We start from the raw sequence: 136556 nt of genomic DNA, 5'->3' as shown, positions 1-136556 counted from the left end.
CTATAGGCAAAGGATTGTAAAATAGGTACTTCATAATCGTAAGGGACTTGTACATTTCAAAAAGATACTATACGGACTCAATGCGTAGATAGAAAAATTATATTATTATTTCAAATGTGAAATAAAATATAATAATTTTAAAAGTAGATAAGCTTGCAGATATATAATTTAGTGCTGAGAATATAATATTATGTCGTAATTCGTAAGTAAGGAAAAGAAAGTGAGTTAGTTCTCTTTTAAAATGGATTGTTATCTCAATTTTTATTAGAGTTAATAATAAATATAACTTTACGCACATTTAAATAGGTTGATACTGTCTAATCGAAGATTCATGATGTTTTAAAAATTAAGGTTTTGTGTTAGGCTTGTAATTTGGTCCCGTGGATAATATACCTAACCTAAAATCTCTTGCATACCCTAAAATATAGTTGAAAGAATTCAATTATATCTACCATTTAATTCATATAAAAATTTTATAAGCATAGATAAACTACTAAAGATAGATAATTAAGCAGTTGTTTATGGTAAGAAGTAAAATGTAGAAGGATACCTCTTCTGTTGATTGAAATATATATTTTAATATATTATTATATAAAGCTAATAAGCTCAAATTTGTTATTAGATAGAAGATGTGCTTTCGTAGAAAATAAATGTTAAAATCTAGTGTGTTGGACACAATAATTTTGATGTTACAGTAAATTAAGTCGGTTTTAAAACATAATTGTGCTAATATTTAGTCTTAAATATATGGAGTATTAAATACAGCCTAATCATATTTGTATCTCTTGTCTTAAGAATATTAAAACATAAGCATATTAAAAGAACAATATAGATCTAATAGTAGATATTGTGCCGGCGTATTATGACCCTTAGCGAATATTATTGTAGTGTCCACATAGTTACGGTACTACGGAATTCCACCTACGTAGACGCAGTAACAGTTACATTTATATACCGAAATAACAATTAATGTAGACCCATTGCTAAGAGGGAAGAGTGTAAAAATGTTAACTGTCTGGAAATTGAAATGGAGATCATCATAATAGGGAACCAGTAGACCGAAGAATCCCTACCTAGAAAGTAAGAAGATATTCAACGCTGGCTATAAAACAAATAGACATTTATTACCTAAAATTGTAACCACTCATTTAATCACTATTCTAAATATAATAGTCTTTTTCATTATTCCTGAATTTTTAGTATTTGTTATTAAATTATATGATATTAGGTGTCAGTAATAGTTTTGTAATTCTCATTAGTAGATGTCGAATTCAATTCGAGCGAAGAGTACTAGTACCCGTACCCGTACCCGTACTAGGGAAGCGCGTACCATCTTAGACCACATCTTAGCTTTCCATTAGGCGAGATTGTGATCAAGCGATTCCCTATCTACAATAAAAAATGCTAATAGTTTAATTATCTATGCATATGTACGATGTATCAGTACATCATACTAATGTAACACAGTAACCTTTGAGGATCTCTCCATTTAGATTTTAATCTTCCATTCACCACTATCAATCTGCTGCTATAATGTTTCTATATTATTTATGTATCTAAACTATTTGGTAATTGTTAGAGAGTAGTTAAAAATTGTAAGATTTCAGGAAAATAAGAAGGTATTATGCATATATAAACTTTAAGACAGTTGCAGCGTCTAAAATGTCTAATAAGTGCTATATATTGGCTTACTAATATTAACCTAATTTTAGCTTGAATTCATATTAATGAATAAAATTGTATAAATCTTTGGAGTTGGCAAAGTTTGAGCGGAAAATAATATAGTTAGTGTGAAAATGTTCGTGTTTAAAAATAAAAAATGGACTTTCTAAGTCGTACTTTAAGAAAAATAAACATGTCAGTTGTCGACTTAATAAAAGGGTTGTCGAATTCAATGCTAATATATTATATGTAGTTTATCTATATGTAGATATAAATATGTGTATAGGATGTATAAGTTAACCATACTAATATAACACAGTAAAACAGCTTTTAGCAACTTTCCACCTACAATTAAATCTTCCATTTACCACTGACAATCTGCTGCTGCAATGTTTTTATATTACTTCTGTGACTGTGACTATTTGTAAGAGCGGCTGTACACGGGCGGCTCGAGCAGTAAACGGCTGAGCGACGTACACGGACTGCTCGAGCGGTTGATCGTAGACTGCTCGAGCTGTCGCTACAAACCACGCAGTTGACGGCTTGAAGCGGTCGCGACGGCTCAAGCCGTCTGTGTACGGCAGTGAATGAATGTCGATAGAACACCACGTGGCCGCGGCTTCAAGCCATCGGTCTCAACTGCTTGAAGCGGTCCGTATACGGCCGCCCTCAGAGAGTACCTAGTTAAAAAATTGTAAGATTTCTGGAAAATAAAAAGGTATTATGCATATAATAACTTTATGACAGCGTCTAAAATGACAGCTGTCTAATAAGTGCTATATATGTATATTGGCTTACTAATACAGCTACCTAATTTTAGCTTAATTCATATCATATTATATTTATGAATAAAATTGTATAAATCTTTGGAGTTGGCAAAGTTTGAGCGGAAAATAATATTATAGTTATGAAAATGTGCGTGTTTAAAAATTATAAATGGTCCAGAAAGATGTACCGTACCTTAAGAAAAATAAACTTGTACTTAGTTATATTATAGTATTTACTAAATTTAATATAAATAAAAATGCCAAAGAGATGTTTAATGCGAGAAAATAGGTATTGTATTTAAACTTTTTCTAGTAGAGCTTGATGGTAGAGTCGAGTCTGCAGCCAACTTCAATCAAAAATATTATTATATTATGTACTTAAAATATTAAAAATCTATTTTCATATACTTAAGTATCCTTAGTTACAATGTTTTAAATTTTATTAAATGTTATATTGATAATTTAAATATTTTAATGTGACACAAATTGTTCTTATGTATTTAAAATTTATGTAAAATTTACCAATTTCATAATTTATATGTAATTGTTTATTAGATTTCAGCATATCATTAGCGTTATCATGTACCTATTGCATGAAGTTTTAAATAAATAATAAATGTATTTGAAACAAGTTTTTTTTATTTCTACCCCCAAATTAACCGTCACTTATAATATTACTAGTGGTCCGCCCCGGCTTCGCCCGTGGTACCAACATGTTTAAACTATCCTATCTCTCAAATTGGATCGAACTGCACATGGTGTGCGAATTTTATTATAATCAGTTAAGTGGTGTAGGAGTCCATTGAGGACAAACATTGTGACACGAGATTTATATATATTAAGATAAAATTTGTTTAAAATTTAAAATGTTCACCTTGACAGAATTTGATTTTTATTGGTGTTTTTTAGGTCTAGAGCGTAGGAAGTTGATTTGAATATTTTGACGTGACAACGTCTTATAATTCGATAGAGCCGGCTGCTCGCACGAAAAAACATGACTCATGCGGCGTTACCTCGCTCTGAGGCGTTCCATGTGCAAGCGAGAGCGTGGAACGAGCGACAAAGAAGCACAATTGGACGTTGTCACGTTCAACTATCGTCAGTAAACCGACTTTACAGACAACCATTTTTTTTTTTATTATAATAGGAAAATTTCATTACAGATAAATCAATTTTACACCAAAATATTATAACAAAAACAAAATTTCTCTTCTGTCATCCGAACTGAACCCACGATCTCCTTACTAATAAACTGAGTTGAATGTCATCAAATAGCGACCGAACACAATCCAATGTTAATTACAATAATAGTAACAGAATCCTAAACAAAAAGCTGTACAATTAATACACTAGATATCTACAAAACATACATACAAAATACATACAATAATCGTCTACAATTAGTTAATTTTGTACGTACACCTTAGAACGTATCTTCGCTAATCACATACAATCACGCCAAACATCACCAACCCTAATTAAAGTCATCATAATCCGTCCACAAAGTGTTACATTGGCCGGTAACAACTCAATTAGTCCTGGAGGGATGTTCCAATGATTTACTACAGGATAAATATAGCATAGTCCAGTCAATTGTCCAGTAATCGTTGTATGACAACGAGGGACAGCGGTCATGGAAGTGGTGTATTTCGACTGGCTCGACTACCTCGTCTTCGGGGCGATGCTTCTGATGTCTGCTCTCATCGGGGTATACTTCGCGTTCTTCGCGAAACGGAAGCAGAATACCACATCCGAGTACCTCATGGGCGGGAAGACGATGGGCATGTTTCCTATATCCATGTCGCTGATTGCCAGGTATGCGCTAGCGAATGCTTATTGCACTTTGAAGTTTATGCCTATTGTTTTAAGGCGCTTTATTCATAGTGTCGAACTGTAAAATCAAAGAACTATCGTTTCTAAATGTGTTGTATTATTGTACTTACTGAATGATGCGTTGTTTATAAGGTAGATAAGTTGCTTGTTTAAAACGGAAGCCAATTGTCTAGATCCAGAATATAAGTTATTTATATGACTGTTGAGACGTGCAATCGCAAATTGTATTTTAAACACTATATTTTAATAATTTACTCTAAACATTATGTATGTAGAGTGTATATGAGAGTCTAGTTGAAATTCAAGGTCACTATAAAATCGTAGACTTAAGGTTGATATCTCACTTATGTTAAGAGAGCACTATGCGAACAGCAACACGGTCAAATTGAAATTAAACAAACTACTTCAATTTAGAGCTAGTATTTTTTGTAGAAACTCTTACCTAAATAAATTAATGACAACCCTGAAAAAAAAATGAATTCCCAAGACGTACAATTTTTCTATTGTCGTGAAGAAGCGTCTCGATATCAGGTGTTGGCACTTCCTTCGCTGGGGAGTCAATTGACACTACTTCATTGCACAATGTCCGTGCCCATAAACAAGACTCGCTGTATTTTTAGACTCGTATTTATAGACCTTAAAAATGATAATTCGACTGCTTTATATGGCATTTTGTACGTTTAACATGATTCATAAATCCTACAAAGAAATATGAATAAACTGTTGATGGTTGATACTCAATAACGGTAAAATGGCTTATCATGTCTCGATACTAGCAATAGTTGTAGAAATAGTTTATAGTATAGAATATCCATAAGTATATAATAATATTTTATAGCTATGGTTATTCTATATACATATATGTAGTACCTATACTATATATACTTCTTCATACATAAAAGCGACAATAGAAATACAGAATGGATGCGCAATAAATAGTGCAATTAAATGGGACTATATCTCGAGTAAAATTCCTTGAAGATAACTTTAACCTTGACCTTATAGTTCGTAATATTTTTTCAAGATTATTTTCAGTCACAATAACATATACCTGAAATAACAAAGACAGGAACGGCATCGTTACATTAACTAGGATTATTTAAATTACTTCCGTGTTGACTCACGACACAGGTAAATGCAGGGCAATTACGTATATCATCTGGGTCTTGAGGTCTCAAACAAATCGACCAATGCATAAGGGAGCCACCAGAGTGCTACGCTACGTGTTTGTTGTCCACATATTCACTAATGCACATAGCGTAGCACTGGTTGAAACGGTCTCAGCTAAGATATGTTTTTTATATTATGGAAGAATGCATGCAATGGATGCGTGCTGTAGATGGGTGATATATTGTGCAGAGTGGGGCCTACTATCGATACATCGTATAGCTCGAGCTGCGCATCTTCATAGCACATCTTACTCGCATTGCTACATAGCGTCGTAGCATTGGTGGAAACGGTCACATAGTTTCATAGCATAGCTATTACATTTACTGGTGGAAAAGCACCCTAATAGGTCCTCTTCACAATGGGCAACATTGGCCGAGTAGACGCAATCACGATTGTTTAGATGGCCTAAATTGTGCCATTTGTTGGGCCAACGCTGCCCATTGTGAAGATGACCCATTAGGCGTTTTATAGTAATATTTATCCCATATTTAATAATTATTAATTAAATAATTATTATTTATCCTGTAATTGAAATATTCGAATTACAGGATAAATAATTACTTATAATAATATAATATAATATTAAATCAACAAATTGGCTACGAATTCGGCGTAGCAACGTATGACCTAGTATAGTATGTATGTACTTATAATATTTATCTGTGATATAAATCACAACGAAATGCTTGTTAGGTCATTGAACTCAGCTCCTTATTTTCAGGTATCTGTGTTCCTTGTCTATTTTTAGCATATTACATCACTTTGTACATTAATACTGTAGTAATACATAGTTATTGAAACGGATGGATGGATGCAGTTTGGAAATATGAAATAGGTGCTAGCTAGTAAGCATGGGTCATCTTGAAATTACATAATTTTAGATACCTATATAAAATTAACAATGAAGTAGAATGAAACTGAAATTACATTAACTCAAAAGCGATCTTTAAATGTAAACACATAAATAATAATTTAATTGATTACCTCCCAAATATTGGTTTTTTTTTTTCAAAATTATAACAAAGGTATAGTAAGTACCTTTTATAGGTACTATATATAGGTATATTCTCAGGCTTAAAACACATTAAAAAATTGCACAGTAATAAGGTTCAATTTTGAACAACAACTAGATGTTATGTGCCAGCGCGACCCATAGGATGTTATGATTAGCACATAATAATATGAAGCTAGGCTAGTCTTTCGACACATCTCCTGTACGCCTCCTATGAGGTATTATATTGGTATTTCAATATAATAGGTAAATCCTACACAATATAATATTTACAATAATATTACAAAAATAATGTAAAACTGAAGCTAATTAGTAATTACCAACTGACTATTTCGTCATACGTTGCTACGCCAAATACGTAGCGACTTCTATGTCGCTAAATAAAACCCCTTAGCTCACTATAGTAACTGCGGATTTTCGTCACATTTCCATAATAATAATTAATGTCACATTGTCATCTTCAAATCCTGCACAAATTATCAAAATGGATTGATTGATATGAATCTGAGATTTAGTTTATTAGGAAAACTCCTGTGACTCGCTTTAAGCTTGTAGAATACGTAGAAGATTGGAGTGGTTCCTGTAATTATTATGTAGCATTTTTTTCGCAACTCAAATCTGCTTCATGAGCATGAGCTCTATTTACCTTTTTTTTTTTATAGTGGGGAAATCTTCCAAAGATACCCACGGCCCCCGGGGAAGGAGCCGTGGGTTATGTCGGATTCTTACCGACTAAAACCCCACTGTGTTCCGTCGAGCCGCTTTAATGATGGGGCCGCGGGTATTGATTAGAATTCTTCCGCGACCAGCTCTATTTACCTTACCATACCATACTATAGAATAAATTGAAGTTTACGTATGACTCTACAATATAATCAAAATGTTTATAAGTTGGCTCAGGTATCGCATCTATAAATAAGCGGAATTGAGAAAAGACACTTAAATAAAACCTTGAATAAAAATTATAATGTACTAGCTTTCCGCCCGCGGCTTCGCCCGCGTTTTCAAAGAAAAACCCGCATAGTTCCCGTTCCCGAGAGATTTCCGGGATAAAATCTATCCTATCTCTCAAGTTGGATCGAACTGCACATAGTGTGCGAATTTTATTATAATCGGTTAAGTGGTTTAGGAGTCCATTCAGGACAAACATTGTGACACGAGATTTATATATATTAAGATTTGACTGTCATTAGATCTACAGTGCCACAAACTTAACTGACCCGGTGGCAAAAACTGGAACTACGTGCCGCCATTTTGAAATATCACATTTTCACAGACTTTTCTAAATTCTATTAATGTCAATTTACACCATTGGCAATGACATTATTTTTACCCTTGCATCCTGGGAAATACTATTTGGCGGCACTAAAATCGACATCAGTGACACCTTCACCGGGTCAGTTAAGTTTGTGGCACTGTACATCTTTCTATGCACGCTTATTATGTCAGTCTCAATAAATAAACTAATCACATTAACAAATATATGATAACGAATAGATCGCGTTTTAAATGCCTTCCAAATTCATTACTTTCTAAATGGAAAAACACATAAAACCACACTTTTTCAGCTACGTATCGGGCATTTCACTACTCGGTCTTCCAGCAGAGATGTACACATACGGAACCCAGCTGTGGGCGATCGTACTCTCCGAATGGGTCGTTTCCGTCACCATTGCCATCGTTTATTTACCTGTGTTTTATAATCTACAAATCACATCTACTTATGAGGTAAGGTTAACCTTAAAACATTCTCTTCATTACCATAAGGTAAACAGATATTAAATAAATAAATAAATAAATAATTTCCTAAGATAGTAAGAACTGTTTTTCAGGAGCCTGTGTCTTCCATTTACAGTTACACGACACGAAAAAAATCAGAGACAAATTAAATAAATTCAAAAATAAATTAAAAATTTACATGCAAACAAAATGTGTCTAGGTAACTCATTACAAATAAAGCAATATTGAAGAGAATGTTTTTAGAAATCATTGAGTCTATTGAAATCTTAGGCGCCAGTTTTACCATGTACTGATAAAAGGACTGAGCCTATATAACACATAGTTAGGTATATATATTATACTAGCTTACCGCCCGCGGCATCGCCCACTTTCGTTAAAACGATTTGAGATTTAAACTATCCTATCTCTCAAGTTGGATCTAACTGCACATGGTGTGTGAATTTTATTATAATCGGTTAAATGGTTTAGGAATTAGGAGTCCATTGAGGACAAACATTGTGACACGATGTTTATCTTAATATATATAAATCTCGTGTCACAATGTTTGTCCTCAATGGACTCCTAAATCACTTAACCGATTATAATAAAATTCGCACACCATGTGCAGTTCGATCCAACTTGAGAGATAGGATAGTTTAAATCTCAAATCGTTTTAGAGAAAGCGGGCGAAGCCGCGGACGGTAAGCTAATATAGATATAAGATTAACGCATTAATTGCTAATTTAACTAACAGATAAGCCCAAAAGAATATAATATGAACAACGCATGTAAATAATTTGTCTCTATTTATGTAACATACCTACTAGCTGTGCCCTGCGGTTTTACCCGCAGTAGGTACTCCGCTCATATTGGTCTTAGCGTGATGATATATAGCCTTCCTCGATAAATGGGCTATCTAACGCTAAAAGAATTTTTCAAATCGGAGCAGTAGTTCCTTAGATACAAAATTACTTGTATTTTCACTTAAGAATACATTATTGTTGTATTTTTGTTTATTTTTTAGTACTTACGACTTCGCTTCAATCAAAATGTGCGGCTCTTGGGATCGATAATATTCATCATCAAAATGATGTTATACATACCTATAGTGATATACGTTCCTGCACTTGCTTTCAGTCAAGGTGAATTGTATTTAATATTCCTAGATATTATTATAGTAATCAAAATATTATTTACATAATGTTTGCGTATACTTTTTACCCACCTCCTTTTCCTACTAAGTTATCACATCTTCAGTTGGTTGCCTGGAAGAAATCACTTATAAGTGATAAGGCCGCCATCTGTGCTGTGTCTTCTTTTAGTATAAGTTTTCTTTTTGTAATTTTTGTTGGCCAGTACAATAAAGTATTTAAATAAATAAATAAATTATTATATGTGAGTCATTTTATATTATGGATGACAAACCTCTAGCAATTTCCTACAAAAACGATTGAACTATTTTCAAAGAACTTGGTATTTAAACACCATTTGTCGACAGCCATACATACTATAAATTCTACAACCTTTCATATTTTTAATTACTTAGTATATTTTGTAATTTCGTAAAAAAATATGTATAATAATATAGGTCTTATAATAACAAATTTCTTGTCCATTCTAGTGACTGGCATAAATCTACATTTGATTACTCCAATAGTTTGCATCGTGTGTATCTTCTATACTACATTAGTAAGTACAAAGACGTTTTCTTTATATAATCATAATAAAAAATCCAAATAACCAATTCAAGATCAAATATAAAATAGCATGCATCAAGAAAACAGAAATATATTCAGCTTTGCCAGATTAGAGTTATAATTAAAGTTCAATTGACACATTGACCGAGAGCTATTTCAATTTGACCGCTTTTGAATATTCTAAAAGCGATTCCCAACATATTTATTTATTCACGACTGGCCTGAATCTCCCCTCCGTCTACATGTCGTCTGACCAGAAGGTCAGGCCAATCAGAACCCGGAATATCAGATCAATTTGTTGTCTAAGTATATCGAATGGAATTAATGTTACTAATGTGTCTTGTGTAACTAGCCTTGAGTAGCTTACGGGCATGAGAGGCGTGTATTTTTATCAAATATTTGTTGATGCCTTGTTGATGCATTATTAGACAATAAAAGAGGATCAATAATCATGCATGATGCTGATTTATATCTTATTTAAAACTACAAAAATCTCGTAGGTAATTATTATTATAATAAAAAGGTTCAATTAACAAAATAATATGTTCTATCACAATAATGTTAACGAACTAACTATTACTAACTTCGTATCAGAGGCGTGAAGCCAATCCAAGTGTTTCTGGGGGGTGGTGGTCGTCACTGCTTACCATCATGCGACCCATCACTTTCCAACTCTATCATAAAAAAACATAAAATTAATGTACCTACATTGTATTCTGCGACTAATTTCAGGGTGGAATCAAAGCCGTAGTATGGACAGATACGTTACAAACAATCCTAATGTATTTTGGAGTCATATTTGTCCTAGTGTATGGTACATGTCGCTTAGGAGGAATCAATGAGGTTTTCAGGATAAACCAGGAGGGAGATCGGTTGGATTTCTTCAAGTAAGTTTAGTACTAGACTCTGTTGTGTATGTGCACACAGAGTAGGCATATCATAGAGAGTGATGTGAGTATAAAATACACAATGTATCTACTATATTCTATTAATTAAGCTGAAATTAATAAAATTCTGAACAAACACTTTCATCCCGCATAAAAGTTGAAAAACGATTGAAATATTTCACAGTTTATATTTTCATTAAATTTCATGTAAATCGGTGCTGTAACAACTAAAGCTCACAGTTAAACTGAATGTCGTATTTGGAAAATCATTAAGTTTAGACGCATAAGGATGACTCATATATCCTCATCTTTACTTTACAGCATGATTTTTTGCATTACAGTCTGAAAAATCATACTTATAATATACTATTACACAAATCTTATCGATATAATCGGTGCCATTTATAAGTTCAAACTTAAAAATGTTCAACATATCAATTGACATTTTCCATGTTATCATCATTAATTTAATGCTGAAAATGTACAAAACAATATATGTATTATCAGTCAACAACGTCAACAGTGATCATTTTCTTTATTTTATTGTAGCAAAAAGATTATTTTAAAACTTTATTCTAGCATGGACCCTGACCCCACAATCCGCCACACGTTTTGGACGACGGTCGTCGGCAACTACTTCAGTTGGCTCGCGTCATGTTCCGTCAACCAGGCCATGGTGCAACGATGTTTGGCGCTTTCTTCCTTGAAGAGAGCGCGCATGTATGTATGATGTATAAGCATAAGCATAGCTTTTTACATTTTCAGTCTATGAGGTGGGTCAGTACAGAGAGAGTAGCATTGCGAAGCTATTGCGACACGAAACAGCTCAGACAGGAAAGCGGCGGCACATGCGCCTATTAAGTATTATTTTCAACGAATAAGTTAATTAAACAATTTAGATATACTTCGTCGTGATAAGACGGAACAACACATCGTGAAACATTTTCCACGCGATGATGCTAGCGTGTGATTGTGGGTCGAGCGAGGAATCCCGCTATTTTCGTCAGCCTAGCGATCCTATACACTTGCCAGGAGCTCCGCAGAATTGAATCTTTCAATGTTCTAGAACAATCTTCATCATGGCAGCCGGTATCTACATAATCGTGTCTCTCTGCTGCTACACCGGGCTGGTGATCTACGCCACGTTCGCGACCTGCGACCCGCTCACCACGGGGGCGATTCGGAAGAGTGACCAGCTGCTGCCATACTTCGTGATGACCATCACTGGGTCGGTGCCAGCGCTGCCTGGTATCTTCATGAGTGGCGTGTTTAGTGCTGCTTTAAGGTTCGTAGTTTATTTTTGGGTTTTAATTTTAAAGTAAGTTAGGTATTTATAAAGTAATCGTTAATAGTCAGTTGGAAACCTGTAGATAAGATTTAGTATGGTTATTATGATCAGTCAGAAAGATTAAAATTGATATTTGTAAGGCAATTTACTAGATGTTTGTCATCTCATTAATAATTTTTTGTGAAAATTTTCAAATAACGTTAGGTTTTTATTTTAGTTCAATGTCTACTGGTCTAAATTCGATGTGCGGTGTAATCTTTGAGGACCTCATTCGGCCGGCGTATAACAAACCAATATCTGAAAAGACTGCAAGTTTTATTATGAAGGTTATTGTTGTTGTTATAGGTAAGTATGAATAGTAGATAAATGGTGAATATTTATCTTTTCCTATCTTGTTTTCTATGCACTACATATATATTAGATATGTTTCTCATCTCCATAATACTCGGGTACCACCATAAGCACGGTAACCGGTCTTTTGGAAGGCTTACGTGGGGACACGGATCCAACACGCAGAGGCCCTTTTGAGGGTTTTAATGTGTTATGGGACACCAGCCGCAGCCTGCCCATGACTGCACTATTAGATATTATTTAGTAAAAAATTATAATGAGAACATAGGAAGTAGTTGGTTATTGGTATACCCTTGTGACTTTTCGAAACCAATGAATGAATGAATAACGCATTTATTTGTGAAATGTAAATTACTATAATTAAATTGTTGTACTGTACGTAATTCCAAGAAAGATTACAAAAAAAAATATTTGTTTGTTTATTTATACGCAATGTAACCATTATAACATGCTAGGTATGAGAATTGCTAAAACACAATTGGTCTAGCCACAAAACAATTTAAACATAGTCTAACTTTAAACCACGGATCTGTCACTTTAATAGTTGTCTATGTGAAATACGACAAAACCCGCCTTAAAAAGAACCTTAAAAAGAACCCGCGCTTGAAGTTAAACCTTGTCTAAAGTTTTTTGTGATTTTTAGGAGCAACCTGCGTAGCCCTAGTATTTCTGGTAGAGCACATGGGAGCCCTAATCCAAGCTGGTAAAAGTTTAGCGGGAATAACCGCTGGAAGCCTGCTGGGGCTCTTCACTATGGGACTGTTTCTACCGTGGATTAATGCGACGGTAATTTATAAGATGCTGTTTATTATAATATTTTATGTATATGTAATGTTATAATTTATAGTATTTGCTACAAATCGAGAACAAAAATATATAATATGTTTACCTAATTATCTAGGTACGATCAGAGCCTCATCGTTTTTTATAAGGACAGTAAAGACTCGTCAAATATTGTTCTATATTTTAGGTTTCTTTAGTTGGGAATAGTAAATCGATTAGATTTTTAATGAAAAAACCAATAACAAAATAAGCTGAGAATATCGCTTTGGTTAATTCATTTACATCTTTTAAATTATGTGTTTATTTCAATTATTGCAAAACAGCTGAAAAACGACACAATAAAAAAATACGATAACAAGTAACAAAAGTATTTGACATTGTTCTTTCAAAACAGGAAAATAAACGTAAAAGAAAAATAAATTACCCAATGTTGTTTACGAAACTGTGTAAACCTTTATAAAACTTCTTTTAAAACACATTTCCATTGTAATAATTCTGATCTTTTCAGCCATAGAAAGAAAAAGAATAAATTACTTACGAAATATTTTGGTATTCAGATTGTTTGCGCAGTCAATTAGAGCAGGTGAAACAATTTTCCTGTCACGGTTCTTATAATAGGTTCATGGAAATAGAACGACAAAAATCTAATACTTTATTTGGAAATAAAAATCTTCTCCATCGTTCCATCAGTTTCATCGTTTGTTGACAATACCTATTGTTTGCATTGAAAAATGGTTCGTATTGGTTGAGGTGGTTGTTTATCATCTCAATAGATGGCGCGCGGTGTGTCCCTTATACACATAAAACTGAAAGAATAGAATAAATTCAACGGCTCTGGCAGGTTACGCGTAGCTGAGTTGGTCAAGAATCCGCTCTGGATTGGAGTGAAAGAATGCGGGTTCGAATCCCGCCGCGTGATCGAATTTTATTCTATGAAGAAAGAAAGATATTTTATTTGACTCCACACAGTTGAAATAACACAATTCTTAGATCATTATTAATGATCTAAGACACAATTAACACACAATACAATTAGAATATGACAATATAATTCAAACTCAGTAAAATTAAAATATGACATAAAGCTAAGAAATGGAGCCAAAAACGGTACCTGCAACACAGTTGCAACACTGATTTTCAGTGGCCCGTCTTTTGGCGATTAGAGCGGCAGTACGTTCATAAATATAATATTATAATATAATATGAATTAATTAGGGCAAAAGGAGAAAATACATAGTTAAGATAATTTAACATGACATATAAATAGATAAATGTTTAAATTTAAATCATAATAACAAATACATAATATAGTGATAGACAGATAGATAATCTTTTCTAATATATATAAATCTCGTGTCACAATGTTTGTCCTCAATGGACTCCTAAACCACTTAACCGATTATAATAAAATTCGCACACCATGTGCAGTTCGATCCAACTTGAGAGATAGGATAGTTTAAACATGTAGGTACCACGGGCGAAGCCGGGGCGAAGCACTAGTATACCTATACATAATATAAAATATTTTTGAACCTAATGAAATAAATATGAGGCGTGCAATTGCATAATAGATAAAGCATTTGATACCATAAAACCAAAAATAAAATTTTTTATAAAAATCATTTTTTATTAATCGTGGTTACTATTACCCAGGGTGCATTAGCAGGCGGTACTACATCCACACTTCTCGTGGGCTGGATCTCCCTGGGCACGCAGGCTGCCATGATTCGTGGTGACATAGTTATAGTGCCCAAACCAGTCAGTGTCTCTGGGTGTGACGGGAACTTCACCTTACCCACTACCACGCATTCTACTGTTGAATTTGACAGGTAAGGAAGTTACAGAAACTTAGTTTTTATGATGGAATTGGCAACGGACCTTTTGAACCTCTTGAAGCTTAGCAAGTACCGCCTGTATTTCATTGAATTATTTCGCAAGTGACGGTTTTCTGATCACAAAGAAGATATAATTTTTTCACTTGACCACAATTCTTATCACCCTTGGAACATTCCAATTAAAACAATCTATATATTTCCTGCTGAAAATCGGCAAAAAACATGCAACAGATTTATCAAAGGAAATAATCGCTTAATAATAAAACATACTAATTCATACTCGTTTGCATGTTCTGTTTTAAACATTCGTGACAACGATATTATTTAATGGTTTTATAATATCATTCGTATTAATTTATTTTATATTCCTCTTCCAGATCTGGAACGTTCTTCATGTATAGATTGAGCTACCTCTACTATACTTTCATAGGCATGGTGGTTTGCATCATAACTGGAGCAATAGTTTCCTATTTTACTCAACCTAATGATCCTGCTATGGTAAGAATTTTTTAAATCTATCTAATAATAGTTCTCGATTCTTTCTAAAAACTAGGAAAAGTTCACTATTTCATCATCATCATCATCATCATTATCAGCCTATAACGTCCACAGCTGCCGCAGTCATGGCACGCCATTGAGCCCGGTCGTTCGCTCGTTCTCGCTAATATTGAATAATTGGTTGTTCACTATTTGAATAACTTCAATACAAGTTGAATGTTATATTGGTTTGTACCATATTGCACGCCTCATAAGCGAAGCGTTGAGGTGGGTACTACTGTCACTTCGCGCAAAACATCTGATTTTTCAAACTTAAAATGTCTTTATGTATCATACTTTGCACTTGTAAGATAATACATACACACACATATTAAGAAAAAACACTATTTTTAACATTCATGATATTTTTGATGTCATTTTTGTTATTTAAACTAGTTAAAAAACAGTTTAAAAAAGTTCTGTCTTGGACGTCCGTGTGTCTGTATGTGCGGAGGATTTTCTTGTTAACACGCTAACGACCGAAATACTTTACTAATCGAGTCTTTTTTTTTCTCTTACGCTTGAGTATGCTCAGGAATAGAACCCTTTCATTTTTCAGGGTCTGATTCGATGTGGTTTAATTGTTATTAAATAAACAAAAAAAATATCGACTTTTTTTTATATATTTATAGTGTACTCAAAATTCACCATTATAAACTCGATTCTTTATACTATAAGCCAAGGTTTAAAAAAATAAGTTGGTAGTCAGTCCCTTAAACCTGCGCAGTTTCACATCTAGGTGGGGCCACAAGAAAAATAGCTCAATTATTACGGTACCGCTTTCTTTACTTTTCCAACTGTTTTGAGACAGTACAAGAGCATTGGCACATGAGAACAAGTGTATCTACATACTTATATTATATACACCTTTATAAATAATCAATTTTATTGTAAAGGATGAGATTATGAGGCGTGCACTTTTGGATTTTCCAAACTTTTTTAGTTATAACATAAGTAATAATAGTATTTTAATATCACCCACATAACCTCGATACTTGGCGTTCTTCCACTGTACTGTGCGTTTTAGGAGTAACTTCCTACCGCGCACTACTTCTCTGTGGAACCTTCCAAATTCGGCATTTCCTAAGGACTATATATAACTTGGAATACTTTAAGAAGAGATCGTACTCCTCCTTCAAAGGCCGGCAACGCACCCACAATACTCCAGTCTGTGGATGTTCATGGGCGGCGCCAATCATCGCCTTCTGTCCGGTGTCGCGCAAGCTCGTTTGCCAGCTTATACATAAAAAAAAGTTTTATATACAGGCTCTATTACCATGTTCTATACTTTCTAAAATTTATCAATCGTCGTGGTCAGTTTTATCTCCAGATTATGTATCCAGTTGATCCAATCTCACTCATGCATGTATGAATATACTTATTATTTATTTTTTATTGAATTAGTTTATTTTACTTAACAAGTGATAACTGCGTTAAAAACAACCGAATTCAAACTTGCACTTGCAACATTGACAAATACAGAAAAAATAATCATAAAATAAAAACTACTAGACCTATTCGAATAAAATTTTTATGGGACCAATTCGACACCATCCCGCATCGAACAAAAAAGAATCACGTAAATCGGTTCAGAAACCTCGGAGTAATCGGTGTACATACATAAAAAAAACATACCGGCCGAATTGATAACCTCCTCCTTTTTTTGAAGTCGGTTAAAAATACATTTTCAATGCAGGTTCACAGAGATCTGTTAACACCGGTTATCCATCGATTCTTACCACCCCAAAGTCCGAACTGCAGACGACCACGGCTCACGCAACACGACATCGAGATACATGCTAGAGAAATGGAGCATTTATGTAACCAAGCCGCTTTCATGGTAACCTTAATATTTTAAACTAATACTAGTTTTCTAATTATCTCTTTTATAGTAAAACTAGCTTTCCATCCGCGGCTTCACCCGCGTTTTCAAAGAAAAACCCGTTCCCGTAGGATTTCCGGGATAAAACCTATCCTATGTCCTTTCTCGAGTATCAAAATATCTCTATACCAAATTTCATGCAAATTGGTTCAGTAGTTAAGGCGTGATTGAGTAACAGACAGACAGACAGAAAGGTCTGATGTTTTCATTAATATGATATTTCAATCTCAATTCTTAACTCGTGGTTATTAAAATTATTTATAAAGTAAAAATTTGCATCTCTCATCTGTTATATATTTCTAGAAAAATAAATTTACTATTATTTTATTTTTTTATATTTCAATATTCAACTAATACAGGGAGCTCGTTTCCATCTGTATGTTGTATAACTATATATTTGATCTATCCTTCTTGATATATAAGAATTTAATTTTAGAACCATATTGATTTGTTATACATTTAACATCTTATTCTTATATCTTATAGTAAACTGACTCTCTCTTGCTTTTATTAATATTTATATATTAACTTATTCCCTTCCTTACATATCATTTTCGTTTTTACATTACAGAGAGAAAACACAGCAGACATCGACCTCTTATCAAGGAAATCCAAAAAGAACCTCGTCCAATGACCATTCTTGATCTTTTCTTATCCATAACAGACTTTAGTTCTTAGGTTTCTCTTTAGTTACTTTAAAAAGAATCTCCTTTTGAACTTTGTACTTGTATAAAACACTTTCTATGTCTTTTGTATTTGATCGTTGTTATTAAATATTTAAATTTTAAATCTATTTTTATTTTTGATCTGAACTGTTGTCAACAGCTTTACGAACGTTTGGCTGCATTTGACGCAAATAATCAACATTATGAAGATGATTTGCCGCCTGTATTTAGTCATCGTTTTCGCCTAGAGCAAATCCCAGAATCTACAAATAAGCAAGATTTAGCAAGATCAGAGAACAGAGAAAAATTGTCTTAAATATTATTTATCAGAAATAGTGAATCAGTAAAAACTCTGTGAAATATAGTTCTATATATTTATTTACTATTAAAATGTGTTACAATAACATCAACTGATACTTTATTTACAACAGCGTCATGAAAAATATGCAATCTATTGGTATTTTACAAAATATTACGTAGCGGCGAACTTTGAATGCTAATCATTCTACTTAATTAACAAAATAAACATCTAAGATCTTACATTTTTGGTCTCTAAGATAACAGCTATCCATAAACACTATAAAACTTACATAACAATAAAATTCGAATACAAAATTGAGATTCGTATTTTGTCATTTAGCATTAACTGTTCAAATTCATATTACAAAACATAATCTAACAATTAACAGATAATAATACAAAAATAACTGAACTGAATTCTCTATCGTTACTTAATTTTCCATACTGATAAATTTGATAATCATAATTGTATGAAATCATAAAAAAAACATCAGTTACAATTGATTTGAATACCACAATCCATTGACATACAGCTAGAGAATTCAGGAGTATTGAGGTTTATTAAAATAAAGAGAAAAAGCCAGCTTACGAACTAGCTTATGGATAGCACCAAATACAGGTGACTTCTAAAGAAATCGATTACAGTCCATACTGTTACTGCACTTCACTGGCTGGTAACCCCTCCGTTCAGTACGAGTCACAGTTAAGACTTGAGCTCGTTTCTCCTGCAAGTACGTACGTTCACCGGGAAAAATACATTTAACTCGATGAGCGTAGCCAAGACAAGGAACATGGCGTACATGCCCAGACATGCCCGACCCACTGCGGCGTCTAGCTTGAACTTGTTAAACCAAAACGTCAGATATAAAAGCAGCAGCGTCGATAGCAACGATATAGCCGAGTACTCCAGTCCCATAGAGTTTATCTTCACCTAATAAAACAATCACATATTTACATAAAGCACGTTAAGAATTAAAAGTCGCAATTGAAAAATCGTTATTTTATTTCCAGTTATGACGATGTCCTATTTTATATCTTGCAAAATAAAATAAATTAGGTAAAAGGCAATGTTCAATCACTGTCATTATTGTTATAATTTTATATAGAAGATGGTCACAACTGGAGATGGGCCCAAATTTGCCTTGCAGTTAATACATTCGCTTAGCAGTAAAAAACGTTCGCATTAGACACTTGAAATTTTCTAACCCAATAATGTCCTGGTTCTGCCGGTGTGAGTGAAGCCTTGATCAGCCAGGGCAGGCCCAGACATAGAAGAATGTCGAAAGTATTTGACCCAATTGAGTTGCTGATACCCATAGATCCATGACCTATAAAATTTATACATAAATGTCCGTTAGGAAATGTTTAGGCAAGTAACAAATGCATAATTATTACACACTTAGCTAAAACAGATAATTAATAATACATTTCGTGAAAATAACAATTGAAAATTAAATTAATTCTAGCCACAGCTCGAAATACCTATCAAACATGTGGTTTTCAGTATTGAATGCTTAATGTTAAATGACATAAAATCTATTTCATCAACTAGAGGGAAACTAGTCTAAGAACTGGGGCTCAAAATTGATACATTTGCGATTAATTTTTTAGAAAATAAACTTAAGAGATTATTGCTAAATCCTAAAGGAAGCATGGAAGGAAGAATTTATATAACCTTGTTTAGCAACTATGACACTTGAAACAGCCTCAGGAACGGATGTACCAGCTGCCAAAAATGTGATACCCATCACTGAATCGGGTATCATGAGGGTGTCACCTATTAAGAACATGACCACGTTAGTACCAAATAATTAACAAAAGCTAACAGCACAAATTTTTAATTTAATTGATTGAAAAATAAAAACACAATATCACAGCTTCTAAACAATATGTTTTGCTAAGTTCTGTCAGTTAAAATCACAATAATGTTTTACAAAGTTATAGAGATCTTAAATTGGCTATTACCTACTAATTTGTTCAGGATATCGTGGAACTTTATCTACATCTTTGTAAATGACAAGTAAAATAATATTTGTTGTTGATGTTGATTTTTTGTCAAAATTAGAACCTTTTTTAATAAACGATTATTAAATAGAAAACTTACCAATGATTGTAATCATCCAAGCTACGATGTAGGATAAAGAACCGATCCAAACGATACACATAAGGAATGTTAGAGGAAACCAATTCTTAAAGCGCGGCTTCTCACAATCTGGTATCGTGAAGAGAAACACTAAATGTATCGGCCAAGTAATAATCCATGTTGCCTATAAAACATATTGTAATAGTAATATAAAATGTATTGATGAAAAATTTATGAACATATGGATTAATTGTAATGAATTACTGTTGATTAATTAGAAGCAAAATATATTTAAAACATTATTTATATTACTTTGTGTTCCTTATCCTTTGAAATTCTCAATATAGTCAAGTTATAAAACTATTATATTCGGATAATTGTTTCTTAGATACTTAAATAAATTTCATCTAAACTTAAATTTCCTAAATATTTTCAATTAATTGATAAAAAAAAGACATTTTTTCAAGTCATTTGTCTAAACAATCCGTTAAAAACTTATTACAAAATCTCAAAAAACAAGGTATCATATTCTGTACTCGTGTTTGTAAACGCTACAATGTATACCTTAGTGAGTTTACTTCTACCAGATGGCCACTTCCACAACGAATGCTCATTTTCATCTAGCGCTTCCTTATTAGTGTCAACATTTTGATTAACTTCATCTGAGTGGACAATCTCCATGTCACCAACATTAACGGTCGTATCATCGTTGACCTTGCCATCATCTATCGTCATTTTCTTATCACCGCTGTCTATAATGATTTGGCCAGCCTTTATATTACCATTGTGTTGATGATGTTCAATGATTAAATCACTTTTATTATTTGATTTATCTTTTTCATCTGCAATAAAGTTACGGGTGATTTTGGGAATGTGTGGTTAAATAGAGAGTAAAAATAGAATAACGAACCGATTTCAACTGCAACCGCGTTTTCGTTCTTTTCTTCGTCTGATTTTATCATGTTGGAAACACACTTCCAACTTCCTGAAATATTGTTTCCGATTAAATGTAAATGTAAAAGTTAAAAGGATGAATGATACAATTAATCGATACAATACTTACTCTTAGCAAAGTTTTGTATGGACTTATCATAGTACATTATACAAATGTATACTCCGTATAAGAGGACCAGCAAGAACGCTTCATACCATTGTACATACTCATCGTGCATGATGCAAATAAGTATTGAGACTGTGATACCGTATGCGAGACAGTCTCTCGTTAAAGGCCACCAATCTAATGGCACAACCTGTGGCGAAATAAATCAATGAAAACCTTATATTTGTTTGTACTGGAAAAAAATATTCTTGGCAATATTAATAATCCTGCTCGTTCGCTTAGGTTTAACTTCTAAATAGAATGGTGCTTAGTTCATTATTTTTCGATCGCCAATAAAAAGTCATTAAAAAGATACCGATCAAAGACAGCCGTCTAGTTTTTGACGATTATACTACCCATCATCGACCATGCTCTAATGATCATCAATTTCCATTTAATAAAAAAAAATTAAGTTGAAAATTACATAAATTCCATTACCATTCCTGCCCCAATCCCACAGCAAGCGGCGACCGCAAGTATGTTAAACACAGCTGAACCTACGATGGTGCCTACACCAATGTCACCTTCAGTGATGAATGTACCAATCACATTCACGAACAGTTCTGGTGCAGATGTAGCAGCCGCCATGAATGTTGCACCGGCGACATCATTAGTCATATTTAGGGCTGTAACAAAAGCATATATTGAAAAAAACTATAAGCAGCAATCGTTAAGAATAGAATCTTAGCCAATATCCTTTTGGTAGCACAATTCTACTAGGGTAGAGAAGCTAGGGAAATAGTATGTATGTACTACCCAACCATCTACTTATAGTATCCAAAGAATGGTTTAACCCATTGAGCCCCAAGCGGCCCGATCGGTCCACGACACAATAGATTTTCTATTGTGTCTGTGGTTCCGGGGCCTGAGTTATTCAATACAGTTCACTCAATTTATTAGTACCAAAATTCCTTCAAACGTTTTCAACTAATTGTAAATAATCGTAAAGCTTATTTTACAAAAGGTCTGGTTTTCCAATCAAATCCTACAGTTTGGAAAACTTGGCCACCTCCTCCTACTTACCTGTGCATATTCTATCAACAGCTGGCACGAAGAACTTGTCACAGACCACGGCGAGAGCCAGGAAGAGGTAGATGGATATGAAGGCGTGGAGTACGATCGCGCCATGCTGCCTCTGCAGTTCCGTGAACAGGCCCGTCGGGAAGTCATCTATAGCGGGTGGTGTGCAGTTACGAATGTACCCATCTGGAACACAATGTTTCTCTATATACATATATAACAAAAAGAGTGTGTGTTAAACATTGGTTACAAAACTAATATCGATAGATAGATACGACTTATCTACTACTTCATCTTCTACTGCTACTTATAAAGCAAGAACGGCTGAATATTTTATTCTATTAATAATATTTTATATATTATATTTTAATGATTCAAAAAATCCAGAAATTCGTTCTTTATCTGGATTTGGATTAGAATAATTACCTACTGAAAAACTATATAAAAAGGACTTCCAACTAATTTTGAAATTTATATGCATTTTAGTTTTTAGGTTCTTACAAACTACAGAAAGTATTTTACTACAATCTAGGATTCCATTAATCTGATGCCAGGGTCAATTGATACTCGAGTAGACGACATTTATCTTCCTCTAGAATCTAGATAAACAATTGCACTGGAAAATACTCCACTCTACTATAAAGTAAATGTTTACGTTATTCTGCAGAAACATCGGGGAACAACATCATAATAATAGCCTACTCAAAGCCGTTACTGTTATGGTGATAGTCGATCATAGACTTTATTGATAAAAAGATGTCATGCTCTGTTTCCCCTCGAGTTGGGTAAAATGAAAATAAAAGCCATTTTTAACCGACTTCAAAAAAAGGAGGAGGTTATCAATTCGGCCGGTATGTTTTTTTTTATGTATGTACACCGATTTCTCCGAGGTTTCTGAACCGATTTACGTGATTCTTTTTTGTTCGATGTGGGATGGTGTCGAATTGGTCCCATAAAAATTTTATTCGGATAGGCCCAGTAATTTTTATTTTATGGGCATTTTTGCAAATGCAAGTTTGAAGTCGGTTGTTTTTAACGCAGTTATCACTTGTAATTTATAAACATCGAAATAAAAATAAAAAATAAAAAGTTCTCAATAATGTACATAATTTTATCAACAAAAAATGGCTTGTAACTCTTAAATCTAATAATAAGTATATGTAGTTTTACTAACACTAGAATAAGTACTACTAACAATATATGGGCAATGCTGCCTGATACAAATAAAGAAATAAAAAATACCCGTGCCGGTTTCTTTAAGCATATTCATAAATACATAAAAATATTATTTACTAGCTTCCGCCCGCGACTCCGTCCGCGCGGATGTCGGTCTTCGCGTGGATGGTTTATTTCTCCATTTTGAGTAACTCTGACAATGCCATGCATGCCATGCCTTACAAATATCTATTGGACCCAAATACGGCTAGACCTATAATCATACGCAACGTGTGTTCGCGGTTCTACAGAACAACGTCTATGGATAAAGCTGAAAAATTAAGATAATTTTTTTTCTACGTATTTTTCCAGGATAAAAAGGTATAATTATACCAAGTTTCATCGAAATCGAACCGTTAGTTTTCACGTGATGCCTTCACATACAGACAGACAGACAGACAGACAGACAGACAGACAGACAAAAAATTTTTTAATCACATATTTGGGTTTTGTAGCGATCCAGTAACACCCCCTGGTATTTATTTTTTCAATATTTTCAATTTACAGAATTGACCCTTCTACAGATTTATTATATGTATAGATATTTATAAACATACGTTATAACGTATTGAGTTGTATTGACATGTGCATTTTTGTGCAACATTAAATTTTAGGAAATTAACAATTAATGAAATATCCAAGGGAATCTCTTTGCCAAATGCAAGAGAGATAAGACAATAATATTATTGTCCCTTTGTGTCGTTTCCAGTTTCCGCAGATTCACACTTCAATTAAGTAATTGATTGCACATCAGCATGTTACAGGCTAATACACACTTATGAAACTGATAACACACTAATAGTAATAAATTTTCTTTGTGTTAATTAATTACTAAGGAAACAATTGAATATTTCACGTAATTCAAAGATTAAGATCTTATTATGTGCGTGTAATTTACGCATTTTTTGCCCCTGATTAAACATTTAAAGGTAATATTATATTAAATCTGAAATATTTATATTATGTGTGTTACTGCTCTTACACGCAAAAATGATCTAAGGAACATTTTGGTGTGGCTGAAAATTGTATAAAACTTAATTTTCATAGAAATGAATGAAATTTCAAGTAAAGTGTCATCTACAATTTTACTGACCTTATACCTATAAGCCATATTAAATTATTAAGTATCATAAGCTGTATATACACAGGGTTACTTGTAAAACACCAGCAACCTCGCAGGACTAGATAGCTAACATCATAAGTAACAACATATTTTGTTCTACGACTTTTGGCATAACGCAATATATTATTTTTAAATGATTTTTTAAACTTTTATTGTACTCTCCTAATATTTATCTATGTTCATTTGTGTATGTTCTATTCATTATCGGATGGACGACGCGACGTTCCCTTCCCCCTCTCGTTCGCTTCTTGTTTACGTAATTTTTGGGAGGCGTAGAGTTTATAATATTCAAACGGAAAATTAAATGAATATTTACTTTTGTATGAAAATAAAATCTAACAAATTATCAAAAGTCGTAGAACAAATGTTGTTGCTTATGATGTTAGCTATCTTGTCCTGCGAGGTTGCCGGTGTTTTACAACTAACCCTGTATATTCCATTATGTATGTATATTAGGTATAAGGTACGCCTTATATACCTTATACTGTAATATCTACCGTAGCCATACCGTAGCAATTTGACAATGTGTGACTGCGGTTTTCCAAACATGAAAATAATTTATCTCTACATTGGAATATTGCATACTTCAGAATAGTATTGTATGACATTATTGTTAATTTTAACAACGAAGGCATCTTGGTAGAGTCTACTGTGTCCATTTACTTGCAACTACATTAGCAACTTTGTTCAGTTCAGTATTCTGAAAATCTTGTTTTATACTTTTTCAGCGCCGATATTTGTCGTAGTTGGGTTTTAGTTTTTAGGGTTCCGTAGCCAAAATGGCAAAAACGGAACCCTTATAGTTTCGTCATGTCCGTCTGTCCGTCTGTCCGTCTGTCCGTCTGTCACAGCCGATTTACTCGGAAACTATAAGTACTACAGTGATGAAATTTGATGGGAATATGTGTTGTATGAACCGCTACAAAAATATGACACTAAATAGTAAAAAAAAGAATTGGGGGTGGGGCCCCCCATACATGTAACTGAGGGATGAAATTTTTTTTTTCGATGTACATACCCGTGTGGGGTATCAATGGAAAGGTCTTTTAAAATGATATAAAGTTTTCTAAAAAACATTTTTCTTAAAGTGAACGGTTTTTGAGATATCAGCTCTCAAAGTCGTAAAAAGTATGTCCCCCCCCCTCTATTTTTATAACTACGGGGTATAAAATTCTAAAAAAAATAGAGGTGATGCATGCTAATTAACTCTTTCAACGATTTTTGGTTTGATCAAAGTATCTCTTATAGTTTTTGAGATAGGTTGATTTAACTGTAATTTATTATATTTGCTGCTACGGAACCCTTTGTGCGCGAGCCCGACTCGCACTTGGCCGGTTTTTTTTTTTACTTTTTATTATTAATTAGCTTACTGCCCGCGGGCGAATACTTTTTATTATTAACTAGCTTACTGCCCGCGGCTTCGCCCGCTTTGTCTAAAACCTAATAAATTAAATACTAAAACCTTGCTGTTGAGTAACTCTATCTATTAAAAAAAATCACATCAAAATCCGTTGCGTAGTTTTAAAGATTTAAGCATACAAAGGGACATAGGGACAGAGAAAGCGACATTGTTTACTATGTACTGACATCGTTCTTACATTTTTTGTAGGTATATAGGTATATAATTTACGTTAGAAATTTAATTCAATACCTACATCAAAAGGGTTATTATTTCATTGTAAGTGACATTCCAACAGCAACCTACATGTAGCAATTGAAATAAATATTAACACAATATTTTACAAGGACAATATTCAAGATTGCCTCTTTATTTGAAGTCGGTTAAAACATTTCCGCCTACAAATACCTGAAGAGCACTTTACGACATTGTAGGCCACTTTCGTTAAGCCTCATTAACAACAAAGATAGCAGTGGAAAAATAATATCTTTATTTTTCTATTTTAACGCATATGTACGCATTTAATAATATGTTCTAGATGGGGATTAATTATTGATAAATTCTCAAGATAAAAATGGAATTTGAAGAGCACGTGCCTAACGGATTAATATGTTAGTTAATCTATGTCACTGATAATATTATAACCTGCTAGATTTCCGCCCGCGGCTACGCCCGCGTTTTCAAAGGAAAACTGATTTCAAATTTCCGCGATAAAACCTATCCTTTGTGTTAATCCAAGTTACCCTCTATATGTGTGCTAAATTTCTTTGTAATCGGTTCAGTAGTTTGCGTGAAAGAGTAAAAAACACACACACACACACACATCCTAACAAACTTTCGCATTTATGATATTAGTAGGATAGGATAATACTAATATCACATAGATAATATTCTACCGTACCTATTTAAAAGAAAGTTGTGAAACACTACTTCGGTTTAAAGAACTTTATTTATCTCATAAACAAGAACAATATAATATGATCATTTACTTACTGTAACTATCACAAAAAGAGGTGAATGTATTTTAACGATTTTTGCTTCCTGGATTTGTCTCAGCTTGGATTATGATAATATTATATTTTACAAAATCTAATAAAACTACGCGCAGAGCCTGAGACTAAACAGGACATGAAGTCAAAAACCATGATGCGAATAATTGATTAATCTGTTATATAAGTTATTTTATTATGAACTAGTGGTCCGCCCCGGCTTCGCCCGTGGTACATATTTCGCAATAAAAGTTAGCCTATGTCCTTTCTCGGGTATCAAAATATCTCCATACCAAATTTCATGCAAATTGGTTCAGTAGTTTAGGCGTGATTGAGTAACAGACAGACAGAGTTACTTTCGAATTTATAATATTAGTATGGATTAATAAGTGTCACTCAATAATATCAACCTAATTCATACATTCTTAAAATTACTCCACGAAATTTATTGAGATTTTTTTTAATTCTTCAAAGATTTTTATTTATATTATATTTTTTTAAAGATATTTATATTTCAATTGAGCAGTGGTGGCTCAGTGGTAAGACCTCGGACTTCGAATCGATAAGTCCGTGGTTCGAGACCAGGCGAGCGCGCAGGAAATAAATTGATTTTTCAATTTATCTGCGCATGTTGTAACATCACCACTGCTCGAACGGTGAAGGAAAACATCGTGAGGAAACCGACATGTCGAAGAATTAAAAAGTTCGACGACATGTGTCATCCGCCAACCCGCACTTGGCCAGCGTGGTGGATTATGGCCTGTACCCTCATAGGAGGCCCGTGTCCCAGCAGTGGGAACGTATATGGGCTGATGATGATGATGATGATGATGATATTTCAATTTTAATTTATTTAGACCAAATATATAACAAAATTAATCAACTTCATTTATAAATTTATATTAATAAATTTTAAATTAATCAATCCTCTCATTCAAATAATAACTGTAAACAGAATGGGCTAATTAAGTTGAACTATAATATCTAGTAAATTGAGTAAGGTCAGCCGCTCTTCATTGCCATAGGTTAGTAGCATATTGAATTCATAGCTGTTATTTTTTACCGTCTATTTATAGTACGGTCTATAGAATTTCCTTTAAATTTGTATTGAACCGTATTTTTTTTTTCGTTTTTACGGCGTCATTAATCGATTATAGTAGGTACCTACACACATGTAATAAAATCGTAGGAAAGTCAAAACTGTACATATATAGGTAGTTACCGAAAACAACAATAAAGTACCATTTGAATGCCATAGAACCAAAAATAGTAGGTAAGTTCTACTTAGGTACCTTTGGTACTGTAGGTACCTAAACCTTATGGTGTTCAATATTTTAATTTTGCGATTCAAAAGTTCTCTAGTTGAATGAATAAATATTGACCTTTTAATTTATATATTAACCTTTAAAATTAAAACTTAACAAACACTGTCGGAGGCCAATGACGCTTATTTGTCCTTAATTATTATCTACCTATTTTATGATCCGAATTCGGAATCAATTCTATATGAATACATTTGTAACAATAATTATTTATGATCTGATTATGATAATAATAATAATAAACTGCACGTAAAATTCAGCTATTTTCCGTTCTTATGCGAAATAGTTGTTTGTGTTATAAATAAATAAATAAACACCAACCTCTTCAATATAGCTACCTACCTATCGGCTATCAAATGAAAGGGATTGATTTATAAAACACAAACTAGTACAAATTTCAAAGCCGACATAATAAATGTACATTTTAATTGAATTCAGATACTCGATGTGTACTCGATTGATAGTTTCACGCGTGCCAGTAAAGGTAATCGTTAAATAACAATTAATATTAGATTATTATTAGAGCCGGGGTTTTTCACACGATTTTATTAGCACCTCTATGGTCTACGGTTACATACATTGTAAGTTGTAACCGACTCCTTTAGACTCAAAGTTGACCCTCTTTAAACGAACGGATCTTTGTACACTTATCAAGAATCGCTGACAATATAATAACTTCATGAGTTTAAGTATGTACGTAGTATATTATATCTGTCAACTGTGGTTTAAGCATGATTTTCAGTTTTTTTTCTTTTTGTTAACTTGTAAATTATTAATAAAACATTTTATATAAGTTACTTGTACATTTTCTATTCGCTCGATATATTTTGATGGGAATAATAACTAATGTTTATCTTAATTTCTAATTCGATAAAATCTTTATCTGTTGAAATAATAATAAGAAAATTTCCTATCAATATAATCCATAATTATTTGCTTATTACAAATGGTATCTTAGGAAAGCTATAAATATATAATATTTATATTTTAAAGAAGGAGACTAATGGATAATGCATTTTAGAAATACAGAATACCTACTACGAGTTGCGAAATCCTTCCTATACCTATCTTATCTTAATACATATAAATCTCGTGTCACAATGTTTGTCCTCAATGGACTCCACTAAACCACTCAACCGATTATAATAAAATTCGCACACCATGTGCAGTTCGATCCAACTTAAGAGATAGGATAGTTTAAACATGTAGGTACCACGGGCGAAGCCGGGGCGGACCACTAGTATATTATAAATGTAATAATGTACCTATTATATTATTTGTGAGGATGGATGAATGTGTATGTAGCTATATATGTGTATAGAGCTCAACTCTTTCACACAAATACTACTGGACCGATTACACTGGAATTTAGCACACATATAGAGGGTAACTTGGAAGTTGAATTGAAACATAGGGTAGGTTTTATCCCGGAAATTCCACGGGAACTATGCGGGTTTTCCTGCAAAAACGGGGGCCAAGCCGCAAGCGGAAAGCTAGTACATGCATAGTAGGGGTAGGTATCTATTTAGGTTATTTTTTGAAACAATTACTTCCACCATAAGTACCTAAAATTGAAACCATCTTCTTATCTTTCTTAATATATATATAAATCTCGTGTCACAATGTTTGTCCTCAATGGACTCCTAAACCACTTAACCGATTGTAATAAAATTCGCACACCATGTGCAGTTCGATCCAACTTGAGAGATAGGATAGGTTTTATCCCGGAAATCCCTTGGGAACGGGAACTATGTCGATTTTTCTTTGAAAACGCGGGCGAAGCCGCGGGCGGAAAGCTAGTACTAATGTAAAATTTTATTTAAGGAGGTATTACTTAAATTTAGTTTTTCAAACTGTCACAAAGCTCTAACGCAGTAACCCTTTTTTTTAAGTGGGGAAATCTTCCCAACATACCCACGGCCCCCGGGGAAGAAGCCGTGGGTTATGTCGTATTATTACCGACTAAAACCCCACTGTGTTCCGTCGAGCCGCTTTCATGATGGGGCCGCGGGTATTGGTTGGAATTCTTCCGCGACCCCCTCGGCGGCTGCACGTCTCCGGGCCAGGCGCAAGCCAAGAACAGGAAAGGTGGTTTGCCTGTTCTGTAACTCTAGACAAAACCCTACAAACAATCCTATAGTGCCAAAGCCGAACCAGTCTCCAATCATACCTACTTACACTAGCTTTCCGCACGCTTATCTTAAAACCTGATAAGTTATACAAAATATACTGTGTATACTGCCTTGTGTATACTGGGTTGTGATAATCATATACAAAATCAACATAATATAAACCGCGCAAATCGCTTACAACTACAGTCAAATAGCAGCTCATTGCTTCCATTGCGTCGAGTGCGTGTCAGAGCTAGTTGGCACATCATCAAATGCACTAGAAGGAAATTGATCAAAAGCGACGGAAGTCCATATTAGCTGATATCGAGTTCTTTCTATCCTTGGTATTCTACGTATTATCGATGCACGCTTGCAATGAACCGCCTATTTAGTCATCGATTTTGTACACCAGTCTTCGCCTAGGTTGATAAAAAAATATACATATATAGCCAGCGTTTTTATTATTCGTTTTTATTTTAGAGCACGTGTAACAAACAAGCAATTAAATCTTTCATCTGAACTGAGACTATTACACTCTATTTTGTGTAGTCGAGTTTAGCTTTTCGTATTTGGTGGTCTATCATCTACGTTCTACGTATTATGACTTTTTGAGATTTTTTTTAATTTATTCATTCTGATTGTCTTAAAGTAAGTCCTAATACTTATTTCTTTTAGTTTTAATATAACTAAATATAATATAAATATATATAACTAAAATGAAATGTAATAAATTGAATTTGTTAAAGTTGAGCTAAGAAACATGAAATAGTAGGTACTTATATAATATCTTTATACTTTTACATAGTCTGCTGCCTCTTCCTATGAATAAATATGAATGTACTTCTTTATTTATTAAATTGATTATAAATATTAATTTATGAAAAAAGAATTTATTAATTAACATTAAAAACTCATCTTATTAATTCCATTAATTCCTAAAAACTACGAAAACGTTTCACGCGTTATTCTTGTAAGCAGTTTAGAAGCTCAAAAATTATAAACAAAGCACACGCCTACCTACTCGTTTTTTCTTAGTTTCATACAAAAATATACAAAAAAGATACATAGTTAAAAAATGATTAAGTATGATTTGTTTTAAATCATTTCGTTCTCGTTATTTGATATTGAGTGTGTAGCGCCTGAGGGCAGAACACTCAATTAGGTAGTTAAAACACAATTAGTTAAAAACGACCTGTGGCGCTCGGGGACTGCCGCGGTAATGCTATGCCTTCAAGCCACACCTCCGCCCGTCGGAGTGGGGAGTGTGAGGTTTTTTCGTTACGGAATTTCTCGATTTGGTCCCCGCGCTCAAGGTCCGCGATAGAAGCTATGCAATAGCTTAAAATAAATATTTTCTAGTATATTTACGTGATCACAAAAAGAAGCTGCTTACAGCTTTTCTAATTATTTTTAGTTTCCTACTTATTATATCTATATTATAAAGCTTAAATTTGTTTGTTTGAATTAAACCGTCAATCTCATCAACTACTGGTTCAATTTGAAAAATTATTTCAGTGCTTGATAGCCAATATTTATCGAGGTAAGCTGTCGGTTGTATATCATCACGGTAAGACCAATAGGAGTGGAGTAATATGGGTAAAACCACGAGCCAACGCTAGTTTATTTTAAACTAGCTTACCGCCCGCGGCTTCGCCCGCTTTGTCTAAAACCTAACAAATTATATACTAAAACCTTCCTCTTGAATCTACTCTCTATCTATTTAAAAAAACCGCATCTTTTTGCATACAAAGGGACATAGAAAGCGACTTTATATACGCAAAGCCAGCTACAAAACATATATTTAGCTAAAGGATCTAACATTGAAGTAGATTGGATAAATATACTTATATTTATCCAATCTACGCCTACTTAGGCGTTATGATAAGGTAGCTCAATGCGCAGTTCATTTTAGCAGTCTAATCTAATTTAATTTGAGACATAATACTTACAATAACATTTGTAAGAATCTTTATTACCGTATATTAACTACTGAATTGATAAAAAATATTATTAGAAACAATTTATTGACTCACGTTTGCATACAGCTCAAGAATTACAATTTCCATTATATTATACTAGCTTTCCACCCGCGGCATCGCCCGCGCAGTCAAAGAAAAAACCTATGTCCCGGGGTAAAAAGTAGCCTATGTCCTTTCTCGGGTATCAAAATATCTCTATAGCAAATTTCATGCAAATTGGTTCAGTAGTTAAGGCGTGATTGAGTAACAGACAGGCAGACAGACAGAGTTACTTTCGCATTTATAATATTAGTATGGATTAGGTAATTTTTAATCACTACATAGTATAAAACTAAGTCGCTTTCTCTGTCCCTATGTCCCTTTGTACATGCTTAAATCTTTAAAACTACGCAACGGATTTTGATGTGGTTTTTTTTTAATAGATAGAGTGATTCAAGAGGGAGGTTATAATATATAATTTATTAGGTTTTAGACAAAGCGGGCGAAGCCGCGGGTGGTAGGTAAGCTAGTTTATATATAAAGCATAAATTAATAGCCATGTGTATTATTTCATCTTAATTCATCGTATATGTTTACAAGAATTTAAAGGTATATTTAAAATTATTTTGCTTAAATATCTAAGCTATTATTAATTATTTATATGAATAATTAATTGTTCTGATTAACATTTTACGCTCTTACAATACACTTTAGATAAACTTTTTGAAAAATCAAATGCACGCATTGGAAATTAAAATTTAATGAAAAGCAATCAATAAACTAACTAGGTAACTAGGCAATATTTATTTATAGCGCAAGAATTAAAATTATAAACGAACGCTTTCTACCAATTTAAATTATAATAGGTACGAATTCCATAGAATTTCGTATTATTTGTATGCCCATCATATTTAATTTAATTACATAGTAAATTGGTCATTAGAAAGTGATAAATTTTATTTACTTAATGAATATCATAATTATTATAACTTTAAATAAATAAAGCAAAACGTTATGCAAATTTGATTACAACAAAATTCCATACATTGAACCGGTATATTGACCGAAGGATGAACATCCACAAATCACCTAAATATTTTTTTAAAAAGGTTATTCAAACCAGTAACAAAAATTTTGAGAAAATGTAATATAATAGAGGACGACTCCTACCAATGTAGACAACCGAAAAATAATTAACGTAGTCTATATAATCCATACTTATAATACTTATTAATATTATAAATGCGAAAGTAACTCTGTCTGTCTGTCTGTTACTGAATCACGCCTAAACTACTAAACCATTTTTCATGAAATTTGGTATGGAGATATTTTGGTACCCGAAAAAGGACATAGGCAGTAGCCTAGCCGTTAATTTTTCCGGTTAAAAATTATTTTAACCAGGGAAATTAACGCAATCCCGGAAATCCCACGAGAACGGGAACTATGCTGGTTTTTCTTTGACTGCGCGGGCGAAGTCGCGGGCGGAAACAAAGTTCTTAATAACCATTACTTCTTATCAATAAAACAAAATAAATAGACTTGTAAAAAATACATTTTCGCGCGCTTTTGTTAAACAACAAGCTGTCAAAATGACATTTCACGCATATACGACCGCCATGCTAGTATAGTTATATATACATACAATCTTACAATCAAGCGATAATATAAAGCCGTTATGTATGAAATAAAACATCGTACACAGCAATATTTCTGTATACAATAAGAGTCCAAGATGTATACGTATCGGTAACAAGACCTTTTGTAACTTCAATAAGATCACTTTAGTAAAGTCTCGGGATTGAAGAGACTAAGTTCATCGCTCTAGATTGAGTTAAGCCTTGTCATAATATTATATCCTGCAATGGACTTTGGATACTAATATGGCGAATCATAATAACTTTCTTTGGACTTATGTTATGACTTTGGACTTATGGTTTTCAAGGAGAGAATATTATAGTGAAGTCGTAAACGTGCTTTGCTCGAGGTAAATATAATATTTTTTGGATTCAACGTACTGTAAAAAAATAGGTTATAACAACTAGCCGACATCTTGAGTTGAGCGGTATCGCTTCATATTCATTAAGTGTGAATGTTATGATAAAAATTCGCGTTTTAAAATTACTTGACAAATGCATTTTGTAAATGATACACCTTTTTAATGCTATTTACAACACTAATTACTCATTAAACTTACTTGAACTAATTAATTTGTCATTTGTCAATTACAAAATGCAAAGTAGGTAGTCAAATCTATATCATATTCCTAAAACAATCTAAAAGACCGAAAAACATAGGTTTTTCTGAATTATAATAAATGCTTACCAGTTTTTCAATTTACGAAAAACTGCGTACATGCGTATACACGTACTCGTGGACCGCAAACTTGACCGATCTTGGAAACAGTGCGCCCACGCACAAATTTACCTTCAGCTAAATGTCAAACGCAAACGGGCACAATTAGACAGGCAAGTGAATACTTTGATTTGATTTTAGGCACTCGATGCTCACGTGAACCAGTCAACCTTGTGAGCCCTGCTTGAATCGCGACAATTGTCAATTGTAACACCGGATGAATAAGATAGCATGCCTCCCCCTAGCTATGTTTGGATCGACGATCGAAGGAAAAATTCTGGCTCCGAGAAATTGCACAACACATGTGGGGGAACTTTTTGTGATAGAAATAATAGTTAAGATTCCTTTTGGGCTTGGGCAAAGTTTATGAATTCTGTTTAAGGATTTGGTAGCTGATCGTTTAAAAGCTATAAGAATCGATTGGGCTATTAATGTTATTTTCACATTTAGATACTTATATTGGCCCAATTGAAATATCTCATTATTACTTTAATTAAATCATAATGTATATATACAATATATATATATGAAATAAAAAAAAATAAAATTACCTACTAAATCGAACGCAAAGCAAATTCAAGCAACATCAATTACGACTTTCAACAATACCTCAACGGCGTCTAAAAATAGGGACCTATCGGGATCTATTAGCATTCATCATACCATCCCATCTAATCGCTTATTAAAACAAATCTTTCCAGAAGGTTAAGCGCGAAGGTGCGGTGTCCAACAGGCTATTGTGAGCCACGCCCGTTCGTTCGATACGTACCTGCGGCAGCTGGCCCCATACTTACGGTCCACCATCACTTCACCGAAACACACACACCTTTCCTTTCCTTTCACATCACCTGCGGTTCACCACGGAATATGCGTACCTCTGTCTGAGGCAGTCATTGTCGCTGTCACTGACGTCCTGGGGCGTCACACTCGTCCAAATGCCGACGCTCGACGATACATAATGGACACAGCTCGTCAAAAGAAGAATACGGCCAATTATTTTCATACAATGTATACGTCGGCACTCGGTCTGCGCAAGCGACTCTCTGCTTCAGAGTCGTACGAATTGGTATTAATTGTATCGAATTAAGGACCAATAGCCGTTGAATTGATGGTACGGTAATCGAATTTGTGGCTTTATTTATGATCGTTACACGATTTATTTTAATGTTATGTGGTTTTTCAATGGTTTATTCGAAGGTTGACTGTACTGTCTTAAATTGTAGGTTCGCTGTTGACCATGGGAAATTCAATTGCTAGAATGAACTTTATCTGTTGTAGTTGAAATAGCTTGTTACTGTACATCTTTTGTTAAGGTAAGTGGGATCGTTTTTTTTTCTACGATAGTTAGAATAACTACTGGCAGATGTGACAACTATAATGTAAAACAATTAATTTATTTAAAGGAGAATGCCCATGAAAGTATGGACCACAGTATAGTGTTGCATCAATGCCAGAGTGGTTTTGGAGGGTTCTTCGATATTCAAAAGATTTTTACCAATTGATTTTTTTGTGATAAAAACAGGGGTTTTCAAGATATTGAGAAAAATGTGAATTAACCTCAAAACTTAAATAAACCCGATTTAGTTAGGTTTATGTGTGATTTAGGTAGTATTTTATCGTCTGAAGGTTATTTTTCGTTTAACATATTTAATCTATACGTAGAGCTTATGCTTTCAGACAAAGTCTATCTGTTCATCGGCTAGTGTAGGTAGGCACCAGAAATCTTTCGGGACGGATTTCAAGAAAACCTAAATATATTATATTTAAAAAATGCCAATAGAGTTTTTATTCGGTTTACATATTGTTGTTGTTGTTTGAATCATTTTTTCACTACATATTCGAAGAAAGAAACAAATAAGAAATAACTGGTTACCTACCAAGATATGTCATAATAATATTTTTTATATATATTTATATTATTTTACTTCACTATATATGTTAAAACAACCTACAGTGTATAAACAATACCTTACAGAGTGATTTTATGTTAATTGATTTTTTTGTAATTCAATGAAAACAATAATCGATATTAATACATTTAGCTATTTACCATAATAAATGTCATAATAGTTACCGCTTGGTTACCGTGGTAACCGGTAATGGATACTAAATCTATGGCAACGGATCTAAACAATTACATGTCTTATTAGACTTTACAAAACATTCCCTGATCAAAATATATTTTCCGATAGTAAGAAGGCCTCTAAATTGCCGAGATTTTTTTAATAGTAGATATTTTTATCTTGATGCATGAGAAAAACCTGTACCAAAAATGTAAACGGTAATGGACACTAAACAGACATAACGGATCTAAACAATTACATGTCTTATTAGATTTTACAAAACATTCCCTGTTCAAAATATATTTTCCGATGGTAAGAAGGCCTCTAAATTGAAGAGATTTTTTTAATAGTATTGTTGTCTTGATGCATGAGAAAAACCAGTACCAAAAATGGGCATTCTCCTTTCTATAACATAGTCCTACACTTAGATTACAAAATAAAAGACAGATGGAGCGTTGCCGAACTAAACCGAATAATTTATCGTCATTTTCAATAAAGCTATGTGTGCTGTCATTTCGCCGCTGCACTGTACGTACACGGTGCTTCTGTGTGCGTGTAATGTTGCCAGATATTGAAAAATTTCCCAAATTTTTCCCCGACTACGGAAAAAAGAGGGTTATGTTTTTCGAGTTTATGGATGTATGTATAATATTTCTTTGACACGCCCTGCAGTATAAACCGTTGGACCGATTTTGAGTTGTGAGGTTTCATTGCAATGATCTGAATTATTATGTTAGTGGCTGTAGTGAGTTAGGCTATATACATAAATGAGAAGTCAAGTTTTAATTTTTATTTAAATTCTTTTATTACATAAAGTACCTGCCTACTAAAGTTATATATGGACAAAATAATTCTATTCAATTTTTTATTAAATAAATTACATAAAAAAAGTTTCAATATTAACTATAATAATTATATTATTTTTTATTTTTCAAAATAAATGAATGCGAATAGCGGTAGTTTTTAGTCGAGAATACGGGACATTTTATTTTCATCATATCCATCATGGAGTTCACATAAATTAAATCGCTAGCGAAAACGACTATGACGTTTTTAAGCTTTATAAAAGTAACAAAATAATGTAATATGCTTATTAAAATAATCTAATAATTATCATGAACCTTTAGTGCACTATACAAATAATCACATTCACGATCGAAAAATCCAACAGCATTACCCTGAAGATCCTTTAACCATTTTACCGTTTTACCAATAAAAATGGCAAATTCATTTTCAAAATACTGGCAACATACGTTGAAGTTTTGTATTCCTTCATATGTGTAAAATTATTATTCGTATTATAGAAATAAATCAGCCAAATAATCTACAGAAAACCTGTGAAACGATGTTTTATCTTTTTTTTTGTTTTCGGGAACAAATTTTACAGCGTTTTATTATCACAAGACGGCATTTTTTTACTAAAATTGCAAACCCTTTTTGACGTATTGCATGACACTATATGCGCTATAGCACTGGTGCAGCGACGTATTTGTTTTTGATTTCGTATTTTCTTTGACAAGGGCGACGGGCGGTTGTCATGCTCCATCTGTACTTTATTTTGTAATCTAAGGTCCTACAATTATTATGCTTAGATTTTCGAAGTTGTTAGTACAAGAATTCCAATAAAAGACGAAAGTTTTTCATATCTTATAATTTTTGGTTTTTATGTGCAGTTTTGATTATCTTATTTATTTATAAAGTTCAAATAACAGTACTTATACAAAAACGTGATTTTATATTCTTATTTCTTACCTTGTCTATCAACCTGTTTGTAATACCCAAAGAGAATCAAATACTACATAGTAATATGTAACTGGTTTTGTTATACTTACGTAGTTTTATGAGATTAGCTGATGTTTCCATGATTCATTATATAAATTGTTTAACGAGAATATTTGATTTCTTGTTTCAATTTTTAAAACAACAAAATAAAACTAAACATCGTGTATTACCGAGTACAATATGGGGGTCTTCAAGCGAAGAGTGAACCGGTAGGTACCTACTAGGGAAGCGCGTACCATCTTAGGCCACATCAGGCGAGATTGTGGTCAAGCGCTTCCCTATCTACAATCATTAAAAAAAATCTCTGCATTATTTTTAAGTGAAGTCCAAAGTTAAGTACGCAAAACAAAGGTAAAATAATACTGTCTGTATTAAATTACAAAATCTCACAGGCAAAGCGTGCTACAGTGACCCTAATTAGAGAGTGACACACGGATTGAACCAAGAAGATAATTAATGCAATTGACGCGTGCCCGGTGGTTCTTAGCCCGGGGATACGTGTGTGTGATGTAAAATCATAAAAAAATAATTAATACTGACTTTTAAGACAATTGTTTCTAAAGTATCACTGTAATGTATAAAACAAAGTCTTTTTCACGGTCCCAATGCGTACTTAAATCTTTAAAACTGCACAACTGATTTTGATGCGGTTTTTATAATTGATAGAAGTGAATCAGATTTTTTGACAAAGCGCGGGCGGATAGCAGTTTTGTCGTGAATTAGCTGTACAAAGAAACTTACTTTCGCATTTACAACTTTTATCAATCTCAATTTCTAACGGGTTCAACGATTTCCATGAATGATTTTGTAAACGGGTGTTAATCGATATTTAACTATTTATTAGAGGTTGGTTCCGTCTAATAACCTCTAGTCCTTATGTCTCCAGTCTCTCGTTGTTCTTTCTATGTACATGTACCTATCTTTAATGTTATTTATTTGTTAAGGAATCCACACTATTTTATTGGCATTTGATACTCGTCCACGCATTAATAAATAGATATTTATTTCTGACACAATATCTATATTTATATAAATATTAATATAAGCATTACAATCATAAAGTATATTATGTAAAGGAAATTTATTTTTCCTTAATCTTAAGTTGATTATGTATTTGAAAATAACGACTACATAACATTATCTACAGTTAGCTACCCCATGTACATACTACCTACTACATCTTAATTCAATGTACAAAAAAATGCATAAATACAAATATAAGAAATGGTATAATATTCTAAAGAGTAGGTACAATATTCTAATGCTTTTCATTTGCATCTTGACCACTTCTCCCTAAACACAGCCATATATTCAAATTATATGTTTCATAGCACAACTAATTATACAAGCCGATTGAAAATGAAAGCAATGCTTATAATAATAACTAGTTTACCGCCCGCGGCTTTGCCCGCTTTGTCTATTACCTAATAAATTATATACTAAAACCTTCCTCTTGAATCACTCTACCTATTAAAAAAACCGCATTAAAATCCGTTGCGTAGTTTTAAAGATTTAAGCATACAAAGGGACATACAGACAGAGAAAGCGACTTTGTTTTATACTATGTAGTGATAATAACTTCATAACACGTAAGTACATATAAACTCCTACACGCGTACCTTGTGGAATATACCTACACTTAAGGCTGCAGTCTAGCAAAATTGCGTTTTCAACAAGTTATTTGACAATTTTTTCCCGGCTATTGAAATGATAAACTGAATTTTTTTTTCTTGTTTATCAATTAGTGTTATATACGCAATGCGCATGAATTTTTTCACATTTATAAAGTTACTTTATGTTACCTTAATCAGGCCTTCAAGATAAGTCTCTTTCCCCCAAAGACATTTCGAGCTAAGTTTGTGCACTCACTACGTTGCAACCGATTACAATTTATACAATTTGATCAGCGCATTATTATCCTTATATAGTCGTTATTAAAATCTGCTGAATACAATTGCCGAAAAACTTATGATTTTCCTAATTAGAACGTTATAAATTCATTAAATTTCCCATTTTTTGCCTTACAAAAACTATTGATAAATACTGCTAAAAGTTATTTTTTCCATTAATTTATTCGAGTTGAATGAGTATTAAACCTTTAAAAAAAATTTTTTTGAATTTTGATAATTCTTTAAATATTAAAAAAATATTTAAAATAAGTAGGAAAAATCCTAGCGAATTTCTTTAGTCGCGCTCCTTGGGCCGGAGCGTTCTGACGTGTGCTCTACGCTCGATTTTCCTTCATACCGAAGTGAAAGTTGCTATACTTCATTAAATTTAATATTTTTGTTAATTGATTATTTTTATCTTAGTTTTGTGCAAATATTCGTATTTTTAAACATTTGATTTCGATATGGAAAATAAACGAAAAAAATATGCGTGTAACTACTAGAAAAAAAATTATCTTCGAACATAAAGTTAATGAAACCAAAGGTGATTGGCAAAAATTTCGTTATTTTACGGGGTGTCAGTAAAGGGATGTATATTTCTTTAAAACTAAAGTAAGCTCATAAATTTTCTTATAATATAATTTTTTTTTGAAGTTCCAAAAATGTTTATTTTTCGTTTGAGAAATACGAAACATAATATAAACTTGTATTGAGAACTTGAACTTGGGACATACGGGAAAAATGATTTGTTTACTCCAAAATTCCAAATATGTCGAGGTGTTTTAATTTTTTCTTCTAGTCATTTTGAACGTAGCGGCATGTTATTTGATTATTAATTTTGTAACTTAAATACAGGATGTTGGTTTTATATTCTGATCTTACAGACGCGCTGACAAATTTAGTCTACCATTTCTAGTTTAGACCTCTAAGTACCAATATTAAAACGAATGGATTATCATCACATCATCAAAACTCAGATGTAATGGAAGATCACAATAACATAGAAAATTCAATAGGTGTTGAGAACTAAACAAACACAAGTAACAGAGACGCGAAGAATAAAAAAAGAGGACGAAAACGATAATTCGTTGATGCTTTCCCTTTTCGACGTATTGTTAGGGTACATCACCAATCTGCAAAAAATAAAACTGATGATTCCCAATTGCTGATTAAAAATGAAAAACAAATAATCGACAACAGTGGTGAAAATTTGCTGATCACAATGAAACATCCTTCAGTGGTAGCAGATTTACTCATTTAAAATGTAAAGGAGAGGAGGACAGGAAAACATTATGAATGTGGATGGTGGATTGTATACAGGGTGTAATCGATAAGTATATGCAGGCGATTATGACGTTATTATTGCAGGTATCAAAAAACTTAAAACTGATATCGAAATTACTTTACCTAATGAGCAAAATGACAATTATAACTTTTTAAAAGTATAACGAGAAATATCTAAAAAAATTACTTTATACATTCCCATATCAAGAAGGGAAAATGGGACTAGTAAGTAGAAGTTAAATGTCTAATTCCGGCCAAATACATGAATGCGGAAGATGCGGTTAAAAATAAAAAATTTAATATTTGAAATACAATGCAAAAAAATAACACTTTTGTCATAGATAAGAAACATGACTATTTTTTCCAAATTCAGGGACAACTAAACGTTGCAGAAGCAGAAGCCTGCTTATTTGCTGTTTGGACTGGAGTGAATCATAATCGTCTAATATTAATTTAGTGAGAAACGTCTTCCCAGTTCAAAATGGAGAAATAAACCATCCACGCGAACACCGACATCCACGCGGACGGAGTCGCGGGCGGAAGCTAGTCAAAAATAAATATCTTTTGTTTTCATTTGCGCATTTTTCTATTTTATAATTTTTTACACAAACATTACATTTTTTTTTATGATATACAAAATTTTGATAGAACGTATTCGCAAATTTTGTGTACTGATAAAAAGAATCACCCGGTGTAATTTTCACGAAAATTGTTTCAAATTGTCATTTTAGGTACTTATTACGAATATTAAATTATGCATACGAATGATTTAATTTTTAAAAATTAAGTGGAGCAACTTTCCCTTAGTACATTTGTATTATTTACATATAGGATGACAGGATGCATTTGTTTGCACTACTAGACCAAACCCTTAAGGTCTTTCTAATCTTTAGATTAGTATGTTTTTAATGGAATTTTCTGTCCGATAACCAGTATTAAATCCTAGCTGTAAATATTTCAAAATAACTATTTGTTTATCAATATTTGGGATATTTAGATCCAATATTGGGTATTGGCTAAATTAATTTTGTGCACGTCAAATATGTGAGAAACGCTCAAGTAGAGTTTTTTATTTAACTTTTTAAATTATTATATTTGTACGATACACAAGCGCTAAACGGTATACAAGAGTTTAAATATTGTCCGAAAGTCCGTATCATAAACACACACATTTTTAAGTAGTAGATAATAAAAATATTAAAATTCACTGCTTTGGTAGAGACGTGCAAATACAGATGTGAGCGTAATAAAGGAATATTAAAAGAAACGCAAGCAAGTCAATTGTAAAAAAAACGCCGCATTTTCCATTTGACAATGAAACTTTGAAGTAAAGTTTTTTACTCCATATGGAGAAGGAAAATGGCAAGCTACTAAGTAAATCCGGAAAAAATAGCATCATGCAAACATTGAAAATCAAAAGCGTAGTCAAATAAAAAATAGGTACCTAACGAGAAATAGGAGACATAACTTTTTCGGTATAACTCCTCTTTGACTCCAGAGAATCTGTTTTCACCACAGTTTTCATCGTCATATATTATTAATACTAGCTTCCGCCCGCGACTCCGTCCGCGCGGAAAAATTAAGAAAAATTAAGATTTATTTTTTCTACGTTTTCCGGGATAAAAAGTATCCTATTTTATGCCCAGGATAATAAGGTATAATTATACCAAGTTTCATCGAAATCGAACCGTTAGTTTTCACGTGATGCCTGAACATACAGACAGACAGACAGACGAAAATTTTTTTAATCACATTTTTGGGCTTGGTATCGATCCAGTAACACCCCCTGTTATTTATTTTTTCAATAGTTTCAATGTACAGAATTGACCCTTCTACAGATTTATTATATGTATAGATATGTGCGTAGAGAAAACATCAAACTTTATCAATTGAAATAAAATTTAACGTAACGTAGGTAAACGTGATTAATTAGAAACCATTGATAATACTTATGTGTGCTTTGTGAATAAATATTTGCCTTATAATCATAACGGCCATTTATTTTATTTTCTTTTAACTATACTTATTATTTTCAAAAAATAAATCATTTATTTTTACATAATAATTTTACAAATCAAAGTGGCTCCTAAGATAGTAAGAACTGTTTTTCAATGGTCATTCATGTAACCTAAAGTAATTGTTGATTAAAATCCATAATTCTACTAATATTATAAATGCGAAAGTTTGTATGGATGTATGGATGTATGGATGTTTGTTACTCTTTCACGTAAAAACTACTGAACCGATTACAATGAAATTTAGCACACATATAGAGGGTAACTTGGATTAACACATAGGATAGTTTTTATCCCGGAAATCCCACGGGAACGGGAATTATGCGGGTTTTCCTTTGCAAACGCGGGCGAAGCCGCGGGCGGAAATCTAGTAATATTATAAATGCGAAAGTAACTCTGTCTGTCTTGTACTCAATCACGCCTAAACTACTGAACCAATTTGCATGAAATTTGGTATGGAGATATTTTGATACCCGAGAAAGGACATAGGCTACCTTTTATTGCGAAATATGAACCACGGGCGAAGCCGGGGCGGACCACTAGTAACTTATAAATGAAACGCATTACGCATAACAGTACATCAAATGCAGGTAGATATAATCGTAGGTATCCGACCTATACAAATATTAGCCAATACAATATCTTGTCGATACACGAAGGAGTAAATAATGTCGATTGATTGATAATGAATGTTCAATTTTATAAATATCAAGTATAAACTCAATGGGTAGTGTAAAGGAGTACCTACTCCAATGATTTAACTTATTTGTTGATACGCTGCATCAAATAAAGCGATTTTGTAAAACCTCTTTATACTATGGTAATACTATTAAAAGTATTAGAAAAAATGTTTATTAGGTATTAGATGCATTGGCGATAGTTTTATACAAAGGTATCGAAAATGTTTAAAAATTAATATAAATACAGTACCAATATTTCGCAGAGCTTTCAATAATTCGCCGAGCTTTGAAAAAAGTAATATCAATAAAAATCAAAAGCATCACCATACCCTTACCTTTTAGAAGCTCGCCTAACCCGGACTGAAATCGAAAGCTATGCCTTCTATGTCGTAACAAACCCAAGATAATATATCCAAATATTGACAATAAAACATATTAGTTAGCATTGGCCACCTGCTTAAGCTGCTGTTTACCAACTGATATCGATAAAACTTATCAAAGTTATCGATAAACAATTCCTTCATTTGAAAAAGACAGTAGTGAAGTTTCAGTACATCTTGCAGGACGCTCTGCGTCCCTTTTAGCAAGAATTCACTTGTCAATGAAATTGAGTTGTATACACGGCGAAATATTTGAATTTTTTATTTGACAAACGCTCCCGTTGACTCCCTGTAGTCAACTTAAAAATCTTCTAATCTTTGGTTGAAAATTTCATTCATTTTTAATGGCAAAAATGTTGATACGGACTAAGTGTAAATATAGTACGGCGGTGGTAATAAGAGTGTTATTCTTAGCGTTACCGTTTGTCTATTATTTGATGTTCGGCGCAGCTATCGATAAAGAAATAGAGCAGACCGCAGGTAAAGTTGAAATCATTTGTGGCGAAGCTCTGCAATGCAAAGCTATGCGACGTCTATAGTCTGCTTATGTCTACAATTTGGAATTATGATATTATAATATTAATTAATAATTTGTTCCCATTTATTAAATTTTTTGAGATCATATGATTATTCTATAGCTTATAGGAAATTATAATTAAGTAATAGATACAATCATCAGAAACAAAATAATACATGTAAGTTATAAAACGCAAAAAATATTGTAAGAGGCTTAAGTGGAATATAAAAATAAAATGTAGGTACCTATTCATTTTTACAATGATTGCAAAGAAACGCTTATTCATTCATGATTTTGGGAGGTGATAATTTATAAACAATATTATTATTACGAGTATATTTTACTCAGTACAGTGTACAGTGTACACGTCAGAATGTAATTATTTTCTTCTACTAGGTATATAAAAATAGGTAAGTCGGGTTTTCCTTCCTAACGCTATAACCTAGAACGTGACGAACCGATTTCCACGGATTTGGATTCGTTGGAAAGGTCTTTGGCTACGTGAGGTTTGTAGCAAAGAAAATTCAGGAAACATTTCAAAAGAAAAGCTGGAAAACCGGGAAAATCATTTTTCACATACAGCGCCTTAAGTACTAACATTTCGTTTGGTGTTTAAACATAGGTGGCGAAACGGAGTTCGCCGGGTTCGCTTGTTAGCTATACAATAATAAAACTGACATTAGTAACTCCGTATATGAATAATATTTTTTTTATCTAATTAAATCTTAGGCTTCAAGTTCGGTCAGTAGATTCAATTTTTGGAAATTGGTTGAGATTGGAGATTTCGACTGACTTTAACAAAATGTTTAAAAAATAATTGAACTCGTAGTGCTCATAAGCGATTGAGCCTATTAAAAATTCCCAAGTACAGTTTTTTGCACGCCTCATAAGCGAAGCGTTGAGGTGGGTACTACTGTCACTTCGCGCAAAACATCTGATTTTTCAAACTTAAGATTTCTTTATGTATCATACATTGCACTTGTAAGATAATACATACACACACATATTAAGAAAAAACACTATTTTTAACATTCATGATATTTTTGATGTCATTTTTGTTATTTAAACTAGTTAAAAAACAGTTTAAAAAAGTTCTGTCTTGGACGTCCGTGTGTCTGTATGTGCGGAGGATTTTCTTGTTAACACGATAGCGACCGAAATACTTTACTAATCGAGTCTTTTTTTTTTCTCTTACGCTTGAGTATGCTCAGGAATAGAACCCTTTCATTTTTCAGGGTCTGATTCGATGTGGTTTAATTGTTATTAAATAAACAAAAAAAAAATATCGACTGTTCTCCATAATTTTAGTATATCTATATATATTCTTTATTTTATTTTTTTATTTTTTTATATTTATAGTGTACTCAAAATTCACCATTATAAACTCGATTCTTTATACTTTAAGCCAAGGTTTAAAAAAATAAGTTGGTAGTCAGTCCTTTAAACATGCGCAGTTTCACATCTAGGTGGGGCCACAAGAAAAATAGCTCAATTATTACGGTACCGCTTTCTTTACTTTTCCAACTGTTTTATTTTATTTCTTTTTTATATTTATAGTGTATACTGTATACTCTTTATAAATAATCAATTTTATTGTAAAGGATGAGATTATGAGGCGTGCACTTTTGGATTTTCCAAACTATTTTTTATATTCACTGTCATCTTTTTCCTAGAACTCATCCCGTCAATTTTTTTATATATTTTGTGTCGGAGACAATGTAATTTTAGACGCCTTTCGTTCAATAAATAGTTAGTATTTTGATGAACCTTCACAAAATACATATATACGAATTTGTTATTTTTTCAATTATCTGTAATATGTGTAAGAAAAATAAAAATCGATCACAAAATTAATTGATTAACTTCACCATTTTAAACAAAGAGTAAATTCAGTTATGACTTATGTGTCCTGTTCTTCGCATTTCTGTCCTATTTTATTTTCCTTTCCTTAAATCCTAGTATTTTTTTTCATTTTACACTTCTATGTAGTTACGTAAGCGAGAATATTATTACAGATGTAACTAGCTTCACGTCCCGACACCTCCTGGCTCTGGAAATCAATGGAAGAAACTGCACCCCACCCGCCATTCTGGAGTTCCCTCCAGATGGTCTTAACAGGGCACAGAGACAACAAGTATGTATAATGTATAATTATGTGCCTACTTGATTCTCCTTTTTGAAGTGAAACAGCTTCTTTAGAGTTGGGAGTAAAATTTCAAGGACACGTCGAGGCAATACCGTCACGACATGGAGTAAGGCGACGATTTTGGTATCTTTGAATATTATGCCAAAGAAGCTTCACTTCTGACACGTGTGCTTGGCACACACGCTCTTTTTATTCTGAATACAAATTACAATATAGTTACTCTAATAATATACCAAGGGCCCTGGGTTCAGTCGGACTCCTACAGCAACAGTGGACTAAATAACCACGTGTGTTAATTTCATTGATGAGGTCGCTAGCATAACCAAAGATTATTTTACATATGTATAGTTACGTAAGAAATACTACATGGTAATTGCTAGCAGTGCTACGCGGTTTCACCCGCAAACCTTTGGTCAAAAGCAAAGATTTTTTATATAATATAATTTTTTAGCAATTTTTAAAGTAAATCGAATTGATACGAATTCGAGTATATTGTTTAATTTGTTTACTTAAACTTAAAAAAATGTCAATACATTCATCAATTGTTGGAAATTATAGAATACGAATTTGTTTTCAATTGTATCATCGAAAACTCACCACCTCATTTTTAATTATTGGTAAAAACAAAAACGAAACACGAGCCACGGGCCACAGCCACAAACGCCGCTACGTGAAGCTAGAAGCGTGTAGCGTGTGGCCGCCACAGGCTTCAACCGTGTGCGGCGAGTCCATATAAAATGTATGAATAGTGCAGAAAATATGCCGATGGCGGCGTTTTGTGGCCGGTGGCCGGTGACCCGTGTGCGGTAGCCCTTAAGCGTGTTGGTTTACTCTATTTATTATTTTATTGTGATCTTCTACTAAACAGGGTTACATCGTGATCCACTGCGTAATTGCAATATACTGCTTCCTTCTGCTTGGAGCCGTGTGTGAGCATTACTTCGTGCCAGCCATCGAAGTGATATGTGATCGTAAGTCATTCATAATTCACATTAATAATCCGATGAAAAGTCACCGTAAAATGTTTTCTGAAATGTACAGACATCGTCGTATTATGATATAAAGTCTCTTGAAATATGTCTCTACATAAGTTCATTATTTTTGGTCAATCTGCAGATCCAGTGCCGAGTTAATGTTTCTATAATAAATGGAATAAAAGTCGGAAGCCACAGAGCGAATGTTTGAACAGTTAATAGTTATAATATTAATTTAATTAATATTTTAAAAATGAAAATATATATCCTGCTTGAGTCAAGAAAAATAAAACTTTCTGCTGGTGAAAGAACTATTGAAATAATTCCAGTAGTTTTTGTGTTAAAACATTACAAACATACATTCAAAAATGATTCCTCTTCATTATATGAGGTAAAGCACGAAAAAGGAGCAATGAGGTAGAAAAACAGCAGCTATTATTAGAATAGATATAGTCGACTATATTTAGATAACCATATCACTCAATTAGTTAGCATGTCGATAACATCACAAAGTCAATCGACTCAATCGAGATAGAGTCAAAGGTCGAGATGAAAATCAAATATCCAGTTTGTCGTTATCTGTATCAATGTTATAGTGGTTAATTGACCGCTGAAATCTATTTCAATATTACAGAAACGATTCGAAAATGGAAATCAAATATTACCCTTCAATTACATTTCATATTATACAATAACTAGCTTTTCACCCGTGCAGCTTCGCCCGCGCAGTCTGAGAAAAACCCGCATAGTTCCTGTTCCCGTGGGATTTCCGGGATAAAACTTATCCTAATTCTCGGGGTAAAAAGTATTCTATGTCCTTTCTCGGGTATCAAAATATCTCTATACCAAATTTAATGCAAATTGGTTCAGTAGTTATGGCGTGATTGAATAACAGACAGAGTATGGATACTTATTAGCCGCTTGCGTCGGCTTTTCCCGGGTGGACTTGTAATAGGAAAAGCCTAGAAAAAATAGCCTAAGATTTGTTTTACAATCTAGCAAATAATTTATAAGTGGCAACTAACAAATATTTCATCTTTATAATGTCTTGAACTATCTTGAATCTTCTGTCCCACTGCACCGGACTATGGGATGGAATGAAAAATGTTCTTCACTCCTCTCTGTACCTATTTATGCTTGTTGGCCAGTCTCCATGCTCTCTTACACTTCTGAAGCCAGTACGTAATTAGGTACCTAGTACAATATCAACCGCTAGCTGTTCGGTCGCGTTTTCAGAGCGGTCTAAGGAAATTCCTATAGGAATGTGATGTTTGACCTTTTGTTTTATGAGCAATTCTGTTTTAATAAACACTAATAACTGCCTTCTAATAATTTTAAGTACTAGAAAAATTTAATTGCTACAACTTTCAAATAAATGAAGAGTAGAGTTCCTTCGCTTTTTCTAGAATTGCATAATCAAATTCTGACCTGATGATCACTGGACCACCAACACAATAATTTTCAAAATCGATCTAAGTCTCTTAGAGAAATCGGAGAACATACCTACATTAAAAAAAAATCAACGAATTGATAACCTCCTCTTTTTTCAAAGTCGGTTAAAAAACAGCAGTATGTTACGTTGCGACGCCGACGTGAGAAACATTTATAACATTAGCGAGGATTACTTTATTGGTGTTCCGATCAGGTGCGTGCTCGTTTGCCCTCTAATAAGAAGACAAACATGGAGCCGCGAGAATGTGTTTATAGCGAGGTTTAGCCATTTATCCATTTACCGACCACGTCACATACCAATTGCCTATGACACACGAATGGAGGGCATTTCATAGATTATTTCGAGCAGATAGTTCAAATAATTTACTAGTGTTATAACTAGGATATTGTATGGATTACTTTTCCGTCGTATTAATGAAAAAGTTTTAATGTGTCCTTTACCTCTAAATTTTTATCAATTACGGAACATGTGTTTAATGAAATAATAAAGTAATAATAGTTTCTAGAGAAACATAAAAATGATGGTTCAAGCAACACGATCGAGTATGATTTTCTTTACAAATTTGATGCACACAGAAGTTTATAAAATTACCTTTTGTTAAATTACTGAAAAGATGACGACAATTTTTTTATTTTCTTAAAACTGAGTTTATTAAAAATGAATTCAAATAAAAAACTCATTATATTATACTCATAGAGTCTTAGAGTATAATCAACTAATTGGAACGAAGTTCCTTATCGCGCGTTGTAGAAATGGGGCTAGACGGAAAAAATTCTTACGAAAAGTTGTCACGACACTTTTTGCTAGAGTTGTAAGCAGTGCGGCGTGCGCGTGGTTCTCCGTCTGTCTCTCTCAACACTTCGTTCCATCCGGATGTCACTTGACATCGCTCAAGTTTTTTTTTACTCTATTCATTAAAAAAATATTCTATCAAATTAAATTCCTCCTAGATTATTCTTTGAACACGTCAATGAGTCTAAATGTTTTTCTTTCTTTGCTCTTCGTGTTTACAAACTAGCGCGTTTATGTACCTGTATATAGTATTTTTTTAATTTCCTCTCATAAACTTGAACAATTAACTGCTGTGCGAAGTCTTAAACTCGTGAATGTGCCTGAAGCGAATCTCCAATAATTACACGGAGGCAATTAAATTGCCAATGCGCGTATTACATTTTCAATTATTTATAATTATTATTATTTTGCTAACTTCAATAGGTGTAAATAAAACATAATGAAGAGTAATTACTAATTTCTACTTCTCTTTACTTCCATCAAAATCTATACTAATATTATTAAGCTGAAGAGTTTGTTTGAACGCGCAGGAACGCGCTAATCTCAGGAACTTCAGGTCCGGTTTGAAAAATTGTTTCGGTGTTAGATAGCCCATTTATCGAGGGAGGCTATAGAGTAGGTATATATCATTACGCTAAGACCAGGAGCGGATGCTCGCGGGTGAAACCGTGATCGCAGCCACTAAACAGCGTAGTCCCTGTCTTCAGAAAAGAATTGAATATTAAAAAAGGCTGACTATTTTTACTATTTTAATATTCAATAATCATTTCATCAAAATTCGACAAATATCTCTAATATCTAAATAAATCTATTCCATGGTGTTTAAACCAAATCTACTGCATCTAAATGCCAAGTACGTCTCTGCTCTCCGAACATCAACTGCATACGTTTGATAAGAATTGTGGAGTAAGCGATAGGTAATGTTTATTCCCCCTTTGAATCGCAGTAATAGACCTTATATCATAGAACATTATATAACTGGGGATGTATGTACTATGTTATATGAGTAGGTAATTTGTGTTACAGTTTATTCCAGAGTGTGGTGATGAGATTTGATATAAAAAATATATATATTTTTTGGCATGAACTGGTGTTAGGAGTTTTACGCGTTCGCATTCGCAAGCGCGTTCGCAAGCGCGTTCGCAAGCGCGTTCGCAAGCGCGTTCGCAAGCGCGTTCGCAAGCGCGTTCGCAAGAGCGTTCGCAAGCGCGTTCGCAAGAGCGTTCGCAAGCGCGTTCGCAAGCGCGTTCGCAAGCGCGTTCGCAAGCGCGTTCGCAGGCGCGTTCGCAGGCGCGTTCGCAAGCGCGTTCGCAGGCGCGTTCGCAGGCGCGTTCGCAGGCGCGTTCGCAAGCGCGTTCGCAAGCGCGTTCGCAAGCGCGCTCGCAAGCGCGTTCGCAGGCGCGTTCGCAAGCGCGTTCGCAAATGCCTTCGCAAATGCCTTCGCAAATGGCAAACAAACAGCCGCCGGCCGTGCCACCGGCATTTGCGAAGGCATTTGAGGTTCGAAGACCTGGATATGACTTTGGGTACATACAGTTGCTAGTTACATATTATTTTTTTATTGTCGCCCCACCTTGAGCCCATGGCTAGCTACGCCCATGTAGAGAAGTGGGCTATTGGTTCAGGGGTCACTAATATTAATAATTAATAAAAAAAACGACGTGTGGCCAGTGGCACTCGGGGACTGCCGCGGTAAAACTATTGCATGCTATGCCTTCAAGCCACACCTCCACCCGTCGGAGTGGGGAGCGTGAGGTTTTTTCGTTACGGAATTTCTCGATTCAGTCCCTGGTCTCAAGGCCCGCGATAGAAGCTATGCAATAGCTTAAAATAACGTAAATTTAAATCACTTTTGTAAAGAAAAGCTATTGAACTATGTTCATGTAAAATACTTTTCGTAGTCATACTTTATTATTTGGTATCTTAAAAAGTTTCAATAAGTTAAACGTTTCAACTAAAAACATAACGTTACCAATACTGGTTGACATTTTCTTATAAACATTTCTAACATCACTTATCTTTTGAACATTATCATGTAGTTTCCAATAACTCAATAACTTCCAACTTCATTTTCCAGGTTTAGAAATGGAGTCAGACATAGCCGGCGCGACATTCATGGCGGCGGCTAGCTCCAGTCCTGAGCTGTTCATCAATTGCGTTGGTACCTTCGTGACGGAGGGAGACCTTGGAGTGGGGGCCGTGGTGGGGTCGGCGGTGTTCAACGTGCTCGCTGTGCCGGCGTGTTGCGCGCTTGTTGCTTGCAGGGTACTTATTCACTCACTAACAGCACTCACCCAGTAATGTGTACCGGCACACACACGCTCGCTAACACCCACTCACTTATTAGGTGACCCCTACCCCTAGATAGGCCGGGCCGTGGTGGGGTCGGCGGTTTTCAACGTGTGCCGTCGTGCCGCGCGATTGTTGCTTACAGTGTACTTACTTTATTATTAGTGCATTTACTCATTTGACGAACACACACACTCACTCATTAGTCAGTCATTTAGTTATTTCCATTCCTTAATTTTACCTCCCCAGGCGATCGATCTAGACTGGTGGTCGATATCCCGGGACTGCCTCATGTACGCGGTAGCTGTGTTGGCCCTCATCCTTACCTTGCTCGACGACATGGTGTACTGGCATGAGGCTCTGTTACTAGTGCTTATGTATACTTTTTATATACTAGGTATGTTATACATATTTAGTTAAATCTTGAAATTTTTATATTTTGGACTGTACATTGCATTGATACGTGAGTTACTCATTGATTTTTGTAATTATTACCTTACAATCTTCATATACTTGCTTACTACTTACTCCTCTGGCGCTGAAACCCCAAAGTGGGTCTTGGCCTCTGAGACGAAAATTCTCCAATACTAATTAATATACTAATAATATAATATAATATCAATCTTCATATACTAAAACAAAATTTAAACTTCCAGCTATGGTGTTCAACACTCGATTGGGTACATTCGTGAAAAGCGGATGTTGTTATTTCAAAAAACCAAAACAATACACCGAGGTTACTCCACTTTTATATAAAGGTACGTTTTTTTTTATTTTATTACACTAACATAATTGTTCGGGAGAATTTTACATTAAATTAAAAAATTTACATTAAAAAATTGTCTTCAACATATAAGTCACATCACGCCACAGTCGAAGACGGCCGCCGGGATATTTATCAAACACCACGAGTTCATGTTTCACCGGTATTATGTACATATTGCAAGCGTGAGCACTACATATTCAACTGCAAGGAATTTGTGAATCAGTCGGTTGATGCGCGACAAGAGTTTGTGAAGAAGAATTATTTATGTTACAATTGCCTTCAACCGAATCATAATGTATATCAATGTAAACAAAGGAAAACATGTCGAGTTTGCGGAAGAAAACATCATTCACTTTTACATAAGGTTAGACTGACGCATACGGACGAAGATGAACAACCACAACCAGAACAAAACATCACAACAGCACACTTCTCTAGAGAACAACCCGATCAACAAGTATTGTTAGCGACAGCACAAGTTATGGTTAAAGCGAAGAACGGTTACACACACATGCTTCGTGCTTTAATTGATCAGGGATCAGAGGCCACATTCGTTTCTGCGAGAGCAGCGGCACTTTTGGGTTGTACAAAATCCAAAATCAACGGTGTAGTCTCAGGAGTGGGAGAAGGAAATCGTATACAAATACAACATCTAGTCGATCTCGCAGTTTCGTCACGATGGAAAAAAGAAGATGATAGTATTGAAGTCAGGGCTTACATTCTTAAGACTATTTCAACAAGTTTGCCCTCAACACACATCAAGACGAACTGTTCAGAGCTCCAAATGTTACCATTGGCTGACCCTACCTATCATACACCAGGAAGAATTGACATGTTGTTGGGAGCGGATGTCTATTGCAAAATTATAGAAGAAGGATTGGTAAAATTGTCAGATGGGTTAGTGGTGCAGAAAACACGTTTGGGATGGATTATATCAGGTCGAAGAGATGAAAAGATTATGGATAACAAACACAATATAATAACACTACATATAACAAGGATGGTTGAAGAAGATAATGATTTACTTAGAAGGTTCTGGGAAATAGAAACAGATGTCTACAAAAAGAAGAAGATTCAAACAAAAGAAGAAGAACTATGTGAGGAGATTTACAAGAATACAACAAGAAGAGATTCAACAGGACGATATGAAGTAAATTTACCGTTAAAACAAAGTATAGAAGACACGATTAAATTATGTGGAAAAACAAAAGAGCAAGCTATGAGAAGATTGACACAACTAGAAAAGAAATTCGAAAGAGATGAGAAGTTGAAAATAGAATATACAAAGGTTATACATGAATACAAGGCAATGGGTCACATGAAACAGGTAAAGAATGTCAATAACGATAATGCTATTTATCTGCCGCATCATGCAGTAATACGTGATGACAAAGAAACAACGAAGGTACGAGTCGTTTTTGATGCATCGGCAAAGGGTTCTAATGGCTATTCATTAAATGATTGTATGATGATTGGACCTGTGTTACAGCCAGACCTCAGAAGTTTAATTATAGCGTGGCGAATGCATAAGATATGTGTTGTGGGGGACATCGTTAAGATGTATAGAATGATCAACATGACTGCTAAACATACACCTTTACAACGCATCTTATGGCGAGATAATCCTCATGATCAAATTGAAGAATATGACCTAACAACTGTAACCTTTGGCACAGCAGCAGCTCCTTATTTGGCTGTGCGTACTTTAATACAATTAGCAGATGATGAGGTGCATAATTATATGGACACTGATGTTATTAAAAAGGCTTTCTATATGGATGACCTCATGACAGGAAATGAAAATATTGAGAAGACAAAGAACATGTGTAAAGAAATAACAGAGATATTAGCTAAAGGAGGGTTTCAAATGCAGAAATGGTCTAGTAATTCAGAAGAAGTATTGAACTATTTACAAAGAAATGATATTGATACAAGGGACAAGATAAATATAAAGTTAGATGATGTAATAAGAATTCTCGGATTAACATGGGATAGAAAGGATGATGCATTCAAAGTATCAGTCAACTTACCAGAAATGAAGCTTCCTGTAACAAAGAGGACAATTCTATCTGATGTGGCTCGACTTTTTGATCCTTTTGGGTGGCTTTCGCCTGTAATTGTTACTGCGAAGATTTTAATACAAAGATTATGGTTATGTAGCCTAGGATGGGACGATCAACTAACTCCGGATTTACGCGAAGAGTGGATAAGATACAGAGAACAACTTACACATTTGCAAAACCTCAAGATACCACGCTGGTTAAAAACTACACTTGATAATGACAAAGTTGAATTGCACGGTTTTGCAGATGCATCTGCTCAAGCTTATGCTGCTGTAACATATCTGAGAGTTTTTCATGATGACAAAATACATGTAACTATACTTGCATCACGAACCAAGGTTGCACCATTGAAGCAAATATCAGTACCAAGATTGGAACTTTGCGCTGCAGCCCTACTAGCGGAGCTTATTGAGGATCTTGTGGAAGTACTCAAAGTACCTAAACATAGAATATTCGCCTGGACCGATTCAATGGTTGTACTTTCATGGTTACAATGTCAACCAATGCACTTGAAGACTTTTGTTGCAAATCGGGTTGGAGGTATAACACGAGTCTTGGATAATGAATGTTGGAGACACGTCAAATCTGCAGAGAATCCTGCAGATATTGCAACCAGAGGCATTGACGCATGTGATCTAGTAGATTCTGAGATTTGGTGGATGGGACCGGTTTGGTTACAACAAACAAACCTTCAACTTGAGAGATGTGATGTTCAAAAAATAGATTTAGAAATGAAGAAGCTAAAATGTAATGTTATTATAGAAGAACAGCCAATTTGGGAGAGATTTTCCACTATGTCAAGAATGAAACGGGTACTCGCATATTGTAGAAGATTTGGTAAGAAACGGACAACACAAACACATCATTATTTAACATCACATGAAATGGAATATATATTAGAAGAATGCATAAGATATTATCAAAACTTGGTTTATGAAAAGGATATAGAAGCGCTAAAGAAAGAAGGAAGAGTGAAGAAAAGAAGTACACTTATAACACTAGCTCCATTCATAGACGAAAGAGGAATTTTGAGAGTAGGGGGCCGGTTGCAGAATGCATCACTGTCAGATACAACTAAACATCCTATTATAATACCGAGTCATCAACACATTACAAGGTTGTTAGTTAACGAAGCACATACAAAAACGCTCCATGGTGGCATACAACTAATGTTAACTTACATTAGAACAAAATATTGGGTGATTGGAGTGAAGTCGGCAGTAAAGCAATGTATTCGTAATTGTAAGATATGCATTATAGACAAGGCTAAAGTGAAGAGCCAGTTCATGGGTCAGCTACCAGCAATGCGAGTCAATCGACATCGACCGTTTATTAACAGCGGAGTCGATTATGCTGGTCCCGTATGGATAAGAACATCTAAGGGACGTGGTCACCATGCGACTAAAAGTTATATATGTTTGTTTGTCTGCATGGCGACACGCGCTATACATTTGGAAGCTGTGACAGATCTAACTTCCCAAGCGTTTATAGCTGCGTTTAGAAGATTTGTCGCTCGCAGAGGCCACTGTGCTCACCTTTGGAGCGACAATGGAACTAACTTTGTAGCCGCAGCTAAAGAGATTAAAGATTTATTTAGTACGGGTAAGAGTAATATTTCTAATGAAATAGCCGAAGTCTTAGAAAACGACGGAACAACGTGGCATTTTATTCCGCCAAGAATGCCATCATACGGAGGTCTGTGGGAAGCAGGCGTTCAATCTGCAAAGAGGCACATAAATAGAGTTAGTAAGAACAGCACCTTGACGTATGAAGAAATGTGTACTCTCTTGGCCCAGGTTGAAGCTTGTTTGAATTCTCGCCCGTTATGTCAAACCGATGATGATATGGAGACACCCCTTACGCCTGGTCATTTCTTGGTGGGCGAAACTTTAATTGGTGTACCCGACGCTAGCTATGATAATATGAAGATTGGTGCGTTGTCTAGATGGCAACTCGTACAGAGGATGACACAGGATTTTTGGCGCCGGTGGCAACTCGAATATCTGAATACACTACAACAACGCTACAAGTGGCAGGTCAGCGTACCATCACCTCAAATCGGAGATATGGTGATTATTAAAGAGGATAATATGCCTCCCACTAGATGGCTAATGGGACGAGTGAAGGATCTACATCCCGGGGCAGACAACCATGTCCGTGTGGTGACAGTACAGTGCCAGGGTAATCATGAGTTTAAACGGCCATTATACAAATTGATAGCGTTGCCTAAAGATTTTTAGTTTATTTGATTTACATTTATACACGATTGTTATTTACAAATTTACAGTCCACTAATATGTTACTTATTTACAGTTGTTGTATAAAATATTTATTTGAATGTTATTAGATGAGTTCATGTTGATTTTACTACTGTATAAAAACCTATTGTTTTTGGCCGCCGGTATGTTCGGGAGAATTTTACATTAATTGAATTTTTCTTGTGTATTGACTTTACTTAATGATCTAACTGTATTGATAGATTCGATGCGATGAATGTAAATCCTAAGGTAAATCCAGTATGAAATAAACAGTCAAAGTGAATACACGTATTTTTCTTCAATATCCCTCTGCTGAGCTAATTTGAACCTTAACACAATAAACAATAATATTTAAATCCGAATTAAAAAAAATACTCTTTTCGTTTCTAAAACTGTGATATTTAATATTGTTATTGTTTTTATTTGAAATAGACCGACATTGTCGTTTATCTTTTTGCGAAAATTCAATTTCAATAAAACACTTTTTAAATTAAAATAAGAAATTCTAAACGCTTCATGACTGCATTACAAGGTACATACTACAACTTCGAAAGCACTAATCATCTAAGCATCTAAATACACTTAAAAACATTTACATATGAAAATATTTACGGGTGAAATTCACTATAGATGTTTTAATTAATTTATATTTTTATTGTAGAAAAAGCCAGTCCCTTGGATGCCACAAACAGAATAACGGTATCGAATCAAACAATAAACGATGTGGAACAGGGAATACAAATGACGAAAAGGCATGGTTCCACTGATTCAGGTGAGATGGAATTAAAAAAAAATATTTTCTCTGAAAATATTTTATAAATTAGGTACTTATAATATTATTATTTTTAATTAACTTTACACTGATCAACAACTATGGGTATCTATTTTAATAATATGCTTCACTTTCCTTTCTTTTTTTTCTGATGTGTTCCTTATTCTTTTTTTCTGGTTTTGGGACACAACAGACAAATTGAATCGTATGATCACCTCAAACTTTATATTTTAATAAAACTCAATGATAATTATAAGATCCACTTTTGTTATACAAAGACATACACGTAAATACCAAATAATACAGAACAAATCTCTACCACAGACTCAAGCGTAAGTTCTCTATGGTCGTGGCCTGGTGACAAGTCGTCACCAGTCAAGAAGTTCTTCTGGGTGTTAACCTGGCCGCTCTGTCTGCTGCTCTGGATAACCATACCAGATTGTAGACAGCACCCCAGAATGTACCCTTTGACGTTTATAATGTGCGTCACGTGGATTGGAGGAGTGTCTTATTTGGTCGCCTGGATTATAACTATTATTGGTAAGATTGGTAATTATTAAAGTTTGGAGTAGGTATCGATTTTATAATAGTTCGCAGTTATTATGGCCAGTTAAACTTAAAATTAATGTTAAAAATAGGTGAGATTCTTGATATTTTGATTATTGTAACTAAATACTTGAAGTAACATTATTCTATTATAACATTTACCAACATATTATAAAAACAAAAGACGCAGAAATAACTACCCAATTATAAATGACGCGAGACAAACTAATCCATACTATTATTAGTATTATAAATGTGAAAGTAACTCTGTCTGTCTGTCTGTTACTAAATCACGCCTAAACTACTGAACCATTTTTCATGACATTTATCTAGCATGTTATATTAATATGGTTTCTCTAGGTGACACACTGAACGTGCCTGATAGCATCACAGGGCTGACCATCCTCGCGGCTGGCACCAGTCTGCCTGAAGCTGTATCGAGCGTGCTCGTCACTAATCATGGTAATGGCCTTTAAAAGCAAAAATTCTAATGTGTCTTATGATTAAGTACGATAATAATTTCAAAACATTTTAAAACAAAATCAGATATTATATGAAAATGATTTTAAGTGGACACGTTCCTTTCAATTCAAACTTTCACGTTATAATTTGGCAATGTATTAGTTATAATATATACTTACATATTCAAGTTTTTTTATAAACACATAAGAAATATATACAAATAATTTTAAATCCTTATCTTTCACAGGTCACGGCACAATGGGCATAAGTAACTCCATTGGGTCCAATACATTTGATATCTTGCTCTGCTTGGGACTTCCGTGGTTAATCAAATCTCTTTTCTATCCATGCGTTCCTGGTAATCATTGGGTATGTATAACTAATATTATAATAATAATTACTTATTGATTAATCTTTATTGAAAATTATAAAAAGGAAAAATTTGATGTGTTTGAAATTTTCAAATGATAACACTAGCAACAATTTTGTTCCAGGTGAAAATTAATTCCAGCGGCCTATCATATAGTGCTATCTCGCTCCTATCCACGCTATTTGCACTATACGGCGCTCTCGCTCTGAATAAATTTCAGCTAGATTGGAGAGTGGGCATTACGTGCGCTGTTGTTTACATTGGCTACCTTGTGTTGGCAGCACTGATCGAGTTGAATGTACTTTTTGTTGTTAATTTGCCCGTTTGTCCACATTTTTAGATGGATTTCAAACTTTACGTATGTACTTATTTTAATGTATAATTTAAGTTTTAATGGAAATTTCTATTTCTTAACTAAATCAGACACTAGACACTTTAAAAAATGTGAATACCTAATTATTATTCAAGTACCTGAAAAATCTACAGCTCGCTAAATAAACAATTTGTGCTTATTTGGGAAAGATAAACACCATGTTCAAATTTTGGAAATGCATTTTTAGGCATTTAATAAAAATTTAAGATCGGAAAAGAGTGACTGAGTTCTGTCGAGCTGTTATTAGTGGCAGGATAGGGTTAAGTTAGAATTCACCGGTTAGGAACAATGTCAGAATTGTCAGACACCTAAAAACTAAAACCAACTATCAAGGTACAAATATTAGTTCTAACTATGCACTATGCAGTCCTCTCTACACTACAGGCGCCTTTCTAAAACCTTCTGCAGTAAGTATGCCCTATCCCAGTAAACCTATATGTAAATTGGTAACAAAGAATCGCCTGCCAAACCCCCATTAGCAAAGATAAATACAGAATATCAATTCATCCTATCTTTGGATTGTAAAAACTTTCGCCGTTCATTACCATTTCATATTTTGCGTGACTGATGCGTTGTTACGGTAATACCAACGTGAATTATAAATAGGGTTAAGTGAATGTTTATAGAAACTACAAGAAATCTAGAAGTTTCCAGGGATTTAGAAGTTTCAGACAAGGCCTGAAAGTGTTTTGTACTTTATAATTAGTAATTAGATTGTTTACTATGTGAAAAGACGCGGACTCAAAATTCTATCTTAGTTTTAAATAAACTCGGTATTTCTAAAATTTATTTCTACATAATTTAATAAATTTAAATGTATTGGTAGAGTTGCATTTTTACAATATTGTAAACAACATACTTTTAGAGTTTCCATAAAAAGTATAACTAGTGACATTATGATTTAATTTTAATAATGTGAGTAGGTACTTAAAGATTAGTTGTTTATTGTTATGTAAACTTTAGTTATAATTTTTGAATATTAAGCGGGATTTCGTGCAGCAATTATGAAAATATATTTTATTATAAAATAAGATCCAATAGTTGTTACATGTTTGAAATCGAATAAATGTTATTTTATGTACCTATGTAATGTTGTTTTAATACTTAAAAAAATATAATACATAAATTAACAAGAATATAATGCAATTATTATAAAATAATACGAAAGCATATAGTTATGTATTATTATATAATTATTTATTGTATTTTATAAATATAACAGAAGCATTACATGGTAACTCATCACTAACTTAATTTATAACTTATTCCTATATAGAAACATTTGAGTAGAATTTATTTACATTTATGGAAGAAGGAAGGAAGAAGATTACATTTTAAAATAAGAGATTTCCAAAATCACCATCATTTCTTATTTTAAAAACATCTTTGGCGCATTAGGGCACAGACTGTATTTAATACTTAATTAAGAAAATTGATTGTATTGGATTTATATTATATATTTATTTCATAACATCTTTTCACACACGGCACGATCTGATCCCATACTAGGGTTGCCAACCGTACTCTAAAATAGAGTATTGTACTCTATATCATGTAGGCGTACTCTATAATCTATAACACTTATAGAGTATGCTAAAATACTTTATTTTACACAATTGTCACATTCGAGACTGAAAGAGTCTTTTCGGTCATGAATGTGATGTGGCGGGAAGAGAGAAACCGAGCTTCATTAAAATTTATTAAAAATGAGCTCTTGATATACATAAATTTAGATTTGGAATGTTTGGATTCATATAATTCATTTAAAAATAATGAAAAATTGTTGGGTACTGCAAAAAGTACAAAAAAATACATTTTTAAAAATATTAAATAAATGATACTCTTTTTTGTCAGTCCGTACTCTTTATTTACCTCCTTTGAAATCAGATATACTCTATTTCTTCTAATAAAAGTTGGCAACCCTATCCCATACTGAGCTTTTCGTTTGTGTTATGGAAACCAGATGGCTGATAAACATACACATATAATTTTAAATATAAATATATATACCTACTTACTTATATAGATAATTAACACCCAGAAGCATAGCAAACTAGATGTTAGAACATCACACAAATATTTTCCCTGGGTGGGAATCGAACCCACGACCTCTGGCGTGGAAGGCAGGGTCACTACCAACCAAGCCAACCGGTCAGTCAAAAATTTAATGCAGAATTATATCATGCAAATAGAATAAAAAAGAACCTAGATATTACAATGTCTTAAAAGTAACTAAGAATTATTTTATTATACACTTAAAAATCGTTGGAAATAATATTAATTTGAATGATACATAGATATTAGATATACCTACTACAATATAGGCATAATGCATTGCAAATAAGTTTTCAACTCCTGTATTTCAAAATCATAGTATTATAAGATACATCAGTACAGTACACACCAATAATTAGTAAATATTTAGTATTTTTTGGCTTAAATTAAATAAATAAAAAAGAGAGTAAAATATGTACAAGTGTAATTAATATTACGTTGCGCTTTCATAAAACAAGGCGTAATAAAGTAATAATTAATATTGTTCCCTTCAGAGGAACTGTCTTTATTAAAAACATATTTCCTAGTTTTTGCGAAAGGGTAACTAACTCATGCACGCTTTTTCTTTAAAAATGAGAATATAATAGATACAAAGTATCTGCACGAACACTTTTGTCGTGTAAATTTGAAAAGTAGAGAAAACGACCATTTTTACAATGTACGCGTGTAAATAATATTTCATAAAAAATTACAAATAATTTTGCCTAGAATTACCTATAGGGCATGAATATACATTACATTATATTATCTTCAACATAATTTGCAGTAATTTAATCTAATGACAATCTAAAACCATCGTAGTTATTTGGGTCGTTAAATTTTTCTATGGATATGCCAAAATCCCACCTAATGTTAAAAATGCGAAAGTATAAAACCGGATCCCGTAAAAATTTGGATGAAATTTGTATCAAACATAGTTTACGTAAAAGATAGTTTAATCTAGGAAAGGACAAATACAGTTTTATCCCGGAAATTCCACAGGAACGGAAACTACGCGAGTTTCTTTTGGATATATTTAATAATAATATTATATCCCTGTTAATGAACTTTTACAATGGTTAAACACACCGGTTCTCAATGTCCCGAATACATAACTGACTATCTCACACGCAATGACGCGATTTACACGTAATTATAAAGAGGCCTATTCACTATTTCTCTAATATATTAATTTATTACAGGTATTTAACATACTCCTTACTAGAATAATTCGAATGATATACTACTTTTTAGGTCTTAAATAATCGAGTGTTAAGTTGAAGTAAAAATATTTTAAATGCAGAAATTTGAAATTATATTAGTTGTACTTGTATTGGTAAACACGAGTACATACGTTGATTTTACAATTTCATTTTACGCGATAGTCGATACTGCCTCACTAAATGCTCGCACAATAAGTACTTTCATCGGATTTGCAAATTAACTTTAAAAATGTATAAACGTAAGAAAAAAAAATATTAAAAGATAACACAAACACACACAATAACAACCACAATTAACAATGTAACAATGTTTTCTTATAAATAGTAGTTGAGTTTACAGCAAAAACCTCTTTTTCACAACTGCCTACTCAAAATTACCTCGCTGTTTTCGAAACACCCTTTATACAGCTCTCATTAATGAAAAATAAACGTCACGTAAATTGCTCAAGAGACTAGCTCATTAATTAGCAATCGACATGAACGCTTCTTTAGAACAATATGAAATTAAATAGAACTCTTACTTTCAGTACGGTAAAACAATGAGAAATCTGTAACAATACGTTACGCTAACTAATAACGTTTCTACGATTAATTCATAGCTAGATTATAGATAATGTATAATTTGCTTTGTTTCCTATACTAATAACTAGAGTATAATCTCTGGAATGAGAGATGTACGCATATTTCGCAATAAAAGGCTTATAATCTTTCTCAGAGTCTAAAGATTGTCTGTGCCAAATTTCATGCAAAACGAATGAGAGGTTTAAGCGGAAAAGCGTAACAGACAAACAGACAGAGTTACTTTCGCATTTATACTATTAGTAGGGATGATATTGAATTAGAATTTCAGTTATTTTTCCGAGGTTTAGTAGTTAGGTAATAATTATTAAGAGCCTAATTTGGAAATATTATCTCGATATATTTTGTCAAATTATGAGCAAAAATTTATTTTTGAAATTCTGATCCATCTATATTCTATATCATTACAAATATTTACAAATATACTTATTTATACATTAAATACTCCATAGAATTCTTAAATCTATAAAAAAATGTCCCGATTGGAACGAAGTTCCTTACGTTTTGAAATAAGTATTACCCATATTATATTTTAGACGTTTGACCGGTATCCTGCCTGATGTAAAGCAGTGATGCGATCTATTTAGGAGCACATCTACTGAAAAATTATTAATAAATTTATTAATAAACTAGCTGTGCCCGCGACTTCGTCCGCGTGGAATAGTGACTGCATAGTAGTTACTACTTATCTTAAATTATTGAGTAAACACAGACTACCATAAATAATTAAAAGAACTGTAAGTAAAATTTATTACTAAACTGAGCTAAACAATACAAAAAAATGCCTTATTAATTTTCTACGTAAAATTTCTTTTAAATTATGTCATATTATTTTTAGGCACCAGGGGGGAGGGGAGCAAATTTATTTTCCTTACTTCCTTGTATGGATGTTTTTAACTATGTATCGTGCAGCAACTGATCAGCTTAATCGATACTCAGTTTTTATCAAATCCAGCACAAAATCCAAATCAGATCTTTCCTGAATCCTGTCTCACGCCTGTAGGTAGTAACTAAACCGTTTAGACCGTGCAATAAAAATTAAATAAAAAAAAGCAGCGCTACGAAGAAAAGTGCATACATAGAAAAAGGAATAAATAATTTCACAAACTTCCCGAAGATTTTTAAAAATAAATACCATTTTAAATATTTATAAAAAAAATGTTGTGTGGTTTTATGAAACCACGGTAAAAGTGAAACTTAGGCACAAAATTATCGTATTTGTACGATAATTATCGTACGGTTCGACCGATTCATTTTGGTCTACTCGAAGAAGCGGTCTACTTGGTCTACTCGGTAATAGGTATGGTCTACTCGAAGGAGTGGTCTAATTGGTCTACTCGGTAATAGGTATGGTCTACTCGAAGGAGCGGTCTTATTGGTCTACTCAGTAATAGGTTTGGTCTACTCGAATGTGCGATCTACTTGGTCTACTCGGTAATAGGTATGGTCTACTCGAAGGAGCGGTCTTATTGGTCTACTCAGTAATAGGTTTGGTCTACTCGAATGTGCGATCTACTTGGTCTACTCGGTAATAGGTTTGGTCTACTCGAAGGTGCGGTCTACTTGGTCTACTCGGTAATAGGTTTGGTCTACTCGAATGTGCGGTCTACTTGGTCTATTCGGAAATTGATGAAGTCTACTCGGAAATTGGTGTGGTCTACTTGGTCTACTCGGTGAAGGTACGGTCTACTTGGTCTACTCGGTGAAGGTGCGGTCTACTTGGTCTTCTCTGTGAAGGTGCGGTCTACTTGTTCTACTCGGAATTTGGTGTGGTATACTTGGTCTACTCGGTAATAGGTTTGGTCTACTCGAAGGTGCGGTCTACTTGGTCTATTTGGTAATAGGTAGGGTCTACTCGAAGGAGCGGTCTAATTGGTCTACTCGAAGGTGCGGTCTACTTGGTCTACTCGGTAATAGGTATGGTCTACTCGAAGGAGCGGTCTAATTGGTCTACTCGGTAATAGGTTTGGTCACCTCGAATGTTCGGTCTACTTGGTCAACTCGGTAATAGGTATGGTCTCCTCGAATGTACGGTCTACTTGGTCTACTCGGTAATAAGGTTTGGTCTACTCGAATGTGCGGTCTACTTGGTCTACTCGGAAATTGGTGTGGTCTACTTGGTCTACTCGGTGAAGGTACGGTCTACTTGGTCTACTCGGTGAAGGTGCGGTCTACTTGGTCTTCTCTGTGAAGGTGCGGTCTACTTGTTCTACTCGGAATTTGGTGTGGTATACTTGGTCTACTCGGAATTTGGTGTGGTATACTTGGTCTACTCGGTGAAGGTACGGTCTACTTGGTCTACTCTGAAATTGATGTGGTCTACTCGGTCTATTCGATAACAGGATTGGTCTACTTGGTCTACTCGGTAATAGGATTAGTCTACTCGATGGTGTGGTCTACTTGGTTGACTCGGTAATAGGTATGGTCTACTTGGACTAATCGGTAGGTGCGGTCTACTTGGTCTACTCGGTAATAGGTTTGGTCTACTCGAAGGTGCGGTCTACTTGGTCTACTCTGAAATTGATGTGGTCTACTCGGTCTATTCGATAACAGGATTGGTCTACTTGGTCTACTCGATAATAGGATTAGTCTACTCGAAGGTGTGGTCTACTTGGTCTACTCGGTAATAGGTTTGGTCTACTCGAAGGTGCGGTCTACTTGGTCTACTCGGTAATAGGTATGGTCTACTCGGTAATAGGTATGGTCTACTCGAAGGAGCGGTCTTATTGGTCTACTCAGTAATAGGTTTGGTCTACTCGAATGTGCGGTCTACTTGGTCTACTCGGTAATAGGTTTGGTCTACTCGAATGTGCGGTCTACTTGGTCTACTCGGTAATAGGTATGGTCTATTCGAAGGAGCGGTCTAATTGGTCTACTCGGTAATAGGTTTGGTCTACTCGAATGTGCGGTCTACTTGGTCTGCTCGGAAATTGATGTAGTCTACTCGGAAATTGGTGTGGTCTACCTACTTGGCCTACTCGGTGAAGGTGAGGTCATGGCGACATATCCAAGGGTGTGGTTTTATGAAACCAAGGTAAAAGTGAAACTGTTCGAACGGTTCCGAACACTGCTTTGTGTAGCGCATGTCGCGTGCCGAGTAGGTATATACCTACTAGGCAGCCGCGATACACGCGACATGCGCTACACAGACCAAAAAGTTTGAGACGATGTAATAAAAGTTTCACTTTAAAAAAACAAAGTCATCGGGGCTGCCATGCCAACATCATCATAATATACCTCATTATCAAAATACATATATGGTACTTAATTTTAAAGATCGTCGGGAAGTTTGTAAAATAATTATTTATTCCTTTCGGTTTCTTATTTTCATGTAATATTTTCAAGTGAGCGAGACCTACCTCTACCTCCATATTACATTCCTACATCATATTGATATCTATAAGTTTGTTGCTCCTTGACATCTTTTAAGTTGGGCCGTAACCGTGCACAAAATATTGTAATGGACCACAGTGGCAAAAGAAGTGGTATACTTAGGAAAAAACAAGGGCCAGGCCTATGTAGCTTTGAGTAGAGTTCAAAATTTCCAGGGTGTGGCTATCCTCTCGCTCCCATATCCCCTCTTCTTTCACAGACTTTCAACCCTTCCCTTTCCATCCCTAGTAAATGGCAGAACCGATTTTGATGTAAACCATATCTAATTGTACCTATATGTACACGTCATATCCTGCAGTTTGATGCTCCATTTGGTTTATTTATCCCCACTGTCACCCCTTAAAAGCCCTAAATGTAATAAACGGATGAACCGATTTCGATAAAATATGAATAATTGTAATTCACACGTTGCCCTTTCATATTTTGATATGCCGCTTGAGTATATTATTTGACCACATTATTCATTCCCACTTTTACCGCTGTAATCTAATAAATGGATAAACCGAATTGGATAAAAATATAACTAAGTGTACTTCACCCGTTATGCACTTTTATTTGATATGTCACTTGGGTATATTTGACAACATTCGTTTTTTTTTCATTCCCACTTTTACCCATAAAAAGGTATAATAAATGGATGAACCGATTTTGATAAAACATGTCTAATTAAACTTTACACGTCATGCCCTTTCATATGATATGTCACTTGAGTATATTTTTGACAAATTCATTTTTTTATTACCACTTTTATACCTATATTAAATAAATGGATGAACCGATTTGTTACTGATAGGTCGTTCACTTTCATTTAATATATTACTTAGGTACTTATATTTGACAACTTTCATTTTTTTCATTCCCACATTTACCCCTATAATAATATACCTAGGTATAATAAATGGATGAACCGATTTTGATACACTTTATCTAAGAACCAGCGTCGGAAAATATGCTGCCTAACTAAAAAAACCGCATCTAATTCGGATTACCTGTTAGCGAGCTACGGTGGCACAAACAGACACACACACACAGACACACATAGCGGTCAAACACTTATCACCCATCTTTTTGCGTCGGGGGTTAAAAATATAATACGACATAATTTAAAGGACATTTTATGTATAAAATTTACCTAGAAGTAAGAATAATTCTAATTTGACCAACCCCCCATTGGGCACTTTCGATATGATCACTTGGACATTTACAGGAATAATAATTGTAACAGATAACTTACGTTTTATCGTACAGTGTATAGAATGCCTTAGCAAATGTTCACCGTGAATACTTAAATGGTCATAACTTTTTTATTTACGAACCGATTGACATGAAATAAACACTAAATGTTAAATGAAGATTACCACAATATATTAGTGAAAACCGCATCTTAATCGGATAAGCCGTTTCTGAGATTAGCGTGCACGAACATACAGACAAACAGACAAACAGACAAACAGACAAAAAATTTTTTAACTACAGTTTTGGGTTTGGGATCGATTTAATAATAGCACCTGCTAATTTTTTTTTATATATTTTGATTGTACAGACACGACTTTTCTAGAATTTTATTATATGTATTGATGATTAATAAATTGTTAATAAACTAACAAATTTTAGCAGTTAAATGATATTCGTGTATAAGTGAAGAAATAATTATACACGCTCTCCGAGCGCTACGTACTATAGCAAGTATCGTGAGGACTTTTCGTGTTGCTTGCCTAGCCCAGCCAGCGTACCGCGTGTTAGGGAACTTCGTTCCAACATTACAAACATACACATATATAAATATTAAATTAAATTACATAAGGAATAGATCAGACTTATATAAGACTCACCTTATTTTTAGATAGATAAATAAATAACACAATATACATCTTTGGAGTAAAGCTTGAGAATCCTATCCTAACTAAACCTACAAACTAACCATATTTAAGCTATCTAGGTATAATAGTGTTCACAATCCGTTCCCACAAGCTGGGCCGTTTTGACGCATAAGTCACGGGTGTTGCCATACACACCCGTATGGGCGACCTGGTCGGCGTGACGAAAGGATACGGGTGTTTAACTGGCGACACCGATGACCCGACCAAACTGTACGTCTGTTTCGTCACCTTCACTGGCTGACTCTTCACCTTGTTACTAGCGCCACCTACTAGCAGGATTGGAATACCTGTCTTCGCGCGTTTTGTAGAAGTCGGCCCGGGTCGGGGCGTCGTGGAAGTTTCTAGAATCTCGTGGAAGATTGAGTCCTCGTAGTCCTTTGACTCGTCTGCGAGTGGGGGCACGTAGAGCACTTGGCGGAGGCCGTTGATGTCTTGTACTAGTTTCGCGTGCTCTTTGACGATGTCCTCCTTGGTTGAGAAGACGAGGTCGATCCGCCGGGACGGTACCCTTGTGATAGGGGTGGGACGGTATTTTATGGGATGCAGGTTCCTTGACTTTTTTGAACGCCACACTGAAGACAGTTGGATTGTTCATTAATAAACTAGCACTATTTCAATTTTACGTAACTCAAGATTTGTAGCTTTAAAAATTATTAGGAAGAAAAAATCATTAAAATTATCAAATAATAACAAAAAAAAAATCTTCAGAATTATTTTACCAATAGTCATATAAAGAACTCACCAGCTCCATCGAGGTGTTTGAAAAATTTCAAGTCCCTCGGTTCTGGTAAATCAAAACAATCCACCTGAAACAAAATATCATTTTGTATAAGAAGAAAAAATAGATACGTCTAAAAGTTATCACAATAATCACATCACAATGCAATACATGAATAAAAAAACATCGCAAAAAAATAGCAAAATCGAATGTCGCATAGTAAAAAAAGAAAATCGCAACAGCATAACTAAACAACAACTAACTAACAAATGGATTATGGCAATAGACCTTCATATTTCATAGATGGCTGCGAATTTGCCTCGATCTAATTTAATTAAAAATTAAACTCGTCATCGATATTTTTTTTCTTAATCATGGATGCTGCCAGCATAAATCTAGCAATGAGATATAACGACATAACGTAGCATTGCATCTCCATGCTCCCAACTGAAAAAAGATGTAAATAAAAAATAACCCAAATCGTAACTCCATTAATATTAGATAACTCGTTCTCGTTCTAGTAAAATCTAACCATAATAAAATGTTTAGCCTGTCATCTATTTCACTGAAGACATTCCAGAAATAACCCGAATATTATACCCACATGTAAACTTAAAAAAATAACACGCAACTATCATGTTACAGGAAAGAAATAAATACAAATTAATCAGCTGTTTTTCGAACAACACGAATTACTCGACAAAATTTTGGCATGACCAGATTTTTAATTTGACAAGTTGACAAACACGCATTTTGACGTGACGACTATCTACTTATCAGTGACTATATGCATGATATTAATTCAGTTGCATAAATGTATACTTATAATTCACGATATGCATCTTAAGGATTTTGATAATGAGACTATCCGTAGCCGTAGTTCTATCAAGCAAATGCTAAACTAGTATACGTCCAAAGCGTGGCAGTTACTTGTGGGATTAAACTAATAGACTGGTAAAATAGCCCAACCTTAGCCCAACTATTACCTACGTAAAAGTGTAATAAATTGCCAAGCCAATAGGTACACATATTATTGTCTCTAACCTTGCTCTTGAATCCCACTCTATTAATGAAATCAATGAATCCAAATTACACACTAAAGTACTGAAATATCGGATAATGGCTTGTGTTTCCTAACCATTTCTTTATATTATGTAAGATATTCCTCATTACCACCACTAACGTACACTTCTCATTTAACCAGATAATGTTAAAATAAAAATATATTTTACGACACAATGCTTGTTACTTCTGAGCTGCAGGAAATGTAGCTACAAATTTATATAGAGTTACAATAATTAGTATCAGTTTCGATTCCTTTTTGTTACATCTTATTCCGGTCGAAGGAACATATTTCCTAGGAAAGCCAGGCGATAGATAGCGTTATTAGCTCGCCAAATATTAAACAAATTAATGGTACGACTAGACACATTTGTTACAATTACCGAGAGTGTCAGGAAGTTTACGATAATTACAAACGATTATATACCGTTCGTGATCTGATGCCGTATGTTACAATTTATTAGAAATTGACCGATTATACATGCAATGGTGCTTGGTGAAAAAAAAACAACTGTTACGAGTGTAGATACTCATTTCAAACTTGAAATTATCTGCAGTGTGTATCTTTTCCGGCAATTCTGTTTCAGCGCACAAAATTGATTAAGTATATTTAGGTATTTACTTAATAAATCATGCTAAATTGATAAAAACCCGTGACACATTTTCTTTTTTTGAAATAAATGTATACAATGTTGGGCACCCTTGCTACAAGCAGGATAAGTAAAAGTTTGAATTAAAAAATAACGACAAAACATAAGATCAAGATAGACACAAAAGTACTCGTATAACTAAATACATAGATTAATGTGTAACAAAAGTAACATTCAGGCGTTATTATTACGATGAATAATATCTACTCTTACTTATTAAAATGATGTTCATAAATTACATGCTTTGTACATAAGTGCTTTATCGTAAAAATAACTAATTATAAGTAATTTTACCTTAGATGTAACAGTTTCATTAAATAACGAGATTCATTGTTCTCATGACGAAAAACTGTTTGAATGGAGTAAAAGCAAAAAGATAAGTGTATAGAAAGTGTAAGTACTATATTGTGATGTTATTGGTATTACCGCAGATTATAAAATTATAATTATATGTTATTTTTATATATTACTAGCGGTCCGCGGTCCGCCCCAGCTTCGCCCGTGGTACCTACATATTAACGTTTTCTCTACATAAGAACCATGCTCGTACTTCAAGGAATATAATAAAAGAAGAATTAAAGAAATCGGTTCAGCTGTTCTAAAGTTATGCGCTTACCAACACATTTTGGGATTCATTTTTATATTATAGACTAGCAGTCCGACCCGGCTTCGCCCGTGGTACATATTTACGTTTTCTCTACATAAAACCATCCTCGTACTTCAAGGAATATAATAAAAAAAGACTTGCATGCGCATGCGAATATAATAAAAAAAGACTTGCATGCGCTTACCAACACATTTTGGGATTCATTTTTATATTATATATATAGATAGATATATTATTAGCCAGCGTGGTGGATTATGGCCTGTACCCTCATAGGAGGCCCGTGTTCCAGCATGGGTAAGTATGTGGGCTGATGATGATGGTGATGATAAAATTATAGTTACAAAGTATTACAAGCAGTTTGAAGAAACCTAAGTATTATCGAGGAGGTGAGATCAAAGAGTTTTTGTAAAAGGTATAAAAATGAAAGTAGATACACTTTTATGATAATCCATGCAACAAAACCTAGCTGTACCATATAATTTCAACGCACCATAAAATCACAAGAAAATCAAAGCTTTCGCCTATGCTTTCGCGAAACTAAACAAGTTTTACCTGAATATTTGTATATGTCCATAATATACATAATTGAAACACATTGAAGTATGTTTTCATCTGTATTATATAGCTATGCAACATGCAACTATTGGTTACCTTTTCTGGATGGAAAAAGCTGCAGTATGCATGATAATATGTATTTCAACATTTTACGTGGGCAATCGACAAAGTTTCACATCTTGCTAATAATTTCCACTGACAGCCTATATTTTAACACATTTTGACTGTCTCATGCTAATAATTGAATTTCCAGAAGTAACGAAATTATTGAATAAGATCACCTGATTAGATTCACTGCACTGTCTTTCGTTTAGAATAGATGTTACTATTTTTGGTTACAGAATTTATTATAACATAATAAATTATTAATATAACAATAGGTACATCACGCAGATTAAATTACAATAAATTTCTTGTATTATATCGACAATTCTTGTTTTGTCACGAAAAAATATATAACAGGCTATTAATTATATTATTAGATACCTACCTACTTAAGTGTATTGTAAAATAAATGTTATGTAATCAATTACTTATTATAATACGAATAATTTCACTTGCACGATATTATATTTTATTAATTTACAAGACTTCCTAGAAATGCTTGAATCATCTGTTCACTGTATTGTAACAATGTTTCTTTTATTTTAAATAATTCGTGTACATAATTGGTAATTACAAATTCTGAATACTTAGGTATTCGGAATTGGTAGCATTCAAAAAAGAACAAAATATAATATACTAGCGGTCCGCCCCGGCTTCGCCCGTGGTACATATTTCGCAATAAAAAGTAGCCTATGTTCTTTCTCATGGTCTAAAGATTGTCTGTGCCAAATTTCATCAAAATCGGTCCAGTAGTTTATGAGCCTATTCGTAACAATCATACAAACAAACAAACAAAGTTTTCCTCTTTATAATAAGATATTAGTGTAGATGAAACGTACCTATCAGATAAGTATCGTATGTACCTAACCGAATTTAAAAGATTGACAATTGCGTCTGTCCTCATATAGTCTGTAATTAACAGCACCACTAAATTATTCAAACGAACATTTTTTTTTACTTCATGTTTTCTAACAGCATCCATTGTTATTATAAGTTATTAGTTATAGCCATCGATTACAAGATCGAAATCGATTAATAGGTATCTGATTGATAAAGTATAAAAATTATTCGAATTTATTGACGGTTTCAAATCTTCAACATTATTTTATGAAAAAAATAATATTATGATAAAACGAAAAAAAAAATGTAATTAACTAATTAGGTAGGTACATATTTGGTAAACTTTCTAGTTGCAAAACAATGTGCCTACCAATATATTGTTTATCTATGTCAGCAATATTTATATTGTTTCATGCCAATATCTATTTAAAAGGTCTTAAAAATTATTTACTCATTTGTTATTGTTTTATATTAGGTAATTGCATTAAGTACCTAGGTCGCCTTACATCATTCGCGTATTTTATTCACCGATATAAATTCATTTTCATGATCGATTTTTTTTTCTATCTTATGCCAAAAAGAGGAAAGAACTTGATGTTTGACAAATTTTCGAAAAATAAAATAAAAGAAAAAAATTATTTTAAATTTCGAATTCGCTTGCTCCAAAAATGTTCACGAACCTTAGCAGACGATCCATGGTACCGCCGCAGCAGCCGCACATCGATAGTGCTGGTCACCACCAGTAAAGAGACAAGCACAACCGCACACCGCCACATCTTACCACCGACTGGCATCGGCTGATGACCCACCTACCACCACCAATTTGAAATTCCCTAGCCGTTCCATACGCTAGAATAATAATTAATATTATGCCCAACATTGTAATTTGTAACCGAATAATTTTCCTACATAAGACGTAGTGAGTAGGTACTTAGTGTCGTGTTATATTTTCGTTTTTTCAATAAATTGACATGCCTATTTTAGTATTTTCATTGCATATAAAACCATTAATGCGTCATGTGAAAACCAGGTCATGTTTATAGAGGTAAAATGCAATAGGTACATAATATATTATTTATTACAAGCAAAAATTTTAATGCAAGTTAATGATTTTTTAAAGGTCACCGAGTTTTCTTAACAATAAGGCACCATGATTGTTATTGTTATGCAAAATATATAATGCAAAATTAAATAATTATGCCCAAATTTGGCTTTAAGGGTAGGTAGACGGTTAATTGTAGTTGACTGTTGAGTACATCAGGTACTTAGTTATATAACCATTTATAATAATAATATGCACAATTTTTTATTAATTTAATTAACTATTTAATTTACATGATCACTTTTGTTATTACTGTTTGCAGTTAATTTTCGAACTCAAAAATTATTGCCAATTTATTTTTGCACGCCTCATAAGCGAAGCGTTGAGGTGGGTACTACTGTCACTTCGCGCAAAACATCTGATTTTTCAAACTTAAAATGTCTTTATGTATCATACTTTGCACTTGTAAGATAATACATACACACACATATTAAGAAAAAACACTATTTTTAACATTCATGATATTTTTGATGTCATTTTTGTTATTTAAACTAGTTAAAAAACAGTTTAAAAAAGTTCTGTCTTGGACGTCCGTGTGAGCGACCGAAATACTTTACTAATCGAGTCTTTTTTTTTCTCTTACGCTTGAGTATGCTCAGGAATAGAACCCATCATTTTTCAGGGTCTGATTCGATGTGGTTTAATTGTTATTAAATAAACAAAAAAAAATATCGACTTTTTTTTATATTTATAGTGTAGGTACTCAAAATTCACCATTATAAACTCGATTCTTTATACTATAAGCCAAGGTTTAAAAAAATAAGTTGGTAGTCAGTCCCTTAAACCTGCGCAGTTTCACATCTAGGTGGGGCCACAAGAAAAATAGCTCAATTATTACGGTACCGCTTTCTTTACTTTTCCAACTGTTTTGAGACAGTACAAGAGCATTGGCACATGAGAACAAGTGTATCTACATACTTATATTTTACACCTTTATAAATAATCAATTTTATTGTAAAGGATGAGATTATGAGGCGTGCACTTTTGGATTTTCCAAACTTTTTTACAATTTATTGCCACACCAACTGCAACACACACTACTGTTCAAAATTGCCGCGCACCATATTTCAACAAAGCGATCTACCTGGATCTACCCGATCTACACACGATCTACATGATGACAGTTACCAAAAAGTAACTCACGTAACTACAAAGTATAATATAAAATTTTTATTTACTGTAAAAAGCTAATCATATTTTTAAATACTAAATTTGTAAAACCCACAAGAATAAGAGTTCATATAATAAGTAGAAAGCGTAGCTGAAAATTGGGTCATTCTATCTAACTGTCTGAGGCCTTAAATATTTGACAGCTGTCAGATTGTACATTAGGCAATGTCGCTTGACGCTCGTCGTCATTCGTCATCAACCCAACACAGTAAAATCACAGTAAAATATCCAGTCTGATTGTAGACTGATTTAGTTTTTGTTTAACTGTATCAGTGCCCACATTTTGATTTTGCTATGTTATACATTGTAAATTGTTTATGATAACCACTACTCGTTTATCCTAAGTTCCGTTCAGTGTTATTTAAATGCTAGACCATAACTTTGTGATATGGTGATAATGACATGTTATCGTGTGCTCTTAGTTTTTATTTTAGCAATAATATGTGTGAGTACAGAGGAGGAAACTACACAGAGAATGACAAAGGCTGAGAGGGTCAGACTGAGGTAAATATTTAAAAAGTCAAGAATTATATCTCGCTAATGAAACTCGCTATTATTGCAACATATGAATGGTACTTACTATCCTATTAAATTCTTGTAACACGACCACAAATAAACATACTTACTCATATTCCAAATTGGTATGTAAACACAAAAAACAAAGCAGGTATGTGTTTCCTAATACAGGGTACTGAGACCTGAGTATAATCAAAGTACTTAAACTTTTTAACCGTAACATTTTTTTAGTTTTTTTTTTTGTCCTGACTGGTTCAACTAAAACATTACCAATACAGCATAAAATTCTTTTTTTTATTGTGATTTGTTGCATTATTATATCCTCTTTTGATACAAGTCTAAGCTTTATTAGTTTCAAAGAAAACTGGAAATTAAAAATAATCTCATATATTTCAATGCCACAATGAATTAACCTGCAAAATGAAGTTCAAAATTATCACAAGGAAAATACTATTATATTTTAATCCCCTAAACAGTCTATCCCATTTAGTAAATGTGCTAGAGAAATCACACATCTTCTGGGACATGTCCATTCTGACACCTTACTCTGAATTGCGCAAGAAAAATGTTTACGCTAGAGAGCATATATACAATTTTCTGACATCATCCATCAGGGCCTTAACGGCTGGCTCGTAGAGTAGACTGGTTGAGGATCCTCCCATTTTGATGGAGGACATCCTATATTTCCTTTATTCTATATCTATATCTATATTATCCTATATTTATTTTATCAGAATTCTATTTTTACCTTCTTTGGCTATCAAATCCAGCTAACAGATAATTATTATACCATCACAAATACATTTCTTGAGATTACTTGAGTTATGCCTGATATTTATAACAAAAAATATTTTATAGAGCAGTTAATTAACATTCTTGATTAAAAAATTGACAACAACTTTGCAATGTGTTGATTAAACTTTTTTTGTTAAACAAACATATGTGGTACACCCGCTATGACCTCTGTCTATGTCTCGCCTGTGGCTAATATGTTTCCTTTGTACCCACAGCAATAAAATGTTACAGCTATAAGATTATGCCTGCCCTTCTCAAAAATCCTTCCTATACATATACATAATATAATGTTTCTATATTCCTTCCAGGGAAGAGTCCCGTCGCATGTTCTACCATGCGTATAATGCGTACATGGACAACGCGTACCCGGCGGACGAGCTGATGCCGCTCAGCTGCCAGGGGCGATGGCGGGGAGTCACTCCCAGTAGAGGGGACATGGACGATGTGCTGGGCAAGTGAGTATTTGTCGTGACTTGAGTGGTTCTTGTATTGTATAGGGGTAACTGTTGTAGAACTTGCATTAATGTGTGGATGAGTCATTTGTGTATTGCATAGAATCACTCCTCTGTAGAAACTTCAAAATAGACTAATTGAATAGATAAATATTTAAGTTTTGAGTTTTGAGATTGAATACGCTCATATGTATTTTTATGAAAAAAAAATATATTTTTAAATTAGTAAGTTCCTAGTTCTTGTTAGTTCTTATATCTTCAGGCAGGGTTGAATATTAAAAAATGTATAGTTAGAGTTGTGTAAATGTAAAGGTTGTTGTTAATGGGATTAAGAATTAACTTGGATATTGAGAGAAAAGTATTATACATAATAAATGCATTAGTTGTATATCTTATTTTAAATAGATTTTTTCTTTAGCGCCATTTCTGATACAGTCATTTTACTAATTGTGTTATCAACATTACGAAGATTTTAGTAATAATTGCCCGCGCAAATGTTTATTGGACAGGTGAAAACTGCGATAGCGCCGTGTGCTATCAAGGTCGCGAGGAAAGAAGTTTCCCGCCACGTTCGACGTTTTTATTGGCTGTGCGATTTCAATACGTTCGATTCTCGAACGTTCTAGAACAAAGTCAAATTTCCCTCCAAATTCTTCTAATCCTATCCTACTAACTAATATTATAAATGCGAAAGTTTGTGGAAGACTAAGTTTGTTTATTAAACTATGTTTGTTTATTACTCATTTACGAAAAAACTACTTGACGGATTTGGATGAAACTTTACATTATGCATCATCATAGATAGGTGATACTTGATCATGCGGGTACATCTGTGGGTGAAATTACTATACTTGTTAGATACTTAATCGTTAGATAGTGACGGAGGGTTATATAAACGATAAACTGTATGTTTGATTGACATGCCAATTTTTCCATCAGTAACACCGCAGCGAAACGAGAGCAAATTGCTGGTAATAGTCCTGACGGTTCTAGTTCTAGAACTATGTTTAAACGCTATCTATTTATACAATTTACATAACAGCTGTGTGAATGTCATTTGAGATAATGGCTTTGTACTTGAGAACGATCGATTTTCGATTAGGTACGATGTTATCGGACGTCTTGATATGATCGAAGAATCGTATTCCGATACGTTAAATGACTCTCTACGAATTTGTAATATTAGACCCACCTACGCAGGTGGTCTTTATAATTAACTGGGGAGATTATGGCTCAAGTATTATAAATGAGAAAGACTGTCTGGTGGCCTGTCTGCATGCGTAATACTGAACCGATTTGGATAAAATTTAGGAAAAAGATATAGTTTAAGAAAGGACATCGGATAGGTTACCCGGAAATCCCATGGGAACGTGAACGTATTCGTTTTTGCTTTTGACTATAATTATGAAGGCCTTCGATAAAATATTTTGAATGCTTTATATTTATTTATAAGAATACTGTGCTATTGCGAATTTGTCATACATGTCTTAGATAAGGTTATGTATAAATTTTTTGTGCATTATCTCTATCGGTGCTAATAATTTGAATTACTTTCAATGTTTTTTTCTTTAATTTTTCTGTTTGTCACAATAAATTGGTGAAAAGCTAATATTAGTTTATGGTAGTTATAAGAGGAAGAAGGTATGTATATAAGATAAAAAAAATGTTGTTTATCGGGCAATATTAAAAGCTTTGACCGCCTCCATGGTGCAGTAGTTGACGTGTGAGCGTAGAACCTAGAGAGATCCTGGGTTCGATTCCCGGTGAAGACGAATAAAAAAAAAATGTCTCGATCTGGCAGGACACAGAAACATACATTTAGAAGGCTGATCACCTACCTACTTTACTAAAGAAAATCGATCAGTGAAACTGATGTATGAATAATTAATCTGCCCCTTACCCCACTACGAGGCACGGGACTTCACACAATATCAAAAACTACCAAACTGAAATATAGTAAATTTGTTAACTACCTAAATTATATCTGGTAAGCAAGAAGTACACTAGTATTATTAAAAAATAAGTTAACTCAAGTAAAGCAGCGCACATACATCTATCAAGAAATAATTGCTAAATTCAAGGAACATTTAATTGCTTTTGCGATGAATTTTATGCTATAGCGAAATTTTATTACTGTTTTTAATTACATTTTTTGTTAACAACATTTTTTGGAAATGATAACGATTTCTTTTTATTTATAACAATCGTGAATAATTCCATTTGTATTACTATGTTCATCATAAAATGTTTTTACGAGTATATTGTGAAATAGTATTTTAGTTTGCTCATTTAAACAAATAGACACCATAAATTATAGCCCTTCTTTCTCATATGCAATGAATACGAATTCCGACTCTTGTTGGTCATGGAATATATCCATTTTACTTACTGATCTCATTAAGAAATCAGTAAGTAAAGTGGCCATCAGCGCTGTGTTTGAAACATGCAGCTGTTATCGAGCGATACAATACTGCGAAGGAAGGTGCGGACCGGAATATAGAAATAATAGGCTAAATAACAATTGTATGTACTATGAAGGTTTTACATTGTGATGTCCTGTGGCTATGAATCTATAGTTATGTTAGAATCTGAATAGTCTCTTGTCTCAGTCGTCTCAGGATCCACTAGTCCAATTTGAAAAATTATTTCACTGTTAGATAGGCCATTTATCGAGAAAGCTGCTATACTACAACCATGGTAAGACCTATTAGAACCACGGGGAACAGCCAGTTCTGTGTACCTGTGTCTATAGACTGGCAAATACACAGTCTTGAGCTTTTACGTGTCAAATCCACCAACGATTTGGGTTAAAGGATTGAAAATATTCAAAATAGTGGAAGACCCAGTGTCAAAAGCTTTTACTTTTTTCAAAGATTATATTCTTCAGAAAAAGATGATGAAAGATTTACTGGTGGTCTTATCCGCGACTGAAACGCGGGAAATCCATACTAATATTATAAATGCGAAAGTAACTCTGTCTGTCTGTCTGTTACTCAATCACGCCTAAACTACTGAACCAATTCTCATTAATTTTGGTATGGAGATATTTTGATACCCGAGAAAGGACATAGGCTACTTTTTATCCCAGGAAAATGACGTAATTCCGGAAATCCCACGGGAACGGGAACTATGCGGGTTTTTCTTTGACTGCGCGGGCAAAGCCGCGGGCGGAAACCTAGTAGTTTATGTTTGTATAAGTTTTAAGATAATTGAGCTGTAGTATGTACCATCAATAAAGTTACAATATGTACACGATATGAAGTTATTTATATTGATCTATTTTTAGTACATCAATAGTAGACAAGTAAATTACACCTTATGAACTTATGAATTGATCTGTTATTAATTAATTGGTAACAAAATTATATTTCCTTTCAGCTTCTCACTAACCCTGGTGGACAGCCTGGATACATTAGCCGTGATGGGAGACTTCTCCGAATTCAGCCGAGCCATTAAACTGGTGATCCGTGACGTCACGTTTGATCATGACATCATTGTGTCGGTTTTTGAGACAAACATACGGATGGTTGGGTATGTATCTATCGATCTGTGTATCTATCTATGTATCTATCTATGTATCTATCATCATCATCATCATCATCAACCTATATATTATGTATCCACTGCTGTGGCACGTATCTCCAGACCATAATCCACCACGCAGGCTGTGCGTGTTGGCGGATGACACAATATAATTATGTCGTCAAACTTTTGATTCTTCGACATGTCGGTTTACTCACGATGTTTTTCTTTACCGTCTAGAGCATAAATGATTTTATAACATGCGTAGCAAATTTAAAAATCTGAAAATATTTCCTTCACGCTCGCGTGGTTTAAATTTGTTTTTCATATTTAATTTAGACAGTAAGATAGATAATATTAAAAGTCTGAAGAGTTTGTTTGTTAGTTGAATGTTAAACTTATGTGTGTTAATCGTGTACATTTCTAACCATATGTTACCAATATCTCTCTGTGTTTATTAAAGCTGCACCAACTTGTTAATTACAACGAAATTCCCCCATGATCCACATTATATTAACTTTTTAATATAATTGTGATAAAGAGCTTAACATGTTCAGAACAACAAAATATAATATTTTAATGGAAATAATTATTTACATTGATTATCACCGGATAAAAATGATCTATATAGTACGAGATCCGGCTGCAGGATTAGTGCGTTCATCGGTTTTTTGCTGAAAACCGAATTTTTATGTATATTTATAATTAGGAGAATATATATCGACTAGGTTGCCAGTCAAAATTTGGCCGCAAGCATGTTTAATTAAAATTTTTCTAATCGATTTTTGGGAAAAAAATTCGTTCACTTGTTTTTTGAATAAAATGTAGTCTACATCACGGCAAATGATATAAAGATTCAAAAAAATCACGGTTGCCGCTTTTCACCTGGCCGCAACATCTTGGCAGCCTGGTGCAAACAGGTATGATTTCGATTCATTTTTACGTTCATAACGTACATTTATGAATCATATATCAAATTAAAGCTAATTTTTTTTCTATTTATTATCATATATGGTTGCCTAATTAAATCCGGCCGCAAATAAGGGTTGCCGGCTGTTAAAAATTATAAATATTTACGCCTATTAGTACACCGACGCATTCGCGTGCGGCAGCGAAATAACGAGAAAAAGAGAGGATCGGCTGTTAATTATATTAAATCAATATTACTTTTTAAATTTGTCATTTTGAAAAGGACGACATATTTTCTTTCACTCAACCTTAAATATTCAACATCTTTAACAGCCGGCAACCCTTATTTGCGGCCGGATTTAATTAGGCAACCATATATGATAATAAATAGAAAAAAATTAGCTTTAATTTGATATATGATTCATAAATGTACGTTATGAACGTAAAAATGAATCGAAATTATACCTGTTTGCACCAGGCTGCCAAGATGTTGCGGCCAGGTGAAAAGCGGCAACCGTGATTTTTTAGAATCTTTATATCATTTGCCGTGATGTAGACTACATTTTATTCAAAAAACAAGTGAACGAATTTTTTTCCCAAAAATCGATTAGAACAATTTTAATTAAACATGCTTGCGGCCAAATTTTGACTGGCAACCTAGTCGATATATATTCTCCTAATTATAAATATACATAAAAAGAATGCGTCGGTGTACTAATAGGCGTAAATATATATAATTTTTAACAGCCGGCAACCCTTATTTGCGGCCGGATTTAATTAGGCAACCATATATGATAATAAATAGAAAAAAATTAGCTTTAATTTGATATATGATTCATAAATGTACGTTATGAACGTAAAAATGAATCGAAATCATACCTGTCTGCACCAGGCTGCCAAGATGTTGCGGCCAGGTGAAAAGCGGCAACCGTGATTTTTTTGAATCTTTATATCATTTGCCGTGATGAAGACTACATTTTATTCAAAAAAACAAGTGAACGAATTTTTTTCCCAAAAATCGATTAGAAAAATTTTAATTAAACATGCTTGCGGCCAAATTTTGACTGGCAACCTAGTCGATATATATTCTCCTAATTATAAGTATACATAAAAATTCGGTTTTCAGCAAAAAACCGATGAGCGCACTAATCCTGCAGCCGGATCTTAGACTAATAGTTTTCTTATGTTCACTGCCTGCCTGCTTTGAGACAGAGTTTCCTGCTATCTCTGCCCTACATAGGCTAAGATCTTTAAAATTGCACACCTATTTTTGAGGCGGTTTTTTTATAGATGGAGTTGTTCAAGTAATTTAACTATTGTTATCAGAATTGCACCCGCACTTGGCGGGTCGCTATTATGAAGTGAAATTCTGCTGTTCAATGTCTAAATAAATATTTCACATCATTATATTATTATCCTAAATAGTCAATAATATACACTAACTTGGTATTTCAGATGTAATCATCATATTAACTGAAATACTAGTACCGTACGCTTCTCGCGACACTTTTTTCCACGTATCACCACCCTGTGGAACAGTCTACCAAGTTCGGTATTCCCGCACATGTATGACATGGACTTATTTAAAAAGAGAGCCTACACCCACCTTCGAAAGTCGGTAACAGCCTCACAAAGGTAACTTTGTGAGTGCTCATGGGCGGTGGTGATCACCTCTCTAGGTGACCCACCTGCTCCGTTACCCGCTCTATTATAAAAAAAAATAGCTAACAATGTAAACTTTTTATTTCAGAGGGCTTCTCTCAGCACACGTATTGGCGACAGCCCTCAAGAACGAAGTGCCAGCCCTGCATTGGTATAACGGGGAGCTTCTACGGAAAGCTGAAGACCTGGGCAGAAGGTTACTGCCCGCTTTCAATACGTCTACAGGCATTCCACATGGCAGGGTAAGCGTTTAGTTAGTTTAATTTTAGTTTTAAACTAGCTTTCCACCCGCGGCATCGCCCGTGCAGTCAAAGAAAAACCCGCATAGTTCCGGTTCCCGTGGGATTTCCGGGATAAAACCTATCCTATATCCCGGGATAAAGAGTAGCCTATGTCCTTTCTCGGGTATCAAAATATCTCTATACCAAATTTCATGCAAATTGGTTCAGTAGGCGTGATTGAGTAACAGACAGACAGTGTTCGAGCAGCGAACAAATATCTTATTTTAAATTACTTATTATCCATAGTTACATTGCATATTACAATAATTGAGCAATAACGTAAATGAGGTCAAGCTGCCTCAGCAGTATTATCGTGCGACGGCCGAGCCGGCCGAAAAGCGCAGTTCACCCTTAGCAGCGCCCGAGTGCTCTATCCGCTCGAATCCGCGTAAATCATATATAATTATTAGCAGCCATTAAAGTGTTCCCAATTGTCCCATAATATCATAGCATCATTAGCAGCATTTATAGCGACCTAAATACAGTCCACTTTCGATGTAATACGTAAACCGTACAGACAGAGTTACTTTCGCATTTATAATATTAGTTTGAATAAGAAATAAATAAAATACATTTATTATGGGCACATACATGTAAAATAAGAGACTATATAGGTTATATACTTCTAAAATATATATATATTACTATAATATATTACTATAATATATATATACTTCTAATATATATATAATACATGCCATTAGGCCTACCACTCAGTGTAATATCACTGATTTTCAGTGGAGTAATACGACTTTGTTGATTAAAATGTACTTAATGTTATATAACTGGAAAGTATATAATATTGTTTGTATAACATTGAATAACCATATATTAAATACTAGCTTTCCACCCGCAGCTTCGCCCGCGCAGTCAAAGAAAAACTCGCATAGTTCCCGTTCTCGTGGGATTTCCGGGATGAAGCCTATCCTATTTCCCGGCGTAAAAAGTAGCCTATGTCCTTTCTCGGGTATCAAAATATCTCTATACCAAATTTCATGCAAATTGGTTCAGTAAATAAGGCGTAATTGAGTAACAGACGGACAGACAGACAGAGTTACTTTCGCATTTATAATATTAGTATGGATTAATAGTTTAAGCATGAACATTGAACACATTCACTTTCAATAAGCATCCACTGAAAATCAGTGATATTACACTGAGTGGTAAAAGGGTATGTTTATTACAAACATTTACAAAACATGTTCTCTTAAAACAAGAAAACAATTATTTATGCCGCAATTGTCATTATTATGCATCTTCGTCAAGGTGTCTGTAATACAATGTATCTATAGTTTTTTTATTATTTTTTTATTCATAACAGAGCAGGCATTTGACAGCGATCTCGCCTAGTGGTAAGCGTGGATGCGGTCGATCGCAGATGATGCCTGTCCTGAAAGAGCCTATTCACTCTGGTTTTAAACAGTTCCAAATTATAGATCTCGGGGAACACAGAAGGCGGGAGGGAGTTCCACTCCTTCGCAGTTTGAATTGAAAAAGATCTTTCAAAGCGTTTAGTGCGTAATCGCAATAAAAAAGAATTTATGTTTGTTTGCTTGCTACGATGTAACTCAAAAACTACTCGCCCAGAAAGCTTATCTTAACCGAGTAATATGTGCTTTTTATCCTGAATGAAGCCGGAGCAAGTGGCCAGTCTTCAAATCTTCATTCATAAGTTTTATTTTTTTACATAAATATTTTTTTTAAATTAAGCCATTGCATAGCTTCTATCGCGGGCCTTGAGCGCGGGGACCGAATCGAAAAAATCCGTAACGAAAAAACCTCACGCTCCCCACTCCGACGGGCGGAGGTGTGACTCGAAGGCATGCTTTTTAATAGCTTTACCGCGGCAGTCCCCGAGTGCCACACGTCTTTTTTTGTATTATTATTTAATTATATTCAATTTATTTGCTCTCCTTTCAAGGTGAACCTCCGCCACGGTATCCGAGGGTTGTCAGAATCACGGGAAACATGCACCGCGTGCGCTGGAACCATGATACTAGAGATGGCAGCCCTGTCGCGATTAACTGGTAACCCTGTGTTCGAGCAGAAAGCGCACAAAGCTATGGACGGCTTGTGGAAGATTCGGCATAGGTGAGAAATAGATTATAAATAAATATAAATAAATAATAATTTTAAATAAATACTTATATAGATAATAAGCACCCAGACAGAGCAAACATCTATGTTCATCACAAATGTTTGCCCCGGATGGGAATCGAACCCACGACCTCTGGCTTGGAAGGCAGGGCCACTACCAACCAAGCCAACCGGTCAGTCAAAACGATTTCACAACATGACAGTCAAGATTATATTTAAAAAACATGAATTTTTTTAAACGCACCTAATACATGTACATATTTACTAGCCGTCCGCCCCGGCTTCGCCCGTGGTACATATTTCGCAATAAAAGGTAGCGTATGTTCTTTCTCAGGGTCTAAAGATTGTCTGTGCCAAATTTCATCAAAATCGGTTGAGAGGTTTAAGCGGGAAAGCGTAAGAGACAGACAGACATAGTTACTTTCGTATTTATAATATTAGTAGGGATTGAATTCTGTAAAAAGTACAGTACTCAGCAATAATTTTGAATTTCATGGTTTTTGTTTTTTTATAATGCTCACAGGACTTTTACGAATTATGAAACATTTTGAATTTCAAGCTTAGTTACCCGCGTGGCAGGTGCCATTGTTGGTACAATAAAAATATTTCTGGACAATTATCACACACGGCACGATCTGATCTAAGCTTTCGCTTGTGTTATGAAAACCAGATGGCTGATAAACATACATATCTTCTTAATATATATAAATCTCGTGTCACAATGTTTGTCCTCAATGGACTCCTAAACAACTTAACCGATTGTAATAAAATTCGCACACCATGTGCAGTTCAATCCAACTTGAGAGATAAGATAGTTTAAATCTCAAATCGTTTTAGAGAAAGCGGGCGAAGCCGCGGGCGGTAAGCTAGTATAATATAATTTTAAACAAATACTTATATTATAGATAATAATAGTCTATAATATTTATCTCTGTATCAAATTTCATACAGATCTGATTAACATTACATCAGTCTTTTGTCGAACAACCTAACATAATATTTTATTACTATAAATAATAATTAGTTCTTTGTTTATCTCTTATTTAAAGCAACATCAAAATGGATGAAAAGAGATAGAATATATTCAAAATTTTATAATAATTAATTTAGTTTATAACAAAAAAATTTTTCACCCATCTATTATCCATACTATTATTATAAATTCGAAAGTAACTCTGTCTGTTACTCAATCACGCCTTAACTACTGAACCAATTTGCATGAAATTTGGTATAGAGATATTTTGATACCCGAGAAAGGACATAGGTTTTATTCCGGAAATCCCACGGGAACGGGAACTATGCGGGTTTTTCTTTGACTGCGCGAGCGATGCCGCGGGTGGAAAGCTAGTACTTAATAAAATAAACATTTTTTTCAGAACTTCCGACCTAATGGGCACAGTGATAAACATACACTCTGGTGACTGGGTCCGCAAAGACTCGGGTGTTGGCGCGGGCATAGACTCGTACTACGAGTACTGTCTCAAAGCGTACATCTTGCTCGGAGACGAGAAGTACCTGGCCAGGTTCAATAGGCACTATAACGCGGTCATGAAGTACATAAGCAGGGGTCCCATTATGCTGGCCGTGCATATGCATAGGTGAGTTGGAACAAAATTTTTGGTTACAAAATTGTTTTGTGACCTGTGACAGGGCATCGATTGTATATTATGTGAAAACGATTAATTGAAAAACATTACAGTACCCCTAGTGTGAGTTTGATCGAGTACGAAACGTTACTATCGCGTTTGCGTCACAGCCGAATTAGTATGGGAAATCGAACAGCGCCCCTAGCGGACGTATGGGGAAGCTTTGATTCCCCATACAAATTTCGCTGTGACGCAGACGCGATAGTAATGTTTCGTACTCGATGAAAACTCACACTAGGCACACAGGTACTGTGAATGATTGTTTCTAGTGAATTTACTAGTTCCTAAAACAGATTTTCTTTCTATAATTATTGACCATGTTTAATTTTCTGTTTGCACTATTCCGTTAAAATCTTAATTTCTATAGGTATATAAAAATGAATGGTCACGCGTGAACGGCATCACGCGGCTAGACCGATTGCCAAAATTATTTTTGTTGTGCTTGTAATAGTCAGGAGAAGAATCTTATGAAAGAGAACTTAATATATTGCGTCAGACATAGAGATAATTAAGAAAGTTATCTATTTAATTATTTATGTAAATTTATTTTCCTCTCTTCTAATATTTGTATTCCTATACTGCTCATTTCTCCTTTGTTTTTGTATAATATTATTTGATTCTTAAGTTATCTATCTATGTATAATTACAGTTTCTTGTATATGTATGTATTTATGCACTATCTACCTTTTTACTGATTTATTTTTCCTATATCCCAAGGTTGCCTGGAAGAAATCGTTTTTAAGCGATAAGGCCGCCAAATTGTACATTTATTATAAGTTGCATGTCGTTTCTGTAAATTTTGTTTTTGTGTGCATTGTACAATAAAGTGTTTTCTATCTATCTATCTTTTTAAGTTGACGGTCACGTTTTTGAAGTGAAAACTTCTTTAGCGGCGTTGAGCACTTTTTCTGTAATGGGTATAAAACCTTAAACTCGCGTCAGGACACGTGACCTGATCGAAAAAGCGTAAGACGGATGGATATCAAACATGCTGAACGTTAATAATCAAGTTTTCACTTCTGCCGGCACTCCCGGAGTGCAACCCGTCTTTTTTTTGTAAAGTTGACGGTCATGTGTGTCGGGTCAGCTGGTATAAACGCAATGATTTCAGACCGCACCTCCAGTCCCGCAACTTCATGGACGCCCTACTCGCGTTCTGGCCCGGGCTGCAAGTGCTGCTCGGTGACGTGCGGCCCGCGGTCGAGACGCACGAGATGCTGTACCAGGTGATGCAGCGGCACACCTTCATACCGGAGGCGTTCACTAGTGACTTCCAAGTGAGTGATCCAATAACAAAATACATCTTTATCATTGAGATAATATTACTACGTATGGAGGAGACGCCACGAACTAAATCTGTGCGCCATTTTTTGGCTCCAAGTTTTAAAAATTATTATCTACTTAGGTACTTACGGATGAAAGTTATTCCTCTGCACTTTTCCGTATTATTTGTATTATTTGTACAATATCGTAACACACACGAAGGCATATTTGATGCGTTTCACTTTAAAACAAATAAAAAATGAGCGTGCAGTTAAGCCATATGGCTTATGGTGAGCGGAACATAAGTGATGTAGGCGGTGTCATCTCCATATGTATATCTCAATGATCTTTATACTGAAAGTCAAGTCGAGTCCCCTAGGACATTATGGGATTCGAACCCCTTGATTCTACGTTCACGCGGTTACCACTGTTGACTGTACCATGGAAGCGGTCAATATTTATGCTACGTGGGGTAAATTGAAAAAAAAAAATTAAAGTAATAAAAACATTATACAACATAAATGAAATTTTCGCTACAAAACCGAAGCCAGCCTTGCCGAGGCGATAACTGACCTCACGGCCATTCTTGATCCCGCAAGAGCGATTGAGCAATCGCTGTCAAATACTATAGCCATTTAAAATGTTTATTATTTTTGGCAATGCCAATAAATAATGTAAATATAAAATTATTTTTTCAGGTGCACTGGGGTCAACACCCACTCCGTCCAGAATTCCTGGAGTCCACATACTTCCTGCACCGCGCTACGGAAGACGATCACTACCTACAAGTCGGCAAAACTGTACTGAAAGCGTTACAGCAATACACCAGAGTGCCTTGTGGTTATGCAGCCGTGAATGACGTCAGAACAAGGATACATGAGGACAGAATGGATTCCTTTGTCCTTGCAGAGACGTTCAAATACTTGTATATGTTGTTTGGCGAAGATAAAGACTTGCCTATTCAATTGGAAGACTATGTGTTGACGACGGAAGCTCATTTCCTACCGTTGTCTTTGGCGACAGATGGGAAGAATTCGACCTACTTGAATATAAAGATCGATGATGAGGATGACGATAAATATCGAAAGTAAGTAGTTGTTTTGCACTGTAACGTTACAGTTATCCATACTAATATTATAAATGCGAAAGTAACTCTGTCTGTCTGTCTGTCTGTTACTCAATCACGCCTAAACTACTGAACCAATTTGCATGAAATTTGGTATAGAGATATTTTGATACCCGAGAAAGGACATAGGCTACTTTTTATTGCGAAATACGTACCACGGACGAGGCCGGGGCGGACCGCTAGTCATCTATAAGTATGAGGATATAAATCAATATAAAGTGACAACATACTTTCGTTTAGATGTCTAAACTTACACACAATAGTTTCTTATAAGGTTTCTACTGTTTCTTATCACATTTCTACATGCGTTTTGTCCTCATCTTTCGAAATGTATTTTATTCCTAAGGCTGGTTGCAGAGCTTGACCGACCATCAGTGCGTACCGTCGGTCCTGACGATACGCATCAACAATGTGTATGACTATGACACTACGCATGACAATACGCGTGCGTATGGTCGGTCTAGCTATGAACGGTTTTATGAATTTCCATACATATGACAAGCGCGACTGACGTACGCACTGATGGTCGGTCAAGCTCTGCAACCAGACTAATACTACATTAGCGCGTCTCGACTACTTGTTCGATTATATTAACTACCATTCAACGACATACAACTTCACTTTGCATCTCCTGTCTAAAAACACTTACACACATAAACTTTAAACAATGTACACTTAATCACACGGACACTCCATAAAAAGTATCGTTTTGACAGTCACACTGTAGAGACTGCAAATGTGTGTGTTAACGCTTTATGGTTGGCACATTTGTGACTAGCGTAAAAAAAAATTCGCTTTTTTCTGATGAAATACATCTGTAAACAGCACAATATCTAACCATTTTCTACGAAAAACGATAATCACAAATCCAAAATAGTAAAATTACTTTAAGTCAATTTGATTAATGTTGTCAATCTTCGTTGCGTATCGTCCTTGCAGAAAAATACGGACCATTTTATGTCTGATCGTGCTGGGTGAGGTAAGTGTTTAATTTTGGCGGGAGGCGGAGAGTGTCCGTTCTGTAGCGTTTAGCTACTACAGTGAAACCTGGTTAAGTGAGACATCAAGGGACCTGCAATGTCGTTTCACTTATAGAGGTATTCCACTTACCCAGTGTCTCAGATATACAGGTATAAATAAATATCTGTCTCATTTACAGAGGGTTCCATTAATAGAGGTGAGAATACAGATTATTTCAGTTATACAGGTGCGATCATTAAATAAAGCGTAGCTTTCGTTTTGACATTTTTCAAATAAACATCTGTATGATAGTAAAGCGAAACTAAAACTGAAAGTAATTGTAGCTCAAAATTTGTACTTACGTACTTGGAATTACGTGTGGAATTTGTGGATAGAATAAGAATGAGTAAACAAACAATTTTATCTCAGTTACAGAGGTTTATGCATATAAAATTTACTCGCTGTCTCAGTTATAGAGGTAACTATGATGATAAATCGAAAGAACAAATCCCAGATATAGAGGTATACCTCGTCCCACTAACAGAGGTAATTCAGTGCCAAAGTGTTGGGACCTCAGCATGAGTTCCAGTTATGGAGGTTTCTCACTTATCCAGGTCCCACTTAACCAAGTTTCACTGTATTATGTATTCTGTGACTTAATGTAAATTTCCTCACGCATATCCATAAAATATTGCAGAACGTGTCCCAACACAGCGTCCCTAGTGGCTGAGAAAGTCCGTCGTCCAATGCGACAAATGCTTGGCAGTACGGCCGCCAGACCGCCGGCCAGACTCCGCCCACTCAATGACCCGAGGCAGATACACGCATTGGCTGATATGGGCATATCAGTACTGACGCTGGCCGATGGGAGGGTGCAACTGCTCTATACGGCTATTACGGTGACGTGTTATTGTTTTAAATCCATACTTATATTATAAACTAGTTTTCCGCCCGCGGCTTCGCCCGCGTTTTCAGAGAAAACCCCGCATAGTTCCCTGTCCCGTGGGATTTCCGGGATAAAACCTATCCTATCTCTCAAGTTGGATCGAACTGCACATGGTGTGCGAATTTTATTATAATCGGTTTAGTGGTTTAGGAGTCCATTGAGGACAAACATTGTGACACGAGATTTATATATATTAAGACTAGCTTACCGCCCGCGGCTACGCTAAAAGTTTCACCCCATCGAAAGTTTTAAGTCGTTACCTCAAAACGATATAAGTATTTAATCAAATTGAGAAACACCTCCTTTTTAAGTTGGTTGAAAAATAACTAAAGTATGCTTCGAATAGAGAAAATCAATCGTTTTTAGAATAAAATTAATGTTGGCCTTACATACTTTACTTTAAAGTTGAACTAACTTACCGCCCGCGGCTTTGCCCGCTTTGTTTAAAACCTAATAAATTATATACTTAAACCTTCCTCTTGAATCACTCTATCTATTAAAAAAAACACATCAAAATCCGTTGCGTAGTTTTAAAGATATAAATATATAGTATATACATATAGATATAAATATATACATACAAAGGGACATAGGGTCAGAGAAAACGACTTTGTTTTATACTATGTAGTGATGCGAAAGTAACTCTGTCTGTCTGTCTGTTACTCAATCACGCCTTAACTACTGAACCAATTTGCATGATATTTGGTATAGATATATTTTGATACCCGAGATTAAGGACATAGGATTATATATGTTTTATCCCGGAAATCCCAAGGGAACGGGAGATATGCGGGTTTTTCTTTGACTGCGCGGGCGATGCCGCGGGTGGAAAGCTAGTCCAAATATAAATATGAATACAGGATGTCGTCCATTGTATATGTGGTGGTACTTTTGAGTAGATTATCTTTCTGGGAACCTACAGAAACAGTTTGTTTGTGAAATAGTAATATTTATTATATCACTACATATTATAAAACAAAGTCGCTTTCTCTGTCCCTATGTCCCTTTGTATGCTTAAAACTACGCAACGGATTTTGATGCGGTTTTTTTAAATAGATAGAGTGTTTCAAGAGGAAGGTTTTAGTATATAATTTATTAGGGTTTAGATAAAGCGGGCGAAGCCGCGGGCGGTAAGTTAGTTCAACTTTAAAGTAAAGTATGTAAAGCCAACATTAATTTTATTCTAAAAACGATTGATTTTCTCTATTCGAAGCATACTTTAGTTATTTTTCAACCAACTTAAAAAGGTGGTGTTTCTCAATTTGATTAAATACTTTTATCGTTTTGAGGTAACGACCTCAAAACTTTCGATGGTGTGAAACTTTTAGTGTATATTTGTAAACTATTGAGCGCGTGTCACTTCTATGTTAAGAACGTAGAATCTAATACACAATTGCAATAATATGGTAGCGAACCATAAGCTTTAAATATCATAACAAAAAACTTGATAGGTTAATTTAAACGAGATACCGACTATTTTTTCAATGGTTATTTTTTTAAAATTATATGCTACAAGCCGCGCTCCGCAGTTTCAACCGCGTGGATCCGCTTCTGTTGGTCTTAGCGTGTTGACCTATAGCCTATAGGCTATATATAGGCTTCCTGGATAAATGGACTATCCAACACCGAAATAATTTTTCAAATCGGACCCAATTACTGGTCCGATTTGAAAAAAATTGAGATTAGTGCGTTCAGACAAACAAACTTCAGCTTTATAATATTAGTATAGATAATATTTATTAAGTATTAGAACAATCCATACGGTACAAATTTTTCATAATTCCAAAATATATTTCCCTGTATCAAGCATGGACTCACTATCAAAGTCCTTATGACAATTGGATTTGTGACATTTGTCTGCTTACGATTTGGCACAAGTGAAAGATATGACACCCGCGCTCTATTCGTTGTGTGCGCGATGACAGCGCCCTTAGTGGCCGCAACTATTCAGGATTTGTCATCTGTCAAATCATGTCAACTAGATATTAAGATATTTTTGTGATATTGATTTTCGACTAGTTTTTCAACGAAATTGAAAAAAATAGTGTGAAAAGTGAGTGTGTATATTATACTTAGCGATTTTCTTCCTCGTGAAAAATAATTTTTTCTCTTCACAGCAGCTATCCATTTTTGTCTTTGCTGTAATGTCCACTTTGATGTTGGAAACGAATTAAACTTGCAGGAACTGTTTTTCTCATTGTTTTTACAATTTACGACACAGCATGTACTATGACCCATATCGCTAATTTTTACGTTTTTACTTAAAATTATAAAGGAAGTTATGAAAATAAAGCAATTTGACACATGACAGCCCAGAATTAATTCACATTTCTGTCACGTCATGCGCTACGGTCGATTTGCCGTTCCCCACCACACACTTCGCACATAGCCAATAGCTTTATAATATTATATATACTATATGAGGTGAACTGATTTAAATTTTGTACAGATCTGGCCATTAATTAATGGTAAAATTAAAGAATAAATATGATTCGTACCAACGATTAAAAGTTGAAAAGAAAACACTAATTAATTTTATAAATATCTCGATTCCAGGCTAAATCCCAAAAAGACGCAGCGGAGGGACTCACATTTATGCGCGAAATGTCTAAATGGAACGCACTCAGTGACTCAGAAAATGGCGTAGTTGCGGCAGGAGTCAAAATCACCGACAAAATCTTCCCAGCTGGCCCTGGCCATTTCGGGAAAGAAATAACCGGCAACGAAAGATACGTGGGCACAGTTAACTTCGCGTATCCGTCAGATGCATGTTCTGCCATCAAGAATAAAGACGAAATTTCTGGAAAGTTTGCCATTGCCAAAAGGGGACAGTGCACCTTCGCACAAAAGGTCCGGAACCTTCAAGATGCTGGAGCACATTTGGCCATAGTCCTGGACAATGTTAAAGAGTCGACTCACGAAAGCACAGCTCTCTTCGCTATGTCCGGAGATGGAAAAGATGACATACAAATCCCAGCGGTATTCCTTTTCTCCAAAGAAGGAGCTTTCCTCAAAGCGGCGCTCAAAGAAAATCCAGGATTGATTCTAGTGGTTGGAGAACTCAAGTCCATGAAGCGGGAATACGAGAACAGCTGTGATAACGGGAACTGCGACTTGCTAGAGAGCCCGGTGTCAATGGACAAAGAGTCGTTTGACTTGAAACGCGTTCTGAGCCAATTAATAACGCAATTTGAACTCAATGTCTCTAACGAGGACAGTCAAAAAACCTGTGAGGATTCGAGCGAACTATTGAAGGACAAACAAGAAGATGACTCCGCGAAAGTTTGTAAACTAAAGGACGAAGATATTAAAATAAAAGAAACCGTTGAAGTGAAAACACACGACAAAAAAGACGGCGTATGAAGTTTTAAACGTGTTTGTATATACAGATGTAAGTGAAGATGTGTATAAATGTGTAAATATCGGTTGTAAGGGGGTATATCGTGCCTTGGAATATTTACGAATTCCACGTTTTAATTTAACGATCATACAGCAATAACTCCGTTCCTACAATCGTATTGGGAATTGACTACTATTTGAAAATATTTGAAGTACATAATATAGGTACTAAATGACGCGAAATCTATGGCCGTATTTTAAAATCCGTTTGTTATAAATGAATAAAGCAATAATTAATTGTTCCTAGTATTACCGAGTAGTGTAATTTACTTTCAATTGTAAATGTTACACGATGTTTGATACAATATATTTTATGCATGAGTTATGTAGGTTTGGATTACAAAATATGCGTACGAAACATGCGCAAATTTTGTGTGAGTCTTTAGACATAAATTCTACCATTAATATTTTATAGTTCATATATGATTATATTTATATGTTTCATGAATATGAATTGAATGGTGAGTACATAGGCTTTAATCTACCTCTAGTGAGTCACATGTGATATTTTTAAACCACGAACAAAATCGCGGGATAAAGTAAGTGTATCACGAATAGTTCAAGACATTGCAATAAAATATATGAGATAGACGTTTTAATATACAAGGTGTCCCACTATTGGTATACTAAGCGCTAAGGGACTTGTAGTTTTGCATACACTGATCATGTAAAAAATATTTAAACAACAAAATTACGTTAAAAAAATTTTTCTAAATTTTTCCTGAATATCCATGTTTTTTTCTCTATCTTCGCACAGCCGGCATATACCGCTTCTCTAATGTGAGCATTTTGTCTACGAAAACATAATCCCACCAAAAACATTTTCATGTAAAATGTTGCCAAGACGAGCCCATATGACTCGCACTGTCAAAAAGTTATCAGATCTCATGTAGAGCGAAGCTTCTAACACTACGCCCTAACTCTACAAGGCCTAACTTCACAAACTCTACACCTTAGTCAAAATATGTGGCTTGGCCATTTCGCTACATTCACATCGGCGTAAGGTGAAAAATTTATTCACTGTTCATTACTTTTGTGTTATAGAATAGTTCTTGTAGTAACGAACGGCCAAGCCACATATTTTGACTAAGGTGTAGAGTTTGTGAAGTTAGGCCTTGTAGAGTTAGGGCGTGTAGTGTTAGAAGCTTCGCTCTACATGAGATCTGATAACTTTTTGACAGTGCGAGTCATATGGGCTCGTCTTGGCAACATTTTACATGAAAATGTTTTTGGTGGGATTTCATTTCTTTTTGTAAGTTGTTTGTAACAAAATTGTATAAGTCGATTAAAGTTTTTTTTTTTTTTAACAAGGAGTACCTATACATATATATATATCTAGGGGAACAAAGTTTTAGATTATTAGATTAGACCTCTAGCGTCATCAAAATTTAATTTAAAATTACAGGTCTCATACAAACTCCCATCCCCTAGTTTAAGGGGTTGGGGGGTGAAAGTTACAAGTTTTATAATTTTTTTGTTGTTTGTGTGCTAATACTAGCTTACGTACAAAATTTCAGCTTTCTAGGACATTAGGAAATACCTTAAGAATTTTGATGATCATCAGTGAGTCAGTGACGAAATTAGCGTTTTTTAGATATAAATAAAATCTGAAGTATAAAAGCTAATGTAATTAAAACTTAATATGTTCAATAAGTCCGCTATTGACAATATATCCCGAAAATTTTGTTGATCTACCAAACCCAAGTTATGCGGGTTCAAAAAAACGTCGAAGCGCTTCGAGAAAAGGTAGGTAGTGCCCGTGCGCTTCGCTTGTTCGCTTGGCTCGTCTTGGCGGGGGCACTACCGTGCCCCCAGATCTTAGACGATAGCTCACGTGCTGGTGGCAAAGTTGGGCGAGTTGCTTGTTATGGATGTACACATAGAGTTTTAAAAATTCATCTATTTGAAAAAAAACTGCATTTGGAATTTTATAAGTATTTTTTACGTACTCAGCGCATGCAAAACTATAACCTCCTTTGAGCTTAGTATACCAACAGTGGGACACCCTGTATACTTATTATAATTAAACGGATTTTATAATATGGATTCAACATATCTACCGAGATCGGTTTACACATAGAAGGTAAATAATTAAGACTTGTTACTGCGATACAAAATATAGGTGAGTAAAAATATTGTCTTATTTATAAGGAAAATGATTACTATAAGCTCTATGTTTCTAAAATTTCTTGTCCTGATGCTAAAAGGCCTAATTTTGGTTTTCAAAAAATTGGTACGTTTATGGATTTCCCTCCATTCCATGATATTCTTTATGAGTATTTGTTAGACTCACATTATCTTCTTGAAGTTTTGGGGTATATTTGTTCAAATATATTTCTTAACCAGGCAAAAATATAGTTCTTTTAACTTCAGGCACACCCCGGACACTCCATACAAAATTATAGTTTTGACAGTCACACTGTAGAGACTGCAAATGTGTGTGTAAACTCTTTATGGTTGGCACATTTGTGACTAGCGTAAAAAAAAATTCGCGTTTTTCTGATGAAATACATCCGTAAACAGCACAATATCACAGAATACATAATAGTAGCTAAACGCTACAGAACGGACACTCTCCGCCTCCCGCCAAAATTAAACACTTACCTCACCCCGCACGATCAGACATGTTATGGTACCCATTTCCCCGCAAGGACGATACCAACGACGTCTTAGACGAAACGCAACGAAGATTGACAACATTAATCAAATTGACATAAAGTAATTTTATTATTTTGGATTTGTGATTATCGTTTTTCGTAGAAAATGGTTAAATATTGTGCTGTTTACGGATGTATTTCATCAGAAAAACGCGAATTTTTTTTTACGCTAGTCACAAAAATGTGCCAACCATAAAGCGTTAACACACACATTTGCAGTCTCTACAGTGTGACTGTCAAAACAATCATTTTGTATGGAGTGTCCGGGGTGTGACAATATCTAACCATTTTCTACGAAAAACGATAATCACAAATCCAAAATAATAAAATTGCTTTAAGTCAATTTGATTAATGTTGTCAATCTTCGTTGCGTTTCGTCTAAAGACGTCGTTGGTATCGTGTATCGTCCTTGCGGGGAAATGGGTACCATAACATGTCTGATCGTGCGGGGTGAGGTAAGTGTTTAATTTTGGCGGGAGGCGGAGAGTGTCCGTTCTGTAGCGTTTAGCTACTATTATGTATTCTGTGCTTCAGGTCAGAAAGTATTTTGACGTATTAGAAAGGCGGCTTACGTCTACCTACTGTAAAGATTAATCCACACGATAAGCACAAAAACAGGTTAGTTGTTTGGCCTTTTCCTAGAGAAAAATATATAAAAAGATATCAAGCTTAACATAATGATTGGGATTTGGTTTATATTATCCCATTATAATGATTAGTATTTAATCTATTTATTATAATGGAACTTGGAACCTTAATAGAGACATTTAAGAATTAAAATTAAGTGCGCAACATTTGACTATGCAAACCAATTGGGTGGGAATACAGAAAGTATCAAATTATTAGAATCCAGCTTACTATGTCTATTGAAACCATTTATATGAATACTAGCTGTACTGTATTCTGCCTTACTCTTATCACTTAGGGGATGAAAAACAGATGTTCTGTTATGAGACCTACCCGATATGCACAAAAAATTTCGTTTAACTGCAAACACCGCGAATTTTTTTTTTTTTTTATTGTAACACTTCAATCTATAACCTTATGCGTCTCTGATTCATGATATTTTTTTTGTCGCTGGCTCAAATTCATAATGCTCAAGTAATTAAAACAGTAAAAAAATAGGTAGGTACCTGATTTGCCACGTATGTCATTTGTTTTTTTTAACGTCTAGTAAAATTACAGGTGTTTTGATAATTTTCTTAGTTGTAAAACAAATATCCAATCCTTTTGATAAGCGCCCTAAAATTCCGATACGTTATAAAGTTCTGACACTATGCCGTTCTGTTTATATATTTATTATAATTAGTGTAAAATATTTTATGATTAATATTACAATTTTGTAACCGAAAAGTGATGAAGTTATAGAAAAATATGTGTGTATAAAAGTAAGAGTTGATTTCCTTTTTTAATAAAATGTGTAAATAAAGTGTTTGTGTTTCTTTTTCATAATTATTAGTTTATTAACTAATGTCCAAACACATTGGGTACAGGATATGTAAATATTAAAACACCATATTATCTTAAAATATCGTTTATTAATTATATGTTTATAACATATATCACATATATGTTTTATATACATACTGGTCAAATTATGGATAAAGGTAGACTATAGGAATAACCTAAGGCCTATAAGCACAGATTATTTGCTTCTTTTTAAAATGAATCAAACTCGGTTTTAATTCTAACTCTTCCCCATCTCTAGGGTTCTTAAGATTTTGCAGAGATAAAGTGAGAGTATAAAGGACTATATTACAGGGTGTCTCAAAAGAAAGTTTCTATTTTGTGGATGAATAAAAAAAAAGTAAGCGGTGTATTGAAAAAATGTTTATTAATTATTAAAGTGCATAATATGGGAATTTATTTCTTAAAAATAATATCGTCCAAATGCAGTCCATTGCGTTCACGGCACTCATTTAAAATTACAGTATTTATGACAGCTCGGCAGGTAGACACAGTGATGGCTGCCATTTCGTGTTGGATATTTTCTTTTAAATGCTCTAGAGAAGTTGGTTTGTTGGCATACACTTTAGATTTAAGATACCCCCACAAGAAATTAGCGAGGAATTATTGGCCCTTACTTTTTCGAAGACGAAAGGGGGCGTGCAGTTACAGTAAATTCAGAGCGATGGTAGAGGAGTTTTTAGTGCCTGCACTGCAAAACTTTCCTGGCTATAACCAGAGAACATGGCTGCAGCAAGACGGAGCTACATCACACACATCCAATATGTCTTTGCCTCGAATTCATGAAATTTTTCCGGGAAAATTGATCTCTAGGAGAGGTGATATAAATTGGCCTCCACGCAGCCCTGATTTAACTCCCATGGACTTTTTCTTGTGGGGGTATCTTAAATCTAAAGTGTATGCCAAAAAACCAACTTCTCTAGTGCATTTAAAAGAAAATATCCAACACGAAATGGCAGCCATCACTGTGTCTACCTGCCGAGCTGTCATAAATAATTTTAGTGTTCGATTAAATGAGTGCCGTGAACGCAATGGACTGCATTTGGACGATATTATTTTTAAGAAATAAATTCCCATATTATGCACTAATATTAATAAACATTTTTTCAATACACCGCTTACTTTTTTTTTATTCATCCACAAAATATAAACTTTCTTTTGAGACACCCTGTATATGGGTATTTTATGGGTATCCAGATTTCAAAGCGGATTTAAGTCTTCGAGCCGGGGGGCTATAATCTGGGGCTGGGACAGGTGGTGGTGGGGGCCAGTCGCGTCTCCAATTAGGTTCTGGTGTCGTGGGTTTTGGTGACCGCTTTGGTTCCTCCAAATAGGAGAATGGACGACTCCCAACGCCTGGTGGGTGGTTCGATTGAGGGCGTAGCCAGGAGTCAGAGCGTTCTGGTCGGCTGAAACAGATTATAGTATGGTATTATACTACATTTGCTGGTTGTTTTTGGTAGGGAGTTTTCTGGATTAAGTAGTAGTTGCTGCCAGAATTAACATTTATTTAGATATGTGATCAAAAGCTTTAAAATTAGGTCCACTAGTTTTTAAATTACATTATGTAGAAAATAAACATGTTAGTTGATATGTTTTTTGCATAAGTAAATTCTTAATACCTCGATATCTCAGCTAAAGGATTGTCTCGATGTCTTGGAATCTCATCATCATGGTTGAATGCACGATTCAAATGTGAATTTCTGTAAAAGAAAAACAATGGTTGTTATTTGTTAATTGAGCCGTAAGTGAAAATCTAAAGGTCCTTGTCGTCACCACTGCTTTGTACATTTTTGGTTAAAATTTTGGCATAGTTTAATGTTCTTCTCTCAATTATATGACGTATAAAAAAGCAAAACAATTGTTCATAGCGTGATGGTATATTGTTCACAGTGGAAGGTTATCTTCCTCTGTGAATGGAATATCGAACACATAGGAACTTTTAACCAGTAAGTTTACTAACCAGTAGCTACTCATCCGTCCGCCTCCGTCCAAAGTTCACTTGGCGTCGTACGTTTATCGCAGAGGCAAGTCAATTCGAAATACTGGAACGAGATTAAACGAGCTGCCCAAAATCGAGATGCATGGCGAAGTATTGTTGACGCCCTTTGCCCCAGCTAGGGGCCTTAGGATATTAAGTAAGTAAGTATCTACTACCTGAGTTTAGGTCATTAAAACTTTCCAGCTTTGTAACATTTAGACTGACAACAGTCAATGTAATATGAGGTTATTCTTAATAATAATAACCATCTGGTTTAAGTAGCTCACCCTCTTGGTTCCTCCGAGTAAATATCTGAGCGCACTGGCCAGGTACTCTCGAGTGATCTTGGGTAACTGTTGAAATAAGGTTTTTGTTAAAAGGTTCATTTTTGGACATTATTTTAATAAATTTATGCTTAAATTCTGTTTGTAAAAAGCTACTGATAGTGTACTTTTTTATTGGCGTCGAATGTTTAGCGTTAGATGAATAAAACAGTTCTTTCAAAACAAAAGTTATTATAAAAAATAATATACTTACTCATAAGCATTGAGTACTCCCAATTTGTGGATGGCGTGCTGGAACAATGATAATTCATATATTATAACTAACAAAAAAAAACATTATCGTTAAAAATTTAAACGTGACAAATGAATGCATATTCAAATTCCCACCCCTAATAATAACAAAATATACCCATCTATTCTCTTAAACCAACATTAACGTCTAGTTACATCTTCCTGATAAAGTCACTGATATTTATATTTCCGCTGGCTACCATCGCATTGTGCTCAAACGAAATTCTTTTAGGAATGCAAACAGCTGCAGCGCAGCGTTACAATACCTAAATACATAGTATGTATGTTTATTTCTCTTTCATGCAAAAACTACTGAACCGATTACAATGAAATTTAGCACACATATAGAGGGTAACTTGGATTAACACATAGGATTATACATAGGATAGGTTTCATCCCGGAAATCCCGCAAACGGCAACTATACGGGGTTTTCTTGGAATACGCGGGCGGAAATTTAGTCTATTAATTATATTAATAGGGATCCCATACCTCATTCCTGTTCACGCTCTTATGGTGTTCCACCACGTATACTATCAAGCAAACTAGCAAGACCGTGTTGATCAAGTGAAACACATAGCCCTTCAGAACTAGGGACATTAACAGTAAAGCTGACATCCGAAGTATGTCTGTTTCGTAGTTGAACGGTACGCCTGCTGAATTCTGGTCCTGTTGAGAAAATGTTAATTAGTATTGTTATGGTTAAGGAAAAGTATCGTGAGGAAACCGACATGAATCAAAAGCTACATATTATTGTGATGTTTGCCAGCCCTCTCTTGGTGGATTAAGGCCTGTAGGCATAGGAGTCCTGTGTCATGCAGCATCCAGCAGTGGCAGCATATTATATGGGGTGATGATGATAGTAACTACGTATAACTACAGCTATCAGGGAAATTCCTAATTCCTATCGAAATCGTATCACCCGTTTTCTATAATAGATGTTCATTGTTACGTGAGGTTAAGTACCTACCATTAACTTTAACAGCCGTTTAAGAAATAACATAACAATTATTTTATGGAATGACTGAGATGGCAGTGGCACACGCACACAGTGAGTATTTTTTTATTGCATTGACAAACTACGTCGAAAAATTATAGCAGTCGCGAATATTTAAGTCATAAAACTATATAAATAAATTTTGTGTAACTTAGACAGTCAAAAGGTCCAAAGATTGAAGAGTTTTCATTCCTATAAACTTAAAAGTGCACAGATTCTTTTTCTAATGATTAATCGTATTTAACTTACCAGCTGTTTTTTCAAAGTGGTATAATCCATGCCAAAGTGAGTAGCAAAAGTGATATCTACCACCAACACCGCTACCGACACTCCCACATAAATATACGCTGTTACACTTATATATCTTGCACTGTCTTCGCCTGCCGCCGCTGTAATATAAAACTGCTAATTAGGACTGCTGAAATATTTTTCAAAACGTAACTAGGTATTAATTAGAAAATATAGGTTTTGTTTTGTAGGGAAGTAAGCATAATGTACTAAAGAAGATACAGTGCGAATAAATATAATATGACAGTTGAATTATTGTAGTTGTTTAGGAGCCTGTCGCGGCTGCGGCGGGTCACAGAGCGAGTCTCGCGCAGTTCTGTGTGGACTTAGCTCGGCAAATGCATCTACACATAGGCCAGCGCATTCGCCAACGCGCTGGCGCGGGCGGTGCGCTTATTTTTTTTTTTATGTGATTTTATTTTATTACGGGCCCTTAAAGTGGTGAACATACTGGTAAACAGGTAATCATAAAATTAACTGCGTTAAAAACAACCGACTTCAAAAACGGAAAAGTAAAAAATAAAAAAGATTTGATATTATAAATTACTACATATTATTTAGATGTGCTATTTATTAAATAGGTTTGATGTCGGTGCACGGGCTTAATACTAAGTGCTTAGTGTTTGGCACCGACTTCAAACCTATTTAATAAATAGCACATCTAAATAATATGTAGTAATTTATAATATCAAATCTTTTTTATTTTTTACTTTTCCGTTTTTGAAGTCGGTTGTTTTTAACGCAGTTAATTTTATTTAATACTTTTTAGTGTAATTTACAACACGAATCAAACGAGCCCAAACTCGATAAAGTTGAGTCAATATATTACTGAGTTCCTATGGCCACCTTCCGATTCCATCATCAAATCAGCTCTATGTCATGATAATGTTTCATCGCTATCCAATTTACATACGTATACAAAATTTCAGCTCAATCGGTTACCGGGAAGTGAATCAAAGTTACTTGCTACATTCCAATTAAGTCATCGAGTACAGACAAAAATGCTCATAAAATAAAAACTACTGGGCCTAGCCGAATAAAATTTTTATGGGACCAATTCGACACCATCCCGCATCGAACAAAAAAAGAATCACGTAAATCGGTTCAGAAACCTCGGAGTAATCGGTGTACATACATAAAAAAAAAAAAAATATACCGGCCGAATTGATAACCTCCTCCTTTTTTTTGAAGTCGGTTAAAAATCAGGTAAGTAGGGGGTCTACCCAACACGGAAAAACATGGCAATGGGTCTACAACACAAAAAAGTTTGGGGAACTCTGGTCTCCATAGCTACTACTTACAGGACATCAAAGCAGCCGCCGAAATAAGGTGGACGACAGCAAAACTTAAAGTAATTGAAGTGAGTACGAACACTGAATATGATCTTGTGAGATCAGCTGGTGCGGGTGAGTCTGGGCATGCATCATCTGAAATAATAAAAAATCCGCTCTATCAGACAGAATTATTATCGTATTTATCACATAGGTATTAATAATATTATTAGCTGGTTTTCCATTTATTAAAGTAATGTTATTAAGTATCATAATTTTAAGAGCAATGCTGCGAAAATTATTATATACTGTTATTTTTGTATCGTCGGTGGCTATGTTAACCTGTCTGCCTTTATGCATCTCGTTATTATAAACATTGTTTTATGAGAGCTATAAAAATATTTGTTTTAACTTTATGTTGAATAACTAGCAAATAGTTAATATTGTAGTAAAAATATGATACACATACACATATTATAATGTTATTTATTAAGTCAAACCTATCAGCCCTGGCAATTTTTTTAAGTCTATTTTTTCAACAACTAATTAACAAGCCGTATAGTTTTTTTTAAAGTGAAAAATTTCCTTTTTTTTCTTTCAATTAAGTACGTGAACAAGATGTTACAATAACTTTATGTAAAACTATTTGTTGGTACTAAATAATTTCTTACCTTGTATGTAGACCCTGTATAAGGTCGTTAAGAAGTAGTCACTGCCGGACGCTGAAGGAACCGATCCAGCCTCGCAATCATACCGATACAGTAGTGCTATCACACATAATATTATGTTGAATATTGATAATAGCTGGAAAAAAATAGATACACTTCTAAAAAACCCATACTAATATAAATATATTTAATACTAGCCTTCCGCCCGCGACTTCGTCCGCGTTTTCAAAGAAAAACCCGCATAGCTACCGATCCCGTGGGATTCCCGGGATAAACCAATCATATGTGCTAATCCAAGTTACCCTCTATATGTGTGCTAAATTTCATTGTAATCAGTTCATTAGTATATGCATGAAAGAGTTACAAACATACATATACATATACTCACAAACTTTCGCATTATATCACTAAATAATAATATGTAGGATATTAAACTATTCTAGAACAAGAAAATATAACAAACAATCTAGTAGCTAAATTCATAAAACTACTTATATTTAAAAAGATATAGATTCATCGATTTTCTCATCAATATACTAGTCGGGTTAAACCACGATAAAAAATTATGCGAAATATTTTCAAAATCGTTAGTTTCTCCTATGATTGTATTAGGGATAGCCCACGCCAATTTGAACATAAAACATGAAACAAAACATAAATTCTTTATCAATCAGTTAATAGCAGTTATAATATGTAGGTATGTACAGATGATAAGACGTATCGTCCGCTACGCAATGGCTGACCACGTCACTGCTATCTATCCGTTATTTTTATAATAATTAATTCAAGTCAAGGTTGGTTTCAAGGATAAATCGATGGTCATTATTCATAAACATAACTTTGTATAAAATCAATATTGTGCAACGCATATTGCTCCTAGCTTTTGCTGCTTTTGCCGGCTTTATCCGGGTTACCAATTCACAAATCCTATTTGAGTCACGAGTGGGACTCTTATAGATGAGCTTTTGTTTATGCATATAATGGACAAAACCTAATCTATCTCAGTAAAAACCGCTGTCCCGGGTTAATCCGGGACAAAAATGTCGGTAATGATGAATGTCTTATCTAACAACTTTCCATATTCAATTACTTACCATTTTTTTAAGCAGTAAACAAAAATGTCGGTAATGATGAATGTCTTATCTAACAACTTTCCATATTCAATTACTTACCATTTTTTTAAGCAGTCGAGTAGCTTTTGAGTATCCAAATAATTTTTAGTTTACAAATATAGGTAGGTACCTATACAATAAAACAACAAAAAAAATGCAGTTTTTCTTTATACTTATGTCTATTTGGATGTGAAACGTGCGTTTGTTTGTATTAAGCGTTCATATAGTTACATCGTTTTTTTTAGAATTCTTAAGTAAGTAAATAAATGAGAAACCTAAAAAAACTCCGAAAAATCTTAGTTATATAAGTATAATAATTAATCATCTATATTCTAGGTAAATGAATAATACAAAACCAAATATCTCTGATCCTAATACGTTTCTTTTAAAATATCCAGGTTTCATCACTGGCTGCGAAAGTTCATCATGACGCCAACTTTACCCAAACCCCTTTCAAATGTTCTATGAAAGTGGAATGTTATGGAATTGTCAAGAGAAAACGATATAGGTACAAACGGACATAGGTGCAGGAAAATTCATAAGGAATGCATGTAGCTCATAGCCTCTGAAAATGAAATATTGTCTAGTGTCTACCTTTTTATAAATAACTATGTACCTATGTTGGCGCTGCGTACTAGATACATGATTCTTTTTGTTACATTTTTTGATATTTTGAAAAAACAGTAACAAGATATAACTAGGTACCTAACGTTGGCAAAAATATTTATGTAGTAGGTATTAAACTCTTAAAACTATTGTTTGAAGACTCAGTAGGTAATCATACAGCTCATAACCTTTATCTATACATAATAATATAAAGATAAAGGTTATAACATATATATATAATAAATCTGTAGAAGGGTCAATTATGTACATTGAAAATATTGAAAAAATAAATAGCAGGGGGTGTAACTGGATCGATACTAAACCCAAATGTGTGATCTGTCTGTATGTGAAGGCATCACGGGAAAACTGACGGTTCGATTTCGATGAAACTTGGTATAATTATACCTTATTATCCTGGGCATAAAATAGGATACTTTTTATCCTGGGAAAATACGTAGAAAAAAAATCTTAATTTTTTCAGTTTCCTCCGTAGACGTTGTTCTGTAGAACTGCGAAAACACGGTCACATACGGGTCTAATATTCATTTAGTGAGAAACGTCATCCCAGTTCAAAATGGAGAAGGAGAAATAAACCATCCACGCGAAGACCGAAATCCGCGCGGACGGAGTCGCGGGCGGAATCTAGTATAAGTATAATAAAATCGCAGGAAAGTCAAAACTGTACATTGAATATTTTTTAAAAGCATACTTGGTGGGCCGTGATCTACAATCGATCTACAATACATACTGTAGAGTAGCGCTTCTGCCCCAAGGTCTCCAAATAATAAAAGCCTTTTTCTTCAATAAGCACTAAGCACTTAAGCACTACTGACTCTAATATCTATACATATACATATAGATAATAAAATCGTAGGAAAGTCAAAACTGTACATTGAATATTTTTTTAAAAGAATACATAATCCATGATCTATAATCGATATAGAAGCCAAAAACATAGTTTTTAGAATTTTTGTCTGTTTGTCTGTTTGTCTGTATGGTTGTCCGAGCTAATCTCGAAAAGTACTGTATATATTGACTTGAAATTTTGCATGAATATTACTAACAGGTCGGGTCAGGCTATAGGCTACATATTATCAGGCTATCACCTACGGTGGAGGAGCTGTGAAGTGTGAACCTTTATTTTTCTTACGTATTCTCTATACTACGACAACGTACAAACTAAAGACTCATGTTGTTTTTGAGTAAGGCATGCTACTATCTTTACACTATAAAAACTACGTCATTTATGTAATTTTGGCAGAGAAACAGTTAAATGAATATTAGCAGTATAAAGACAAATTTGAAACAGCGCCAGCTATGAAGTGTTATAAAAATCAAACACACGTTAACTATTGGAAATTAATAATCAAATAACGCATATATAAATGTTGTTTGACAATATCTAGATTGACACTATAAAAATTATGCCATTTAAGTAACTTGGGAAGAGAAATATAGTTTAAAGAATGTAAGTTGTATAATGTTAATTTTGTAACAGCGCCATCTATGAGATTTCGTAAAAATCAAATCAATTTACATGTTAACACTACTGAACACAATGTTAAAAAATAATAATTTAAATATAATTAACTATGTTATTTATTTATTTAACTCTTTAACCCATATCTTCCGTTCCCTATAAGATATAATATTTCGTGTAAATAATAAATATACTACATTTTTTTAAAGTGAGGGTAGATGTTTATTATTTTAAGTAAAACTAGACACCATTATCTACAGTTAATCTATTGATTGTGTTCATTAGTTACAATTTTAAAAATCTTCGTGTTTTATAAATTTACTAGCTTACCGCCCGCGGCTTCGTCCGTTTTGTCTAAAACCTAATAAATTATATACTAAAACCTTCCTCTTGAATCAGTCTATCTATTAAAAAAACCGCATCAAAATCTGTTGTGAAGTTTTAAAGATTTAAGCATACAAAGGGACATATGGACATAGGGACAGAGAAAGCGACTTTTTTATATTAAAATTTCACAACCTATAACAAAATTAAAACACTAACATCTCAGGCATCTCAATATCATAAAGCTGTTTCTCACAATTTGTCAGCTATTGCGATGAAGGCATAACATGAATAATCGCTTTATAAAATAAAAAACTGCCCGTCGATTTATCATTCTTAGAAGCCCATGATAAAGTTTGATGTCCAGGGATTTTGATATAAGATCGCTAATTATTCATGTTTTCCTTTATAGCGTAACACTGTGATATTCTATAATTTTTAATTTAAACCAATTTCATGGTGGTTGGAATATTATTTAATCTATACTAATATAATAAAGCTTAAGAGTTTGTGAGTTTGTTTGAACGCGCTAATCTCAGGAACTACTGGTCCGATTTTAAAAATTCTTTCGATGTTAGATAGCCCATTTATCGAGAAAGGCTATATCATTTGCTGAGACCAACAGGAGCGGAACACTGCGGGTAAAACCGCGGAGCGCAGCTAGTAAATTTATTAAAGTAAAAAGCGCAATAACAACGTGGACACATACATATACAAAAGCTTTGATCAGCGAATTGCATACGTGTGTCCCTACACATAATACCGAAGCCAAAAATATAGTTTTTAGAATTTTTGTCTGTCGGTTTGTCTGTATGTATGTCCGGGCTAATCTCAGAAAGTACTGCATGGATTTACTTCAAATTTGGTACAGAGATAGGTTGAAACCTGCGGAAGGACAAAGGATAGGTTTTATCTCGGAAATCCCACGGGAACGGGAACTATGCGGGTTTTTCTTTGACTACTACAATAATTTTAATAGTGCAATTCAAAAGATCTAAAGTCTAAACCATAGCATTAATTGTACCTACTAGATAAAGATTATTTAAACATATAAATAAAACATTAATAAAATAAAGTACGTATTTCCTTTATTTTTCTAAGTCTTTGTCACGGTGGTTTGCATTCAGCATGCATTTTACATAAATAATAACTACTTAGATCTATTAAAATATCTATTATACACGCTTAGTAGGTATACACGCTTATAAGGTACGTGTCAGTTTTTAAATATTCACGGAAGTGATTTAATTTCATAATCAGAATTTCACTTATCTAATCAAAGTGAGTAAACGTTAACAATATCAATTCTCAAAGCTGAAATATTTTTACATGAAACAAACTTCATTTAACAAAAATTATTATTATTTTTCAATATCTCACTTTTTAATACTGATGACCATCCATATGTATTTAGCACATGTATTTATATCAATTAAGTATCAGTTCGAAAGGGTGAAGGAAACCAGGATGCTGAATAATGAAAACTTCGACGAAATAACGACATAACCCGCATTTGGTCAGCGTAGTAGAATACGTTTACGGCCTGGGGCCGTATTAACTATGACCTCTTATTTCCAAATAGATTACGTGATTTCACTGACTCGCAAATTCATACTAGGTATGATCGCAATAACCAGCCATGGTTAATTTTTGTAAAATAAAATATGAATTAATTCCGGCTGGTCACCGTGGAAGATAATGACCACAACCCTCCAAATGAATACACACAACTAGAGAATAGAAATAATAAACTATCAGCTCAATTGAAAATAGCAACTTATAACGTCGCGTCAGAACCTTGTCGACATACTATCGCTTGGTACGAAGACTGTCGGCCCAAACTAGAAAGAGATTGCACATGACAGGGACATTTGGGCATATTTGGAGGAGGCCTTTACCCAATATGGGGTTACTACAGACAATCATAAAAAATATATTAATACAAAAGGAAATAAATGACAATTTAGTATAAACAAGTATAATTGTAATAAAGTAAAAAAAAAAACAAAATGTTAACAAAAAAAACTACAACTAACTTACGTTTAATGTAAAAATGGTGTATAACATAGATATAAAAATAGTCTAATGATTGTAACTTGTAAAATGCTGTAGAAAATAAATAAATGGCTTTTTTATTTTTTATTTATGAATTCGCAAGTCAGTTCAATTCACGGCGTAAACTGTCTGGAAATAAGAGGTCACTTTACGGCCCCTGATCGCTTATGGGAGGCCCGTGTCCAAGCATTGATGATGATGATGATGAAGTATCATTTCAAAAATTAAATATTATGATAATAAATAATTATAATATATTTTGAACAACTATCGCACATAAAATACCAAATGCATCTGATTCTACGCTATTATACCTATACTTAGTAGAATTTATATTTGTTCACATTAATGAGTTAGGTACTCTTCAATTTCAAATACACGGTGGTTGTTAAAACTTGCAAATAACTAGTTAGGTATGTACTTATACAGTTTAGTTCAAGTTTAGGTTACAAAATTTCGCAAAAGCAATTTATGAAACGTCGTAACAGCAATTCTAATCCAATTACCAATATAACTTGTATTTCAACACAGATGAAACACTGTTTTGTATCCCTATTTAACGAGACTTTTATATCACTGCGTTTGTCCTTTCAACTGCTGAAAGCTTTTTAGTTGCATAATGATATATTATTAGTGGCAATCGATAGTGAAGTGATATACGCGATTTAAGAAATACGATTTAAGTCACGTTCACTGCGGACAATTTATAATATACAGTATACACAATAATATCAGCATTGCTATAAGTAACTGTCTAGATCTCATTATACTCATATTCGTGTTTATAGTCAAAATCGACACGACAAACGCGTAGCTTATTAAAAGGTGAAGGTAAATGAATGTGTGAAAATGGGAAAGAGAGTGAAATACTTACAATACTAATACTTCCGGAGAGAATAGCTGCGAGACTCAATTCGGGAGCGATTTTCTTTTTATTCATTTTAAATCCGTACAGCACACGTCATACCCACGAAACCGCCGGCTGTGAAGGGGCCTATCAGTACTAATCGGTGCTCGATAATTATTATCGTCATTATAAACAATATTATCAATCGTGATATTTGCGTATCGATTGAAATAGAAAGGATAATGGGATATACGGATTCGTTATTTATGGATTTGTTGTTTAAACAAACTCGCTCTGGCTTTATGGCAAAAAGTTCAAAATATTTCTGTCCGCTTTTCAATTGCTACTAACGATCATTAGGAGCCTGATTCCAATGTCCAACTTCCCTCGAATTAGTCTGATGTACAGGATTATTAGTATACTTTCTCAAGCGTACACGGTACACTTTATACTATGCGAATGCGATAGCACCTATAATAGATAGAAAGAGTTACGATATTCCTCTACGTTGTCATCGGACGTTGGAATATCGTAACTCACACGTAGCCACGGTGGGGCAGGGTGGAGCGCCTGTCCCACCCTGACTTTGACCTGGAAGGTACCTAACCAAATCTAAACATTAAATTATCTAGGTAATTACTAACTAGTATGCTTAGTAAGAAAATTCACTCTCCATTCTCGAAAGTCGACAGTCGACACAGAAAATGCGACCTTTATGCGACCTTTTAAATTAGTATTATTTACCCACAGTATTTACCTCTAAATTGACTGACTAACAAATTGTCATACGCCCAGCGACCAAACGGCTGAAGATAGGGACACATTTTTGGATCTATTTCGTGGTGTGGTAGGTGAACAATAAGGTGTTTTGAATATGAATAATTCAAATAACGAATTACACACGAAAAAAGAAAATAGCTGAGGCTTCTATGTTACATGAACTGTAAGAAAAATGAGTGTAGTACAGTAATTAGTTACCCCACTATCTTATCCAATTTCACACGTTCTACAACTCACTGATACTTTTTACTTTACACTTTTTTTTCTAGTGCCCACAATTCTTTGTGAGAACTTGAATAAAAAGTTTCAAAAAATATTAGACAGATTAAAGTAAGGGTTATAAAAAAGTTAGAAAAAAGAAGTTAGAAAGTAAAGAAGATGCGAAATTTTACTTTCTAAAATTTTTGCTTCAAAGTGGATAGTTTCCGAAATATCGACGTAAGACTTTTCTACGCATAATGCCATACAAATGCTAAGCATCGTAAATAAATAAAATAAATAAATGCCTCCGCAAATGCCTCCGCACATGCCTCCGCAAATGCCTTCGCAAATACCTCCGCAAATGCCTTCGCAAATACCTTCGCAAATACCTTCGCAAATACCTTCGCAAATGCAGGCGGCACGGCCGGCGGCCGAAGTTCGAAGACTATGTAGATATTATGACTTTGGGTACATAGAGTTGCTAGTTAATTATTCTTTTTTATTGTTGCCCCACCTTGAAACCATGGCTAGCTACGCCCATGGTCACAGCTGTTGTATTTATAAAATAAAGATGATTTGGAGCAGAATTGAATAGCGAAACGTTTTGTTTGGAAATTTTATTGATTAAAGCACGCAAAATTGGGTATACAGTGAATAGATAACGCGTACAAAAAATGAAATGAAAAGTGAATGTAAAGTTTATATTGACATGTTTGAATAAAGTTATTTCTAAACAAATCTATTTAACAAAATATCCTTCATTATGTATGTATTATATATTAGTTACCCAATGTATAAAAAACTTACAATTCAGTTAATTTTTCGAACGTCAAAGTTCATACAATCCGCCTTTGCTACGGAATGTACTACATGTAGCGGAATCTACAACTACGATTTATACTACGGCTACGTAGCAAATAATATAGCCTCCAGAAATAATTTGGTTTTGATCGGACAAATTATTCTTACAGCATCATTTAAATTTGTCTCAGAATGTATATTATTAATTATTATAGTTGAGGTGTTGAAATGCATGTTTTCATAGATATAATCTTCTGTAGCGACACCTCGCTCTGAATCGCGCAAGCTAAATGTTTTCTCTACAGAGCTATATATACAACTTTCCGACATCATTCTTCACGGCCGGCCAGTCGAGTAGACTGGTCGAGGATCCTCCCTTTTTCGATGGAGGAATTCCACCTTCCTTCCTCCACAGCTCACAGTGGTGACCCCTGACAGTTCACAACTCCTTCTGTCCATCCATGATGTCCATGCTCACCTATCCCTTCCCTGCCTACGATCACCGCCCGCCAGCCAGCGCACTCGGCTTCAAATGGAGTTCTGTCCACTACCATGTGCGATCGCGCATGCTTGGTCAGCTCCACAGCCATCCTCACTGCACACTCCGACTCACTGGAGCATTACACGCAGCATCACCGCACTCAGTTCCGACTCACCGTGAACTAGCGGCTTCCTGTTCCGACTCACTGGAACATACCTGGCACTGGCAAGGCAATTCGTACTACGACCTCCGGTCTCGGAGGGGAGTCCTGTAGCGACACCTCGCTCTGAATCGCGCAAGCGAAATGTTTTCGCTACAGAGCTATATATACAACTTTCCGACATCATCCATCGGGGCCTTCACGGCCGGCCAGTCGAGTAGACTGGTTGAGGATCCTCCCTTTTTCGATGGAGGAATTCCACCTTCCTTCCTCCACACTTCTTATAATATATAAAAATGAATCCCAAAATGTAATGTGAGCGCATAACTTGAGAACGGCTGAACCGATTTCGATAATTCTTTTTTTATTATATTCGGTTTTTATTATATTTAGTACCACGGGTGAAGAATTTGTTATATGGCATGGCGGCTCTACAGGGGTCTAAGTACGCAGTGACAAAAATAAAAATTTTGTGTCAGGATCTCCCGGCCTAACGGCTAAGTTTTAAAATAAGCCCGTAGTCTGCACAGTTTGTAGGTATTATCGATAAACCAATTCATAACTTCCCGTAAGTACCCGTCTTTAGCAATAAAACCTCTCCCTAATTTGAAGTAAGTAAACAATGGATAAAAGGAGAATGCCCATGAAAGTATGGACCACAGTATAGTGTTGCGTCAATGCCAGAGTGGTTTTGGAGGGTTCTTCGATATTTAAAAGATTTTTACCAATTGATTTCTTTGTGATAAAAACAGGGGTTTTCAAGATATTGAGAAAAATGTGAATTAACCTCAAAACTTAAATACCTAAACCCGATTTAGTTAGGTTTATGTGTGATTTAGGTAGTTATTTTATCGTCTGAAGGTTATTTTTCGTTTAACATATTTAATCTATGCGTAGAGCTTATGCTTTCAGACAAAGTCTATCTGTTCATCGGCTAGTGTAGGTAGGCACCAGAATCTGATCTTCCGGGACGGATTTCAAGAAAACCTAAATATATATTTAAAAAATGCCAATAGAGTTTTTATTCGGTTTACATATTATTGTTGTTGTTTGAATCATTTTTTCACTACATATTCGAAGAAGAAACAAATAAGAAATAACTGGTTACCTACCAAGCTATCTAATTATCTATACATATAATAAATCTGTAGAAGGGTCAATTCTGTACATTGAAAATATTGAAAAAATAAATTGCAGGGGGTGTTACTGGATCGATACCAAGCCCTATATAATATGTGATTAAAAAAATTTTTGTCTGTCTGTCTGTCTGTCTGTCTGTCTGTATGTTCAGGCATCACGTGAAAACTAACGGTTCGATTTCGATGAAACTTGGTATAATTATACCTTATTATCCTGGGCATAAAATAGGATACTTTTTATCCCGGAAAAATACGTAGAAAAAAAAATCTTAATTTTTCCGCGCGGACGGAGTCGCGGGCGGAAGCTAGTGTCATAATAATATTTATATATATATATATATATATATATATAAATACCAACTTGGGCACTAAGTTGATCCAGCCCGACTGCCGTGCATTCCTGACTCCACCTTTTCCCCGATATTACTCGACTCCGGTTGCATAGATCTTGCCCGGAGTGGCAACGGCGCAAATATTTGAGCGATGTTGCCGAACGTATTCATGGAGAAATTGATATACTCAACATTTTTATTGCTAAGATCTTGAACTGAATCGACTCCGTAACGGCCAAAATTCAGAAACCCATAAACACTTGTTGGCTCCGTTTTATATACCAAATCCAAAGTCGTATGTTGATCAGATCCATTTATATTATCAAAATTACAGCTTTATTTGATCCGACAAAACGAAACTGTATATTAAGTAACATAGATTATTTTTCGTAAACCCTACAGTATTTGTTGGCTCCGTACACAAACATATTATAGTTAGGTAATGTTCCATACATTGCTAAATCCGCCTAGACTAGACGAACTCGACTCCGTAACGGTTCAAATTTTGAAATGCTCAAACACTTCTTGACTCCGTTTTATATACCAAATCATAAGTCGTATGTTGATCTGTTCCATTTATATGCACTTGCATGATATTGACATGGGGATATGAAATTAGGGCTAGCAAAAAATCTCCTGAGTTTTATGCAAGTTGAAGAAGTTGACCGTAATTCAATTGAAACTTATAGAAAATGTTGTGAAACTAAAAATACGGAAACCTAAAAAGATAGATATTTACGAACCTTTCGTCATACAGTGACGGTGATAATTCTCAAGTAGTATGCATCCTACAAATAACAACCTACCTCTTGAATCATCAGTAAATATCAAGATAATTATCATAATATTTATTGACATGTAGCGTTCGCCTTTGCCCTGATTCTGATATCAATCTGATAAAATAATTAAAATGTTTGATTTAGGTCAAACAAATGACGACTCATATTCCTGCACAAATTATCCATTGCGGAGTAAATATGAGTGTACGCAGATCGCCAACACGTTTAACTAGCAGTGGTGCAGTGGGTACTACCGGTGGATCGCATCCCGATCTATCGAAGCTAAGTTCGTTTTCTACGAGTTCTACGCCAACTGATACTCAAATTACTTACAGAAAACGGAAACAACCGCTAGAACAATATTCAGAGCGTACTACAATATTCAGGAATATATGGACGATAAAAACCCATGGAGGGTTGTCGCGTAAAAACCACAAGACAGTTCATTGGCATATTATGATATATTATGTAGTTAAATATAAGTTTCATATATTGTAATATTTACATGATTTTAAAAGAGCAACTATGGAGTTTCTTGCCGATTCTTCTCCATAGATCACTGCTTTCCGAATCGGTGGTAAATGTTAAAATAATTATGTAATGACGATTCGAAAGTGCTACTAAATAGTAGTCTAATTGAATAAATGAATGGTTGAGTTTGTTTGAGTTTGAACAAGATTGCAGATTTAGTGATGATATGAAGGATATTCGGTCGGAGTTGAGCCGTATTAGTACATTACTTGAAAAATATGTATGCTCAAATGAACAAAATAGTAAACAAAATTCATGAAAACATTTCTGAGGTAAAAACACAAATTACCGAAATTAAATCGTCCAACGAACAATCTTTGAATTTAATTCGCCAAAATACGAATCAAATCAATGAAATTAAGTCATGAGCATGTATGATAATTACTGAACAAAACATATTATTGAAGAGTACTATTTCTCAATTAGAATCCCAGATAAACCAGGGTGAGAGTAAAATAAAATTACTGAAATTAAATCTTCAATCAATAAATCAGTCAGTCATGAGCCAACTCATCGGGTTTTACGTCTAAAAATCAACTTCATATAAATAAAAACTTAATCAAGGAACTACGGGACAGAAAGAGCCGCGAAAAAAATGTATTTTTTGCTGGTTTCCCAGAATTGACATTTTATAACTCAGAGGAGAGGAAATCTAAAGACAACTACGAAATTTTAAAAATTACCTCACTAATAAGTTCAGACCTACCGAAGCCAGTAAAAATATATAATTATAAATAAGCTTAAAAACTTACTTCAAACTGTAGTACAGGTCTTGATGGTATTACTACAAAAGCAATTAAATGCATCAAAGAAAAATTAAATCATACCTTAAGCGACTGTTTTAACCAAGCCATAATTCAAAGACGTTTTCCGGACTCGTTAAAAATAGCGAAGGTAACTCCTATCTATAAGAGTGGCTCAAAATTTGAACCTGGTGACTATAGGCCAATTTCGGTTTTGCCAGTATTGTCAAAAATATTGGAGAAGATTTTACACACGAGATCAGAAAAATATTTAGACTCATTTAATTTTATTTCAGTGCGTCAATACGGATTTAAGCCAAAAAGTAACACTCTGTCAGCGACTATGGACCTAACTATTTAAATGAAACAGAACATTGACACAAAAAATATAGTTTTGGGAGTGTTTATTGACCTACAAAAGGCCTTCGATACCGTTTCTCACGAACTTTTAATAAAGAAATTATCATCCATTAACATTAATGGTAAAGCACTAGATATGCTGAAATCATATTTAAAAAATCGATAAATATTTCACAAATAGTTAAAATAGATAACCACGATAGCATTCCCTTACCAATTACATGTGGCATACATGGTTCGATTCTAGGCCCATTGCTTTTTTTAATTTATATTAATAATTTACAAGATTTAAAGCTAAATGGTCACCTAACACTTTATGCGGATGACACTTGTCTGTTTTATTTTGTTCCCTCTATACATGACATGATAGCGCAAGCACAAAATGATTTAAATAAATTAAATAAATAAATTCAATCTCCTAAAAATAAATATATCTAAATTCGAAGCTCATAACAAAATTATTCCGCCATACGCTCCATTTAAAATTAACGGTGTTGTATTAGAACATAAAACCCACGAGAAATAACCTAGATTTGCGAATCGGCAGCTCTCTGAAATGGAATTATCACATCGACCATCTAAAAAATAAATTATCAGCACTTCTTAGATCTCTGCGTAATATTACTTCTTGCATACCTCATAAATTACAACACGTTAGCAAAGCCGCACCTAATGTATTTAATAGAAGTCTGGGGGAGTGCTTACAAAAATAAATTAGCGCCACTCCAAATTTTACAAAATAAAATCATTAAATCATCTTAAACTATCCTTTTTTAACTTCTACAAATAAAATCTACGACGACACTAAAATAATGAATTTAAAACAATTATACTTTTATAATACGTGTATGTTCATCCGCAAAGCGCTACATAAAAACATAAATACAAATATTATAATCTCAACATCAAATCGCCACTATCCTAATAGACGAGCTAGCTATCTTGGCCTCCCGAAGATCCGAACAAATTATGGAAGGCGAACGGCAACATACGTTTCTATAACGGAAATAAATGTCTTTAAACCTTCAAATGGCTAAGGCCGCAAGCGACCAATGGCTGAGCTCGGTGGGCTCTGATTGGCTCATTTGAATCGGATCAACAAGAGCTATAACGCAAAAAAGGTGGATTTGTATAAAAAGCACGTAATTATTATTATTACTGATGGTTACACTTGTGGCTCCGTTCGGATCCACATACGGACGGTGGTTTGGCAATGGATCCACAAATACCAACCGGATCAACAAGTGAAAACGGATCAAATAATTACTAACTATATGGCACGTTTGATCAACATAGTGCCCGTGGAGATATCTATATATATATATATATATATATATATATATATATATATATATATATATATATATATATATATATATATATAAATACCAACTTGGGCACTAAGTTGATCCATATATATATATATATATATATATAAATACCAACTTGGGCACTAAGTTGATCCAGCCCGACTGCCGTGCATTGCCGACTCCACCTTTTCCCCCATATTACTCGACTCCGGTTGCATAGATCTTGCCCGGAGTGGCAACGGCGCAAATTTTTGGGCGATGTTGCCAAACGTATTCATGGAGAAATTGATATACTCAACATTTTTATTGCTAACATCTCGAACTGAATCGACTCCGTAACGGCCGAAATTCAGAAACCCATAAACACTTGTTGGCTCCGTTTTATATACCAAATCCAAAGTCGTATGTTGATCATTATCATTTATAGTATCAAAATTACAGCTTTATTTGATCCGACAAAACGAAACTGTATATTAGGTAACGAAGATTAATTTTTCGTAAACACTACAGTATTTGTTGGCTCCGTACACAAACATATTATAGTTAGGTAATGTTCCATACATTGCTAAATCCGCCTAGACTAGACGAACTCGACTCAGTAACGGTTCAAATTTTGAAATGCTCAAACACTACTTGACTCCGTTTTATATACCAAATCATAAGTCGTATGTTGATCTGTTCCATTTATAATATGCACTTGCATGACATTGACATGGGGATATGAAATTAGGGCTAGCAAAAAATCTCCTAAGTTTTATGAAAGTTGAAGAAGTCGACCGTAATTCAATTGAAACTTATAGAAAACGTTGTGAAACTAAAAATTCGGAACCCTAAAAAGATAGATATTTGGACGAACCTTTCGTCATACAGTGACGGTGATAATTCTCAAGTGTATGCATCCTACAAATAACAACCTACCTCTTGAATCATCAGTAAATATCAAGATAATTATCATAATATTTATTGACGTGTAGCGTTCGCCTATGCCCTGATTCTGATATCAATCTGATAAAATAATTAAAATGTTAGATTTAGGTCAAACAAATGACGACTCATATTCCTGCACAAATTATCCATTACGGAGTAAATATGAGTGTACGCAGATCGCCAACACGTTTAACCAGCAGTGGTGCAGTGGGTACTGCCGGTGGATCGCATCCCGATCTATCGAAGCTAAGTTCGTTTTCTACGAGTTCGCCAACTGATACTCAAATTACTTACAGAAAACGGAAACAACCGCTAGAACAAGATTGCAGATTTAGTGATGATATGAAGGATATTCGGTCGGAGTTGAGCCGTATTAGTACATTACTTGAAAAATATGTATGCTCAAATGAACAATAGTAAACAAAATTCATGAAAACATTTCTGAGGTAAAAACACAAATTACCGAAATTAAATCGTCCAACGAACAATCCTTGAATTTAATTCGCCAAAATACGAATCAAATCAATGAAATTAAGTCATCAGCATGTATGATAATTACTGAACAAAACATATTGAAGACTACTATTTCTCAATTAGAATCCCAGATAAACTAGGGTGAGAGTAAAATAAAATCACTGGAATTAAATCTTGATCATAATAAACTTCATATAATTTAAAACTTAATCAAGGAACTACGGGACAGAAAGAGCCGCGAAAAAAATGTAATTTTTACTGGTTTCCCAGAATCGACATATTATAACTCAAAGGAGAGGAAATCTAAAGACAACTACGAAATTTTAAAAAATTACCTCACTAATAAGTTCAGACCTACCGAAGCCAGTAAAAAAATATATACCTAATTATAAATAACCTTAATTCAAACTGTAGTACAGGTCTTGATGGTATTACTACAAAAGCAATTAAATGCATCAAAGAACAAGTAGATAACTGCGTTAAAAACAACCGACTTCAAACTTGCACTTGCAACATTTACAAATACTGACAAAAATGCCCATAAAATATAAACTACTGGGCCTATCCGAATAAAATTTTTATGGGACCAATTCGACACCATCCCGCATCGAACAAAAAAGAATCACGTAAATCGGTTCAGAAACCTCGGAGTAATCGGTGTACATACATAAAAAAACATACCGGCTGAATTGATAACCTCCTCCTTTTTTTTGAAGTCGGTTAAAAATTAAATCATACCTTAAGCGACTGTTTTAATCAAGCCATAAGTCAAAGACGTTTTCCGGACTCGTTAAAAATAGCGAAGGTTACTCCTATCTATAAGAGTGGCTCAAAATTTGAACCTGGTAACTATAGGCCAATTTCGGTTTTGCCAGTATTGTCAAAAATATTGGAGAAGATTTTACACACGAGATTAGAAAAATATTTAGACTCATTTAATTTTATTTCAGTGCGTCAATACGGATTTAAGCCAAAAAGTAACACTCTGTCAGCGACTATGGACCTAACTATTAAAATAAAACAGAACATTGACGCAAACAATATAGTTTTGTGAGTGTTTATTGAACTACAAAAGGCCTTTGATACCGTTTCTCACGAACTTTTAATAAAGAAATTAGCATCCATTTAACATTAATGGTAAAGCACTAGATATGCTGAAATCATATTTAAAAAATCGATCACGAATAGTTAAAATAGATAACCATGATAGCATTCCCTTACCAATTACATGTGGCATACCACAAGGTTCGATTCTAGGCCCATTGCTTTTTTAATTTATATTAATAATTTACAAGATTTAAAGCTAAATGGTCACCTAACACTTTATGCGGATGACACCTGTCTGTTTTATTTTGGTCCCTCTATACATGACATGATAGCGCAAGCACAAAATGATTTAAATAAATTAAATAAATAAATGCAATCTACTAAAAATAAATATATCTAAATTCAAAGCTCATAACAAAATTATTCCACCACACGCTCCACTTAAAATTAACGGTGTTGTATTAGAACATAAAACCCACGAGAAATGCCTAGGTTTGCGAATCGACAGCTCTCTAAAATGAAATCATCACATCGACCACCTAAAAAATAAATTATCAGCACTTCTGAGATCTCTGCGTAATATTACTTCTTGCATTCCTCATAAATTACGCCACACCATCTACAACACGTTAGTAAAGCCGCACCTAATGTATTTAATAGAAGTATGGGGGAGTGCTTACAAAAATAAATTAGCGCCACTCCAAATTTTACAAAATAAAATCATTAAAACTATCTTTAACTATCCTTTTTTTAACTTCTACAAATAAAATCTACGACGACACTAAAATAATGAATTTAAAACAATTATACTTTTATAATACGTGTATGTTCATCCGCAAAGCGCTACTCTCAACATCAAATCGCCACTATCCTAATAAACGAGCTAGCTATCTTGCCCTCCCGAAGATCCGAACAAATTATGTAAGGCGAACGGCAACATACGTTTCTAATTTCTATAACGGGAATAAATGTCTTTAAACCTTCAAAAGGCTAAAGCCGCAAGCGACCAATGGCTGAGCTCGGTGGGCTCTGATTGGCTCATTTGAATCGGATCAACAAGAGCTAAAACGCAAAAAAGGTGGATTTGTATAAAAAGCACGTAATTATTATTATTACTGATGGTGACACTTGTGGCTCCGTTCGGATCCACATACGGACGGTGGTGTGGCAATGGATCCACAAATACCAACCGGATCAACAAGTGAAAACGGATCAAATAATTACTAACTATATGGCACGTTTGATCAACATAGTGCCCATGGAGATATCTATATATATATATATATATATATATATATATATATATATATATATATATATATATTTATATTATTTTACTTCACTATCTATGTTAAAACAACCTACAGTGTATAAACAATACCTTACAGAGTGATATTATGTTAATTGATTTTTTTGTAATTCAATGAAAACAATAATCGATATTAATACATTTAAGCTATTTACCATAGTAAATGTCATTATAGTTACCGCTTGCGGCTTGGTTACCGTAGTAACCGGTGATGGATACTAAATCTATGGTAACGGATCTAAACAATTACACGTCTTATTAGATTTTACAAAACATTCCCTGATCAAAATATATTTTCCAATAGAAAGAAGGCCTCTAAATTGCCGAGATTTTTTTTTATAGTATTTTTATCTTGATGCATGAGAAAAACCTTTACCTACCAAAAATGTAAACGGTAATGGACACTAAATCTATAATAACGGATCTAAACAATTACATGTCTTATTAGATTTTACAAAACATTCCCTGACGGATCGCATGCTGAAACACCCAGCGTCAGCTCCAGGTGTGCCACGGCGATCACCCCCGGGCAGCGACCCTATACGTTTTCTTTGAGATAATCTAGTCTCCATATTAAATTCAAAAATCTCAAATGTTAAATGGGTACCTAGTTGGGACCGTTGGTTGAGAAGGGTAGTGCCGAGATGTTGTGGCTATTTTGAGTCTCATCTGGGTTTTTTTCACAGGGTTTAGTCAAGTTGGCAGTGACTATCAATTAATTGATCATGCCTTCCCGTAAGATCCCCCCCGCCCTCCCCCACCACCACGACAAGGTGGTCCCGTGGGTTATTAATATTATTATTGAGTTTATCTTTCAGTTTAAAGATCTCGGCTCCAATTGTCGCTGGGGTTAATGGTGTTCACGGGCCTAGGCCAAGTGAGCATCATTTTCGTCTACTATATGTGTTGTGTGTATCGGTGTACTAAATTGGTCCATTGTAAAAATTTTCTCGTTATCCTGCAAGTGTTTAAAATGACGGCTTTTTGTAGTAAGATGAATAAAGATTTTGGAAGATCGAGTGATTTTACGGCTTGATGAAGTTGAGTTGGTACTATTCCAGTCGTAGATAGAACTATGGGGATGATTGACACTTTACGAAGATTCCACATACGTGTAATCTCATCTTTTAGCTCTAGATATTTATTAATTTTGTGTGATATAGTTGATTGGATGTTGTGTGTGTTAGGGATGGCTATGTCTATTAGGTATGCTACTTTATTTACTTTGTCAATCAGGGTGATATCCGGTCTATTATAATGTACTGTTCTGTCTGTAAGTATGGCTCTATCAAAATAAAGTTTGTGATTACAGTTTTCTAAAATTGTCTCGGGGATGTATTTGTAATATGGCACTGGTGTTTTGTCTATAAGGTTGTGTTTTATAGCGAGTTTTTGGTGTATTATATTTGCAATCTGGTCATGTCGATGCTTATAATCTGTTTGAACTATGGCACTGCATGCACCTGTGATATGCTGGATGGTTTCTGTGGAGTTGTGGCATTTTCGGCAAATATCTTGTGTAGTTGGTATTTTCATTATATGCTTTCGGTAGTTGTATTATTATTATTATATAGTAGGATAGGATAGTAGGATTTGCAGACTAGCTTTTCGCCAGCGGCTTCGCCCGCGTATTCATAATCGCCGTAATGGCGGCAAACATCGACGATCATTTGTTGGGCCAACGCTCTCGATTGTCAAGAGGGACCATAAGATTAAAGTACAGATTATAGCCGTGTTTCTGTTGTTAATTTATTAATTTATTGACTGATTTTTAAGATCAAATTACTTTATTTCAAAGTAGTTCAAAGTATATTGATTATAAAAGAAACTATATGCATTGAAGTAAGTAATAATTTGATAATTGGTGGAAATATACGGAGTCTTGTTAATGCAATTTATTACTGCATTTCAGAAAAAATATGCAGATTATTGCAAATTGTGAGTTACGTTTGTTAACAAGTTTAAAAAACAAGATTTGGAATTAATTAGATGAAATTCAGGACATATTAAAAAGTAATAAGTTATTAGTAGATACCTAAATGTTGTTAATAATTTAAAAACAATAAGAAATAAGAATAAAAAATAATGTTTAATAAAAAAATCCAGTCCAGACTATGTTATCCACGGTAGTGTGGAAGAAGTTGGACATCAATATTTTTAACTGATCCTTTTCTATTTTCTGACGTGTTGTTAGACTGAAGAGAGTTTTACATATTGTGAAAAAGTTATTAAGATGAAAGCCTTCCTTATTAGATGAATTTGATGAAAAAACGTGAATTAAAACTTTTAATAACTAATTAGACAAAAAAAATGTATTGTTAGATTCAAAACAAAGAAAACAATATTAAAGTATATTAACTACAATTTCACGCTATACATTTTTATGATAAAACTATATTCACTTACTTGGATTGTGAATTTTGTTGGATAATTTTATTGGAATGAAGTAACTGCATGAGATTAGCAGCGTTGGACTCAGATATATTGAATTTGTCCATCAAGTCCCGGGCTTCAATGGTTTGGACTTCCGAACACAGCTCCAATGTTCAACGTAAAATGCATAGACTCTGTCAAATAAATAAAAACGAAATTTAAAGTTGGATAGAAGATAGTAGATGTAACCAAGTTCCTATCAAAATCGGTTCAACCATTCCAGACAAAAAGGCAAAATTTGAAAAAAGAGCACACGTGTCAGAAGTTAAACTTATTTGGCAAGATGCAAAGATACCAAATCGTCGCCATGTCGTGACGGTATTGCCATGACGCGATCTTGAAATTTTACTCTCAACGTCAACGCGCCTAAAGAAGTTTCGTTTCAAAAAGCAATTTTGGCATATTTACTATGTCCATGTATTGGTTATTTAAATACTCCAAAATATTACAAATTAGTGGGACGATTTAAACAACCAGTGCGTACTTAGCTACAATATGTTATAAATTATAATTAATGAAAAAAGTTGAAGTCTTTTAATTTCAGAAGTAACCTATGACAAATTGAATAAAAAGGCCTATATTATATTAATATTAATCAAATTATTACACTTCGACCTTCGACGAAGCCTTTTTCTATTATAGGTACTGAATTTAATTAATACTAAACTTATAAAAATATAATATAAATAAACATGTAAATATGTAAAATTATATATTATTTCTTTTTAACTGTATGGGCAATATTTTTATTAAAATTTTATTTTACTTTACGTTTAATAACAATTTTGAATAAATAAATCATACAATCAAAGCAATCTGCCTTAGCGCTACTATAAAGACTGTGTGTGATGACGTCACAGGCGCATCGAATCCACAGACGTTCCGTGCAAAAATATGTAAACTTCAATAATCAATATCTCAGTCATTTATTGATGATTTTCAAAAAAATTTCGATTATTGATTAGTTTTGATCTATATTTTAACACTATAATTATGGTGAATATAATATTTTCAACATGAATAAACATCTCCATTATAAAACAAACGCGTGCTGTTGGAGCTTGCAGTAGCTACAATTTAAATTTTACTTAATGTAAACTTAATAACATATAGACACCTTATTTATGGCTACTAAGCGATTGGTACCAGCAATCGAAACAACTTTTTTTAGTTTATTTACTCTAATTTACTTTAATGAAAAATTAAATTCTGAAACTGTTTATTTATAGAATCTATCTAAAATAGGTACAAAAGTTCCAAAACCTTTTTTTACTGTCTTAAAACCTCAATTAAAGTCTAGAATCTGCCCATTCGTGACAATAAGTTAGAGGATAAAATGCAGGTACAGTTTAGATTACATTTTAATGAATTTTTAAGTAGCTATTTTAAAGCAGCTTTTTTCATCACACAATCGTTTAATATTTACTTATAATTGCTTCTATTTAGAATTCTATGAATAGGATATTTCTATAGGTACTTACTGACAAGTTAACAATTCAGTTTGGGTAAAGGCGTCACTTGGCCCATACTTGTTGCAGGGACAACATAAACGGACACGAGCGTGTCCGTTTAACCCTCCATCCCTCTTGGGTTGCGACATTTCAACAGTACCTAGAGGAATTATTAATAAGTGTAATCTATATTTTTTGTAGATGTGTAATTAATGTCTATGAAAAATCTCTACATAGTATTAAACAAAGTGTTGTCCATGTCTGTTGTATGTTTTAATGGATACTATAGTTGTCGAGGAAGGTTTTAGTATATTATTTGTTAAGTTGAAAACTAGTATAACAATCTACCATTTATTTTGTACATTAAAAAATAAAGTAAGTACTCAAATTTTGATTTTACTATGTGTGCGAATAAATGTAATATTTGTTTATATACCTGATAGTTCCATATCATTAGTAAGCACTTGCTCTGGTGGATTCTCTGTTGGCTAAAATTGAATAATTATTATAGTTTCAAAAATAAAAAACAAAAAAAAACTTAAACCATAAACTTAAACTCATGCAATTATAATATCTATTGTCACCAATCCTTTATTAATTAAATTGATTCAAAATTTACAAAATTTGAATTAAAACTGACCATTTAAAGTAGGTCAAAATGGATTCTATAAGAGTTGTGTACTAAATACAATCATGACGGTTACATAGAATCATACAGGTGAAGCTTATTAGCTTGCCAAAGCGTGTTAAAAATAGCTTTATAACTGCCTTACAAATTATCAATAAAAAAATCTTACATTTGCCTCATAGCTAGCCCTACTAGGTTGCTTATAGAAGGAGTAAGTCACAATTTTATGGTATGGCGTTCCCACCCAACCAAGTCTTAGTTTGTCTTGAATTGTTGGCTTCAGGTGGTCTTCTCCTCTCGTTCTCTCGAAACCTGGTGCTTGGTAGTCCGCTGGTGCATCTTTGTTTACAATAATGTGAAATATTATTTTCTTAAGAACATAAAATATTCGCATAATCACATTTATATCAGCTTGATTATAGAATATCTTTATACTTTATAGAATATTTTTATACAAATAAAATGTTAAGCATAAAATGAACTTAATAGAAGTTATAAATACTTACTATCATTGTAATAAAGGCGGAAGCTAACATCATTAATGTTAGAAAACTGTGTTGTGTATGCACATGTGTATATGCCTGCGTAGGCCTGCGTGATGACCACACAAGCTCTAAGTAACTGGATAGTTTTGTCCCTAACATTTTCCAAAGCAAACCGCATTGAGTTTTCGGTACTGTTCCGGTTCTTGGAGTGAATGTTCATGGAGTTCACCCCGTCAGAGTTATAGGTATACTCAAAAACATGATACTCCACCAAATTCTCCAATTTATACTTGTCTTCGTAAAAACATAAAGCTAATCGGTGAAGCTGGAATGAATATGAGCTGTTTACACTTTATTCTTTAAACAAAAACATCACACAGCATGACATGAAATGATGAAACATAGGCAAGTATAATCAGTTCTAGACTAAGGTTCTAGAAACGAATCTTCAATGGCGGCGCTTATCATTCCCTCTCGCTCACACACGGCCGTACGGTATGCAAAAAAAAGGGAAAAATAAAATCACTAAAATGTATTTGATTTTCCCTATAATAGTTTTTATCATAAATTTACAATGATAATTATGCATTTGCGAAAGTAAATAATGTTTTATTGGAATTTGACAAAATATGTTCTTTGGGAAAAGTTGTTCAGTTTTATGGGCTTATTACAAGTATTATGGGGATTTTATTACATTCTGTATACGTAAATATGATAATTCATATAAATACACAAATACAATAACAAAAAAGTTTGTCAACAAACAAATTAATAAAATAATTATCAATTTACGTTATTTTTATTTTCTTTTTTGCTGATCCTACCATCTGTCAAAGTCAGCTTTGGCCGCCATTGAAGATTCGTTTCTTTATTGAACTGCGTAATAAGGTGAAAGCCTCAGGCTGGTTGCAGAGCTTGAGTCTTGACCGACCATGCGCACGCGTATTGTCATGCGCATTAGTGTTATACCTAGTCATACAATAATTGTTGATGCGTATCGTCAGGACCACAGATTAAGTATTAGTTACTACGTGTCAGGACCGACGGTACGCACTGACGGTCGGTCAAGCTCTGCAACCAGCCTAAGCATAAAAATTAATTGTTTACTTATTGTATACTTTAGTATTCTCATAAAGATTAAAATCTTACGTATTTCTTATCAAAAGCATCGAAGGCTCGTAATAAAGTCGTACTTAGAAACTGGCCCCACTTGTCTCTACATGTCTTCTTCAGAATTTTTAATTTAATACCTCCAAAAGTTTCCATCATATAACAATCTTCGGGGGCAAGATTTTTCAAATACGTTATAGTGCTAACAGCAACTACTGTCAGTTGCCTAATAAATGTAACAGAGCTTTCATAATCCTCTGTCGCTTCCTTTGGAAAAATTCGAGCCCAATCAGAAACTGCCTAAAATTATATCAAATGTAAGTATACCTAAGAATACAAGGATATCTTAGAATATTATTTGCATTATTATACCTGGGATACCGCAGCGGTCGTCATTTTTGGAGCCATTAATGGCGCCAGCTAATTATTATAAATATTATCCACTGATTTTCACCAATTTATCGAATTACCAGGAATTACCTCAATTACGAATTAAACCTACAATTAAATTTTTCTTTTACTCTCGTTTTCTCGTTTTTTTTTTTTCTTTTTTTTTTCATGGCAAGAACTCGAGAAGATACCACAGAGCAAGTATTATGAAGATATGTACTGTGACTATAATTTGCCAAGGCTATTTAGTATTTGCCAATGTCGTACCCGTATTATTTGGTTTCTAAGGGCGTATTCAGAAAGAAAGCTTGAAACTTATAAGCGCTTATCGGCGCTTATCAACGCCGCGATGGTTCGTTGAAGCAGACCAAAACAAATTTTATGTGGCGCCTGACAAGCGCCGATAAGCGCTTATAAGCGCTTATAAGTTTCAAGCTTTCTTTCTGAATACGCCCTAATGGTTTAATCTATGGTCAAGTATGTACTCGTTATAAAGTAGCCTACTCACGATTCAATTTCAGTAACAATCTGTTGACACAATCTGCAGTGAGCTGACAGATTGTGTCGTGAATAGTATAGTTGAGGGCACGTTGGGGGCGTAACCCAACATGTTGCGAATTGGATCGGCGCGGAAGCAACCCGACAAATTGTCTCAGCAGATTGTGTGCGTGTTGAAACGTGAGTATTGTGATTGCTCCAGAATCGGCTCAATCGCGCTGCCGCGTTAACTAAAGTAGCCTACTCACGATTCAATTTCAGTAACAATCTGTTGACACAATCTGCAGTGAGCTGACAGATTGTGTCGTGAATAGTATAGTTGAGGGCACGTTGGGGGCGTAACCCAACATGTTGCGAATTGGATCGGCGCGGAAGCAACCCGACAAATTGTCTCAGCAGATTGTGTGCGTGTTGAAACGTGAGTATTGTGATTGCTCCAATCTCGGCTCAATCGCGCTGCCGCGTTAACTAAGAATGCAGTAATCGCAAAATGGCGGTTTTGAGATAAACGCGGGAAAGACATTTTTACATATTTGAGGAAGATATTTATATTTTATAGCCGTTTATACTTTATAGCCCTTGAAATCTATCAGCAGATTGTTGGTTGTGTTGAACCGTGAGTAGGGCCTTTAAAATGTAAAATGAAACAATAATTTAAAGGCCCTACTCACGGTTCAACACAACCAACAATCTGCTGAAACAATTTGTTGCAGTCGCGATTGAGCGTTCTCTACTCACGATTCATCCAACCCTCAATCTGATGACACAATTTCATTCCGCGATTGCTTGCCACAACGTGTGCACGTCACGTTGATGCCTGGCCTGATGCTAAACCTCAACGCAATAATACGCATTATTAATGGATATACTAATTTATGAAATATAAGATAATTATCTTTGTAAAGCTTGTATTTTTTCCAATTTTATTGATAGATTTCAAGGGCTATAAAGTATAAACGGCTATAAAATATAAACATCTTCCTCAAATATGTAAAAATGTCTTTCCCGCGTTTATCTCAAAACCGCCATTTTGCGATTACTGCATTCTTAAAGGCCCTACTCACGGTTCAACACAACCCACAATCTGCTGACACAATTTGTTGAAGTCGCGATTGAGCGTTCTCTACTCACGATTCATCCAACCCTCAATCTGCTGATACAATTTCATTCCGCGATTGCTTGCCACAACGTGTGCACGTCACGTTGATGCCTGGCCTGATGCTAAACCTCAACGCAATAATACGCATTATTAATGGATATACTAATTTATGAAATATAAGATAATTATCTTTGTAAAGCTTGTATTTTTTCCAATTTTATTGATAGATTTCAAGGGCTATAAAGTATAAACGGCTATAAAATGTAAACATCTTCCTCAAATATGTAAAAATGTCTTTCCCGCGTTTATCTCAAAACCGCCATTTTGCGATTACTGCGCAGCGCGATTGAGCCGAGATTGGAGCAATCACAATACTCACGTTTCAACACGCACACAATCTGCTGAGACAATTTGGCGGGTTGCTTCCGCGCCGATCCAATACACAACATGTTGGGTTACGCCCCCAACGTGCCCTCAACTATACTATTCACGACACAATCTGTCAGCTCACTGCAGATTGTGTCAGCAGATTGTTACTGAAATTGAATCGTGAGTAGGCTACTTTAGTTAACGCGGCAGCGCGATTGAGCCGAGATTGGAGCAATCACAATAGTCACGTTTCAACACGCACACAATCTGCTGAGACAATTTGTCGGGTTGCTTCCGCGCCGATCCAATTCGCAACATGTTGGGTTACGCCCCCAACGTGCCCTCAACTATACTATTGACGACATAATCTGTCAGCTCACTGCAGATTGTGTCAACAGATTGTTACTGAAATTGAATCGTGAGTAGGCTACTTAAGTACTGAGTGTCGTCTCTTCCTATAATAGGTACTTGCTCTGTGCACTATGACGTCCAACTAGTTATTGAACAGCGGATAGAACGTTCGGCATATTGTTGGATGACGAGTTGTTCTTTAGTCATTCAATTAAATGTGGTCATTCAATGATCGCTCAGAGTCTTCAATCAAATAACAGATTCATCCAGATGACTGCAACATATCTAGTATCTTATTAAAATCCTCTGATTAAACAGATTTACAAAGAGTTGACATCTTCAGTCTTCAGAAGAGTAGTCTTTACTTCACGAAATAAAAAAAAAAAAAAAATATTGAAAAAACCCTCGTTTTTCTTTTAAAGATATTCATAATGACACCTAATTTGTTTAATATATTATGCTGTGTTAACCTCTAATTGTTTGTTACTTTATCGCAAGAACTATAATATGTTATGTAGGTAATAATTATATTAAAGAATCATTGTAAACAAATGTTGGTTGACCAAATAAAATAAATAAATATATTATCGTGACCACATCGTGACTGTTGGGTTATAGAATAAAAACGCCTTCGTCACACTTAATATTTTATTATTCCGTCAACTTGGTACATTGACTTCATTAGATTATAAATACCAGAAAACCTTGTCGATGGAAATGTTCTATATATGATTTTAAAATTTGTAACACGAATCTATTTCTTTTTTCCTCGGAGAGTCACTGGAAAGGAATAATTTTTATATAATTTATATTTTTATGAATCATGAAATCATCGGTTCACCTAAGGTTCACCCAGTTAAAAGTGCGGAGGTAACGGAACCAACAAAAAATTCACCTACGTTTATGTCAGTTTTGACTTTCCTACGATTTTATACAATACATGATATAAAATTAAATAATTTTATACAATAGAAAAAAATTGCTGATTTTCGGCGGTATGGCGACCATTTGGAATTGTCTGAAAAGTATGGCATGGCAATTTTCGTACATGCATGGCTACTGGACGATTATCTGTGCAAAAATTAGACCTCCGCGCCGGGAAGTTGGCACCGCACTTTGAAGTTAGAAAAATTTTAAAGGTTGTTCCAGATTGTTCTAGGTTTGTTCTACATTGTTCCAGAATTTCATACAGCTGAGATTAATACTTTTCGAGAAAAGTCAAAAAACCCGATTTTTGAGCTGGCACCGCACTTTTTAGATATCGCGATTCTGGCGGTTGTTCCAGGTTGTTCTAGGTTTGTTCTATAATGTTCCAAAATATCGCGTCCGAAAAAAATTTATTTTCCACAAAATTCGTAAAAAACCAAAAAGAAGTTGGCACCGCACTTTGAAGTTAGAAAAATTTTAAAGGTTGTTCCAGGTTGTTCTAGGTTTGTTCTATATTGTTTTTTCCTAAACTTAAAAAAAAAACTTTGACTTCATCCACAAAAACCCCTCCACGCGGCCATCACTTCGCTGTCGTCTTAAAATAGTTTATTGCTAAGAAAGTGTTTCTTGTGCCGAGGAAAGAGATAAAAGTAAATAGGAGCTAGATCTAAAAAAAAGGGTAGGTGTTCAAGCATTTGGAATGCCGATTTTTGAATGGCAGCCATCGCAACTGACGCTTTGTGATCTGGTGCGTTGTCTTGGTGAAACAGCGTTCAGGTCCGCAGTTTGCCATGTCTCTTTTCCTTACTAACCTACCGCAATCTTTTAATTTGGTCTGTTTAGTAAGAGCCCAATAAAGTGGCTACCTTTTTAAAATATTCCACCATAATTATTCCTTCAGCGTCCCAAAAAACTACCGTTTTAATCTAACCTACTGATTTTCACTTTGAATTTCTTCATCGTCACTTTGGAAGCTCGCATCCAGGACATTGATTGTTTTTTGGTATCAGCATAAACATGGTGAACTCGGGTAACGTCCATGATCACAAAACGTGACAAAAAATTATCCTGATATCATTAAAAAATAAAAATTTAGAAATTTAGGTACCCTCTACATGTCGAATCGTTATTTCTTCTTTTCGTCGGGAAACATTCTGGCACGCACGGTTCACATTCAAATTAATGTAAATAATTGGAAACGTGGCCTGTTGATATGATATTTTTATGATTACTTAGTGAATACATGAGCAAGCAAAAAACATTTATTTTATATTTTTATGTGCACAGGAAATACCCAATTATCATTACTTTTGGATCAACCTAGTACATTTAATAAGAAAGATTTAGCTTTTTCTTTCTTTTTTTGGTTTTCTGCTTTAATTACTTCGCAAATTTGAAGGGAAGTTCATTTAGAAACTGTAAATAGAGCTCCTCATTGTATTGCACAATGAGGACATTACTTCGAAAATCTGCTATGAATACAAAATGTATGGGAAATAAAATGTATGGGAGCGTTTAATGTAACATTTTTGGATATTTCTCGTTTTATTTTTAAAAATTTATTATGGCCATTTTACTCATTAGGTTATGTACTTTCGATATCAGTTTAAAGTTTTTTGGTATCTGCAATAGTTACGGAATAATCGCTTGTGCACACTTAACGATTACACCTTGTATAGTGTTTTTGGGTCCAATTTAGAAACTTGTTAATTTTTGCTTCTGTCATCTGTTGGAAGTGGATTTCTTCTGATAGAAATCCTAAAACACGTGATAAACTAGCCTTTAAAAATAATAAGTACAGAAAATATTGATCATATTGTTCAAAAATTGATATTTTTTTCTCAGATTGTAAGTGTGATATATGTTTTTGGTCATTAAAATTTTGGAAGGCATGTATTAATCCAAATATTTATGATCATTGTTTTTTGTAATATAAAATAAACCCTATATTGTCCACCGCTAATCAATAATTTCAAAAATACGAATTTTGCGAAATCGGGTTTTGTAATACTTATTAAAGCCCATATGCCTAAATAAAGAACAACGAATTTGGGGTTATTTAGTGTCTCAAAACCTTCCACTGACATACATTTACATGCAGAAAAAATCCCACGCTCATACGGAAATAATAAGGCACTTTTTTTAGATTTCATCACCTCTGGGTCCGCACCATGTGAACCTTTTAAAAGGTACTTGGGCTGCAAGCCAATGTTTGGTAAAAATAGCCTGGGCGTTACGATGTTATACTTATTCCTAGCAACACTTTTGTTTTCAATAAAAACAAGTTTTTATTTGAAAGAAAATGGTTTTGACTTTATAAAAAAAAATATATCATTCAATTTCACGTCCTTGAGCAAACGACAAGGCGACTACCGTGAAACAATAAAATATCGTGTCCATAATAATTTGTTTCATAATAATTAATATTTGACCATAAGAGCGTTTTCACATTATCCGATCCGATATCGGATATTGGACGCCAATAGCCGATATCCGATATCGGAGGGAAGTAAAATGTATGAAATATGTACCTGTCTTTCACATTGTCCGGTCCGATATCGGATATCGGAGTCGACACCGATATGCCAGCGGGCGCGGCTATCGGACGATAATGTTCAGTGTTGCCAACTCAATTTTCGAAAAGGCAGTATACCAACAGCAAAAAAGCACTAGTTTGTGTATTTTCAGTC

The 136556-nt window shown here is 34.3% G+C and overlaps 6 protein-coding genes across 12 annotated transcripts; 3 read left to right on the top strand and 3 right to left on the bottom strand.

The window, feature by feature from the left end:
* The first annotated feature begins 4047 nt into the window (after nt 1–4047).
* LOC123705035 (sodium-coupled monocarboxylate transporter 1-like) lies at nt 4048–18465 on the top strand. Of its 2 annotated transcripts, none has more exons than XM_045653588.1 (13): nt 4048–4244; nt 8013–8172; nt 9188–9305; nt 9785–9852; nt 10593–10747; nt 11327–11467; nt 11814–12032; nt 12253–12380; nt 13030–13172; nt 14823–14998; nt 15382–15502; nt 17238–17381; nt 18249–18465. In XM_045653588.1, exons 1-13 carry the CDS (start codon nt 4063–4065, stop codon nt 18402–18404), a joined length of 1911 nt encoding a protein of 636 aa, XP_045509544.1. In that variant the 5' UTR covers nt 4048–4062; the 3' UTR covers nt 18405–18465. The 2 variants fall into 2 exon arrangements, with proteins under 2 accessions (XP_045509544.1, XP_045509545.1); XM_045653589.1 differs by lacking the exon at nt 18249–18465 and adding an exon at nt 17995–18226.
* On the bottom strand, nt 18444–36114 carry LOC123705040 (sodium/potassium/calcium exchanger 4). 2 transcript variants are annotated; one of them, XM_045653598.1, is made up of 10 exons: nt 35935–36114; nt 22594–22776; nt 22009–22196; nt 21535–21721; nt 21382–21456; nt 21036–21313; nt 20493–20655; nt 20064–20165; nt 19595–19716; nt 18444–19319 (listed from the first exon to the last, which is right to left on the bottom strand). In XM_045653598.1, the coding sequence occupies exons 1-10, from the start codon at nt 35951–35953 to the stop codon at nt 19092–19094; spliced, it is 1545 nt and encodes a 514-aa protein (XP_045509554.1). In that variant the 5' UTR covers nt 35954–36114; the 3' UTR covers nt 18444–19091. The 2 variants fall into 2 exon arrangements, with proteins under 2 accessions (XP_045509554.1, XP_045509555.1); XM_045653599.1 differs by having other exon boundaries at nt 35829–35949.
* Nucleotides 36115–45323: 9209 nt separating this feature from the next.
* LOC123705039 (sodium/potassium/calcium exchanger 3-like) lies at nt 45324–62001 on the top strand. The gene is made up of 11 exons (XM_045653597.1): nt 45324–45632; nt 47685–47803; nt 48684–48786; nt 53112–53299; nt 53573–53720; nt 53980–54081; nt 59072–59182; nt 59507–59722; nt 60089–60190; nt 60438–60559; nt 60685–62001. The coding sequence occupies exons 1-11, from the start codon at nt 45497–45499 to the stop codon at nt 60898–60900; spliced, it is 1563 nt and encodes a 520-aa protein (XP_045509553.1). The 5' UTR covers nt 45324–45496; the 3' UTR covers nt 60901–62001.
* A 7787-nt stretch (nt 62002–69788) lies between these two features.
* Nucleotides 69789–75454, bottom strand: LOC123705045. Of its 2 annotated transcripts, none has more exons than XM_045653605.1 (3): nt 75260–75454; nt 70785–70848; nt 69789–70614 (listed from the first exon to the last, which is right to left on the bottom strand). In XM_045653605.1, the coding sequence occupies exons 1-3, from the start codon at nt 75371–75373 to the stop codon at nt 70094–70096; spliced, it is 699 nt and encodes a 232-aa protein (XP_045509561.1). In that variant the 5' UTR covers nt 75374–75454; the 3' UTR covers nt 69789–70093. The 2 variants fall into 2 exon arrangements, with proteins under 2 accessions (XP_045509561.1, XP_045509562.1); XM_045653606.1 differs by lacking the exon at nt 75260–75454 and adding an exon at nt 71049–71169.
* A 1592-nt stretch (nt 75455–77046) lies between these two features.
* Nucleotides 77047–97281, top strand: LOC123705033 (ER degradation-enhancing alpha-mannosidase-like protein 3). Its single transcript, XM_045653584.1, has 10 exons — nt 77047–77355; nt 78471–78617; nt 81993–82145; nt 84796–84949; nt 86910–87079; nt 88462–88683; nt 89843–90008; nt 90693–91081; nt 92778–92979; nt 95583–97281. The coding sequence occupies exons 1-10, from the start codon at nt 77240–77242 to the stop codon at nt 96387–96389; spliced, it is 2526 nt and encodes an 841-aa protein (XP_045509540.1). The 5' UTR covers nt 77047–77239; the 3' UTR covers nt 96390–97281.
* Nucleotides 97282–101626: 4345 nt separating this feature from the next.
* Nucleotides 101627–131147, bottom strand: LOC123705042. Of its 4 annotated transcripts, XM_045653602.1 has the most exons (10): nt 126532–126555; nt 112779–112886; nt 106331–106463; nt 105690–105815; nt 104350–104489; nt 103596–103772; nt 103068–103105; nt 102818–102883; nt 102172–102252; nt 101627–101958 (listed from the first exon to the last, which is right to left on the bottom strand). In XM_045653602.1, the coding sequence occupies exons 2-10, from the start codon at nt 112842–112844 to the stop codon at nt 101733–101735; spliced, it is 1053 nt and encodes a 350-aa protein (XP_045509558.1). In that variant the 5' UTR covers nt 112845–112886; nt 126532–126555; the 3' UTR covers nt 101627–101732. The 4 variants fall into 4 exon arrangements, 1 of the variants encoding a protein (XP_045509558.1); XR_006753254.1 differs by lacking the exons at nt 101627–101958; nt 102172–102252; nt 102818–102883; ... (3 more) ...; nt 105690–105815; nt 112779–112886 and adding exons at nt 128040–128169; nt 128446–128497; nt 128807–128976; ... (1 more) ...; nt 130272–130532; nt 130605–131146 and having other exon boundaries at nt 106342–106463; nt 126532–126692; XR_006753255.1 differs by lacking the exons at nt 101627–101958; nt 102172–102252; nt 102818–102883; ... (4 more) ...; nt 106331–106463; nt 112779–112886 and adding exons at nt 125060–125609; nt 128040–128169; nt 128446–128497; ... (2 more) ...; nt 130272–130532; nt 130605–131147 and having other exon boundaries at nt 126532–126692.
* Nucleotides 131148–136556: the final 5409 nt, after the last annotated feature.

This window comes from Colias croceus, chromosome Z (genome assembly GCF_905220415.1).
Source record: "Colias croceus chromosome Z, ilColCroc2.1".
Classification (NCBI taxonomy): domain Eukaryota; kingdom Metazoa; phylum Arthropoda; class Insecta; order Lepidoptera; family Pieridae; genus Colias; species Colias croceus.
This window is presented reverse-complemented; position numbering and strand designations above follow the sequence as displayed.

Coding starts and splice junctions, on each gene's coding strand:
- LOC123705035 (XM_045653588.1), top strand. CDS start 4,063: ATGGAAGTGGTGTATTTCGACTGGCTCGACTACCTCGTCTTCGGGGCG. Junction 4,245..8,012: donor TCCATGTCGCTGATTGCCAG/GTATGCGCTAGC, acceptor ACACTTTTTCAG/CTACGTATCGGGCATTTCAC. Junction 15,503..17,237: donor AACCTAATGATCCTGCTATG/GTAAGAATTTTT, acceptor TTTTCAATGCAG/GTTCACAGAGATCTGTTAAC.
- LOC123705040 (XM_045653598.1), bottom strand. Junction 21,457..21,534: donor CATACAAAACTTTGCTAAGA/GTAAGTATTGTA, acceptor ACAATATTTCAG/GAAGTTGGAAGTGTGTTTCC. Junction 20,656..21,035: donor GTAGAAGTAAACTCACTAAG/GTATACATTGTA, acceptor TATGTTTTATAG/GCAACATGGATTATTACTTG.
- LOC123705039 (XM_045653597.1), top strand. CDS start 45,497: ATGGCAAAAATGTTGATACGGACTAAGTGTAAATATAGTACGGCGGTG. Junction 45,633..47,684: donor AGAAATAGAGCAGACCGCAG/GTAAAGTTGAAA, acceptor ATATTATTACAG/ATGTAACTAGCTTCACGTCC. Junction 59,723..60,088: donor CTGGATTATAACTATTATTG/GTAAGATTGGTA, acceptor TGGTTTCTCTAG/GTGACACACTGAACGTGCCT.
- LOC123705045 (XM_045653605.1), bottom strand. CDS start 75,373: ATGCCAGTCGGTGGTAAGATGTGGCGGTGTGCGGTTGTGCTTGTCTCT. Junction 70,849..75,259: donor ACCATGGATCGTCTGCTAAG/GTTCGTGAACAT, acceptor ATTTTGTTTCAG/GTGGATTGTTTTGATTTACC. Junction 70,615..70,784: donor CAAACACCTCGATGGAGCTG/GTGAGTTCTTTA, acceptor AACTGTCTTCAG/TGTGGCGTTCAAAAAAGTCA.
- LOC123705033 (XM_045653584.1), top strand. CDS start 77,240: ATGGTGATAATGACATGTTATCGTGTGCTCTTAGTTTTTATTTTAGCA. Junction 77,356..78,470: donor GCTGAGAGGGTCAGACTGAG/GTAAATATTTAA, acceptor TATTCCTTCCAG/GGAAGAGTCCCGTCGCATGT. Junction 90,009..90,692: donor CGTTCACTAGTGACTTCCAA/GTGAGTGATCCA, acceptor TTATTTTTTCAG/GTGCACTGGGGTCAACACCC.
- LOC123705042 (XM_045653602.1), bottom strand. CDS start 112,844: ATGAATAAAAAGAAAATCGCTCCCGAATTGAGTCTCGCAGCTATTCTC. Junction 106,464..112,778: donor TCTCCGGAAGTATTAGTATT/GTAAGTATTTCA, acceptor ATTTTTTTCCAG/CTATTATCAATATTCAACAT. Junction 101,959..102,171: donor CCTTTAGCTGAGATATCGAG/GTATTAAGAATT, acceptor AATCTGTTTCAG/CCGACCAGAACGCTCTGACT.